Below are 143,752 nucleotides of genomic sequence, written 5' to 3'. Positions count from 1 at the left end.
TTCGTTTTTGATCGAGAATGACCAGTGTGGCAGGTGCTTTCTCGTCGAGAGAAGTCAGAGAATGGCACGTACCGTATAGCTTTACGTAACGTTAGCCTGTGGTGACATTAGGTGTACTTTGCTCGTTTCCTTATTGTCTTATTTTATTAGACATTTTCATTTCGAACACACGGTACATTGAGATTGCCTGCCATATTGTGTTACGACTACCTTGTGCCTACACACCGGCGGAAGTCTTAACCCATCTAATCTTCTACATCTCTCTGCTGACTCTGCTCAGTTGCCTGTTTATCTCTTTAAGAATGGGCTTGATGTTTGTTTTGTCTGGTACTGTCTCTAAAGGCTGTTTGTTGACCTCATTGTTTAGTCTAACTCTGACATGATGACACACCCCTGTGGGTTGGGCTTTGCTCAGAGGAAAGAGGGGGTGGTGGGGGGGGTTGGGTGGGGGGTAAATGTCCATCTCTCTGTGGCCTTGACCTGCTGCGGTATGCAAGACCAGCAGCTGTCATTATCAGTTGAAGCCACGTCGATCAAAGATAGTTCTCGGTGAGGGGCACCATACCTTTGCTTTGCAGCACACACACACTCTCTCGCGCTCACACGCACACACACACAACACACACACTCTCTTTCTCTCTCTCTCTCTCTCTCTCTCTCTCTCTCTCTCTCTCTCTCTCTCTCTCTCTCTAAACCAAAATCCATAACAGTACTCCAGCCTCCAACCTCACTCCACCTCACCCCACCTCTGAAGGCTTCCTGGGAATTTTCCCTGCATCCAGTAACAGCTTCTCATGGCCTTTCTTTAACCGTTTCATCGTGACTCTTTGAGGCTCTTTGACATTGCTTATTCTGTGCACATGTGTGTGTGTGTGTGTACGTTCAGTGTATGTTAATGTGTGTATGTATATCATCCTCTCCACATCTCAGTTGTTTTTGAGTTTGTGTCATCCAAGACCCCTGAGGCGGGTAGAACAAGGCTGGCCAACTTCACTCCCTTCTCTAGCGTCTCCAGATTAGCTAAACACACAGCCGCTCCCCTCCCGTCCTCTCCCCTCCTCCGTGTGTGTGTGTGTGTGTGTGTGTGTGTGTGTGTGTGTGTGTGTGTGTGTGTGTGTGTGTGTGTGTGTGTGTGTGTGTGTGTGTGTGTGTGCGCTCGCGCGCGCCAGGAGAGGCCTCTTCCTGCATTAGCTGGTTTCCTGCGGGCGTGGGGCTGCCATGCGAGGGATTATTGTGGCCGCCTCCCTCAGGCGCTCTCCAGACGAGATTAAGGGCTCTCTCTCTCTCTACCCACCCCTCTCTGTCTCTCTCTCTACCCACCCCTCTGTCTCTCTCTCTACCCACCCCTCTCTGTCTCTCTCTCTACCCACCCCTCTCTGTCTCTCTCTCTACCCACCCCTCTCTGTCTCTCTCTCTACCCCACCCCTCTCTGTCTCTCTCTCTACCCCACCCCTCTCTGTCTCTCTCTCTACCCACCCCTCTCTGTCTCTCTCTCTACCCCACCCCTCTCTCTGTCTCTACCCACCTCACCTCTCTCTGCCCACCCCACCTCCCCCCTCTTTTTTTGGGAGATGGCAGAGAGGCTTTTGGGAGCGGCTCCTTGAGATGCAGAGAGGGGCTCGTGCTAGAGGAGTGAGCAGGGTGTTTAATTGCCATATGTCACAGCTCCAGCCTTCTTCTGACTTTTGCCATCCCCAAGTGTGTGCGTGTGTGTGTGTTTGTGTCTGTGACAATGTGTGTGCATCTGTTACTGTCTGTGTATCGCGTGCGTGGAATATATGTGTTTGTTTGTTTGTTTGTTTGTTTGTTAGTTTGTGTGTGTGTGTGTGTGTGTGTGTGGCTGTTGATGCGCCTCCTTGACTGTGCTAACTCATTGGTGTCCTCTCTGGCTGGTGTTCCGATCGGCCCGTCCTGGCTGAACCGCTTCCCTGTCTGCCCCCCCCCCTCTCACAGGTCTAGCGCGCCGCGTCTCCATCTATCTTGACAGGAGTAAACAGGGAGGTGAGTGCTTCTTCTCTTTTTCTTTCCCCCCCTCCGTATTCTACACTCCTCTCTCCTTCTCCTCAATCTATTATTTTTTTTGATTATTTTTTTTTAGTTATGTTTTTGTGTCGCACTAAAATCAACGTCATGCTGTGTGCTGTTTTACCCCCCATCCTCCTCTGACCTCATCCTTTCACAAACAAACCACATCTCTCACCCAATCGCACGCAAGCGTTCTACGGTTTAGCATAAGTGCATTGATTGCCAGTCACTACACTGACATGATGATTATGCAGGGACTGTTGATTCCTTTAAATCACCAATGTTGAAATCAGGCACCAATCACCAATGTTGAAATCCGCCACCAATCACCAATGTTGAAATCAGTTCTAAGGATGGGCATCGTTAAGATATTATCGATATCGATGCCATTATCGAGTCTGCTTATCGATGCGATTCCTTATCGATTCCCATATCGATTCCTGTACCATCTACAGAACATTTACAGTATGGCTTTGAGAGTTGTTGGCTTTGAATGTATTGAATGCTTTTATATTTCTAAAAAGTAAACATTTCTAAAACAAAGCTTCGTATTGTAGCCTAATCACACTTAGTCGTGTGTTTTTAATTCGTCTCTCCATGGGATCATGAAAAGCGTTCATTTGTTGTGTGTAGCCGAATAAAATGGCTATGAAAAATGCTGATTTTGAAAACAACAAAACCGCAATTGAGTTTACTTATTACACAGCTCCGTGTTGCAGAAAGTTATACCGATTTAATTTAATATGCCGTATAGCCGACGTGGTGCGCCTTATATAAAATCTTGCATTAGATAAGGCGATTGCAGCAGCAATTTCATCATAGGCTACGGCTACCACAATTTTGTCAACTGTAATGTCAATATACAGTGAAACAAAGCCTGTCAAACAATGTGCGTAAATGTATTATGCCTAATGAATCTTTGAAGTCCAAATGAAAGAAAATGTTGCTGCTGTTGCTAAGATCTGTTACAATAAATCGTGACTTAAGCATAACAGACAACGGAGTTTTGAGGCTCTAGGCTATAACGTGTGCAATGAAAATATAAAGTGTGTTGCATTCCATAATTCTTTTCAAAGACTAGGATTAGGCAGTCTCTGCAGTTTCCATGAAATCCAAGTCGTTAGTTGTTTTAAATAACATTGCTTCTAGCCATAGACAGCGTTTAGCCCACGTATCCACTGTGAAGTTTCACGTGCAGGAGCGCACGCACATTGAGTGCTCACAGGTTGCATTGATGGCACCAAATTAGAAAGAATAATTTCCTGACTGGGGAAACTTTTAGTTTATTTTTCTCGCTGATATAGACGGTTCACTTAATTTAAAGGCAATTGATGACATAGCCTAATGCCCTGCTAGCACTGGGATGTTCGTAGCCTACCTTGAAAGCTAGCCAGCTGAGCTGACGTTCACAAGTCAGTTCAGCTGTTCTGTCCTTCTCTACGTGATTTCTAGTTGTCCATGCAGAAACTCTCTTGGATAGCCAGTTAACTTCGTGCATATTCTCATTCAGAGTTTAATCCAGGTTTGATGTAAAATAATTTGATTAGCCATTTATAAAACACGTAGTGGGCTAAGTTCGGCTAGGCTGAGCCCTAACTAAAAAGCCTGTTCATGATAGCATAGTCAACACGTTGTCATTTTTGCCAAACGAAAAAAATAGGCTACTTACAGCTAGCAATAATGTTTTGATATAAGTCTAAGCCTGCCGTTTTGCAAACTGTCAAATACAGTGCACTCCTGGTATTTAATGCCATGGATGTTGTTTAAGTGCTTGAGCATGACAGAACAGAACGTTCAGAATCGTTAAGGGAATCGTTAACGTGTGGACTTGTACGATTCCGATGGATCGGAACATTCGGAACCGGTTTCAAACCGGAACCTGGAACCGATTCCCAAGCCTAGGTTCTGTGTCTTTTCTCCCAATCATGACTGTCCAGATCATTTTAGTTCTACTGCAGTTTCATGTGTTGAATTTTACACCTGCCTTTACAGAAAATGTTCACGTTCTACTTCACTTGGTCCTGAAAATAGTCTTTCTCTCGACGAGAACACAAGAGTCTCACTAGTAGTCTTAAGACACTAATCATAGCTTCGGGGTCCCAAAACAAAAGCAGCCTGTGTTTGGAAGAGACTCACTCCGCCAGACTAAAGACAATATCTACAGGGCTCAACATCTTTAGCATTCGCAGTTCTCCACCTGGCATTGCATAAGGGGGTGAACAGGAGTTAAAAAACATAAAAGGGAAAAAACCGAGTAAACAAGAATAAACAAAAACAGCCCCAGTGACCCCCCCCCCCTCCCTCCTGCTTGTGCGTGGCGATTGTTTGGCGTGTGGGTTATCATGCAGGAAGAGCCGTCAGGAGTGTTTGTGTTTGGGCTGAGGGGGGAGTTTAGCGTGCTCAGACCTCATTACACGCCCGGCCAATGCCAACCAACCCCCCCCCCCCCCCCCCCATTCCCTCCCTCCCCGCCCGTGTTTGTTCAGTATCTAATCACGGCACTCTGCTCCTGCACCTGCACAGACGGCTCAGAGCTCCAACCTAATGAAGCTGTTCAGCAGCAACACCCCGCGATTTAGGTGCGCTGGAGACCACACACAGTAGCAGCCATTTTGTGGCTCAGTTGCAAAGTGTTGTGAGCAGACATGAAGTGGGGCAGAGTCAATTCACATGGATGGGCAACCCTGTTTTGAAGAAGTTGTTGTCGGACGAAGTTAGCTCGACTGGGAACTTGTGTGAATTGGGATGGATGGAGGAGTTGTTCAATTAGGCCATCAGCGTGGGTCCGTTCTGTGTTTACCGCCCGTGGCACAGTTGGCACCGTTGGCAGTGCGGAGAGTGTGCCCTACTCCATATAGCGGTTTACTGGCTCCTCATGAAAGGGAGTCCTTGGCACCGCAGGACCGGACTGGACTGGCCACCACACCGCCAGTCTCCAACAACACGAGCCGTTCACGACACAAGCCGCAGAGGAGTAGGGCCGAGAGTCGGCGCCGCGGAGACCCCAAGTGTGTGTGTGCGTGTGTGTGTTGTGGTAAAATTTCAAAAGACTGTCGTCACACGTCGACGGCGGTGGCGGTGTAAAGGTGCCCGAGAGAAAACACCTTTGGTGTGAGCCGATTCTGATTAGTTTTTGGGGAGTGTCAGCTACTCGGCACAACAGAGACGCGAAGCTCCCGAAATAAACGCTGAAAGACAGAGAAGAAAATGGGGAATAGAGAGATAATGAGAGGAGAGGAATAAAAAAAAAAAATCCTCACTGCAGCGCTTCTCAATTAACTCCGGCTAAACAAAGCCAGTCTGTGAGTAGACGAAATATATTCCACGGAATGAGACACTTGAAAGAGAGAGTGTGGGAGAGATTTGGCGATGTGGACAATAGAGAGATATAAAGGCTTTGTGATGTTGAATACCGCAGCGGCACCGAGGCAGGCGAAGATTTGGTGTTCTTTAACAAACGAGAAACAAGGAACAGAAAGATGGGTGCGGAATGGCTGATGAGCAGCACCCACCCCAGCAGCTTAGCCAGGCGACGGACGCGTTCGAATCCGCCCCAGCGCCTCTCTATGGGCACGGCAGCTCTCGATCTCAGCGTGGGCTGACCCCAGCTCGCTTTTGGAGAGGCAGGCGACGGCAGGCCGGCGAACGAGCGGGCGGGCGGTCAGCGGGCACAGCTCCAGACGGAGGTCGTCAAAAGGCCATGGAGGCGGTAGAGGGCCCAACAGCTGTGACCAACGGCTTTTCTGAAGCCCTGTCCTCAAAGGTTGATCAGAGTCCGCGAAGCGTTTGACCATATGCAGGAAATCGCATAAAACTTGCGTGGTTTTTCCTGTTTTGGCTTATCTAGGGATTCCCTACTCTCCCTGGGACGAGTCATAAGAGGTTTTTCGAAGCCGATGGTGACCCAGACACCCAGGGTAAACACAAATCGATGTGGTCCCCGACACTAGTAGCTCCTTGATCATGCAAGTAATTACCCTTAAACGCCTTAAAGGACGTAGTAAGCCACATATTGAGCTGGCCAGTGATCCCTCGGTGTCGTGACACCTCGCCAGGCGTCCGAGCCTCCGTCTCTCTGAGTCCTGTGGAGCTCTGAGTCAGACCGCTGGAGCAGGTGCTCCTTGTCCTTCGCCGTGAATCAAAGAGACTTAAAACCTCCGGGGTTTAAGAGTTACAGGCAGGCTACAGCAGGCCCATAACTGTGAAGCGGTCTGTTTCGCGGAGCCTAATTATTTCGCGGAGTGTAATTATTTTGTACGTACGCACCGCTGTCACGACGGCCGCAGCCAGTTCCGTGTTGAGTGTAGCGGAAGTTAATTGTGGAAGCATACGCTCCGAGAACAGAAGGATTTCAGTCGCGTGCCTGGTGTGTGAGCTGGCTGTTTCGACGTCAGAGTCTAGACACAGCAGGATTAGGAAGAGGTGCTCACTCAACAGCTCCCCTCTCCCCCCCCCCCCCAAAAAAACTCTCGAACGTCACTTTTTGAGTTTGAGTGTTCAGGCACCTCTGTTGCCCTGGGTCACGGGGAGCCGGTGACTTTGATGTGACTGCCGCTCGGCTCCGCTCCGAGCCCGCTCTTGACAGACAGCCACTCCTCGGCGGAGCGAGCGGTGGGTCTGCAGACCACCCCGTCTGCCACTTTTAACTCCACACTCACCCTGTGGCACAGACCTCAGACCTCAGGCTGGGAGCACGTCCAGCCACTGCTAAACGGTGACGATGTTTGGAAATGGCATTAACTCACGAGGACCAACGGGGAATGCTAATGTGCGGCGTCGTGTTCTGATCTATTGACGAGAAGTACATTTATTTATTTATTTATTTATTATTTGTGTTTAAATATATTTATTGGCTGTTGAGTCATCCATATTAATGAGCTTCCTAGATCAGCTGTCTGAGCCTTGCTGAGCCTCCCAGCGTGACAGAGACACTGAGGCGCTGTGTGTGTGTGTGTGTGTGTGTGTGTGTGTGTGTGGGTGTCAGGGAGATGGCACACAGAGAGGGCGCAGTGCCAAGACGTCTGTGGGAGGGTTCAGGTGGATGCCACACAGGTGCCCTGCTGAACCCCAGAGTGTGTGTGTGAATATGCGTGTGTGTGTGTGTGTGTGTGTGTGTGTTTTGTGTTTGTGTTCACTCACTGTTGGATAAGGTCACACAGCATCAGGCTCCATGGAAGACATGGGAGGTTGATATTAAGGAGCAGTGCTGTGTCATGCTCCTTTAGGGTGTGTGTGTGAGTGTGCTAATCGGTGTGTGTTTGTGTGTGACCCCGTGTGTGTGTGTTTGTGTGTCCTGGCCCTCAGGTGCTGGCATGGTGGTGGACTGGGAGCAGGAGACGGGTCTGCTGATGACATCAGGAGACGTGCGCATCATCAGGATCTGGGACACCGAGAGGGAGACCAAGGTTCAGGTGAGTGTAGCACCCAGACTCACACCTGTAACGCCTTAATATTACCCTCATACCCACCCACACTCACACCTGTAACGCCATATTATTACCCTCATACCCACCCACACTCACACCTGTACCCCAGGTGACCCTCATACCCACCCACACTCACACCTGTACACCAGGTGACCCTCATACCCACCCACACTCACACCTGTACCCCAGGTGACCCTCATACCCACCCACACTCACACCTGTACACCAGGTGACCCTCATACCCACCCACACTCACACCTGTACACCAGGTGACCCTCATACCCAGTCTGACACTCCTCAACATGCAGCTCCTGAAGCTCATAGCAACATAACTATTTGTTGATATGGCTTCAGTGGTTGTTTGCCTCCATGCGCTGCCATGATTAGATTAATATCTAATTAGCATTTTACAGTTTGAACGTTTACCTGTGACTGACCTAGTGTGGCGAAATTCAATCAACAGATAGTTGAGTCCCAGGTCCCTTAGGAGCTTGAGAGCTTGAGAGAGTCTACGGTGTTGAGTTCAGTAATTAATATGTGTGTGTGTGTGTGTGTTTGTCTGTGTCTGTGTCTGTGTCTGTGTGTCCGTGTGTGTGTCCGTGTCTGTGTCTGTGTGTGTGTCTCTGTGTGTCTCTGTGTGTCTCTGTGTGTCTGTGTCTGTGTGTGTGTCTGTGTGTGTGTGTCCATGTGTGTGTGTGTGCGTGCGTGCATGTGTGTTTTCCCAACAGGACATCCCAACCGGAGCGGACAGCTGTGTGACCAGCTTGTCGTGTGACCCCCAGCGTTCCCTGATCGTGGCGGGCCTGGGCGACGGTTCAGTGAGAGTGTACGACCGGCGAATGGCTCCCAACGAGTGGTGAGTCGCCGCCAAGTCCATCGCCGACGCGTACAGTATGTGCCACCAGAGTGAACCTGCTGTATGGCTGGATCATGCAGTATGAATGAATGGCAGCCATAAAGAGTGGCTTTTCATGTCCATGGAGTGTGTAAGTCGGAAAGTCGGAGTCGGAATTCCCAGCGGTGTGACTGTCGGTAGCTCCAGAGAATCTCACCGAGCTTCATGTGACTGGAGTCTGGGAGCTCTCTGGGGAACTGAGTGGCTGGCAGAGTTTCACAAAAAGAAAAAAAAGTTTCTCGACTTAGCCGCGGAGAAGAAAAATGATGCCATCCTTTTTGTTCGGAGAATCGGAGAGGCTGTCTGGCTCCGGCGCAGGTTCATTCGAGGAGACACGAGCACGGCTCGTCAAGGGCACAGCCGTGTGTGTGTGTGTGTGTGTGTGTGTGTTTGTGTGTTTGTGTGTGTGTGTGTGTGTGTGTGTGTGTGTGTGTGTGTGTGTGTGTGTGTGTGTGTGTGTGTGTGTGTGTGTGTGTGTGTGTGTGTGTGCGCGTGTGTGCGTGCATGTGCGCGCGTGGGCGCTTATGTATGCAAGCAAATTGCATTTTGTCGCAATAATAACTTTGAATGTACGATTATCAACCCCAGCACAAAAACACTGTAAATCTTCCAGAGTCATTTGTCGCCGTCGTCTTCGTCCTCCTCCTCCTCCTCCCCCCCCCCCCCCCGCTGCTACTGCTGCTCCTGTGTGCTAATAGAGTAAACAACCCCAGACGTGAAATCACGTATTACCTTTCTTAATTATTCACACTCCCGACAAAGCACGAGCGCTGAATATGCTTACCTTACGGTTCATGTCGCCGGGGGTAGTGTGTGTGTTCTACAGCCTGGAGACAACACACACACACGCGCACACACACACATATGCACACACACACGAGGCCATTAGTCATCAAAACATCTTGCGTTTCCGCCAACCTGTTATTCCAGCCCCTTCCTCTGGATGAGAAAACAGGGCAATTAAGCCATAAAGCAGCCCCATGAATCTTTAACCAGTGCTAATTTAACCGCTCCCCCAGGCACTAGCATTTCAACAGCGCTAGCTCTCCACCCCCTCTGCTGCGCCCCTCCAGCCAACCTGCCAAATGTCCCCTCGGCAAACCCCCCTCCACCACCACCACCACCGCCACCGCCACCACCCCAAACCCCAACCCCCAGCTGTCTTAGCTTGATGACCTTTTCACATTCTAACATTTTCTTTTTCCTTCCACCAGCCCGGGCACCAGTGCCTCATTTGTTCCCCGTCTTGCTCAAGCTTGTTTTCATAACGCTGCTTTGCAGTAGGTTTTCTAGCCGGTGTTTAGACAGCAGCGAGAGATATTGTTCAGTGTGTGGATGGCGGTGGGCAAGACTAGACGGAAACCCTTTCCTCTGCTCTCTTCTCTCCTCTCCTCTGCCTTCCTGGAGTGATATTAAACAGAATCAGTCTCCGGCCCCTCAAGAATGTTTTGCGAGCGCCGCAATGACTTTTTCAAGCGCCGACTTGCTCGAGTCGGCCTTCACCAGCCCTTGGTCGTCAGCGTTGGCTCCCGACTGACCCCGGGTCTGTGGTAGTAGGGCAGAAGCTGCAGCGCAGCTCTGCAAAAGGGCCCTTTGGATGCTGTTGCCATGGAGACCATGGTGCACTCTGCTGTGCAGCTGGGGCTCTTTTTTGTGCGTTCCTATAGCTGCCCCTAGTGGTAAAAGAGGGGAACTGCATACAGCACGCAGACAATGCCAGCCATGTAGAAACACATTTGAGTAGATGTTCTATGAGCAGTGGACATTTTGTAAGATGTTTTTTTGTGTTTGTGTGTGTTTCTGCAGTCGAGTGATGACGTACCGGGAGCATGGTGCCTGGGTGGTCAAGGCTCATCTACAGAGGGAGACGGACGGCCACATCATCAGTGTTAGGTGAACATCTCCTCTCATAGCACTACTTACAACTCGTCTTGCTTATCCTATGGACAATTGCACTCATTGATGTACTTACTACACTCATTGATGCACTTAATGTGATTGTTGTTTATTGTTGTAAAATGTGTTGGTAGAATTGCTCTTAAAAGCTTAAAATGTTTTTTTGTCACGTTGTAAGTTTGGTTAAAAAGCGTCAGCCAAGTGTAAGGTGATGTAATGTAATGTTAAGTACCATCGGTCACATCTGTCCCTTGTGTCCTTCTGTGACCAGTCATTAGTGTTTCTACCCCCCTCTGTCTGCATAGCGTATCCACGTTTGATATTATTGATAGATTGCTGTAGAATATCTGGTCATTCTCACTGCTGTACAAAAATATCCATTGCCATGTTGGACCCAGAGTTGTATAATGGAGTACGTTTGGTGTTCTCTCCTCAGTGTAAACGGAGACGTACGTTTCTTCGAGACACGTGTACCGGAATCTGTGAACGTGCTGCAAACAGTGAAGGGTCTGACCGCGCTGGACATCCACCCACAGGCCAACCTCTTCGCTTGGTCAGTCTGAGTTTGTGTGTGTGTGTGTGTGTGTGTGTGTGTGCGTGTGTGCCTGTGTGTGTGTGTGTGCCTGTGTGTGTGTGTGTGGATGTGACATGCTGTATGGGATCCAGTCTTGCTGTGTTTAAAGCATCGAAAGTGTTGTAGAACTCCGGTTCATGTGTCTAAACTCCGATCCGTTCCTCTGCTCCTCACCTGCCCCCCTCCTCCCCCTCTCCTCCTCCTCCTCCTCCTCCTCTCAGTGGCTCCATGAACCAGTTCATCGCTGTGTACAACTCCAACGGCGACGTCATCAGCAACATCAAGTACTACGACGGCTTCATGGGCCAGAGGATCGGGGCCATCAGCTGCCTGGCCTTCCACCCCTACTGGGTACGCACGACGACACGCTCACACAGCTAACACACATGACTACTGAGTTTGGCTGAATTTACTCTTAAGAACAACACTCTGTTTTTTTTTAATCTCTTGAACACTAACGTGGGCTCAGATATTCAGTTGACCTGTGCCTCGAGTCACTGAGGCATTTCTATTTATTTCAAAATTAGGATTTTGTCTGCATTGCTCGACAGCCTTGTTTAACCATCAGTAAATATGCTAATGCTAATATGCTAACCCAAGTCACTGAGGGGTTTCTGTTCATTTCCAAGTTAGCCAGGGATGTTGAAAGTTGGCATTGCTTGACAGCCTTGTTTAACCATCAGTAAATATGCTAATGCTAATATGCTAACCTGTGGCTGCTGTTTTGGTTGTGATGAGACTGAAGCTCACAGGCTCTGTTCTGTCCTTGTCCCCCCTTCCCCACCCCCCACCCCTGCAGCCCCACTTGGCCGTGGGCAGTAACGACTACTACATGTCCATCTACTCGGCCGAGAAAAGGCTCAGATAACAGCGCGGCTGCGCCCAGCCCAGGCCCCGCCCAGGCCCCAGCCAGGCCCCGCCCAGATGCTGAGAAAACACACACACACACACACCACCACCACCACCACCACCCCTCTCTACCCTGGAGCCAGGATGTAAATGACTTCTGATGTACATATGCAAAACTACCACCCTGAATGTCTAGTGATGGCTGCTCTATCTCTCTCGTGATGACGACCTATATTATTATTATTATTATTATTATTATTCTTGTTATTATTATGATCGTTACTACTAAGCATTATTTTGGAGCTAATGATTGTAGACTTTGGCTGTGCTGAAGAGTGTACATTGAATTTGCATATATATAACGTTGAAAGAGCTTAGAGGTTCTATTTTAAAAGGTACAGCCTGCGCGCGAGGGGGGGTCTGAGGGCAGACCTCTCCTCCGCCAGCGTTCCTGCCTGTTTGATTTGAACTCTGACCCCTGCTTGACCCCGTGACCTGTGTGGAGAAAAAGGGGGGTGTGAAGGAAAAGCAATGGAGGAGGAGTGGAGGTGGGAAGAGGCGGGGATGGAGCCGTGAGAGACTTCAGGGCGAGACCGGGTGGATGGCCACCGATGTGCCTGCGTGCTCAAGGTGTGGCCTGCCTACCTGGCCTGCTGCTGCTGCTGCTGTGGATGATGGAGGCCACCTGTGTTTCAGGTGGTGGTCGTGCGCACACACACACACACACACACACACACACACACACACACACACACACCTATGATGGGTCTTAAAGCCCTATCAGTCACCAAACCTCCTGTCTGTTAGTCTGTTTACACACACACACTTGGCCACATCTCACTCACTCACTCACAGACAGAGACAGACATACAGACAGACAGACAAGACAGACACACATATAGTACATTCACTCCACACACACAAAGGCACTCTCTCTCTCACACTCTCTCACACACACAGTGCCAAAACCAACCATCTCCCCACCCCCTCCCCTCTTCACCACCTCGGCTCTCTGACGCACGGGGGCCGCACGTCCTGGGGTGGACCTGACCTGTCCACCGCCACCCTCCGAAGCCTCCTCGGAGACGGGAGGTCACTACCTATCTTCCTGTGTGCCCTGCTAAGCAATAAGGATCCCAGGGTTGAGACTGACAAGCTTCAACTGGAGCATCTCACTTTAAAAAAAAAACAACAACAAAAAAAAACAAACAAAATGGACTTGGGCCTAAGAGAGGACTCTGACGATAGCACCCACCCGCATCATAGCTGTGAAGATCACAAGCTTTGGTCTCTTTTTCTTTTTTTGTTTTTGTTTGTATGATCCTGCTGGTCGTAACGCATTGTGTTGGAATCCCAAGCTGTGGCTGTGTTTTAGCATGACATTCATTGCTGACCCGCGTGGTCCGCTTTTTGTCTGGCTGACCGAGGGACCGAGTCGTCCCACGGGCTGGTCAGCACTGCTAGAGGATCTGAAGGCCGACCAGCTGACCCATGATAAGCACCAGGACCATCCAGCCTCATAACCTCCCCCTCGCAACCAAAAGGTGATGACCTCTGAACTCTCGACTCCCAGCTCACAGCCACACCAGCCTTTTAGCTCGACCCCAGCTCTTGTGCCAACAGCCGCCCCCCCCCCCCCTCATCTTCTCATCCTCTCGGCCCTGCAGGCCGCAAGGGGATCATGGGAAACGGAGTTTCCCGTCAGCCTTCCCACCCTCAGCTCTCTCTCTCTCTCTCTCTCTCTCTCTCTCTCTCTCTCTCTCTCTCTCTCTCTCTCTCTCTCTCTTTCTGCGTTCATCTAGACATGATTATCCTCCGTTCTCTTTTGTTTCTTTTTGAATTTTATTTAAAGTTTACTTTTACTTTTCGGTTTCGTTTTAAATCTTGATTTTATTGGGGACTCTGGGACTCATCTCTGTGCTCTTGGTTAGACGTCAGTGGACCGAGGAGAGAGGCGCTGGTGGAAAGGAAGCCGTTAGCCTCAGACCTTCTTTTGCCCTCTTCTGGCTGCCTTACGCATAGCTGATTGCTACTTCATGGCTTCCTAGCTGTTGGTTGACCGTTTCTTGTGACACACTAGAACCAGAGTGCCATCTGTGGTGCACGTATGCACTGACCTGTACTGACCGTTCTGACCGTTCTGCATGTTCCGGAGCTGGTGGTTGTCGTCCTCTCAGACCGCCCTCAGTGTCTCGGCGCGCTCGCTATACACATAATTGTTTACTTCCTGTAGCCCATTTTGGATGCTCAATTGTAATCAACAAAAACCAGCAACAGCCCAGAGAAAAAAGGGATGCATTAATAAAATCACTGGGAGTGCAGTGTACTCATTGCTACGTTTCTATTGAGAAAAGAAAAGGCTGTGTCAAATGTAAGATTTCTTTAGGCCTGAGGGTCAGCTCTCTGCTCTTCTCACAGTAAATGTTTCTTTACACCGAGGAACTGCTTTTCTAATTCTTAAAGTGCCTCCCTCCAGGGAGTGCAATTCTTAAACATGCTTATCAATTCTTGACTTTACTTCCCAGAGTCCTCTGATGAAGTGATTGTAAAGAGGGTCATCTAGGGAAGCCTCCGAGTCTCTCTAGTAATGAAATGTGGCGTATCTGGTTGGAACGGTGCCGCCTCCACATAATAAACGTTGGACTATCGCTCCAATGATAAAAGTATAGTAGAACCCAAGCACTTGTACAGTGAAATTATCTCCTCTTTTTTTTGTACTTCACGTTCCCCTTCTCCAACCCATAGTCAATATATGAATATATAATTTTATTTTTGTCCTTTTTTTTCATACCCTTGAGGGTATATTGTAATTTGCTTTCTCTCATTGTGGGTTTGTGTTTTAATTCTCTGGTCTTTTTTTGCTTGTCTCTTGCCTTGGCTTTTTTTTTGTGAGGGCGGGGTGGTTCGGAATGAAGTAGTCGCATCACACGCCACTTGAGTTATTCCCCTGGCTTAACCCTGTCATGAAATGGAAGCCCTTACTTTTGCCACTTTATCTCGCTTGACTCCCGAGGATAAAGATGAAGAATGGACAGAAACACTTGCCTTGTAGGCAAAACTGGCAAACACTTGGCTGTGTAGTAGTCACAGTCCTACCCCAAACCAATGCTCTCTGGACTGTCTCCCCCTGGGGGAGTGGAGGAGGTACTGCAGTTTTCACCGCTTCACAGTCACCCTGCTGAGAACCACATCTCTAATATCCTGCTCTGAGTTTTAACATTTTAGATAAAAAAAGAAGAAACTAGTAGAACGAGTTTGAAGAGAAAAAAAAACAAAACAATCAGGAGTTTTCTGTGATAGGTTATTTGCTGACTGTGGACTACAAGACAGGGGAAGAAATCCTTGAAATAAACCAAATACACAACCCAGTGTGTCCATGTTTATGTTCTCATCTGTTTTCTTGGATTTTAGCTTTCTTCTTCATGGACCATGCAGACGCCATAACTCACCACCTTCCTTAATATTGTTTCTGAATATATCCATACATATAGCTAAGGGATCTGCAAAATAACCTGCTTTGATTGATAAAGTTGTACTTTATCAATAAAGAATACATATCTTTGATGTGTTGATCAGATCTAAATGACGACCCTTTACATAAATAAAACAAAGTGTCTATTGCTCACTTCACTTTGACATGATTATGACATATCATAGCAATCTGTTATGAATCACTTATATGACCTCACTCAGGTCACATGAACCATCCTTACAGTCATTTCCTGCATGTAAGCCGCATTGTGTATGAGCCACAGGACAGTGCTTTAAGCAAGTTAAAAGAAACAAAACCATATTAACACCATATTAACTACCCCCCCTGTATTAACCTCATAGCTGTAGAAATTTTGCCAAATCAATGTCTAAGCCGCGGCTAATAGTTGGGAAATTACGGTACTGGACTTATCTGCACATTAGCTATAGCTGATGAATGTGGACAGATGTTTTAGTCATTCCATATCCTCAAGTGATGAAAAAAAAAAAATTTGATGAAAGACCTAGTTACACATCTGCCAGAAAACATGAGATAGTGAACCTGGCCCCTTCAGAGACTGCAAATGGTCCAACATGTATAAAAAATGTTATTATTCAAGGACTGGGCTATACTGTAAGCCATAACGGAACATTCAGCAACATAACTTTTATTTTCAAATATTGATCAGAATATGCATCAAAATACTAAGGTCTTACTACACAGGTCGATTGAGCTGCTAAGCTTTGATGTTTCAGAGTCTCAAAATTGATGACTTACTTTTGTTATACTAATACTTCTATTTACCATTCTTCGCAATGATAAATAGGCTATTTATTGTTTTTATGAATTAAAAGGTAGAACGAAAGTCTGATGAGAGAGTATATGGTACAACTGCAATATTTTTTTAGTTAAACAAAGTTCAACTTTAATCATTCCATGGATCTCAATTTCTCCTCCAGACACATACTACCAGTTAATATATTGAGCCAACAGAAACATATTACAGTATTTCATGAATATTGAAACTTTGTGGTATTTTAGAATTTAAATATTAAAATTAACCAGAACAGTGATGTCCATATCACAAGCTACAGTTAATGGTTGCCTTCTGGAAATGGGCCGTCCTCCATCTCTGTTTGGTTTGGCACTGATAGACATTGAATTAAATGTAAACCTGGGATAAGACAAGAGTACCTGCCATGTCATTGCTACAGTTAGCCTGGCCAAGGTCTTTCTCCTGGCCTTCACACATCAGCAACTTTGAGCAAGTGAGGAAACCCTCAAGTGTAAATATCAACTGACTTTTTCTCCCTTTAGTTCTTTGGTCCTTTGGGAATCAAACAAGGAAAGCCTCTTAGGGCAAAGTTCACATAGGCTCACACCGAGGACCCACCCCCCCTTGTCGTTCCTGTGAAGTACCTGTGCTGGCTGCAGGTCAGAGGCTGAGCTGGGGGAGAGCATCCAGCAATCTCCACACCGCCGTTGGCCAACATTCCAAAGAGGCCGAGAGCCCTGGCCCGCTGGTGCTTCCTGAGGAAACAACAGTCACTTCCTGTTGTATTAGGGAAAGCTGAGGCTGTGCTCAGTGATAACCGTGCTGAGGTAGAGACCAAACACTCCCACCTCACCACCCATAACCACCGCCTTCCTCTCTCTCTCTCTCTCTCTCTCTCTCTCTCTCTCTCTGACGTGTGTCTCTCTCTCGCTTTCGTTGACTATCCCATCCAGTGTAAAATTGTCGTTGGTCACTTCAGTGTGTCTGTGTGTTCTCTCGGCGGTCACCTCTTGCAGTCAGCCATGTGGGACCACCAGCGGCCTTCACGCAGGATGGCCACCTGCCATCTCCTCCTCCTCCTCCTCCTCTTCACATGTAAGGACTTTATTTCATTTTTCACACATTTTCATTCAGGGCTCTGGATTCATAGATATTGATGCTGTTTTTTTGTGGTGCGTTTCCCTGTTGAATGTTTTTTTTTTTTTTTATGTTTTCGGTTCTGCTCTTGGGATCCTCTATTTGTAAGGCCAAAGAGTTAAAGGAGGTAAGAACACACTTCTTCTATTACAGTTGATGTGCAAGAGTCAAAAAGAGCTTCTAGTTGATCAGATGATAAAGATGTTCTTGTGTCCTCACTGTGATTCGTTGAAACCCAAGTGTTCAGATGGGAGAGCACAGTAACTTTAGTCAGTTGGTCATCAGGGATAGACTGTTGTCTTCATCAGGCTTTCCAGATTCCTCTTGGGAAATGACCGGCCACCTGCGTTCCCCCGGTTGCTCATGTTGTAGCTGCTGATAGAGATAGCCACTGCTGTGTGGTCCTCCAAGGAGCTAATCTATGTTAGGATGAGGTGGTGGAAAAGCTTTGGCACTTGCTGCTTTGGGAACACGTCTGTCCCTATTGTCACACGCCGCCTCCAGCTTTGGAAAAAAAAAAAAAAAAAACATAGCCGGCATGTGGCCGGAGAATGAGTCAGTCCAGCTGCATAGGTCCTGGTCCAGTGTCAGTCAACAGCAGCTCCAACTCGACCCCAGCTCCTGCCTTACTCTCATTAAGACTTCAAATGCTTTTGTGTGCCTGGGGCAACAATGGAAGCAGCACAGGGATGCTTTTTTTCTGGCTGCTTCACACTGTATGAGTCAGAGCTGGGAAGCTGGGACTCCATGGCTTGATTTATGTTTGGCTCCACAGCCCCTGGGCTTTGCTAGGGGGGGTGGCGGGGGGGCGGGGGGGGCTCTCCCCATGTGTGTCTGGTTGTATGTCTGAGCGGTGAGGGAACCCTTATCTGCTGCCCCTGCTGTGGTTTGGGCTAGCGGTGGGAGATTTGGACTCTAAAATAGCGCCGATCTCCAGAGACGCTCCCTGGTTAGTTTGTTTAGGAAAGTGCATTTCCTTCCGCTGCCCACTTGGTCCCTTTTTTTTCTCTCCGTGTGTGGAGGTGAGGGGTGGGAGGTCAGTCTGATGACCAATAGAGAAGCTGGAAGAAACTCTGTCTTTATGACTACTTCATGCTGCTATAAGTCCAATGTTTACAATATGATTAGAAATTAGGGTCTGTAGCTGAACTGATTTACAATGAAATAAAATCACATAATTGAAATCAATGGCATATTTGATGAGCACATCACTAGACATACAGCCATTAATTGATTGTGGATTGTTAAGTCACTGACTGAGTGTGTGTGATACGCTGTGTGTGTTTTTTGAAAATTGTATTTCGTAAAGAGGTGAGTGCATTTTGTCACTGTCCTTCTCCTGTGGTTAGAGTTCAGCATCGATAACATCAGCCTGACGTTTAGCCCTGGTGCTGCCGTGGAGAGGGACACCAACGTGACGGCCACGTGCCACGCCAGCGTTAGCAGAAGCCAAGGCTTCACCCCACTCTACAAGTTCAGCATCGAGAAGGACAACCAAGAACTTGTGCCCAGGACCGACAGCGAGTCCGACACCTTCCACTACCCCATCGGGGCAGCCAGAGTGTCGGACTCGGGGAGTTACAAGTGCCACCTGTTCATCCCAGATAAGAGCAGGTCCAGCGGAAAGGAGACACTTACCGTCACAGGTCTGACACTTTAGTTTTTCCAGTTATGGATTATAGATTATTCTAGATCATCTCTGTGTTTGTGATTGTCGAGGACAAGTCTCTCTAGGTCAGATGTTGCTCTATTCTGCTGTGTATTCGGTAGACATCCTGTGCACCGCTCCTTCCTGTGCATGCACCATAAAGAAATGTTTAGTTTTGACAGCAACAAACTTCAGATTGCCTATTTTAAGGAGCACAAATGTTGATATCTTCATATACCGCAACTACAAATCAGTTTCCTGATTAAGTATAGCTCAACACTCATCTATCTCTCAGACAAGATGTATTGTCTCTCCAGTCCTCCCATTTTCTGTCCATTCTATTATCATGTGGTCAGCTGTGTGATGCACACTTCTCATATCAGGGATACCCTTTAACATGTCACCTGCATGTCCTTTGAAGGAACTCAGACTCCACAGATTTCTGTGGATAGTAACAACGTCCTGGAGGGCGATGAGGTGACCGCCACGTGTAGAGCCCCAGGTGAGCGGGGCGAGCTTCTCTATTACTTCTTCGTGGGCGACCAAGAGGTGGTGGTTCGTCAGGCCGACTCAGAGGAATTAAGCGTGAAGCTGCAGCTCTCGAACAGTGGGCGCAACAACTTGACCTGCCAATACTCCATTCGTCTGTTGACATCACACGTGAAATCATCTGTCAGTAAGCCACAGTACGTCACTGTCAGAGGTAAGTACAGAGGTCGAGATCTTTTTTTTTCTCGAGATCTTTTATGATTTTCGAGATCTTTTATGTCGCATATTCTAGACTCACATGTCTGTAGATGAAAAGACAAATGTGTTCTTCTTCGCTAAACTCTTCTTTACTGCAACCTATGCTTTGTTTGTTTATGTGACTGTTGACACATCCTGCAGTCAACCTGTATCTCTCTGCCATTCCAGAGTTAGCCTTATCTGTTAGACTGACCATCTCCCCATCCATGGAAATCATCGAAGCGGACAATTTCAGCGCCTCCTGTGTGGTCAACTCCCCCCGTCGGACGGAGACGGTCAGTTTAATCATGGGCAAAAATATTCTGTCCCTGGGGAGTGGCAGAGTCGACTACAGCGCAGTAGCAAAAGCAAATGACTCTGGAGAGTACATGTGCAAAGTGGAGGTGAATGCTGTGGCCAAGACAGACAAGAAGATGCTGACGGTGAAAGGTAAGACTTCAGGAGGAGGCATTAGAATGCTCTGTGATGTCAAGTCAAGTCACATTTATTTATAAAGCGCATTTTTGTATGCACAAAGTGCACACCCAAGTGTGCCAAAACCTTACGTTTTAAGGGTGTGTGTTTTAAAGCCCTTGCATAACTATTTAACTTAAAGAGGAACTATGCAGGATTGGCGATTTCATCTCTGGTTTCGGTTTTAGTTTCGCTCGTTTTATGCTTGCATTTTCTCTGCAGAGCTTCCCCGACAGCTTTAGCGTGTATATTTATACATGTATAGGCTATATTTAAATATATAAATTGCAAGCATGGTTCTTCGTCTCAGACTTCCAGATGTAAACAAGGAGCGATCGTCTCCTGCAGAAAGTTGCATAGGGTCTCTTTAATGTACCAATCTGGGTGAGGAGGATGGGGGTATATCAAACACCTACTACTGGGAATCTCTTGAAGCTTTTGACAATCAATATGTCTTTTAGTGGCTAGAAAAACACTTGGCCCATTGTGTCATACAGTATCTTGTAAGGACATTGTCATGCCCTACTGGTATTCGTAGTGTGTCTCATTTAACTCTAACATCATCTAACATCTAATCCAACAGAGCTCTTCTCAAAACCCACGCTGACTTTTAATCCAGAGCAAGCATTTGAAGGTGAATATGTCCGTCTTACCTGCGAAAGCACCAACTTGGAAAGAATCAGGCAAGAGGAAATAAAGTACTCCATTTATAAAAACAACCGTCTCCAACCAATGGGAAACATCATGGGCCAAATGGTTATCCAAGCAGGCCATTCAGGCAATGGACATTACCACTGCTTGGCAGAAGCAAAGTCCATCTCAAAGAAAAGCGAAGTGATCGTCCTCAGATCTAAAGGTTTGCGCCGCCTTCTCTACTTTATACCGAGTTGTCTGATAGTTCTAGTATATCGCTTATACAAGGAAGTGTATCAATATCTTGGACCCTGACATTATTTCATTTTTCTTAATTGATGTGTGCAGTTAAGTTACAGAAGTTATGCTTAAGTTGTAATGTATGAAAGCATGCAATTATTTTTAGCCTGCCTGAAATAGGAACTGTAGTGCCTCTTAAACTAACTGAATGAAATCTTGATGAAATTTTCATTAACAAAAGGAGTATGTGCAGTGTTTGTGTAATATACTGTAATTTCATACTATAGACTTTGTAAAACATGTTGGCGAACTGTCATGGCAGATGAATTTCTGGTAACTGATGGTGTTCTGTTGTTTCTTGTGCAGTGCTCGCTACCAAGCCTGACATTTTTGTCACGCAAAAAGTCATTCTGGGACAGAAATTTGAAATCTATTGCAAGTCCAATGGCACCCTTCCCATTACTTACACACTATTCCAAGGTAATAAGAGGTTGCAGAACATCACCGTCTTCAATCCATGGGACGAGGCTCGCTTCAACGCCTCCATCAAACAGAAAGAACACATCAGCACTTTCCGGTGCCGTGCTCAGAATGACGGTTCCAAGAACTATAGCGACAGCCTACCTCTGACCGCCTTAGTTGTAGGTGAGGCCATCCTCTCCGGAACACTACCTTCTCATCTTTCCCCACGCCATTTCTACACACAGGTTCCGTTCGCTTGTTGTTCTGCGTTCTTCTGCATTCCTGTGTTCTTACCCTATCGCCGTCTCTCCTCCTGTCCAGAGCATTTGGGTAAAGCCCTGCTGACCACCCTGCCCGTCCCCCACAACGTTGAAGAGGGCTCCGAGCTCACCCTCATCTGTAACGTGGCCAGCGGGACCCCGCCCATCACCTTCAAGTGGTTCTCCTCCGAGAGCAATAAACATCTCGACACCAAAACGGTCAACTCCAACTCAAGCTACTTTGTCATCCCCTGGATGGAGAGAATGAACAGCGGCGAATACTACTGCCGTGCCATGAATGCAGCCAATGTAGTCGACAGTGACCGGGTCGTCATCCAAGGTTGGCTATGAACACTCTCTAAACGATAATGTAATGGCCGCGTTTCCTAGATTCGTTAAGAAGCTCTTAAGTGCTAACATCTTAGGAGCGTTCTTAAGAGTGTCCAAGAGCACTCCTAAGAAGATCTTAGCGCTTAAGCGCTTCTTAACGAATCTGGGAAACGCGGCCAATATCTGCACATGCATTTAAGGATTTAGGGGAAAAAATTGTCAAATAACAGATAGAAACTGCGACGAAGTTGGTACCGTAACTAAAATGATTGTTCCTGTCCTCATGTCTTATGTCTGCAGTGAAGTTGGCTTCGTGGAAGAAAGCGCTGATCGTTGCCATCTGCCTGCTGGTTGTCGCCGCCCTGGTGGTCGTCTTCATAGTGCGCTACAAAGCCAAGCGAGGTAGAAAGACCTACAGTCCTCCAGCCTCACAACAAGTCTCCTCACCAGCCAGCCCGTGAAAACAAAAAGCAAAAGCAAAACAAAACAAAAACAAAGCCAAACCCCCCCTCTCATCTTTTCTTTTCACTGCAGGTAAAAGAGAGACGACTACTGAACTGTCAGTGTGAGTTGGCTTGCATTCTTGCTTTTCTCTCCTCAGTCTGAAGCGGCTAGGTCTTGCATGTCAGAGGGTAGGCATTGAAGGCATTGGTGGTAAAGTTGACAGGTGAATTTCCTTCAAGCGTCTATGACACTATGACCCATACACCAGAAGACTTTGACAAGATTTGCTAAAGATTCTTGGAAGATTGGAGTCTTTTAACAAATGCTCCCCATTCAAGCTTGCTCAGAAGACTTCAATCTTTCAAGAATCTTTCCCAAATCTTGTCCCAAGTCTTCTGGTGTAAGGATGGCTTACAGTAAATCGTCATTTGACAGAGGGATGTATCTGTAGCCTCTGTGTATTTGAATTGGACCTAGGTCAGTTGTGAGTGACGAGGTGAACTGTAGCCAGTAGTTTGTTACGAAGTTCAGGGTGTCTCCCATCTGTCTGGAATGTCAACAGTTTGTTAGCCAGTAGTTTGTTACGAAGTTCAGGGTGTCTCCCATCTGTGTGGAATGCCAACCGTACGTGACTATCTCCACCTTCCCCAGAAAGCCTGCGAGCCCTAAATCAGATGACGCTTTCGCAGTGAATATGAGCGACACGCCGTTTTTAAACAAAGGTAGAGCTCACCTTCAACTTCTCTCTCCCGCCTCTTTTCGATCCTGTTCTCCTTGCCGCCGAATGAACCCATAGCATGCCCATTGTGTCTCATCCTCTTAACCCATTCACACATTCACCTCCCCATATACCATCTGAATGACCCAAGGCGTTGTTATCATACCGCTATACCGTGCTGAACTAATCCGGCTGTTGAGTTTCTTTTTTTTTTTAAATTCAGTTTGTTAATGTTGCAGTTGTTCTTTTCAGCGAAAGTTGCAAGTTGAAATATCTACTGTAGGTGGCCACTGCTCAATTGTGTCTGTGTGTTGGGTGAATTCAAAAGGTTGCCGACCTGTCTCTTTTAACCTCCGCTATGACCCCTTTTCCTCTCGTTTTCCTCGTAGAAGAAAAGAAATCCCTCTCTTTATCCCAGTCGTAGCCGTGACCTTCCCCCCTGTACAGCTCCTGTATGCGTGCCAGCAGGACCGTTAGGCCTCAGGAGGAATGCAGGCGCTTTTTTTTGCAGACATGTGCATGTTGCATCCTGCTGGTTGCTTCTCGTGTTTTTGTTTAAGTTTCTGTTTGTGTCTGAGGCCCCTTGTTATGTCTGAGTAAATGCCCCCCTTATGTTTGTCCTGTACTGTATGTATGTGTGTGTATGCATGTCTCTATCTCTGTCTCAGTCCAAGCATAAGCTGCAGGTTCCCAGCATTGTTCACCATGAGTCTGCATGTATTTGCTTGGAGAGAGAGAGAGACATAGAGACCTTCACCTAGGAGCCTTCATAGAGCTTGTAGGCTGCTGCTATTCTTAGTGTCCGTGGGATACAGTATGTAGAGTTCTGCTACCTGTGCCAAGTAGCCGCGCATGGATCACTTACGTAACAGTGGTGAGTCATCGCTTTGACATAAGCAGCCATGTGATTGGACACACCCCTCCCCCCCTCCCTCCCACCCCACCCCACCCCACCCAACCCCGACCATCTGATTCCAGACGCAGTATCACACTTGGACGCGATGGAGGGGAACTCAGCCAATGGGACATGAAATAGTGTGGTGGCAGTGCGCCCCTGGCATCGGGTGGCCCCCCGGACCAACGTCAGTCTCGCCAGCGGGGCAGTGTAGAGCGTAGAGGCCAGCGGGGATTACTGTCCCGTCGCCCTTGACAGATATTTGGAAGAGCACAAAGGTCAAATGGCTCCCTGCGCGCTCTGGTCAAGTTCCTCGAAAAAGCCTGGATGTTCAAAGAAGCGGAAGATGATCTGCCCAAAGGAGCGTAAATGTCAAGATGAAAAAGCGAAAAAGTTTTCCTCCCCCCCGACGGATTTTTTCCCCCCCCTCTCTCCTCGCCTCACGCTCACTTGTGTTTTATATCACCGAGTATTTATCACAGAAGTCACAGACGCACAGATTGTTATTTATTAAAGCGCACACCTACATGGATACCTTGTGGAAGTTTCAGGTCTGTACGTGCCAGACACTAGTATATGAACTTTGACCCCCCGGGAGGCCCGGTGTGGCGTAACAGTCCCGTCCTCTCGGCCAGTCTGCCCCGAGTGTTCCGAACATCATCACTGTCATGTCATTTCATACTCCATGTGTTCTCAAGTGTGTGTCTGTTCACATTGCATGTGTTCATTTTATGTTCTACACAGTGACATTCACTTAACCGATTGCTTCACCATTTGTCTGATTATTTGATTCATTTGTATTTGTTTTGAGATTGTTAAGAGGATTATTTTTGCACTGCTCACTGTAGATAAATTGACAAGAAAGGGTATGTATATATTTTGCTTGGTTGGCTTGAATCACTTTTAGAATTAAAAGGTTGGTGTTTATTTTGGAAATGTGTCTACTGTCTTTCTGTGTTAATCCTCAGATGTTACAGAATCAAGAAACAAGTGTGAGAATGCCTTTCCTCCTTGCCTTATGAAGATCATTTAAACTCTTTAGAAATGTCCATGGTCTTTACGGCCATTTCTAGATATGAAATGAGCCAGGTTGTACTTGCTACTGAAACAATACGTTCTACGTAGGATTTCCTATTTGGCCTCAATGCTGATTGTGTGTGTGTGTGTGAGTGTGTGTGTGTGTGAGAGAGAGAGAGAGAGAGAGAGAGAGAGAGAGAGAGAGAGAGAGGCAGGCAGACAGACAGACAGACAGAGAGAGAGAGAGTGTGTGTGTGTGTGTGTGTGTGTGTGAGCACGTGCACGTGTGCTTGGGACTTTCTGTGGACAAAGGCATGAGTTTCAGGCCAAATGCAAGCAGCAGTCTGAGGAAATCGATTGATTACACTGAAGGAGAAACAATATGGCTGAATTGAAAACAGTCACTTCCTTGTTTGGTGATATTGTTCTGGTCACCTACTCCAGCAGGGCTGGCTGTAGCTCTCTCTTCCTCTATCGTCTCTCTTACTCTCTCTCTCCTTTGTCTCTCACTCTGAACATGTCCACCCCCTTATGTTTTGTCTTGCAGTGGGTGTGAACGTCGGACCAAGTGTGTGGACCGAAAGACCGTCCAGCTCAGGTAACCACATTGCCATGGTAACCATTGTCCTGCCAGAAACACGCCTGTTTCAGGCTCTGGCTATTGACTTGATTTTTCTGTGAAGATGGCCAGAGCTTCTCCCATATTCTTTTGTTTCTCCCTCTTCCTCCTCCAGATAGCAGCAGCCGGAGCAGCGTCCACTCCCACGGCGACCCTAATGTGGAGTACACGGAGGTGGTCCATCCACAGCCTGTAGATCCAGCCAGAGGTGAGGCCTCGCACACGCACTACAGGTACATCAGCTACAACGGCCCCAAACCCCACAGGGCAAAGGTCACTATTATCATAAGTCACTTGGGGTATGCCCTCACACACAAAAATCAATGTGGAGAATGGACAAACTGTTTCGAGGTGCGAAGGACGTTCTCTCTCTGTCTTCTCATATTTTCCCCACACTCTGGTCAACTCTTTTCTTTTTTGGCTTCCCGCCCTTTTTTCGTTTGTTTGTTGGCCGGTCCCTCCGTAGTTTGTATCTCTGTCATGTCTCCATCCTCAGCTTAAGTCTCTGTAAAGACACTGAGAACCCGGTGGCAGTTTCCCGACATTCTTGAGCCCTGATAAGAGAGTGGAGCTTTCCTGGGCGTGGAGTAATTATTCTTAATTGACACAGGAGCATTAGGTTATGGCGGCGAGTTGGTGGGGGGGGGCACAAGATTTAAAAAAAAATTCTAGAAACATCTCCTAGTTGATAAACAGGAAGGGTGGAGCTAATTGCCCTGGTAATTCCAGTGCTACTCACAGCTAGCTGCTCATGACTAGTAGCTCATGTCCTGCCCAGTCATGCTGGCCTCCACTCAGGCAGGGCATGGTTTTATGCCGGTTGGCAGGGTTGGGGATCTTTAGACTGTCAAATCTCTCTGATGGATTAATGTATTCATTTAATATGAATATATTGTATATAACAGTGTCTCTTAACTGGTGGTTTGGGATCCAAAAGTGGGTCACCAAGCCATTCTGGGTGAGTCGTGGAGTTTATGGTTTAAAAAAAAATGTTGAACTTTTATTTTGATAGACTTTATTCCTATGCCAGTTGTTACCATGGACAAAGATAATGTTTGTGACAGGTCATTTTAGCGGTAAATATTAGCCTGGGTGTTCCCATCCTGCCTTACGCAGTGATTTCATTCACGCTGCTAAGGCAGTCTGGAAACTAACACCCACATTTTCGCCTGATGTTGGTGACCAATCACAGAACAGGGGAGAAAGCAAGACTATGATGGGCTATGCACAGACGAATTTGATAGACATCCAATGAACGGATCTGGGCATTTTTTCAAATACGAGAAAATGAACGTCTGGTTGCCAGACCACGTCTCATTTGAGATGTGGTAGGCGCTAGCCAGGCTAGGTAAATATGGCAAACAACCCTGAATATCTAAAGAATGGAATCACATACACTTATGTTACAAAAAGGGACAGGAAGCCCAGTGTGTGATGTGCAGTAAATTGCTGGAGCATGAGAGGAAAAATACAGAAAAAACTACCCTTTTTTGAAGATAAAAAAAAGTATGTATTTCAGTTAGATTGATAGTCAAACTCGGACATTTGGTCACCTTAGTCTACTGTCAAAGACAAACCTGTTGAGTACTTTGAGAGGTGACACAGGACTTCGTAAATGTGCCAAACACTAGCATGTTCCAAACAAGTACAGGCACTTTGCACGTCTTCCCACATAGCTCACTATATCTGTGGGCTTGAGCTCTAAAATATGGGTCGCAACTTAATGTCCCTGGGAAATTGAGGGTCCTGAGGCCGGGCCAGTTAAGAAACACTGCTATATAATGCACAATACATTGCATAATTGTTCTATTCCGTGGAACGAGTTTTTGATTTTTATGTGGGCTGTTTGTGTTTGTGTTCCCACTGTGTAGTTCCTTTAAAGAAGGGTACAGATACCGTGTACAGTGAGCTCCAAACAGCCCCACTAGGTAACTTACGCAAACATCTCATATACACACACACAAACCATTAATGCAAATAGCATTATCATTTCATCATTTCATGAAATGATATAATGATATAATGAATATACTGTAATTCTACATATAGATATTATCTCAGTTCTAGCCTGTTAAACAAGAAGCCCACTTATTACACGGAAGGGCAAATATAGAACTCATAGATGCTCCTGTGCTCTTGTTTCATGTTTTGTGGTTGTTTTGTGGTTGTTTCACTCTGACAAGAGCGCAGTGATGAGCACAGAATGTTCGGGCGGAGGCTCAGTTCTGACAATAAAATCTATATTTAATATGTTTATGGTGTACTTGACCAGACACACCCAGGCATACAATTTCACATTTTGCATTTGCACACAAACATGCAGTGCATGAAAAGCACACACACACACACACACACACACACACACACACACACACACACACACACACACATACACACACACAAACACACACACAGTTGTTCACTGGCTAATATGTGAAAACTGAAAATATATGAAATATTCCAGCCACATTCTCTCCTACACACTCTTAGAGTTCAATAGTTCACTGTTGTGTGTTGTTGTTTACAATAAGCAGACTTCCCTCCACCTACACTCTCATTTAAGCTGTTTTCACACCGAACAAGTGATAAGTCAACTGAAGTGCTTTTCATGTTTTTTTCCCCCAGACCCATCTGAGCATGTAGATAACGTAAGTAGAACTTGACCTCTCTCTCTCTCTCTCTCTTTTACTGTATCCTTCTCTTTCTTTCTCTCCCCGGCTCCTTTCACCTCCCCCTTTCCTTCACCTTGGCCTTGTAACCGTGCAGGAAATCTGCTAGTCTCCGAGCCTCCTCAACTAAACACCAGCATGTCAACCAGCTGTGAAATATTGCGCTAATTTATGCCTTTCAAGCGAACCTCTGCCCTGCCGCGGAGTGCTTCATCCTGTTGCCACTCTCTAACTCTTCTCGTGGCAACTGCTGTAATTATTCAAATGATCGTACTGGAGACTGGAGTTAGTTTTGATCGTCTGGTAGGATTGTGAAAGATGTAGCGTCTAGCGTTCATGTTTTGAGATGCATTTCTTGAATGTCACACACATGGAGGATGTGACTGACTCCTGTGTCTTGTTGATGCACAGTGCACACACACTCAAGACTCGTATCAGAACTGCAGTGAAGACTTGAGAGAAGCACTGCCTGCATGCATGCACATATAATCTCACACTCATTCCCTCTTTTTCTCTCCCCATCGCCTCCCTTTTAAATACTCTCTCTCTCTCTGTCTGTCTGTCTGTCTGTCTGTCTCTCTCTTTCTCTCTCTCTCTCTGTCTCTCTCTCTCACACACACACACTCTCTCTGTCTGTCTCTCTCTCACACACACTCTCTCTCTCTCTCACACACACTCTCTCTCTCTCTCTCTCTCTCACACACACACACTCTCACATACACACTCTACTCACTCAACAGGCTACAGAGGGCTATTTAAGAGTAGAGTGCTGATTGTGCCATGGGTGGGGGGAAGCGACACTCAGACTTTCCGTAGGGAGAACAAAGAGAAACAGGGTTGTGGCTTCCTCTGCTATCGTGCACTAGAATCTATGTAGTCAGCCAGGAATCACACACACATACACACACACACACACACACAGAGAGAGAGTTATCACATCATCCACACAGAGTATTCATAAGCACATTAAATAACTGCAAGATTAGAAATATAGCCTGCTCCTCTCTCTCTCATTTTGAATTTTAGTGAGTAGGCAGCCCAGCAGTGCTTCAGTGTGTTCGACCCCCTCTGTGGGGCAAAAGTATAATACCTGTTTTATTGAATCTGGCCAGAGTTGCTCGGTTGGACAATGTGTTGTCACAGGGAGGGAACTGGCAATACAAAAGCTCAGGATATGACTGATTCTGTGGGAAGTTGAATCATGAACACTATGGAAGCCCACCAGGTGGAAAAGAGACGTTGGTATACAGGATTGTATCCAAGCTTCTTTGTCATGTTTTTGTGTATCGTGAGATCACTGCTTTGGAATCTGTCCCATCACAACAAAAACAATGTACCTAAGTGAATTCACCATGTACACAGTGAACTTTCCTCCAGTTGCATCATATCACCATCATTTGAATTGTTGAAATGTGTGTATCTTTTTTTTACGTGTGTGTGTGTGTGTGTGTGTGTGTGTGTGTGTGTGTGTGTGTGTGTGTGTGTGTGTGTGTGTGTGTGTGTGTGTGTGTGTGTGTGTGTGTGTGTGTGTGTGTGTGTGTGTGTGTAACAGGGTGCAGTGGAGTATGCTGAGCTTAATCATGATCTTAATCATGATCTCCCTGAGCCTGTCGACTGATGTCGTCTCCCCTGGCGATGGTATCGCACCACCACTGGGCTCCGCTGCCTGTTGCCTTGGAAGGCTCCTCTGGGAAAACTGCCATACTTGGAATTGGAAATAAGTGTTATTGTTGAGGAAAATATAGTATACAAACTGTATCTCACAATTACTGAATGAATGAAGGAGTTTTAAGATGTGTTTTTGTGTAAATTTTGCCTTGCCGTTGCCATTGTTCCGTAATTGTTTGAGTGGAGTTGTATAATCCACGTGGTAGTGAGGTTTAGGTGGTGGAAGGCTCTAGACTAGAATTCTCCTCTTTGCATCATTATGTTGCTTCCCTGTTTTACTGATCTTCATCATTTTTTAGATATTTTGTGTTTAGAAATGTTTTATCTTTCATACATTTTTATTCTGTACCTGCCAAAACCTATGATGAAAAGTCCCTTTAGTTTCTTTATCCTTAAAGGTACTAGAGACCATTACTTCCCAGTGTTATTTAATGATGACAGTTTGTGTTGTAAATGTTTATTCAGCCAAATCAATGTTTACTCATTGAAGACCTGACTCTGAGGCTGTTCAGTAAATTGCCACTGAACAAAAAAGAAAACGACTCCTTCATCTTACAGTTATTACGTCACAAAGTCGACCCTAACTGGCTTTTAACGATGCCTCTGTATCTCCCGTGCACTCTGGCCGCCCGCCAACGGCCCTCTGCTCAGAACATCTCCATAAGAGGTGGCACAGAGTTTAAGCTGGCAGCACAAATCACTCGGAATAAAGATAGTCTCTCTTTGATGTCCAGAGTGGGCGCAGGGAGGGAAGCCGTTAGTCAGGAAGGAGAGAGGATTCATACAAAAACACACATTTCCACTACGGTGCTCTTGGGAGCGTCAGATAGCCCTTAAAAAACGCTGCAGGCCACTGCCCGCACCCACAGAGTCGCCATCTCTTGCGGTTATTTGGACTTGGCGCATAGCTCAAGTTAAGCAGGCCCGTCATCTGAATGTAATCAAGGACTGCCCACCGCTGGCTTGATGGTGACATTATTTCCTGCCCAGGAAATGCCACTGTCGAGAGTGGCGGCGATGACACACAGCCTGTGGGACAGCTGCAGTGGAGGATAAGGGTCTCTGTCTGGACCATTTACACAGCGGTTCTAATACTTTAAATACATAAATCTGATCATTTGTCCTGTCTGTGTAATGTGTGCTTATTGCAGGGAAAGCTTTGAGAAGGGAACCAACAGCCACTGAGGCAGTCTAACAGAAATGAGCAAATGCCTGACTGAGTAGCTGTATGGAAATGGTGTAAATTAATCATATGACTATAGTGTGGAGCTTGATATTTGAACTGTGAACACACTTACACAAAAATAGCATGTTTTCGGGACAGCTATGCCAGTAAGTCATGTTATGAGGAAATACTCACATTCACTTTCGCACCTTATACAGCAGTTGTTACAGTAGCACATACACACAGACACACACAGACACACAGGCACACACACAGACACACACACACACACACACACACACACACACACACACACACACACATTTATAACAGTGAAAAACTAATATAGTCACAAGGACTTTTTAAAACTAATCATCATGAGATATTATTATCTGCAAGGAGGAATTTGGAATTAAACTTGGGAATATGAATTTAACACAGGTAGTGCATGTTGAATTAAATCAGATGATGTCTCCACAACCCTTTCATGCATGATGTCCACTACAGTATTGTATTAAAGTATTGGAACTCATGCTTAAAGTTAAATATAAAATCATCTTTTGGAAATTGATCTTAATGCCTTAACTGAAAAAATATAAATATTCAACCTTTAAGGATTATGTGAATTAATAATGTATTGTAAATAAATAAATGTTTTCCTTAAAATACAGGGGTCATAAGCACTGGAACACCCATGTTAAATTCCCATAGAGGATTTTTATTTTTATTTTTTAAGGCCAGTTATTTTATGGATCCAGGACACTATGCACCCAGATAAAGTCCCCTTGGCCTTTGGAATGAAAATAACCCCACATCAACACTATACCCTTCACCATACTAAGAGATTGGCATGCTTTTATGTCAGTTATTAGCTGTTAGCTAATTAGCTGGTTTCATTCTCATTGAGCTCAATGCAATTCAAACCAGCTATCATTTTAGGTATCAGCTGACAGTTTAGGTTTAGACTTAGGTACTACTTTTAAGGTTAAAATGCTTTGTGAATTACTCTTAGTCAAAAAAGTTAGGAGTCCTAATGTTACGAGTGACACGCCCATAAATCTCCTAAATTCGCCAGTAAGGAGCTACTTTTAGCCTTAAATTCTTTGTGAATTAAGTTTCATTGTAGACGGTTAAATTGCTCTGAGGTTTATGTGACACATGTAGTTAGTGTTTATAGTTAGTGTTTAGTGTGATTTTTTTTGCCAATCAATTTGTGTGCAGCTTCCTGCTCACATATCATTCATGACATCTGAAGAGCTATGCGCTGCCCTGATGAAGTATATCATTCCAGAACAACTGACTGACCATTGTTTATAGTAACAGTAAGATCTTAGACATAAACTGCTGCACTATAGAACTTCCATATATGCTTTAGTTCTGTTCTGTGTTTCTGAAAGGAAAGCAAGAGCAGTGTTGGTGAAGACAGAGGTCACACTTCCTTAACGATCGTTTCACTCTCCATTCTGAGCAATCAGTGGACACTGGGCTGCTGCAGGTCAGAGAGAGAGTAGTGACGCTGGTCATCCAGTGGGTGGCACTGTATGGCCTTCTCCTGCTGGACAACCCTGCAGTGGTAATGATGTTTGTTTGACCAGTGAGTCTCTGTCCAAACAGTATGCTGTGAGAGCTGTGTAGGTGTGTCACAAAAATAGGTTTATGTTATGAACACATTTAGAGAATTTTCTCTCAAATGCCTCACAGAAGGTGCCAAAAGTACAACTGAAGCAGTTCTGGCAATATGAAATATCCTACTGGTGAGTTCAGTCAAATTTCTACACAGATACAGTGAGGAGCATATATTTCAATTTAATTTCAATTTCAATTTAATGTCGCTTATAGAGCGCCAATACATTACACATGTCTCAAGGCGCTTTACAGAGTGTTAGACATTCAAAGAGTGCCCATGAGTAACAGGGGCAAGGAAAAACTCCCTAGAATTGGAGATACATATAGGAAGAAACCTCAGACAGACCCACGACTCAAGGGCCCAACCCATCTACCTTGGGTCAGTTACAGTACAGTCATTTGTAGTTTGAAAGTTACAATGACAATGAAAGTTCAAATAGTCCAGTGTATGGAATAAATTGTCCATTAGTAATCCATTAGTTATTTCGGAAGGTGATGGGTCGCTGGGATCCGAGGGCCAAAGATTCGGGCAGGGAACCACAGCAGGCGATGGTAGGGCAGTCATAGGGATGGCGAAGGCAATGGCAATGGTAGGGCAGTCAGAGGGATGTGACTTCAGGTGTGATGAGGGACAGGCACAGAGATGGTTGATGGCTGGTAATGGTTTACCTCACAGGTGAGGTATAGGGGAAAGGGAAGAGAAATAGAGTGTGTTAGTATTACTGTAAGTCATATTAAGTATTAATAAGTATATCAATGGTGATATAAATGGTTATACTATAGAGGGTTTACAAAACGCTTTTACACACCTCTTTTGTGGGGACAGGTGCGTAGGAATAGGTTACCCAGTTAAACCCGAAGAGGCATCCAGCACATCGTCCACCACGCATGCAAACATCCACCCACCCACCACGCACGCAACATCCACCCACCCACAATGCCCCCCCCAATGCCCCCCCCCCCCCCCCCCCCCCAGGCGAACCCACACACCACCCCTATATATATTTGATACCATGCTAAAACAGGAATACAAAATCATCATTTGACAATTGATCTTAATGCCTTAATTAAAAAAATTAGTAAAAATAAAACCGCCAAGGACACCAATTTTCTTTGTGATAGAAGAATGTATCGTAAATAAATAAATGTTTTCCTTAAATGCTAAGGGAATGAAGTATTTGACCCCCTATGTAACCCTATGCAATTTAACACATAGGATTAACATAGGGGCAGGCATATTTTTTATTTTTAAAGGCCAGCTATTTCATGGATCCAGGATATGCATCCTATTAAAGTTCCCTTGGCCTTTGGAATTAAAATAGCCCCACATCATCACATACCCTGCATGGCTAGAGATTGGCATGGTGCTTTTTCCAGTAGGCCTATTAGCCTGTTTGATTTGCATTGAGCTCAATGCGCATTACGGGTTCCTCTCTCCCCTCGTTTGAGGACATCCAGGGCAAACAATGCTTGTGTAAGGCGCGCAACATCATCAAAGACTGTTACCAACCCAACTACAGACTGTTCAACCAACTCTCCTCCGGGATGTGACATTTCTCTCTGCACACGAGCCAGCAGGTTCAGAGGAGGCTTCTTTACCTACCGAATTGTAGCTCTGCAACCCGGTGACAACCGTGTGAATGGGTGTGTATCTGTGCCTGGAAAGTTGGTCAACCTCCCTCACCGACGCCTCAAGAGTGCTGTTGGCATGAAAGCTAGTAACCTTGGCACAACGCAGGTTACACTAACATACCAAAAACATTTTGTCATCTTTTGTGCCATGGTTCAGGTAGTTATTTATTTGTTGGGTTTTGAGGGGGCTAGCGCAGGGGTGGAGTGGCCCCGGGAACCAAGCAACATTTTTACTACTGGAGTGGTTACCGCTACATGCCCACCAAGTTTCATGTGCCTTGGTGTTACGGTGTCCTGGGAATCATTGACCAAAAATGTAGGTAGGTCTTCGAAAATACCCGCAGTATATGACCACTACAGCGGCGGTCATAATTATCGTGTTATAGCAGCAATTAATAATACAGACCACACATATACATACAAGTAAATTAAAAATACATAATATGAACATAAAAAATATAAACATAAAAAATAGTTAAGTCATTGGGAAGGAATGATTTGATCTTTGTTACAGCAAAGTTGAAGCAACCTAGAGCTGAAAACCTGCTGTTGTCTGACAACCAACTCTAGGGGCTGAACTGTACTTCCCAGCACAAAGCCAGCTGCGCCAACTTGTTGAGTTGTTTGGTGTCATTTGCTCTGATACTGGTGCCCCAACAGATAGCTGCAAAGAAAATGGCACTAGAGACAGCAGACTGGTAAAAACATGTTCATATAACATGATAGCACATTTTCTTTGTGAGAAAAAATGCATATCTTTGTTTTAAATGACTGAAGCAAAAGGACTAAATGACGTGTCACATATACAAACCACAGCCACAGCCACAGCCCTCTTTTGCAGTTAACAGATCAGCTTGACCTCAATTACATTTGTAACATTACTTCAGAGATGTTGTCTTTAGGAATCCTACTTCACATCAGTTTATTTCATATATCAATGTCAGAAGCGGGTGAGTCATATTTGAATCTTAGTGCTTTATAGTTTTTTGTTTTCTATTTACTAAACTTAGGCTAATGTTTCCTTAATTAATCTGTATCTGGGAATTAAACCTATTGAATCATATCACGCATAAAAGTGATTAAGATTTCCGGTAATTTTCCGGTAAAAGTTGCAAACATACTTTGGGCGCAGTGATATTAACCCGTTTAATCCCAAATTTTTCCCAGACATGAAAATATCAAAATCATGTGTCTTGAGTAACCCTTTGAAGTAATCAATTACTATTTTTTCAAATTTTAATAAAAAAGTGGGTGAAAAGGAGTGTTTTATTTTCGGTCACAATTGTGACCGCTAGGCAACTACAGAGTCAGATTTTGGGGATTTTCTCTTTTTTTAACACATTTCTTTGTCCAATCATCTAATTTCCAATAAATTCCAAACAGAGATGATATGGGGACATTGTCCCAGGTCTGTTATTTACATGTAAATGTGTATCACAATACAATACTCAACATTGCCTCTGCAATTCTCTGCTATATTCTAAGTGTGCTGATTTTTACATAGAGAAGTCATTATATCACACTATTATGCATAGCTATTGTAATAGCTGATTTTCTATGCTGTTCTTTATCTTAATTTTACTTTCAGTCATTACCTGCACATATCAGATCTAACTGACTGTCCAGATTTGATAATCATACCTCAAAAACAGTAAATCATTGTCCTCATTGACTACTATTTTACATATGTCACATATACAAACTAGGTGGTGGGGGGTATAATCAACTCGCCAGTCAGCCTGTTAGAGGCATAATGCCTAAATGTATGCTGAGACCTGCAATAGACATGAACAACCTTACCATGTTTACATAGAAAAGCCATTATATCATCTATATCAGGGTTTCTCAAACTTTTTTGCTCTGGGGCCCTGTGATGTTAGGCCTTGGTGTTCCAAGGCCCTGCATAGGCGTCTGCACACCCTCTGAACACCCGCCCATGCCCCCAACTTCCACCGCCCGCCACCATGTAGCCTACGCCTTTAGATAGCAGGCTTGTGCACAATTTCGAATTTTTAGTATTCAATTCATGAATTGGAATTTGAATCGAGTTGGCCCCACCCCACAGGAAGTTGAATTTTAACTTGAATTGGAATGACAGTAAGTGGAATTCAATTCATGGCAATTCAAGACAATTCCACAGTCACATAACAGGAAGAATGTGTTGAATCTGCATTCAGTTTTGGGAAGGTTACTTTGGAAATGTAATTGATTACTGTTTTCAATAAATTGTGTGTTCGTTGCAATCATATCTGACATTTTGTGAAACTTAATTGTTAAACACTACCCTTAAAGAATTTCTTTGAATTTCAATTAGCCTATTCTTTAATTCAAATTTGAATTGTAATTCTACATCCTGTTTTTGACCTGAATTTAATTGAATTGAGACCCAAGAATTGAATTGGTAGGCTATTTAGGAGTCATTCTCAATTAAATTCTGAATTTTGCACAAGCCTGATAGATAGGTAGATAGATAGATAATTTATCATTATTATAGGCTATTATTATTAACAGTTACTAGTATTAGGCCTACGTATAACATTTCAATCTATTGCTATTTTGGGTCCTGAAATGGCATATTAAGCATCTGCCATATCATAAACAGGGGTCTGAATACAACTTCTGTTATGAAAAATACATAATTTTGAAGTGGGGGAAAAGGGGAGGTATGAAAAAAGGCAGAAATTTGATGTGATTTTAAAAAGGGATTTCTCGTGATTACCGCTAATTATACAGACACATTCTATATGCCATTGGAATCAGTAGGATCTCCTGTTTATTTTGATATGCAGTTTGCCATAGGGCAGTTCCTAAATCATGCGATATTTCACAGAGAAGAATCTGTATGACGCAGAACTGAATGTGACATTTTATTTTTGTATGTAGCTGTAATTTTCAACGCTAATTATCTCGCGAACCGTTCGTCGTAGAAACTAGTGGCTAGCGTCATTAGAAAGGTCTAGTTATGCAGTTTCATATGATATGCCTGTTATTTCTGTGCGAAAATCTCTCGCACCAATATGACCGAGAAGAACGGGTGCGGCCGCGGCCGCATGGTGCGTCTTGAAGGCGGCAGAGAGGGTCGGCCGGCGGCCCGATGGTAATCTTCTCGCGGCCCGGTACCGGTCCGCGGCCCATAGTTTGAGAAACACTGATCTATATCAACTATATACCACAATGCAACAACCACCACATGTTGCAAAAAGAGATGTCGTTTGTCTGTTTATTATTGTAAATCAAGTTTTTAAGCCAAGTATACTTGCGTACACAAGAAATTTGGTTTCTGCATTTATCCCATCCGTGAATTAGTGAACACACATGAAGTGACATCCTAAGTTACCTGGTCCCTTTGCTCCAAAGGCCTCATATTCATAAGGCTCTATGTCCCCAGTGTCCTATATCCTGGGACCTATGCTCATTCGGGTATCTACTATGTGCTTTATAATGCTGGAGGACCCTGGAAACATACAATGCTTGACCTGGAGAACACAGGACCCCTGTTCCTGATCCCAAATAACCCTGAGGAGCATAGGAGCCTGCTCTGACCTCAGTTATTGGCCTAATCTAGTGTCAGAACGGTGTGATATCCATTATATTGCTCAATTTAATTCATTTTACTACTGGATTAAGTAAGGTTCTAAATACATAATAGGACACAGTCTGTAACGTGGACATACAATAGTGTCAGGACAGATTGATGAGACAATTATTTTTGATCACATGAAGCTGTGCTTCTGGTTTGTCTGCCTGGCCCCTGTGACATAGGCCCTTTACTGTGCATAAGTGTGTGTGTTGGGGGGTGGGTTGGGGGGCTGTTGGGAAAGGGGTGGGGAATATATTTTCTGGTAAGGTTGTTCATGTCTATTGCAAGTCTTTGCATACATTCAGCCAATTTGCCTTCAACAGGCTGACTGGCGAGTTGATTACAACCCCCACCACCTGTGACATATGCAGTATAGGAATATATAGGAATATAGTCAATGGGGACAATGATTTACTGTTTTTGAGGTATGATTGTAAAATCTGGACAGTCAGTTAGATCTTATATGTGTAGGACATTACTGAAAGTAAAATTAAGAAAAAGAACAACATAGAAAATTAGCTATTACAATAGCTATGTATAATAGTGTGATACAATGGCTTCTCTATGTAAAAATCGGCACACTTAGAATATAGCAGAGAATTGCAGAGGCAATGTTGAGTATTGTATTGTGATACACATTTAAATGTAAATAACAGACCTGGGACAATGTCCCCATATCATCTCTGTTTGGAATTTATTGGAAATTAGATGATTGGACAAAGAAATGTGTCAAAAAAAGAGAAAATCCCCAAAATCTGACTCTGTAGTTGCCTAGCGGTCACAATTGTGACCGTCTTCATGTTCACTCATGCTATGAGAAAGCTGAACAAAGTTTACATATTTCATTTGCATCCCTCCATACTAGACACCTTAAAGATTATGTGTACCCAAACTCTTTGCCCTATTTTTACATAAACATACTTTTCTAAGCTTTAGTTTGGGAGCTTTTGGGTGGAAATTTTCTGTTCAGGGTGCAACCAAAACATAAGCAGCTCTGACCATGTGACAAATTACACTACACATTTGGCACTTCACATATTTAACTGAGACCCTTTCAGGTTTCCATTTTTGGGGAAAATGTATTGATACTTCATACAATTACATCTTTGGGGCAGCCGTGGTGTACTGGTTAGCGCATTGGGCTTGCAACCGGAGGGTTGCTGGTTCGATCCCCGATCAGTCCACCACGGCTGAAGTGCCCTTGAGCAAGGCACCTAACCCCTCACTGCTCCCCGAGCGCCGCTGGTTGGGCAGGCAGCTCACTGCTCTGGGTTGTGTGATTCACCTCACTGTGTGTTCACTGTGTGCTGTGTGTTCACTAATTCGGTGAAATTGGGTTAAATGCAGAGAACTGAATTTCCCTCACGGGATCAAAAAAGTATGTATTCTATTCTATTCTTCTATTCTATCTGTAAAGGCACAGAAGCAAAAAAAAAAAATCGGTCACAATTGTGACCGTTGGGATTAAATGGGTTAATTATCACTGTACATATCTATTGTTCACAGTAAATATCCTAAGCCAGCCTCTCGTCGCCAGGCCAGCGCAACAATGAGAGATAAACAAATAGTATTCGTGCGACGGAGGAAAAGTACTTTAGTGTTGCTTTTAATGTGTTCCATTAGGCTATCTTTTGAATAAAGTATTAATGTCCACATGATGGACACCTTTTTTCTCTTTGCTTTGTGTGTGTGTGTGTGTGTGTGTGTGTGTCTGCTGCAGGTCTTTGCTAACATATTTATACATTTCCATCCTTATTCTCTTTACAGCACCTTGCACTATTTCCAAACCAGTCGGTGCCAGTGTCATCATCCCTATGCAATACAAAGGCCTAACAGCTGATGCTCATGTAAAATGGATGCAAGGAAGTGAAAGAGTGTTCTATAGAAAAGGAAATGTAATAAAAGACGAAAAGCGCAAAATTAAACCTGATGGATCACTTATAATAGACAATATCAAGGCATCTGATTCTGGAAGATATGAAGTCATAATCTATGATAGCAATGGTGCCCATGTTCACTCCTCATCCCAGCATCTTTGTGTCCTTGGTAAATATTGCAAATCATAACAAAACTCATGTGCTGAAAGTACAAAGGTGATTTTAGGCAGTTTGAAAGATGAACAGAGGTGTGTATTCATGCGTGTGTGTGTGTGTGTGTGTGTGTGTGTGTGTGTGTGTGTGTGTGTGTGTGTGTGTGTGTGTGTGTGTGTGTGTGTGTGTGTGTGTGTGTGTGTGTGTGTGTGTGTGTGTGTGTGTGTGTGTGTGTGTGTGTGTGTGTGTGTGTGTGTGTGTGTGTGTGTGTGTGTGTGTGTGTGTGTGTGTGTGTGCAATATAATGTTGTGTTCTGTGTTGAATTTTAACATTGTCATTCTTTATTTATACTGTATCAACCTTGGAAATTGTGATTTATTTTCCAGCACCAGTGAAGAAACCAGAGGTGAAGTACAGCTGTGCTGGACAATGGCCTGTACTGACATGCACACACACAGGTCCAGAAGTGGATGTCATTTGGCACAGGAATAACCGAGTGCTGACAGGACAGGGACACCAGACACTGACTCTGACCGCAGACCTGTTCAAGGCTGGAGACGGATACTCCTGCACAGTCAAGAATCAAGTCAGTGAAGAGAAGAGCAGTGAGGTCAATCCTGTGTGCTCAGGTTTGTGTATTACTACAGTATATGTGACCGCTACCCTGGAAATCCAGAGTTCTCATGAGAGCACAATTTGAATTGTGTGCACTTACAATGGTAATGAGTAATGATGCACTTACCTTACTTTACCGCAGGAATCGGGGGAAAACAACAAATAGTGGGCGAGCTAAACTGATGATGACAGCGCTACAACTTTCATTTTTGGTCGTAGCGTTATCCAATTGCGTTGAAGTCCAGAATCAGTCAGAGTACACATTGGTTGTAGTGTTATGCCATTGCGTGCAGTGAGATTTTCAAATGCATGCTTGGTGCTGCTGCCGTGCCTCGAGTTAGGCCATTTTCATTATTCGTGACCCTTAATATGAAAGATTCCAGGGTCTGGTTTACTGCCATGTGACCGCTGTTGGTTGGTTTCACATTTCTATTTGTGACTGCATCTGACAACCCTGCTGTTCTCCCTTTTAAATTGTGAACAGAAAGTAAAATACAGGTGAACAAACCCACCGTGACAGATAGATAGATAGATAGATAGATAGATAGATAGATAGATAGATAGATAGATAGATTGATTGATTGATTGATTGATTGATTGATTGATAGATGGATACTAAATTCAAGGTCAGTAGCTTAAGACACGGAACCAGTGTGATTCAAAGTAAAAATGTGCAGCCTTCTTGCAAAGGTATACTGTCTTTGTTGTTGAAACACAGAATGTAAATGATTCTCAGTTAGGTGCTGGGCGCACTAGTGAGTCATAACATGTCATCTTTACTGTTGCAAAGCAGCTGTCGCCGTGGAACATGGACCTGATGGTGATGACTTTGGCTGGAGGAGGTTTAGTGGTTGCCTTAATCACCCTTAGTATTGTGTGCTGCTTTTGCAAATGTAAAAAGAGTCAAGAGAGAGGTAAGAAACAGATGCCATTTGCCACTGCACTTCTTCATATGACCACAACTATGGGTAGCACATCAGACATGTTCACATTACAAGACAGACTGTTCTTTGCGGCCTTAGTGAGGTATCCTTTGCTGTCTTATTTGTCCCTGTAGAAAAGGAGCTGAGACTGGCCGACCTGACTCATTTGCCTGTCCATCAACCTGAGGAGACTTGAACCCTTCAAAAAGCCTAGTGTGAGGCCCGGGCCTGACATAGTAAAGAACTTTGCTTAATTTGTTTTTTGCTCTGTTCAGTTGTTCATTTCTTAAAGGAAACAGTGGGGTAAGCATTTGTTAAATGGAGGGATTTTACACTTTATTATCAACACCTTATTGATATGGAGGCTTTTATAGTATACATTTTCACAGGCTGTATTTTTGTGTCTGCTGATATCAGAATATGATGGAAAAAGACTTTGTGGATTCTCTGCAACTGACATCAACTGACGTACTTTTGTTTTATGTATTGTTTGAATACATTGTTTCATGTTGTTCTCTTCAATGAATTAAACATTTAATATGTATTTTCTGTCATCTGTCATCTGTCAAAAAATATATGTAGTCACATAACGTTCATAATTTGTTATGTTTTAGATGTATTTTGTATGATTAAAAAGTCGAAGCCCCTTGCTTCTCTCTGAATGGTTGTTTGCTTTTTCATCTCCCACCTGCTTCAATCTTTGTCATTTGCAAAACCAAATGCTTTTTTTCTGCTTTCCTGTTTCAACTGAATCAACAGGGGCATTGGTTTGTGGTTTATTAAGCAGCACAAAATAGAGACACCATGTTCACTATGTATCGTGAGAACATACAGGGCATTCACTGACATTTTGAAGCCACTTGCCTAGTTTATTTAATTGTGTAAAACTTAAGCTTAATACAGTGACATGATTAACACATTTACAAACTTAATAAAGCTGACTGGACATAACAGGACATTCATTTGTTGTTATTATATATGTGGAGATAATGGGGAAAAAATGCCATCAGCATGAAATCCAGTTTACATCACGTCTCACAATGGTATCATGTAGGCTGGCAGATGTGGAACTCAAGACCACCAACATTATTTTCCTCGAGAGGTTCCCACCATGGTTTAAATCACACCATAACAGTCTTTTGTGTCTTTTTATAGCTCAAGCAACTCATTTGAATTCAAGTAATGGAGCAATCATGTTGGCTAAAGAAATATGTGTGTACATCCATTCATTGTTGCCTATACAAAAGTTGGAAGTAATTGTTTGAGAGACAGAACTACTTGGCAATAACATACCTAACTTTGAATTTGTGTAACACATTTTCCAAGGTGTAATGCACTATACAGTAGGTCAAGTTCAAAATGAGTGGCCTAATGTAGCCTGGCTTCATGGTGCTGGACTGAAAACTATAATAGCCTACTTTGCATGATGAGATATGGGCTAAGGAAATGCCACTGTCGAGAGTGGCGGCGACGCCACACAGCCTGTAGAATAGCTGCAGTGGAGGATAAGGGTCCCATTTGACACCAAGACATGACATTTTATATAGTACCACCCAAAGAGCTCCACACGCAGACATCAAGACATAAACAGGCAAATTCACAAATTCACAAATATAGTTCAAATGCTGGATGGAGAGGTGTGATTTGCGAGTGTATCCATACACACCATAACGACATAAAAATCCGTAGCATATGTGAAGTTCGAGTTCAATCAGTGCATTTGTATTACTACATGCTGGAATTATACAGTACATTAGATTCAACTTTATTGGCATTGTGCAGAGTACAACTACAAAGACAAAGAAATGTTATGGTGGTTTGATGTCTGTTGATGAATATTTGTTTGGGTTGAGTTGAGAATATTTGCTTGTCCTCACACACTGGGTGTATCAAAGGACGTCAATGCAAACATGGTGCATGTTGAGGAGAAGGGCGAACCAGCACTCATCCTAAAGAGGAGCTCCGAACAGGTGTTAGCTCTAGGTGCACCAGAACCTGCTTCCTGCAGCAATAAGTGAGTACTCTGACCGAGCTGACAAAATTCTCCAGTTCCTGCTCTTCTCAATGACCCTGGACACTACAGATGACCAGATGGGTAAGTCACTTCCTGTGTGAGGGCAGCTGGTGTGAAACTCACAGAAATATACCAGTTTCATTGCAGAAGGCTGAAATTGCTCTGATGTTTATGTGACAAAACTAAGAAAAGTTTGTGTTTATAGAGTAAATATGAGTTTCCTGCTCACATACAGTATCATGTATTCATGACATCTGAAGAGCTATGCGCTGCCCTGCTGAATATCCTTACAGAACAACTGGCACTGACTGACTGTTGTATAGTAACAGTAAGATTTTAGACATAAACTGCTACACTATAGAACAGTATAGAACATAATGCTTTAGTTGTTCTGTGTTTCGCAGAGGTCGCGCTTTCTTAATGATCGTTTCACTCTCCATTCTGATCAATCAGTGGACACTGGGCTGATGGAGCAAGTCAGAGAGAGAGTAGTGACGGTGGCCATCCAGTGGGTGGCACTGTATGGCCTTCTCCTGCTGGACAACCCTGCAGTGGTTCTCTTCTTCGAGGTAATGGTGTTTGTTTGACCCAGTGAGTGTATTGTGAGGGCTAGGTGAGAGAAGGTGAAAAAGTTCTAATCAAAAGGGTTTTTTTCTTTCTCCTTAATAATCATAAATAATGTGCCTGAATTGGTATGCTATTAAAATCATAAAATCACTTTGTGAACATTTGCACAATTTTGTCCTCTTTCCTTGATACCATTTAAATTGGACATGCATAGTACATAGGGGCAATAAACAGCAAGAAAGTAAATATGACAAAAACTGATGAAGTTAAATGAAGCAATCAGGAAGGAACTGTATATTTTTCTAAAAGTTCTGAGATGAGATGCATCATTTGCTTTTGTGCTCTCTTAAAACAGAAGCTGTCAAAACAGGTGAAGGGCCATGCACATCTCCGCATGCTGAGAGATTACAACAAGGCAAGGAGACCCATTTTGTGAGTAACAAAATACACATTCACACACACATTCACACACACATACACACACACACACACACACACACACACACACACACACACACACACTCACACTCACACTCACACTCACACTCACACTCACACGCACACGCACTCGCACTCGCATTCGCATTCGCATTCGCATTCGCATTCACATTCACATTCACATTCACACTTACACACATTCACACTTAACCTTAAGGAAGTGGTATGGTCCTGTCCCAAGCATGCTGCACGTGATGAGAATTGAAAATGCGGCATGTGGGGGGTGTCATGTGCCTCGACAGACTACACACACAGACACACACACACACACACACACACATACACAAAGATCCTTGATTACTCCGCTTTAACCCTCTCTGCGTGTATTGCATTCAGAGAACTAAAGTGTGTGTGATCCTCACACGGCCCAAAGGCAAACACAAACACACTGGAGAATATGAGTGCCAAGGCCTTGGCAGTCCAGCTCACCAGCTATGACTGGGAGCTCTTTAATGCATGAGGTGAGAACCTTAGGGGAACTACAGAGGGAAGAACCAGAGGGGAACTACAGTAGAGGGGAGAACTGATAGGGAACTAGGGAGGGGAGGGGACAGCAAGAGTTCACTCAGATCTGTGAACTAAGAGGTTGACTGTCTTTCATGTCACCATTTAGAACTTATCCCTTAACCAGAAGAGCACACCGTATGTTTACAACCATTACTTACTGCCTTGGAACTGATCCTACCTTGTGTGTTTTATGGTTTGCCCTTATGTATTGCCCTTCTGTGCTTTTATTTGTTATTACTACAGTATGTACTGATTTTGTTCATGTAAAGCACATTAAATTACATCTGTGTATGAAATGGACTATAAACTTGATTTGACTTGACTTGACTTAGAATGGCTGGCTCTTTTATTGGTCCATTTACAGCATCTACCAACTCCATTCTCAAAAGCCAAGTCAGATGACTCGGTCAAACCATGTGTTCAGCTTATCTCTGATAAATATGCATCATGGCTTGCCTGGAAAGACCTCATGATTGATGATATCATTTGTGAATAAGATAACATGTTCTGATAAAGATCCACACTCTATCATGTAATTTGTGAAGTGGAAAACATGTTTGATATGGTTGACATAATACAATAATACATACGGTATAGTTGCAAACAACCTTGAATGGTAATGAACCTTTTAATCATGGGAAACTACCTGCAAGGAGAATTTGGAATTAGGATAGGAAGTCGAACACAGGTGGTTACTGCATGATGATGTCATCAGCTGATGCCCTCATTAATGTGCTGTCTTAGTACTGCAGATTCTTATGACATTGACAATGCAGCCTGACTACCTGCACCTCACTATGGTTCAGGTGGCAAACAAACCCGTAACTTTTGGGCTGCAAGTGAATGACTTACCTTTGAGCTATGGACCAAATCACAGTTTTAACTTGTGTTTGAAATAATTGAATATATATACATTTTTAGTTTTTTTTAAACACATAATGTTGCACGTGTCTAAAGATTACTGTCATGATACTGTGAATGACGTTTTGTAATGTTGAGCTCTTTTCATGATGTGCTACAAATTCACACTGGGACTTTTTACATGATCATCTCCTGTAGAGGGAGCCTGTTGTCAGTATACTACTGTCTTCCATGACTACCGTACTCTGACTGTGATCAGGAAGTGTGCTGTCTGTCTGCCACCCTGTGGATGATGCCATACCAGTGGTTACTTTGTCAAGATTGTGGCACACCAAAGCCTAACAGAAAGTATGATACAACTGCATTGCACACTTTACACAGTAATGTGCAACAATTTCTAACTTGCAAAAGCTTAAAAACACCAACATTAGTTGTTGAACCAAAGCTATGTTTCTTATTACATACAGAAATTGTTACTTAGAACTTGGTTATGTTGTCTATACACAGCCCTTATTAGTAACTTGGTTATGTTGTCTATTGCATTGCCCTTAGTTAGCACTGGGTTATATTTCCTATTACATAATCCTTGTTAGATATAACTTGGTTGTATGTTCGATTACATAACCCTTGCTACAATGTAGGTTTTTAAACACTCTGAAATACAGAGAAACAAAACATAATTCTTCATTGTAGCTACATTAAACTTCAAATGATTGATTATACAAGAACAGTGTAAAACAACTCAAAATGTATGTCTTCAATTTGAGTGGGCATGACAATACGTAATGAATGATGATTTTTTTCCCCATTGTCTACAAACTGTAGGCTACTACATTATCAAGCAACAGACATGTCTCAAGTTATGTTTAACTTATAGCCAACATTATTACTTAATTTCAGTTTCAGCCCAGAGCCCTTTGAGAGGTTTTGATTTCAGTGTCCTTATGACTGACGAGTTCATCAACTATATTTATATAACCGTAATCGGGTAACTTTGTCATCAGGCCAATTAAGTCGGGTCATCTGGTCAGCCATTCATAGCCCATGCTGACGTTAGTCTCATGTCACTCACATATCTGTCAGTCTGCTATTAATCATCTCAAAAGTAACCCTCATAATCATCGGCTATTACAAGCATTATGCAATCTTTCTCAGAAATCCTACCCTACCAAAACAGGAATGTAGTGACAAAATGTTCAAAACTCTTAATGACCCGATCTGTAACCTCTTAAGCTGCTGGTCACCTTTTCAACTGCAATCAATGACCGATCTTCAATCCACCACTGCTGGGTCATGTTCTTCACTTCAAGGCTCAAAACAACCTTTCAACCTTTTCACTAATGTGCTTTTATTCCTCTCTCCTCCTCTCCCCTCTTCTTCCCATTGACAGCCACTCATTCTACAGCAGAGGCATCCTTTTCATCTCTTTAGCCTTCAAATAATTCAGATTCCTTACTTTGGATTCTACATCTGGCAGCCTTGCCCCCCACCCCCCAGTAGCTTTACAAATGAATTGACGCAAAATGGAAAGAAGGAGACATTTCTCCATTTCTCCAAAACACAAAGGAAAGTGTGGTTGTAAGCAACAATAGCCAGAGACAAGGTGTTTTACCAAATGAAAGTTTTTTTTTTCTTTTTTTTTTTTTAAAGAGATGTCCTTACGGTACTAGGATTTGGGGGAAAGCAATATCATCCTCCACTGTCAGATTATCAGCACTTGTCTCAATTTCAGGCAGTCAAGTACACGTCATACTACATATCTCCACTAGAGGGGCTCGAGTTTGTTGAAGAGTCACCGCTGTTTAGTTCATCACAACCAATAATAAAGGTGCATCTAACTGCTAAACAGAAGAAAAAAAATAAAATAAAATAGATAGGGCAGTATGATAACTAAAGTGAACGGCTTTCATCATCCAACAATAGCTAAACTGAAGTTGCTCACCAATGGAGTTAGAATCTGAGTGCTTCATGCTTTGTGATTAAACATCAGAAGACTGTATGAATCTGCTACAAAACCAATCACTGTGTCCTGTTGTTTTACAAACTAGGCTATAGTTAGCCGGGGGGGGGTTAACATTATCAACTATCAGTCACGGGGTTGTCCATTGGCTGCCATTGCTGAATGCACCAGCCAAGCAGGCAGTGTTCTCTGTTAGAGTCTACATTAGTTAAGTTTTTGGCCTGAGGTATGGCAGAGAGAACATTCCTATTACGCTCATGAAGAGAAGCTCCACGTGGCATAAGCAGCGGAGCGGCATACCACGTCACAAGCGAGTCTGCACTTAATTGTGATTTCCTCCACACAATGACCTCAAGGTGAAACCGTGAGCGGGATGGACGTGGTTGGCATGGCAACAGCTCTCCCTCTCCCTTTCTTTAAATTAGTGGAGATATGCGTCAGTCTCCAGCTTCGCTGTCTTGATAACAAGGAGCTTATTAGAAACCAATTTGGAGTCTAATTTAATTTAGAGGCACAGGATGTCTCTGTCTCTGCAAAATAAAAATCTGTATTTCAGCTCTAACAATCTCCTTGAGTTCGCTTTGTTCTTAGGGGTTGTCTAGCTATTACTAGGCCTATCTGTTTTCTCTGTTTTACTAATTGGAAAATGCTTATCAAAAGTAAACGTAATGTTCAGTGGGTATGGAAGTGATTAATGTTATTATCAGTTAGATATCATGTCTACTCAATTACAATGTAATGGCTAGAATCTATAGAGCAAGCACAAGTGTAGCCTATATATAAAATAAATGATCTGATCTAATATTCAGTTCTTTTTTTTGTTTGGTTCTACTACAAACTGTTCTAAAGTACTAACATTGTGCAGTAATGAGGGCCTGACCACAAAGGCCCAGTACTGGCATGATCATATGACCCAGCTCAAATACACTCCTGTTTGCCTCTGCTGATTCACACTAGTAGATTACAGAAAAGTTCACCTTCTTGCCAAACCAGACGCAGGCCTTTTCCTGGTTACTGACACTGGCGGAAAGAGAGCGGCAAGTGAGCAGAAACTCAAAGTAGGAAACAAATCTCACTGGCCTTCCTCATGTTTCATGGCTAGAGGCTGATGTGGCCAAACGACTGGGGCGGGCCAATGAGACAGCAGCTATTCTCACAACTCTGTCTGCAGGGTGTGATAATGGCAGTGCTTGTTAGCAGCCAAGTGTGTAAAATGTAAATGAAACAGGGTGATAATCTGCAAATCTCGTTAACAATATATTTCATGAAAATTATATCTTTGAATTTGAAATGATGCCAGCAACATGATTTAAAAAAAAGAAAAAAGTTGGGGGAGGCAACTAAAGCAAAGAGTATGACTGGAAAAGGAACATTTCACAACTAATTAGGTAGATATTCATTACTGGGTAAAAACCTGCACAGACAAATAATGCTCCTTGACATGAAAATTGTAGAGAATTTGATCATTTCATCATCTGTAGTAACCTATATGGAACAGAGAATCCAGAGAAATCTTTTTAAGCAAGGGACGGGGCAATATTGAATAGCTGATCTTCTGAGCCTCAGATGGTGCGGCATTAAAACCAGACCATATTTAAAGACGATCCTGAAACGCTGCCATCTTATCTGGGCCTGAGCCTGAGCTCATTTAAGATGGTTGGTGGCAAAACTCTATCTATCTTGTAGTGTACAAACCAAAATGTGTAATCTTTTTTTTTTTTTAATCATGGACTCTCCATTGTCCAGGCTAAAGAGGAGAGTGGCCATCCAACTTGTTATATTGCACAGTTCAAAGGCCAGCAGCATCCATAATGGTATGTGAGAACATCGGGGCCTATGCCATTGGTAGTTTGCATCTGGAAAGGTTGACTGCGTATACCCAGCCCGATCTGCCGGCGATTGGATTTCTCAAGCTTGAAACAAATTTGCGGGGACCTATCACAAACTGGCTTATCCACTTGGCGCACCCAGACCGTTGATCTGATTGGTTGGCAGTAGAAATACAGAGTCTGTCTCCCCAGACTAATGTTCAATCTCAAAAGATTCAGCTTGGTCTGGTGATAGCCAGGCTACTGGAAAGGTGCAATATACAGAATGATGTCTAAGCAACATATTTTGCCATTCCAGACAACGTCCTTGTCAGGGAAGACCTTGACTATTTCAAGAAAACAAGACATGAACACAATACATTTTGCACTTATATTACGGCAGCAGCCTGGCTTGTGGACAGGTCTGGACACTCCAACAGTCCAGACCTGTCACATTAGGCGCTTCAAGGAATGAAAAGGTTGCTTGATGTTGTTAAATGGAAAATGAACATAAATTACAAAAACATTGTCTTTGCACTGTTTTTATTAAGGCTTCCATAATTTGCAAATTTGATAGCATTCTTTTTTATTTCATTTTTACACAGCGTCCCACCTTTTTAATAAATGGGGTTGTTCATGCACTACAAAACTTGTGTAATTGACGCTGACTCTCATTGTTAGCTTGTGGTGTGGTCGTTATGCTGACAAGAGAAGAACTGTGAGTCTGTCTGTGTGTGTGTGTGTGTGTGTCGTGTGTGTGTGTGTGTGTGTGTGTGTGAATGCAAGACATAGGCTTCACTCTAGCAGGCAATTTAAACGTCTATAGTTTAAACATACAGCACACATAATTATTTCAGGACATTCCTTTCAGTCATGGGCAATGATTGTGATTTCTAAATGAGAAATGGAAAGGCAATGATGGTAATTGCACTCATTTTGCTTACAGGCCAATACATTGACTCATGTTGTTGCAGACAAGATAATACATAATAATATTGGATTTCCTGGTTGTTAGAGAAATGCAACTGTGTATTACAGAGTTCAAGGACATGTCACACGTTTGACTGAGGACAAATAAGTTTGCATCTGTGTAAACACATCTGGGAAACTGACAGTGTGCAGAGTATGGGGGTGAGGGGAAGTGGGTGAAGAGGCTGGTTTATTATGCTATAAAAATGCCTCAGTAGCCTATGCTACAAATGCTAAAACTTGGCCACACAGTTCTACTTAGCCTTCAACAAAAAACGTGATAGAATTCCAAAGTCCCGTTTAAAATAGGCATACATAAAAAGACCATCGATTTCGACGTGAGATTGTTTTGAAAAAATCTCATTTCTTCGTGTAGGCCTGGAATGACAGATTTGGGCTAACGCACTTTATTCTCAGCACTCAAAAGGGGCTGACAATGCTTTGTCGTTTGATTTATGCAACTACCCGACTTAAAGTCTCGTATTAGTCTAGAAAGACCGTAACGTCTTATACATAAGACTTAAACAAAAGCGTGTTGCTACTATGAAAACAATTCAAAAGTCTGTAAGCATGCTAAAGGTCTGTTTCACTTCCAGGTACTGTGTGCCGTGGTCCAGTCACAATTCAACACGAGCAGCATTCAACCTCATAAATGCGCACGCGCAGATTGGTTGACCTCTCCAGTTCTGCACGCACTGCCACGTTAGTAGCGGCAGAGACAAAATACAGGCGACTGTAACAAGAAAAAAAAAGATTTAACGACGCAAAGTGTCAGCCTGTGAATCCGCCGGCTTTAGTCTGCAAATCTGCCTTCTTCTGGTACTGCCGCCAAGCGCAAACATGCTTAAGTTTTTGTTACTCTGTACCCTAGCTGTGGCAAGCAGGGCTGAAATAACTGAGGAAGAAGATGTTCTTGTATTGAAGAAAAGTAACTTCGATGAGGCTCTGAAAGCTCACCCACACATTCTGGTTGAATTTTGTGAGTATCCCGCTTGTCTGCTGTGATGTTGGCTTGGCTTGACTTCATTTCTGAATGACAACACAGTGTCTGTGTCGAAGTTATATTTAGGTATGATTTTCTCATCATGATGATGCTTCCTCAGGTAACTTAACACAGGACGACACTTGCATCGCGACCGTTAGCAAAGTGACTGGAAAGCTAGCTTTTGTAACGTTAACGTTAGCTTGTTCGTATATGTCGTCAACAAGACGATTCATTATAATAATAAACCATTAGCTTTGTCGTCGTATAATCATTGTAACGTTATGCTTCACATAGGTAGTTGGTGTTTTAGTCAATATTACGGCGTGAGTAACAACTTAGCAAATGTTGGCTAATGTCAAACGTCTCCTGTAGCCCGTTGTACCAAAAATTAATGACTTGTGTGACGTTGAACTTTTTGAAATCATTGCCAGTAGCGTTCCAATTAGTTCTGTAGCGATGCATTAGTTAGAGCCGAGTTAGCTTGATAAGTGCCTATGTTGTGCTTTTTACCCAATGAACACGTAGCTATCAGTTAGCTGGCTAATGCTGTTAGCTCAGGTTCTCTATGGTGAACTTGATAGCGTTGGTCTGCACTGTTTCGCTGTGATGAATTGTAAGATTGAATTGACGTATCCAAAGTAATGCACGTTAACTGCACCTTCATCCTAATCGTTAGTGCGCATTCTGCGCAATACGCAGAGCAATTGTTTGGCTTCGGCCAATATATTATTTTATATGGCTGGCCTGGTGTGATTCCGCAAGTCCTCTAATGTAGTTAAATGTTTTACAGCACTTTTTGATAACCCATGTCGTAAGCTCATTTGGTTTGGACTGACGGTAGGTGTTCCATGGGCATGACACACCAATCGGATGCATGGCAAGTTGTTTACTCAAAGTTTAGGTTTGTGGTTCTGACATTATGGCTAGGTTCGGTTAGCTACGTGAAAATGAGTGAATTATTCTATAGATTAGAGGAGTGTATAAGGTGCTGAAAGCCTGTTCAACAAGATTCCACTCTGTACAAAATGGGTCTTGGATTTTATATTTCCTTGTTGTGGCAGTTGAGTTTCGGTTTCACTTGCAAAAGAATAATGTAATTTGCTAAAATTACACCATTGAAGCAAGTGAAGTACTCGAAGTAATCCTTCAAACGCATTTTGCAGATGTTTCATTGATTGTGGACTTCTTGAACACCACCCACCCCATTTTGTAGTGCTAACGGGGAGTCCTACCACGACTTCATTGGCTGTCCTGAAGCGATCCCACAGTAGTGCACGACAACCCCCTCACCCAGTCAGACAACTCCACGACGTAGAAGTCCCAATGAATGTAGTGTAGGGGGAGGGTGAAATAGTTTCCCCACCGTATTTGATAAACGGGCGGGGCAAAGAGTTGGTAGGTTGACGTGTACATAAGACAACCGGTTTTTAGAAACTTTGCTGGTTGATTATCGCGTATTCTGTTTTCCCTTTACCGGATACATATTGAATGTGATGCATGTATAAATTACATTTCTTGAAGTGTTGTGAGGAAGTGCACTTCGCATTGCGAAAAAGCGGAATGCACCGTATCCGTGTGGTCTTTGGACTTCAGACTGACAACAAGACACCGATAAAAGACTATGTGTCAAGCTGGGATACGTAAGCGACGTGTCGAAACGCACGAGCTGTGTCCTAGGGCTAACATCTAAGCTCTTGGGCGGTGTCGGCTAGAATCACAATGAGGTGCATCTCTTGCATTGCTTGAAAAGGTCAATAAGGCATATGGTGGTGTAAATGACTATTCAGATAGACTCTTGAATTAAAATTCGACCTCCACAGGTGATTTTACTTAATGATGTTTGTGTTTGATGTTGGATATACCTCTCCTGTGTCTTATAAACAATAGGGAAATTTATAAACATCATTAGGCGTCTGATATTGCCACACATATGGGACAGTTTCATTCTGCATAGTTCTGCCTCGCATGAGTAGTTCCTTGCAATAGAAAGTTGGTTTCTGTACCCTCCTGAAAGTGAACAAATGAAAGTGTCTTAGTTTCAGACCACATCAGTCAGATCTTTGAACTCTGTGTTGTGTTGTGTTGTCTGCCTCAGATGCACCATGGTGTGGCCACTGCAAGGCCCTGGCCCCCGAGTTCGCCAAAGCTGCCGGTATGCTGAAGTCGGAGGGCTCGGAGATCCGTCTGGGGAAAGTGGACGCCACCGAGGAGGCAGACCTGGCCCAGGAGTTTGGCGTGCGCGGCTACCCCACCATCAAGTTCTTCAAGGGCGGCGAGAAGGAGTCTCCCAAGGAGTACAGCGGTGAGTTCCAGGACTCTTCTGCTTCAGTTTCCACCTCTGTCCCCGGCCCCTTTATCTCACGGCTGACTTTAGTCCAACTCTGATTTGTTTAACATCAGCATGCCAAGTTAATGAAAACTTTGCTGGCCTTGGTCATGATATCAGTAACCTTGCTCACACACAGAAACTGATTTGGTCCTAACGATCAGAATAGCTCAACATTGGTCTCGGGCCGAATTAACTGTACCCTGGCTTTAACCAGAATCATTCATTTGAAATTAAGCGCTAACTTTAACAGTTCTGACTGCCTAAACCCACGCATTCCTGCTGACGTGGTGTTGTGTGTTTGGAGACAAACATCTTCCACATGCTTTTAACGTGACCCCGTCTGGAGGAGGGGAGGGGGGTGAGAGTGGTGGTGTGTGTGTGAGACTTTGTGAGAGTGCAGTCTGTGTTGAACGTGTGAGGCTCCTCCTTCTCCATGCAGCTTCCCCCCGGGCCCAGGGGGAAGAGAGAGCGCGAGAGAGAGAGAGAGATGTGCAGTTCCGCACGTTTCCTGCGGTCTGCGGGGCAGGGCTAGCCCGGGACGGGCCTGAGCGACGGCCAGCTCCTGCTCACTCTCCTCCCACTCTCCCCAAAAGCGGAGCGGGGGAGGCGGGCGGGCGGGACGGTAGCCGCACCTCAGCCTCAGAGCGGCAGCAGCTGCACTGACCAGGGCCCCCTGAAGCATTGCGGCACTGTTGCATCACCAAACTCCAGCTTCAGCGTTTACCTGCTGCTGTCTGCCGCTGTTGTTATTACGGACAGCTGTTCGGTTTCATCCTCAAGCACAGCTTTGGGAATAAAAACACCGCCGTGCCTTCAGGAATGTTTTGTTAATTTGTTTTAATTGTTTAAATTCCTAAAGCTGGAAAGATCCAATTGGAAAAACAGTGTTTCCAAGTTTCAGGAAGCTGTTTAAAATTCTTAATCTTACCTCTGAATTGGCTTATCAATTTTTATGAGACCGCTCATTTTTGAGAGAAAGGCAGCGTGTAGTGCGTTTCAGTCATGCAGAGCGATTACACAATTTCCTGTCTAGAGGAATTCAACCAAAAAAAAAAAGGATGCTTTCCCCCGGCCCTGCTGGAAATGGGAACAGTTCCAGCTCTCTGTTTGCTGTCGAGGCGACTCTAAGGGAAGGCTGAATTGCCTCTCGCCCTGTTGACCTAAAGACAGTGTTTGCTCAGTACCAGCAGGGCCGCTCGCCTCCGTTCAGCCCGGCGCGGTCGTCACGGTCACGGTCGTCATGGTCACGTGTCCTCATTGTCCTCTCCTCCACAGCTGGCCGCACCGCTGATGACATCGTCAACTGGCTGAAGAAGCGCACGGGCCCCTCCGCCACCACCCTGACCGAGGTCACCCAGGCCGAGAGCCTGATGTCCGACAACGAGGTCGCCGTCATCGGCTTCTTCAAGGTGAGGCGCGTGTGTGTGTGTGCCCGCTTTCAGCCGTTAAAGGGAAGTGATCGTGCCATGTGTTCAGAGATGGAACGAGAGATTATTACGATGTCTAGTTCCTGCACATGTGCCACAGTCAGTCGCCAGAAGTAAGCAAATGACACGGCATTGATGGCTCTGAACTTGACACGTTCAGGGAGTTGGACAGTGTGGAGAATGAGTGTGTAGTCAAATGAAACTAACGTTGCATTGTGCTTCCTCTTCAGGATGTGGACTCTGACGGCGCCAAGGCCTTCCTGAAGGCTGCCGAGGCTGTGGATGACGTGCCCTTTGGCATCACCTCCGACGCTGGCATCTACTCCAACTACGAGATGTCCAAAGATGGAGTCGTGCTCTTTAAGAAGGTATGGAGCGGCTGACCTCACCACAATAACCTAACACTTCTTTGCGCAGCGTTGTGATCTGTCGGGATTTAACATAGTTTTATGTTTACACAGTGCTGTCCTTTAGTTCACAAATGTAGGCCAACGTGCCCATAAGAGTGGTGTGCGGATACGCAGTTGGCACTTCCCTTCACCCGTGAACTCCGTCCCCTCGTGATCCCGCGGCTCCTCACGTTGCGTATAGCCTATAAGGTGTGTCACCAGCCTGCAGTGACGACCCGTCTGATTCTGGCTGGGTAACGCGATCCAGACGGATGCGTCGATCCTCAGCGGTATCCAGTCATGGCTGCTAATATTGGCCTTGGCTGCGCATTCTCTGAATAACCCGTCTCAAAAGTTCTGACTGCTTTAGGGCATCCACCACCAGCTCCCATCATGTTTGTAGGCCACCGAGGGCGTTTGAACAAGCCCTTCCTTCTGCTGTGTACTACAAGCAGGATGTGCTTTTGTTGGTTAATACTAAAAGGATTATAAACACGTCCCCAATATTAACCCCGGTCAACAATCTTCAAATATCCACTCGTCATGCTTACATTTCAGATATGTTGACAAGAGCAGTGGGTGTGACCAAATCATGTGGTTAGATTATTTGGTTGGACCAAGCCCATCCGGTTTCCAATTTTGCTGTACAGAAACATTTGGATTGTCGTCAGCCGGGGGGTAATGAGATGAGGTGGGCCATTAGATAACAGTTGTATATTTTTGCATTTTGACAGTTGAACCTTTTGCAGTCTGATATCTGAGGCTTTGCAATTCAGCGTCTTCCACGAAGTGGCTGGCGTATCTAACTTTGTCGTGCAGAGAGCGTCTCTGTCTGTCATTTTGATATCGTGCCAATTGGGGTCATTCGTATCATCTGGCCTCTCGATTTGGGTTACGCAATTCTGGCGACCTATAGGCTGTGCTGTCAGTATATCGAGGTCAGTGTGCTGAAGACGTCCTGTCAAAACTGCAGTCAGAGAGGGTTAAAGCGGAGCGAGAGGCGCAAACGTTCGATCATTTCCGCGTTCTGTCTTCGCAAAGGGGAGGGGGGCTAAATCCCCCTTTTAAGCAGACCTGTTAACATTCGAACTGAACTGCTTGCCAATCTGACAGAGATCGATATCCCACTATGACGTCTTTGCGACACGCCTCTTTAAGCAGACAGGAACTGTTCGAATTTTTCTTCCATAGAGATGCATTATGTTGCTCTATCTTGTCAGTAATTAAGGATCTTTGCTGCAGTGTCTCCAGCCTGCGTGGCAGCCCATGTTGAGGAGACCGCTGAAATATGGAGGTGCCCTCTCTCTGATTGGTGTGGAGGGGAAGGCCGATGGGTCAGACTTGAGATCAGTTTTAGACTTGAGAACTGATGTAGTGCTTTAAAATGCAATTATTCTCTCACCCCATGATCATCTTGTAAATCTACTGTGTCTGATTTGTACGCTGTTATCTACCAAAGATCATAGAGCGCTGCCTACTGTCTCTAATCTAGTCATCATCTAATTATGATAAGAACACAACACTGATGCATTATGACATTCTTAAATATTATCCAGATAAACATGCCTCTCCCCCCCCTATATAGAACATGACATGCACGTCTCCTCACATTAAATGGTGTCGTTAGCATCTGTAGGTGGTGATTGTATATGGTTGGCCTCCATCATTCTTGAAGCTTAACCTCTGCATTGGCCCTGCAGCCTAATGAGGCATTGATGAGATTCTTATGCCTTAACACCCAAACAGCCTCCCCAGCCCCCCCCCCCCCCCCTCTCTTTGTGTGGCTGCTTGGCGGTTCCCTCTGTGGGCGTAATCCAACACTCGTCGCTGCTATTGCTTTCCCGTGGCCTCTGTTTAAACAGCAGCCCCCCCCCCCCAAAAAAAAAGCTGGCGCTTTAATTTCAATAAACAGCTGCAAGGCTTGTTTATTGGCCACATTGCCCGGGGAACGATTGGGAAGCCCTGCTGTGTATTCTTGGTCAATGTCAGTAACTGTTGTGGTCAGCCAGCGACATGTCTGCCTTTTCGCTGGGCCACCAGTCTCTGCCCTGCTGTGCTATTCTTAACACCCAATAAAACTTTGTTTAGACTGCCGGGTTGCGCTGGTCTCTGGGGGGGCTCTGGGTTGCCAGGGGTGTGGGATTAGGGCCATGCTGGTTTGGTAAATCTATATTCGGTTTACTGAACGTTTTATAGCTTTACGGTCATAAGAAGCTAATCGTGCTCCATCATGTTTCCGCTCCAGTTTGATGAGGGCCGCAACACTTTCGATGGCGAGCTGACCAAGGATGCCCTCCTGTCATTCATCAAGTCCAACCAGCTGCCCCTGGTCATCGAGTTCACTGAGCAGGTAACACCAGCCCCCCTTCCTCGTCTGGGGGGACACATTACATGTTTTGTTTACTCTTTACCAGCTGTGTTTGTGTGTGTGTATTCTGACTGTTTTTTTCTTTTTTGCAGACTGCCCCTAAAATCTTCGGAGGAGAGATCAAGTCCCACATCCTGTTGTTCGTGCCCAAGGCTGCATCAGACTTCCAGGATAAGATGGACCAGTTCAAGAAGGCAGCACAGAACTTCAAGGGAAAAGTGGGTACCAGCCTTGTCAGAGCTCTTTAAGATTAACCCCGTCTCCAAATCATATTGCTTAATGTCTGCTCGCTGCCTTGCTTCTGTCTCCTTCTCCAGATCCTGTTCATCTACATTGACAGCGACATCGGCGACAACCAGCGCATCCTGGAGTTCTTCGGCCTGAAGAAGGAGGAGTGCCCCGCCATCCGGCTCATCACCCTGGAGGACGAGATGACCAAGTACAAGCCCGAGACCAGCGACATCACCGCTGAGAACATCGTCTCCTTCTGCACAGCCTTCGCCGACGGCAAGCTCAAGGTGAGCAGAGCAGAGCCGACTCCACGGAGAAGCCCCTCTCCTGCCTCTCTCTAGCAACACGGCTCCCGTTTTGTCCAGTGTCCAGGTCATTTTTAGCTTCGTGTAGGTCAACTTGGTGTCCAGTTTGTACGGTCTTACATAAGTCTCAATTTCTCAGTTGCTATTTTTTTTTTATTGTGCAAAAGGCCATTAAAAATGTCCATTAAGCAACAGTGCATTGGTCTGACAGCCGTAGGGACACTTGCACTGCGTGTGCAGTAAAACTCTAAACGTCACCGTACAGGAACTGAATGTGTCTGGCCGTCTGTGTAAATGTAGGTTGCGGTAAGCACAGCCTGTGCCTTACTGTCAAGACAGTGATTGCTTATGGCAACAGGGTGCACGAGGACTCGTACGTCAGGACCGTCGCCCGTCGCGAACACTGAACACGACGAGCCAGCGCTGCAGATGTGAAACTGAGACGGACTAATTGGCTTCCCTCTGTTCAGTCATGCACACAGAACCTGATCAGTGCAAGGCAGCAGGAGTCTCAGGCAGCTCTGCAGGGTGCTGTTGATTGCTTTGAGGAATTCAATTCGGTTTCATTCATTTGTATAGCGCTATTAGCAACAGACTTTGTCTCAGAGCTTAAAACTTAAACCCCTAGAGCAAGGTGAGGGTGACGAGGGAAACAACAGCAGCTGCTTTTAACGGGATGAGCATTGAGCCATTGCTCCATTCATAGTCTGACATCGGAGCGACACACTGATGTTTTAAAATAATCTGTTTTATTATTTTATTTTATTTTTTAAAAACAATCAAAGGAAAAGGTACAAAGTTGTATTCATTGCAGAGAAGTCTTGGGCTACATTTACACCGTCAGTCTCACATGAACACAAGACTGGCAGGACAGTGCAATTAAAATGAACAGATGGAAAAGGCCGTAGGCCCTCCACTTCCTTCTTCACCTCAAAATTAAAAAACTATAAGTAAACAACTGGCCATTGAAATACGCTAATGCAGCTCATTTGGTGCATGTCCACTGCCATCTGTTTGTTGGCTTTAATTTCGGTGACCAATTCCTCTTCGCATGTGGATTGCGTCAAGTGTTTACATGGTTCACTCATTTTAAACACGGATATCTGATATGGGCCACTCTCATACATGGATGTAAACAAGCGGTCCGAAAAATCAAATGTAGGCGGCAAATCAGAACTGTGTATCAAGGCCTGCCGGTGTAGACTCATCAACATGGTGATGTTGATGTGTTTTATAGTTTGATTGAGTGTAATGTTGAGTGGTTTGTAACGATGATCCCCTTCTGCCTTGTGCACCTCCTGCAGCCCCACCTCATGAGCCAGGACATCCCCGAGGACTGGGATAAGAACCCCGTGAAGACCTTGGTGGGAAAGAACTTTGAAGAGGTGGTCTTTGACCCCACCAAGAATGTCTTTATTGAGTTTTGTAAGTATTTCCTCTGGACCCCCCCCCCACACACACACATACACATACACATACACATACACATACACATACACCACACACGCCACACACATATATATACACTCACACACACACATACTTACTGTAAAGCTGCATCTGTTGCTAAGCTTTTCAAGTTCAGTCTGACCCCAGGCACGACCGCTATTCAGGCAAATCTCCTTGACCAGCTGGTGGCCCGGCTCACTTTCACACATGTGAATTGCATGATTTATTTTGAGGAGGCTTTGCCTGATTACACTCTAGGGGTTGGGGTGGGGTGGGGTGGGGTTGGGGGGGTTTGCAGAGCGAGCGAGCGAGCGAGAAAGGCCCCTGGGTGTGAAACGTGAGTCTGCCCCGCCGGCCCTCGCCCACTGCCCCAGCACCCACTCGCTAAGCCCCGTGTGGCCCCGCGAAGGATGGAGGCCGCGAACAGATCAAGTCTTCCACGCTTTGTCTGCCAGTAATGCGAGATATAGCGCAGGGAAACATTTGGATAAATTTAGGCTCCAGCAGGGTTATTTTGGTAGCAGTCGCTTCCACACATTTGCCATCTCCCCCCCCCCCCCCCCCCCCCATCCCCCCTCACCACCTCACGAGCCCAGCTGATGCGAGGGAGGAATTTTTTCCATGGCTGCGCTTTAATGTCTCGCACTCATTCGAGAGCCGATGGAGGGTTGGAGGCCCTTAACAGCAGGGGGGGCTTTCCCTTATGGGAGCGTCTGGGGGGTGTCTGCAGGGGAAAGGGGGCACTGAGCCGGGCGCACGTGCCGCCGCAGTTGCATGTCGTCGGCTGAGGCCCTGGCGCTGCCCAGGGGGTGAGGGGTTGGTCTGACTGGTCAACGAGGGCACAGCTGTCGGTGTGTAAGTGAGCCTGATGCCCTCATATTTTCCCATGAGTGTTTTAATTGAATCAAATTGCCTTGCTCATTCTGACCATCACGTGGGACTCTATGCAACCTTAAGTGCTCAAATTACTGCAATCGTATTCTCGTATACTCAGCAGAAATTCGTGTTTGTGGTATTATGTCTCTTGATCTTTTTTGTGCAAAGGAAAATGAGGCAGATGTTTCAAACATGGTGTTCTCTGATTTGACCGCTTGATGCATTTTCCTTAGGCATACATTTAACCAAAAAACAGGGTCTATGTTTCTGACTGGAGATCCTATGCTTAATACGCTTATTTTCCTTAAACCCTGGTCTTGGTTGCTGTCTAAGTGTATACCTATGTTTTTGACCGCTCATCCTCTCCCTTGTGCAGATGCTCCCTGGTGCGGCCACTGCAAACAGCTGGCACCCATCTGGGACCAACTGGGAGAGAAGTACAAGGACGACAAGAGCATCATCGTGGCCAAGATGGACTCCACCGCCAACGAGATTGAGGCTGTCAAAGTCCACAGCTTCCCCACGCTCAAGTTCTTCCCTGCTGGTGATGAGCACAAAGTGAGTAACTCCTATATGATCCAGGAGTAGCTTAGTTTTTAAAAACTTTTATAGTTATTTTTCCAAAAAGATATTTTGGGGATTTGGTGGTCTATTGGTGCTGCTTATCGAGCCTTACAATGTATGGCCACCTCTCCTCTAGTTCAAGTGACTTCAAATGAGATGAGTGGAGCTCCACTCCTTGGATAAGGGCTTGTTTACACATATCTACATTTTTTTAAAAAAAAGCCTTTTAGTTTTTATTATTAAAAAATATGAAATTATTAAAAGTATATCCATACAAACTGGAATGCCAAACACAAATGCTTGTGTAGAGTATAAGCTGCAGGTTGTTTGAGAAACCTTACCTTTACACCTTAGAAAAATCTAACTTCCATTGAAAAGGTGTCTACAGTAACACTATTCTTGAAATCTTACACCTCTACCCCATCAAGTATTGTGAGGAGAACAAATCACCATTTGAATAGATTCAGAACACTTAAAACAGCTAGCCCACTAAAAGAGAAGTCTTTAGCCCCTTTCACATTCACCGAATTTAACGCTAAATCAGGCGAATTTAACGTTAAGGCTGTTCCTTTCACATTGACGACACGGGGTGGGGAGTCAACCCGCCTCGGCAATCCAACCCGTCTCGGGGGGTAGTATCAGAGCCGAGCCGTGTTGAATATGAAAGGAACAGAGGTCAACCCCGCTATTAGGGGTGTGTGACTGATGACGTATTTGGCCAGGCAGGAGGTTAAAATACAGGAAACACACAAGAGACTAGGATAACTTTAGCTGCTGTGTCCATAGATATATACACTGTCCAACAATCACGTTTTTTATGCTGAGAGTGCCCTGAACCTTCTTTTCTCAGCACTTCGGTCAAGTGTTTATTGTTGCTAGGTTACCAAAACCGTCTGCTGCCAGCAGCACGTCTTTTTAGAAAGTTTGCCTAATGATAGCTAACTAGCCAACGAGCTAACTGTCAGAGCAGAAGTTGTTCAGGACTCAGCACACTGAAATATGACTTCGACAGACAAAAGGACCTCATTTGGCATTCAAATAACATAACAAGTGGCCCGCCATCATTTGGAAGCTAAACCACGTAGAACTAGCATGACAGTTGTGTTTATCAGTTTATCTCTGAGGTCCAAGGCATGCTTAACGTCATTGTTCACTCCCAAATTGCGTGTGACGTGCTGCTAGGCAACGCCTCCCATAACTCGCCTCTGAAACCGGCTTCAGACAACCCCGGGACCAGAACACGTCTACCTTTCACATTGCGAAATCCCCTGAACCCGCTATTTCTTAAACGCTAATGTATCGTTTCTGAATGTGAAAGGGGCTTTAGTAACTCGAGGTTTCATTATGCAAAGCAGTAGAACTGCACTCTTTTGCTGTGATTTCCTGTGTTTTCTTTCACCCATCCACTCATAGAAATCAAAGGCTACCTTGTTCAAATGCAATGCTGGGCTTGGACTTGATGGTTACACCCCCAAAAAAATCCCCCTTAATACAGAACCGCATCATTGGCCACCTGCCTTGATTGGCTGGATTGCAAATTACCAAAGGTTCTTTTCTTCATCTGCTGCAGCTTTCATAGGCCAGTATCAAAAAGCTCCTGTTCTTAGAACAAGTGTCTGTAGATTGTGGTCCAAGATCACAAGTGTTTTGCTAGAAGCGAGTATTCCCTCGGGTTCCCTCACGTCTCTTGGACCAGAGCCTGAAGCTCTCCAGGTGGTGCTTGTGCAGCATGCTCACTATAGGTGCTCACAATAGGTGCTCACAATAGGTGCTCACTATAGGTGCTCACAATAGGTGCTCACTATAGGTGCTCCCATTTCACTCGTGCCCAGCGCAGAGTGCCTGCATACTTTTCAAGAGAAACTCGTGACCGCTCTGAAGACAGCTGAGATGCCATGTGTTTTAAGAGACACGCCCCCCAGTCCCCCCCCGTCCTTCCCAAGGTCTCTTCCTTGGTGATGTGTGATGCCCAATTGGGGGGCAGCGTGCATATTTTGTCGATGGCTCATTGCCCAAACATAGTAAGCAATAAATTGCGATGCATCTTGCACGGGTCACGTTTGAAAGACAAGAAGGGGTTTAATACCTGTCAGCTTCGACGCCGGTCCTTTTTCGTAAACATCAGCCCATCTCATCATCGGGGGTCACCAGCTCAACCTATCTGATAGCCAGCTCATATTCCCACATACAATGTTGCACCATTGAAAGAGATTTCAAGGGTTATTTTGATGGCCAGAGCAATGTTGCCACCCCACCAACCTCCATACACACAAACAAGCCCCCCCCCCCCATTCCCCACCCCATCTACAAAAGAGCCTTTGAGGAGTGATTGGACTCCTGATTTAGAGGAGCTCGTTTTTGGGTACCCTGTCAACATGTGCAGAAACCAGAGCCCATGACTCCATTAAATGCCCCCCCGTTCCCAGCCTCCCATTGCAGATAAACACCAGAGGGTATGGTTAAAGCTACCCGTCAGGTGCCCATATCTTACCCCCCCCCCCCCCCCCTACCCCGTGTCCCCACCACTCAGAGGACCGGGAGGGGTGTAGCTTGGTTCTTCATTCAGCGCAGTCATTGGTGGCTGCAGTTGTTGACATGGTTTGCATGCTTGGGGTTAGTGCAGTTCTTAAGGTAGACCAGATGAACATAGTCAGCTCTGTGCCGTGCTCAGAGATAATCTGTAATGACATGTTCTGAAGGGTTTGGATAGCGGGCTGCCTGCCCTTATGCTAGTTAGGCACGTCTGGGCAGGCAGAGATGTGCTTTGTTTGGGTGTGTGCTTCTGTCTGCGGATTTAAATCATTTGTGCGGTCGATGGCAGAGGTAAGGTTTTGAATGGTGATAAAACCGTAGATATTAACTTGGTGAAAGAGGTAAATGTGAAAAAGTCTCTTAAATTGGCAATATCTTAAGACGAAAAGGTGTAAATCGTACACAAGCTCAGGTCACAACCTCTGCCAAGTCTCGTGAAGTTCTACCCATAGGGAGTGTTATGCTAATACGTTCACATCTCCTTCAATTCATTTTCATTTGGCTAACTAAACAAAATGCCTGCCTATGGCCTAACAGAATTTAATAGCCACAATATTTTGTGTCAATAGCTTGTGATGTGAAGGGTCAAAATAAAAAAAAATCAGTCAAATTTTAAATAAAATGTTCCATGCTGCATTGCAGCTACGTTCCTCAGACTTAGTGAAATTTCATCGATGAAGGGACTTACAGCTGACCCTTGTCACTTTTCAACATTCATGTGCAAATATGTGGAGATGCAAACGTTTACAAAATTAGACATTCTGAATTACTGCCATCACACGGTGTCCATCTCCACAAATGTTAAGACCAAACCTGTGCCCTTGAGCTGACACATATCAGTGAATGCTTGGACCCCTATGATCACCGCCTCTAGACGTGGGCATGTGTATCTGTGTGTTTAAAAGTAAAAGACCACACTAGATGCTGCTCCCAAATGGTTTTAATGCATGCACACAGGCACAATGGTAGTGCACAATAGTTTGTACATGCTTGCATGCATGCATGAATGCACACACGCACACACACACACACTGATGCATTGTATGAGGCTATAGCACAGACCAGTATGCCTTCTGTTAGACAAATATTTGCAAGTCACCAAAATATATTTTGTCTCTTGTGAAGCCAGGCACCACACCAGTCTGACACATACTTGCATACACACTCAATCTTTACACAGTTAGTGAGTAATGTTCGCTATCGTATGAAAACCAACTCTTGATTCCTGTAATTTATTGATATTTGATGTTTCTATTTTTGGTCGTTCTGGTGATTAAAAAAGGAAAACAAATGTATAGCTAATGTCGCCCATCACATCGGACATGAATTAACTGGCTTGAGTTTCAACGTGCCTTTCCTACCTCAGGGATCGACCTCTTCAAATCCCACATAGTTAGCACCTTTTCCGTTCAGATGGAGACCTGACGACGGCCTCTGCTATAGAGACCCTTTTGCTAACAGTATCCCCAACGAGTCCTCCAACTCGCCATGTGACTTAGCAACAGCTAAGGAAGTCTCAGCTGTGACACTGGCTCCGACTCAAGGAGCCCATTAACGGGGGGCTGTATTAAGTGACCCAATCAGTCTAGTCACCAGACCCTTTTGCTTTTGGTGTCCTTCAGAACACACCAGCAAGGGCAAACGGCTCACCGCCGGCAGCAGAAATGCAGGTCGTGTGTAGCTACACATTCAGCCCGCAGCCAGCATGTGAAAATAACCACGCTTTGGATGACCCGCCAAAACCCTAATGCCTTAATGGCAGCCTGAACGTCTGGCGGCTGAGAGGTGTCTGTATCCTTATTTTGGGCACATGTGGTGTAGTCTAGGAGGCCAAGAGAATGTATTCAGTAGGGCTGATGTTTGAGTGTGTACCATTTGCAATGTTCATCAGTGGTGGTGTTTCATATAATATTTAATGTCTTTCTCATTGCAGGTGATTGACTACAATGGCGAAAGAACATTGGATGGCTTCACAAAGTTCTTGGAGAGCGGAGGAAAGGAAGGCGGCGCACCAGCTGGAGATGACGACGAGGATGAGGGAGAAGTGAGTGACCGCCTGCATAGAACTGGCCCTGACATGACAATACAACATACACCAAACCTTCCCCTATAGTCCACACTCTTATTTTGGCTGGTTCCAATCAGACATTCACTTCATTTTAAGATGCATCAAAGTTAGCAAGCGATTGGGGCAGACATTGTTACAACATCCACACCACTGGCTCTTTTCCATTAAGGAGATGGGCAGGCCCAAGGCTTTTCTCTGGTCTTAAACACCGGTGTGTGTGTGTGGCCTCAGTGTTCTGAGCTGTAACATCAGGGACATTAGCTAACAATGCTAGAAATGTCTAAGCAGTGCTTAGCAATGACACTATGCAATTGTAAGAAACAGCATCCTTAATTATTTTGCTTCTTCTATTGCTAAGCAACCCTAAACAAATGCTACCGTTTTTTTCTCCGGTTGTATTGTTGCACCATATTCAAATTCCAGGAGTCCTTGGTTCAGCCCCGATTCAGCCCCGATTCAGCCCTGGTCTGGCCTCAACCAATGGAAATAGAAGAAGTTAGAGGCTTTTCCGATAGTGGAAAAGGACCACATTACTCCTTTTCTCCGTGTTATCTCTTGGGACGAGAAATGATTAGCCAATGGAGCTGAACCTTGACTTTACAGTTTCAGAAACTACCTCCTTGTGTAGTGGTTTCAAGTAAATGGAGGGTAGTCGGCTTGTATACTGTCGGTCTAAAGTCTTGGTGAAGTTCTATTTGCACCTCGGTCATCTTGGGCTCATGGGACCGTGCCATCCAAGGAAATTCTTGGCTTGGTGTAGGCTCCCGTCGGTGTAGGGTGCAGACTCTTACCCGAGTATCAGGTCGACACTGGCATAGGTGGTGGTATGTTGATGGGGGGGGGGGGGGGGGGGGAGGAAATGCCTTGGCAGTGTAGACGTCCCCATTCTTAGGACCAGATTTGACCGGTTTGTAGTTGGCAGCAGGTCGCTGGACCTTTGGCAGAGAGAATGCCGGTATTAATGCATTCAGGGTATGAGCCTATTGAAATATCTCCCCATATGACCCATGATGTTTTGACATCCAAGTTGACTCCATGTTGAGACCTTTTAACGCCTGGCCCCCGAGCACCTGACCCCTGGATGTATTGGTTGCACTGCAGCCTCAATAATGATCTCCCTTCCCGTAAAGCACAAATAACATTTTCTCTGTTAAAGCTGGCCAGCTGTTTTCCAAAATCCTGCAAAGTCTATTGCATTTCTTCAATGTTCTACTTCACAATAAAAATTATTTAAGTGCAAAGTAGACTTGTTGAAAATGATAATTCTGTTGTGAAATCTGAGAAGATTTGCCCCTTAAAGCATTTTGACCGTCTTGTTTTAAAGGTGTCGGTAAATTGAGTCTCACTTAAATCAGGCGTAGGTTTTATGACCTCAACTTGGGTCCCAGTGTCAGCTGAACATGTTTACTGGCCAGAGCACTTCCCCGTGTGAGATTTTAATTAAAAACCTACAGTAGCCAGATCGGTTCAGACAGACCTATAATTATAGTGTGAAATTATAGTTCATCACTATTGCAAAAGATTGTTAAATTCCACAATATTTACTTTTATGATGACCTGAGGAGTGAAGATTTAGCATTTGATGCCGTGTGTCCCTATATACGGAATTCCACATGACTCGCAATCGGATTCCCCGCTGTATCTTCTCATAGAAAAGTAAGCAACAACGAACGGCTATTCTAAAGCGCTTGAGACGAGAGCATCTGATGGAATAGAATGTGTAATCAGACAATAGATTCTTTTTCAATTGGAATAGTTTAATCGGAATGACAAAAAAACTGTCCATGTATAAATGTGGCTAATGAGTCAAAAAATGTAGGGTGAATGTTCAGCTTAGTATGAGAGACAATCAAGTAGGCTACATAAATTAATGTATTCTCATTGAATCACGGGCATCTCTGCCACTCTTTTATATACTAAAAGATGAACAGAAACCTGGCTGAAGTTGTGAAATCTATGCGTTGTTAAACGCTTCGTTGTATACATCTAAGATGGTCAAAATGCTTTCAGGGGAAATCTGCTTGTCCTCTCATTTTCACAACAGCAGTAAGATGAATGAGCGAAGTTCATTTTCATGGCTACTGGTGCTTGAACATCCACACAGACACCAAAGTAAAGGGGCAGCCTGGGCTGAAGACATGCCTCTCAATACTCTGTGCTCTTCTTGGAAAGCTAATTCCAGAACTTGACATCACTGGCTAATGGCCAGGGCAGCTGTCAAGGGTGTCGATCCTTGTTTTTGTGGACTTCCACCGCAGCCTTGTCTCACATGCAGCCCTGTCAACACAAGTTTATCCTATGGCCAAGAAGGCTTTTGCAACCAGAGCGGCTATGACTGGCGATCAACGATTAATTATGATTTATAATAATAACACTAATAATAATAATCATAATTATAAATAAAAGGGCAAACGTAACTCAATATAAGAAACAAAAGGATCTGTCCCCTAACTTACTTTAGACTTCAAGTCAGTCAAGTCTGGCTGCTGATATGATTTCTTGACAGCCATTCTATTTTTCTGAATGCATGGAACTGCACGTTTTAATACTGTTTGCCTAGATTGTGCACATCACCTCTTGACCCTTTCAACTGATTCAGACTTATTTATTTGGTTCTACATTTGGATAGTCAGGTTTTTTAAAGATTTTAATGGCATTTGTCAGCATTGCCAACTCCAACTCTATGTGGAGTCCCTCAAAGTTCAGTTCTTGGTGCTCTTTGATTCACTAGCATAGCAACTTATCGTTTCTCTCCCTCACGAAACAGGATATGGAAGACATCAGTGACATCGAGGATGATGAGGACGCAGAGGGACACGATGAGTTATAAAAGAGATAGCAACATGGAAGAAGCAGAAACAACCCCCCCGCAACACCACCACCACCACCACCACCACCACCTCCCTCTCCCTCAACCTCCCTGTCTTTTGAACACTAATGCACAACTGCTCTCCAGCGGCCAAGCATTGCAGGAACCACCACGAAGCTCGTGTAGCTGCCCCTTTGACTCCTCCACCTGCGCATGGGCCCAGAAAGACTGCTTATATCCTCCAGCAGGGACTCAATCAGATGGCACCAAGGGATTTCCATGGAACCCACTTGGTGTTTATGTTTATTTTTTGAGTTCTTGCTATTATCAGTTTTGGCATTGTACAAAAATGAATTTGATTCATTTGATGTTCGTGGAGCCCCCTTTTAAAGTAAAAAAAAAAAAGCTAAATGGAATTCAGCCCACACATCCATAGGCTACACCTGCTAATGCTGTGATTTGTGAGCCAGTTGCAGTAAATGACCTCGACTCGAAGAGGAAGCCAGTAATATATTTTTTTTGTCCTGCTAAATTCAGTTTGGGGAAGAATATGGTGTGTGGATGGACTGATCTCAGGGCTTTGGGGCCACATATAAATATACATATATAAATATACTGTAAAGGGCCAAGTACAAGAATGCATTCTATGTTACGAGCCATCACAATTAACATGCTGGTGTAGCCGAGACCAATCTGTGGGTTCTTCTATTGTCTTTGACCATATCTCTTTTAGGCCTCCCGTGCATATTCTGTTTTTCCCCCACCCCCTTCACTTGGCTACTGAACCTTTTTTAATAAGAAATCTTGGAGAGATAATTTTATTTAATGTTTATGTTAATCTGTTCCATATAATCCAAACACTCGTGGCCCCAGCAGCAGCAGCAGCAGCAGCAGTCTGTGGCCGTGTCGGCGCCAGGCGTCTGTCTCTCTCCTTTAGCAGACTTGGGATCAGTGGGAAGGGTCACACGACTGCCGTGTTCCACGTTCTGTTGCACTGAATTCACACCATCTTGAGATTTCCACAGCAGTTACTGAAAAGGCTGAAGTTAAAAACATTATTTTTTTTTAATCAGTGTAGTCAGGGGGAATGTGCAGCAGTCCTCCAGCCTACTTCCCACCCACCCCCACTACCGCCTGCTTTTAGCTCCCCATTCCTCAGTCATGTACTCCAGTGGTGGCACCCTCCCCAGCGGAGCGTCCCGGGTGGTTATGTGTGTGTGTGTGCGTGTGCGTGCGTGTGTGGTCATGATAACAGGGAGGGGCAGAGTGTGTGTGTGTGAGTGTATGTGCTTGTGTGTAAATGTGAGTTATTCTGCTTTATTTCCCTCGCGTCCAAGGGCAGGGGTTGTGAATGTAAAGGGTTATTTTTTTATGCGTGTTCAGTTTTTTTTTTTCCTAAGGGTTTGTTTTCGAGGGAGGGAGGGAGGGAGGCTTGATCTTGAGGGCGGGTCTGTGGTGAAGGGTTATGGGATTGGACAGTTGAACAGATGAGCAGTTCAGAAGAAACAAAAGCATTCCATCACATTCAAATCGACATGGAGAAGTAAAACTGGTGGCCAAATAAAATAAATAAAATAAAAAAAATGGTGAAAAAGACTTGTCTCTTTTTGTGAAACTTGGCAGCAACACATTAATAATTCAACAACCTGTTTAATAAACATAGACATAGGTTTCACGTGTTATGTTACAGAACTGTCTAGTTAGCAAATGCACTTTCATACTATTTTGCTAAAACTTGTATACTTAAAATCTCTATGGGTGCCTCTCAACATCTCTCCTCGATCCTCGAGGGGCGTTCCCACTGATCTACAACTAACACTGGATAGACTATCCCTTTGTTGCCACCCCATCATTCTTTATCTAGATCAGTGAAGGACGAGGATCGAGGAAGGAAGGGAGGGTGTATAAAAGCCGAACGAGAGGCACCCTATGTGCGTCCCACAGTGGCCATGGGTCGTCGTTCCATATAGCTGAACCAGAGTGATCATCAGTCCACATTCTACAGATTGTCATCAGCATGGCCACAGATGAGGGCAGCTGCGTTGACGGGTGGCCTTATGTGTCTCCTAAAATGTCTCCTAGGAAGATATCACTGATTTAGCACCAGCTGAAAGCATGACGTGACATCTGGCCAGTGCATGTGTGTCCAAAAGCATCACGTCACATGTGGCCCAAAATATAAAGCTACTGTAATGCGAACAGAAACGCATGTGTGGAATGAGCATGTAAGGTCACTGCTCGTTCTCAAGACAGTATATAGGACTTAGAAGACATTGGTAGTAGATACTGTACATACAGTAAGGTCTGTTGAAACATGCTACTGCTTTACAGTATTCAGTGCTTATTCCTGTGGGTTAACCATTGAACACCACAGAACGAACACTACCAGCCTCAATATTTCTGAACACAACAAATTCCTGTATAGATTTGAATTATTTTTACAAATTTAATAATTTAATTATTTTAAGATAATCACTAACATGTATAAAACGCACAGAAGACTTAAGACTTTAGACACCTTTTAGGTGAAAAAATCTATTGATGTTGTAAGAAATAATCCCTTATCGTTTGGTTTAGTATACAACCAAATACCAAACCAAATATATATAAGTATACAACAAATTACTTCAATCATGTTGAGTACTTAGAATCTTCTAGAAGGCAGAAACACATTCATTGACTGTCTGATTCAGTTCACTCTGTGAATCATTTTCTGCGCTTAGCCGTCATGGCCCAGCAATCCCACCCGTTTATTGATTTGGTTACCGTCCCTCACCAACAGATGTTTGGGTGACTGTTTACTCCAAGGCTATTTTCTGCAAGACATCACACTTAAACTACCCATGGCCCGGCGGATGGCACGCTTGGGTTGTAAACCATTTTTTTGTCACCCCTGCCCCTGTTTACTAGAAGTTACCACAGGCCCCTGCAGTACGTGGCCATGGCCTGGGAAGAATCATGGCCTCATGATAGGCTGACAGGATTCAGCCAGAAGGGGGGAGGGGAGTGACTCCGGTTAAAAAAAAGTCTCTCATAGGCTGAGGTGAAAACAGAAGCTGAGGTTACTCATGGCTGGCAGGAGCCCCAGGGCCAGTGACGGTTTGCGGGGCAGCACCAGTTTAGGCCACTCATCTTTCTAATTCAGTCACTTGATCTGTGACAGCCCTGAAAATAGCCCCAGGGAGGGTATATAGCCCTATGGGCAAGCCCTCTCATTCAGAGCACTCCCACCACACTGCCTAGCCAGACAGACTCTAAAAGACAAGACCGGGACACATCCCCAGAAGAGACCAGACGCAGAGAATCCGGAGATCAAATCTGACACAGGACTGTACTACCCCTGAACCTTCTTGCATCTTGAGACTTTTCCCACACCGTTTTTTTGTGAAGATGAAGTACCTGCAGTATCCGATCTCCAAGACCATGGGCTACAGCGACTGCGTGGCCAAGGACTGCGTGGCCATGCCATGCTCCCAGGCTGCCACCTCCCTCAAACCCGACCGCAACGTCCACTTCCCCAACGACATCGTCTTCCAGGACTTCGTGCGCACAGGAGAGCTGGAGCGCATCGGCCGCTTCATGCGAGCCAGAAGAGTGAGTCTGGACACCATCTACCACTCAGGTGAGTCGCCTGACCAGAACCAACCCACCTTGGGATGAGAACCTGCATGCATGATTTAATCCACTTCTCAAACATCATCTGAATTCTCACCGAACTACCAGTGTGAGAAACTGGGTCTTTTTGAAATGTATGATTTATACAAACAAGGAGCACTGGTCTTGCATTGAGCATCAAGAGCTGAGTTTGACGAGTCGCTCATGTCTTCATTGCAGGCATGGCAGCCATTCATGAGGCTGTGCTGTCTGGGAACCTAGAGTGTGTCAAGCTCCTGCTGAAATACGGGGCGGACATTCACCAGCGGGACGAGGAAGGCTGGACCCCTCTCCACATGGCCTGCAGTGACAGCTTCCCAGAGATTGCCAGGTGAGCTCCTTCACCTTTAGCAAATCCTTTAAACAAACAAAAAAAACACACTCAAGCCAGCACTCAGATCATATGAGATAGAGCACGTCAGAGGGGGGAACTGAAGCAAGGAATGGGGCAGATGCCGGAGTCTCACATAGCACTGCCCTTCTGCCCTCTGCCCCGACAAGCATGCACAAGTACGAGGTTCTAGCACAGTTAAAGTGTAACTGCACCCCATAACTCCACCCACTTCACATTTCAGAAAAAGGCTTTCAAAATGGGCGGGATGTTATGAAATTTGGAAGGGAGGGGCACACGTGAACCATGGTGATTTTGTGATCTGGGAATGAGTGCTGCAGACATGGCTTATCACGGGTAATCAGGGCAGCAGGTGTTGGGGTGTTTCATTCCTAATTTCTAACAACCCGGTTGCAGTTACACTTTAAGGTCGAGGTCTCCAAGACAGGAACCCCTATTCGGTCCAACCCCTGTGCTAAGCTCTCCTCCTGTCTCTTCCTCTCACAGATACTTGTTGTCTCTGGGTGCCGACGTGGACGCCGAGAACGAGGACGGGGACAAGCCGGTGGACCTCATCGACCCCGAGTGCAAGGAGCTGCTGGAGATCTTCGGGGTGGGCAGCGGCGACTGAGCTCCCGAAAAGAGTCGTGGAGCTCGACGGCATCCGTGCCTTCTCCTCCTCCTCCGTGTCCTACTCTTCTTTGTTGCCAGGGTGACCGAATGCTTCGTTCCGCGCATCCATGAGAGTGGACCGCCAGGCGCACCTTTGGCAGGGGATAGTTAGGCAGAAGGGCCCCATCTTGTTTTGGTTGCCTATTGATGGGACTGTGGCATGTTCATGCTGCAAGGGGCTCTTCCAGTGTGCACTTTTCTTTGGCTCAGAAGGAAGAAAGTGTTGAAGCCCTTGCTTGTAAAAACACCTTTTTTATTACTGTATATATGTGCTTTTGGAAAAAAGGCGCTTCTATTGTGTTTAGCTTCTTTTAGTATCGTTCATACGCAACTTGTGTAAACACTTAATACACATTGTGAGTTTAGTTGTATAGTTTTAAGCAGCAATATGTGTGTAAATACATGTATTTATGCATTTGATGTATACAAATGATTTACAGCGTGATGAATCTGTATTGTGAATTGTTCAGTCTTAATATAAATTGTTTTTTTTACTTTTTTTTCAATAAAGCCTTCCATAATACATACAATCTACTTCATCTTTATTTCTGCTAATCAACATTATGTACTTCAATAATATGATACTTAAGATACTCATACTAATACAATATGATACCTAGCACTTCTGGATACACTTGACATCTAGACAGCAGTTTTAGAGCATTTTGATTAATGTCATGGTGACAAGGCATTAGTAATACAGGATGTTATCAACAAACGACTGTGCTGGTGCACATTTCACAACTCAGCTCTGGGGGGAACTTGATAGCTTCATATTAGTTCACGGTTTCACACGTCACTGAAAAAAATAACCCATTGCTTTACTGGTGAGATTTTCACATAGCAATCTTGAAATGTTGCTTTCACATTTTCACAATTGATTTTTTTTAATGTTTAATAATTGCCTATAGCTTTACAGACAGTCTAACACCAGTAGCCTGGTTATCACCAGACTAAGCTCAATCTCTTAAGATTGAACATTATTCTGGGGAATCTGCGCTGTATTTCTACTGCACACGCAGCATGGTCAATGGGCATAGTTCAAATGACTCTGTAAGCATTTGGATAGTCCTTCAACCAATCAGATCAATGATCCGGATGCGCCTGGTGGATAAGCTAGTTTGTGATTGGTCCCAGCAAACGTGGACTGGAAACAGGTGAGATACATGCACAGATTTCCAACCTGAGCTGTAAGGCGAAAAAGAATTGCTGGCAGATTGGGCGGGGTTTACCCAGTCTATAACATCAGCCCTTTGGACAGCAAATGTAATCTCTGAAACCCTCTAGTGGACAACATGAGTAACTACTACATCTCTACAACCCTCTGCACAACATGGACTGTTGAACAACTAATTGTCAGCAAGCTTTTAGACATGTGATAATCATTTGTCATACATATTCACAGTGCATGGAACTGCACAGTACTCTTCTTAGGCTTCTTCTTCTTCTTCTCACGTCTAATACAGCTTCAACCGTTAAACATAGAATCTTCATTCAAACTGTGCTATGTACTGTAGGTCTTCGTAGGACATCTGTGGAATGTATTTTTCAACTTTGTAACTTTTACACTTCCTTTAACTATTAATAAAAATGTCTCAACATTTCCCCATAGACTTAACATTGGCACTATGACATCACAATGGGCTAATTAAGCTGATTTGCACCTGTATCAATGGCCAGCTGCTCAACTAGGCCCCATAAGAGGGCCAGTTAAACTGATTGCACCTGTAGCCTGTCAGCTGCTTTCTGCTCAACTAGGCCAGTTCTCTGTGTCTCTACATTCTACAAGGATATAAGGCACATTCCATCCAACTTTCTATCCATTCATCTTCAAACCATTCACTCATCCACCCATTAAACTATCTAGCAACATCCATTAAACAATCTGCCTATCAACATCCATTAAACATTCTGTTTATCAACAATAATGATCTACTTTCAACTTCTGTCTCAGGCTTTAAGCATACAATCTGGCTCTCTTAAGACTACAGATCCTGTTAAATTTCCTCTGTCTACTACTGTTTTAAAATAAACGTCCTCACTACAACAATTAAATAATTTAAGTTTTCAAACTACTCAACTGTTTAACTATTCAGCCATTCCAACTGTCAGTTATCATCAATTATGACTCCTGTCAACTGTTTCCTCTGCCTACAACTGTTTCAAAATAAAAGTTCTTCCTAATTGAATTTCCTATTAAATAATCTAACTATTTAAACTTTTAAACTACTCAACTATTTAACTGTTCAATCACCTCAACTGTCAGTTGTCATCAACTATGACTCCCACCATCTGTTTCCTCTGCCTACAACTATTTCCAAATAAAAGTCCTCACAACAATAATTCACTATTAAATAATTTAACGTTTTAAACTACTCAACTAATTAACTATTCAGTCGTCCAACAACTGTTTCAAAATAAAAGTCCTCAATTGCATGTTAGCAATGTTGGCATAGTTTTCAAGGTCCTGCTGGCATACAAGTCCCTAAACAACAACATCCCTACCAACCTCACTGACCTCCTGGAAGTTTACACTCTTGCCCGCCCTCTGAGATCCTCCTCTGCAGGCCTGCTACGTGTCCCTGATGTTAACCTCTGCACCCTGGGAGAGAGGGCTTTCAGCTACATCGCCCCCAAGCTATGGAATTCACTGCCAGACTACATCAGACATTCTGACTCAATTACTGACTTTAAAAGTAGACTGAAAACGTATTTCTTCAAGAAAAATTATGGACTGACTGACTGACTTTAATTTTTTCTTTTCTTTTTTATTTTTATGTGATGATTTCACAACCTTGTAAAGTGACCTTGGGTGTCTTGAAAGGTGCTTTAAATTAAATATTATTATTATTATTATTATTATTATTATTATTATTATTATTATTATAGTTATTGTTAGCATTTTTAACACAACTGTTAGAAATAATTTGCTAAGTTAGCTAACCAACCTGATTAGCATGGTTAGCATTGTTAGCACAACTGCTAATAAACTTTAGTTAAATTAGCACACCAGTTTGTTGATTTGGTTACCGTCCCTCACAAACAAATGTTTGGATGACTTTTTACTCCAAGGCTTTTCTGCAAGACATCATCACACTTAAACTACCCATGGCCTGGCGGATGGCACGCTTGGGTTGTAAACCATTTTTGGCAACCAATGCCCGATTACTAGAAATTACCACAGGCCCCTGTACTACGTGGCCATGGCCTGGGAAGTACCACGGCCACTCGAATGGCTGAGAGGATTTGTGCCTCTAGTTAAAAAAAAAAAGTCTCTCATGGGCTGTGGTGAAAACAGAAGCTGAGGTTACTCATGGCTGGCAGGAACCCCAGGACCAGGGGTTTGCGGGACCAGGGGTTTGGATCACCAGTTTAGGCCACTCATCTTTCTAATTCAGCTACTTGATCTGTGAGGTCCTGAAAATAGCCCCAGGGAGGGTATATAGAGCCCTATGGGCAAGCCCTCTCGTTCAGAGCACTCCCACCACACTGCCTAGCCAGACAGACTCTAAAAGACAAGACCGGGAGACATCCTCAGAAGAGACCAGACGAGAGCAGAAGACCATAGAGAACCCGGAGATAAAATCTGACACAGCAGCAGCAGCTTCAACAGAAAAGACCCGGAAACACTGAGGTCTACAGCACTACCCCTGAACCTTCTTGCGTCTCTGACTTTTTCCTCACCGTATTTTGTGAAGATGAAGTTTGTGAAGATGTACCTGCGGTGTCCCAGGAACATGGCCTACATGGACTGCGTGGCCAAGGACTGCGTGGCCATGCCGTGCTCCAAGGCTGTCACCTCCCTCAAGCCCATCCGCAATGTCCACTTCCCCAAAGACATCCTTTTCCAGGACTATGTGCGTACAGGAGAGCTGGAGCGCATCGGCCACTTCATGCAAGCCAGTAAAGTGAGCCTGGACACCATCTACCACTCAGGTGAGTCGCCTGACCAGAACACCCCCCCCCCACACACACATCACGGGAGGAGAACCTGCCTGCATGTTTTAAGCCACTTCTCAAACATCATCTGTATTCTCACCAAATTATCAGTGTGAGCAACTTTTTGAAATGCATGCTTCATACAAACCAGGAGCACTGGCCTTGCATTGAGCATCAAGAGCTGAGTTTGACGAGTCGCTCATGTCTTCACTGTAGGCATGGCAGCCATTCATGAGGCCGTGCTGTCTGGGAACCTAGAGTGTGTCAAGCTCCTGCTGAAATACGGGGCGGACATTCACCAGCGGGACGAGCAAGGCTGGACCCCTCTACACATGGCCTGCAGTGACAGCTTCCCAGAGATTGCCAGGTGAGCTCCTTCACCTTTAGCAAATCCACTACACATATGCACCTCTCCACTCACATACTGTAAGACATCAGCACTTTAAACAAACAAAAACACAAGCTACACTTCTCAGTTCTGAATCCCACTCTTCAACCTGGCCAGTGGCTACATATTGCCAGTTCACTGGCCCAAAGGAAAGCATGCACACACACACACACACACACACACACACACGCACGCACACACACACACACACACGCGCCAGCGCTCAGATCATATGAGATAGAGCACGTCAGAGGGGGGAACTGAAGCAAGGAATGGGGCAGATGCCGGAGTCTCACATAGCACTGCCCTTCTGCCCTCTGCCCCGACAAGCATGCAGAAGTCCGACGTTCTAGCACAGTCTCATAGACATGAACCCCTATTTGGTCCAACCCCTGTGCTAAGCTCTCCTCCTCTCTCTTCCTCTCACAGATACTTGTTGTCTCTGGGTGCCGACGTGGACGCCGAGAACGAGGACGGGGACAAGCCGGTGGACCTCATCGACCCCGAGTGCAAGGAGCTGCTGGAGATCTTCGGGGTGGGCAGCGGCGACTGAGCTCCCGAAAAGAGTCGTGGAGCTCGACGGCATCCGTGCCGTCTCCTCCTCCTCCGTGTCCTACTCTTCTTTGTTGCCAGGGTGACCGAATGCTTCGTTCCGCGCATCCACGAGAGTGGAACGCCAGGCGCACCTTTGGCAGGGGATAGTTAGGCAGAAGGGCGCCATCTTGTTTTGGTTGCTTATTGATGGGACTGTGGCATGTTCATGCTGCAAGGGGCTCTTACAGTGTGCACTTTTCTTTGGCTCAGAAGGAAGAAAGTGTTGAAGCCCTTGCTTGTAAAAACACCTTTTTTATTACTGTACATATAGTGCTTTTGGAAAAAAGGCGCTTCTGTTGTGTTTCTTTTAGTCTTGTTCACACGCAACTTGTGTAAATACTTAATACACTATGGGCCAATCCCAATGTCAGACCTAAAGACTAGGACTAAGGACTCACAGACTTAATTGATTTCAGGTGCTAAGTGAGTGAGTGAGTGTGTGAGGCCACATGAGCTCAGATAGGTATTTTGGGATTGGGACAGCAATTCACGAGATCACATGTACCTTGGCGATGTTTACTAACAAAGACGTTGCTAACATTTGCACCATGCACGTGTGTGCGTGCTGTTGTTTACCTTCATTTCCTGATTTTTCTATGATCTCCGCGCCCGCGGTAAATGTCACAACACTTTGAACTTTGGGTAATTCCCTTAGATGCAGACTCACGGAAAGGGCTCGGTAAGTGTGTACTAAAACCCTCACGCCCGTTGTTATTCGACATTGGGACAGCCCTAAGCCCTTACGAATTTCGCGAAGAACGCGCACCAAAGTCCATGAGTCCGGACATTGGGATTGGGCCATTGTGACTTTAGTAGTTGTATAGTTTTAAGCAGCAATATATGTGTAAATACATGTATTTATCCATTTGATGTATACAAATGATTTACAGCGTGATGAATCTGTATTGTCTTAGTATTGAATTGTTCTGTCTTAATATAAATTGTTTTTATACTTTTTTCAATAAAGCCTCCCATAATACATACAGAATCTACTTTATCTATCTTTATTTCTGCTAATCAAAATGATGTACTTCAATATGAGATTTTATATAGCACTTCTGGATACACTTGACATCTAGGCAGCAGTTTTAGAGCATTTCGATTAATGCCATGGTGACAAGGCATTATTAATACAGGATATCAACAAACGGCCGTGCTGTTGCACATTTCGCAACTTAGCATGGGGGGAACTTGATAGCTTCATATTGGTCCACGGTTCCACACGTCACTGAAAAAATAACCCATTGTTTAACTGGTGATATTTTCACATAGCTATCTTGAACTGTTGCTTTCAAATTTTCACAATTCACAGTTGATTGCCTGTAGCCTAACCTCACCCCTTTGGACAGCAAATGTAATCTCTGAAACCCTCTAGTGGACAACATGAGTAACTACATCTCTGCAACCCTCTCCATAACATGGACTATTGAGTAACTACTTATCAGCAAGCTTTTAGACATGTGACAATCTTCACCTCATTTGTCATACATAATATATGTTTGCTTGTTTGTTTGACTACCATTGACAAAACTGAGAGACTCAGTGTAAACATGGTGCTTACAGACCATGTTCTGTAAGCTATATTCTGGTTATACGGAATATCATTACTCTACAGGACAGCATGTCAGAGGAAAGGATATGAGGGGGCAGAACTAGCGCTGTACAATTATCGCATCGCAATCACCAGTTGCAAAAGGATCCAAAGTAATTATCTAATCTCACTTCATCTTCTGTAGTAGAGCTAGAAGAACATCTAAACACTGAGCTACGAAACATAATTAGATGGGTGAAAATGAACTAATTAATGCTGAACATATCAAGACTAAATGTATTGTTTTTGGTAAACGTAACGCTCTTGCTAAAGCCAACACATTGAATTTATCAATTGACGACATACCTATGGAGCAGGTTACTAAAACTAAACTGCTGGGAGTGAAATTAGATAATTTACTCTCTTGGTCTGATCAAATTGATGACATTGTCACAAAAATGGTATTGCAATGGCAAGAAAATGTGCAAGATATGTTTCATCCTCCATAATGATTGATGTCATTAGGTCAATTGTGTTGTCACATTTGGACTACTGCCCTGTTGTTTGGTCAAGTGCTGCTGAGAAACATATTGGAAAACTTCAGGTTGCTCAGAATAGAGCAGCCAGACTTGCTTTGCATTGCTCATTTCGTACAAATGTCTCTGAGATGCACACAAAGTTATCATGGCTAACTGTAGACACAAAATCTAAGTATCATCTTTTGATTTATGCATAATTCAGTTTGGAAAAAAACACCTCAGCTCTTTTCCAACTGGCTGATACTGGCAGGGGATAGGCATAGATAGGTATTATAGAACAAGACAAGTGGCAAATGGGCTTTTGGGTGTCCCAGCACCATGCACAAACTGGGGCTCTGTCATGTGGAATAAGCTCCCGTTGGACATCAAAAACATTGAGAACTGTGTTAGATAAAAGAAGTCACTGAGGCAACACTTTCTTAAGTTGGAGTCAGGCATATAAGCTCTCATGTGAATGCTAGATCTTGTCCTGTTGCTATTATGGTGTTCGCAAGACTGTTTGTGTTTTTAAATACTAATGGAATGTAACATTTTAATACGTTTAAATTATTCAGATTTTACTACAGGACCCCAGGGAGACTAGCAACCCTTTGTGGGGAAGCTAATGGGGATCCTAATAAAGAATAAAGAATGAATTCTCACAATGACTTTAAGAGTCATTGCATGAGAAAACCAGGCAGAAGATGGGGGCCGGCCAAATCGGCTCATACTTTGTATGTGTGATAGGTAGCCTATGTGGAACTATGAACAACAGACATATAATTAAAACCCTCCAATTTTTTTTTTCCGTTGCCGAGTTCTGGGGACCCCCTTGGAGACCCTTGAATATCAGTTCATTTATTTACCTCCACCAAGGAGGTATATGTTTTCATCAGGGACCAGCGTTTGTTTGTTTGTTTGTCTGTCTGTTTGTTAGCAAGATAACTCAAAAAGAGATTGATGGATTTCGATTAAATTTTCAGTGAATGTCAAGCATGACCCAAGGAAGAAACGATTACATTTTGGGAGTGATCCGTAGTTCCGTCGGGATTCCGGAGCCGTTTATGTGATTCACTTAGTGGTGTAATGGCATGGTATGGCCACGTGGTGGCAATCTGAATGGTTCAAATGTATGACAACCTACAAAGAACAATACAGGCGGAGGTCTATGCTCTCTGAGTGCTTTTCTAGTTTGTGTTGTGTTTTGTGTGTTCTTAGACTTGAATTAAAGATGAATTGTTGCCATATGAAGTGTCTATGTATTTAAATACGTGAAAGCCATATTGTCCAGTAAGGAAAGTACAATAATATCTTGTGGATAAATCAACGAGTGAGCGGTCAGCAGGCCTATAAGAGTGTGTGTCACGCACACATAAATGACCTAGATAACTGCAGCAGTGGGTACATTTCAATATCCCACAGAGCGTAGTGTTGTATTGTGGCGGACCATGTCTTGTGCATCACAATTTTACCATTCAGGTATCATAATCAGTTTATCAAACTACTGCTTTCACAGGTTACCACTGTCATGTGGCACTGACACTGTATCATAGAGCAATGTTTGTGCATATACAATAAACTAAAGCATCACCTTATTATCTAATTCAAATGTATCATATCAGTACTCACCATGTCTCTCTGATTGAACTGTCTGCTAAGAAATAATTTTTAGAAATTAGTATTGCCATGGTCCTTTACTTCAACATAATGCCACCATCCTCTGAATACAAACATGTAACATATACAAATGATGTCTTCTTTGTTGCACTTATTTCCACATTGTTTCCACAAATGTCCGTTTGAGTGTCTCTGTGTCAGTGAAGACCAGGCAATGACCTCATTCCTTAAACTTCCACTCCTGTCGACACATAGGGCACTGTTGCTGGACCTGCTGTGAGTTCAGCCATTTGAGGATACAGTGCATATGGAAGCAGTGGGAGCACTGGCCCCAGACCAGTGGGCAATCGTCTCCAGGAACCTTACCTGAAAACACAAGAGGGTGCATGAAGTCCAGGCCCATTTGATGTTTCAGGTATTGAAACATTGAATATAGACTAGTCTTTGGTTTCATGTTCTGCCTGCCATAGAACGTCATGGGCATAATGATGTTTCAACAAGTTACGTCACTACAATACGATACATATGCAAACATATATGCATTTCATTTGGGCAACTTACAATCTGGACAGCATCCATTGAAAGGTGCGCGGCAGATACCACAGTTGTCATCGTTGGCTACCCAGGACCAAGCTGCCACGCCGTTCCACTGTTTGATCTTCACCTTCATCTCAAACCAGCCTGATGAGAATAACGTTGAAACAGCAGAATCTTGGGAAGAACCTAGCAAGAAACGTGCACACGGCGAGTAAACAGTTATTCAAAACAAGCAACAAGCAACAGATCACGACCACTGGCAACATATGTTATGTTGCGTCGTTATCGTGTATAACAGTTGCAAAGGTAAAGTGCAGAATAGAAACCCAATCGGGTTTGTTAATTGTTTACAATACACACCACAGACCCGCGCGAAAAGCAAACCAAAGCTACCGAGCTAAGCTATCCTGTATCCTTGCCGTCCTCCTAGGTTTCTGAGCTGACACATCGAATCCATTAAACATAGTGAGTGCCTTCAGTCTAGCTATTTTAAAACGTGTTTACAGGGATATCATAAGTCTGTTGATTTAATACCGGTTAAAACTGCGGTGTAGTCCAATTTCAATTTCTTCCCCTTTCCATGTTACTCTCCTCCCGACAGTCCTCTGCACCGTGTACGTCACTGAGTTATTGTCACAGCGCCGCCTATTGTATTGGAGTTGAAAGACGTGGAAAAGCTCAGCTCTGGCTTTCTTGTATGTTTTTGAGCCATGTTTGACACAATAAAAACTCTTGAATCTTGAATGTTTATTATACATGCAGAATTACTCTTTTTTTCCCTGGGACCCAAAAGAAAAAAAAGGGCCTTGAATCTTCATCTTTCTGAAAATATTTAATTTAACATAATGATAGGCTATTGCCTTGAATTACACTGAGTGTTGTGGAAAAAATGCTGCCATTTTCCCCCCGTTAAGGCCCCATCACATTACACGCGGCATGCGCTATGAAACCCATTACTTTAAATGGTTTGAGCGCGCAAGAACTGCGCTCAGTATAGCGGCATTTTTGCCGCTTTGCCGCTCTTACACTACCGCGGTCAAAGTTGCCCGCAGCACGCTGTAAGTCAATGGTCTTTTGCGCGGAACCCAGCGGTAACCACAACAATATTCGTAGAACGTTACCTCAACGAAGAGCAACCTAGCGGTGAGCGCAGCGCATGCCGCCTGTAATGTGATGGGGCCTTTATTCTCTTATGGGAGTGTCGCCACTCTGTTTTATCTACCACTCTCACTAATGAACAGCAGGGTAGCATTTGTCCTTTTTGGTTGATTGAAGACCAGATGGGCTGCAGCGTTCTGGACCATCTGCAGCGGTTTCACCAGACATGTTGCCGTTGTTGAAGTCAACGCGTGAGATAACATGGTCTGTGTCAAGAGCTGAGTGGTGTGTTATAGGTACATCATTGGCTTCATTGTCCTTATATTGAATAGTGCAAAGCAGCACGACCAGGTGACAGTCTTCAACGGAAGTGGAACGCAACCAGTGAAAGCCAGAGGAAGATGAAGAGTGAGGGAGATGAAGATGAAGATAGATAGAACAAAGATAACAACCCAATTTATACAAAAGGTTCAAGCAGTAATTGGTTGACCATGCTGTAAGGAACGTGTTCATACCACAAATTGACGTTGAGTCTGTGAAAGACCATGACAGGCTCAATATGTTTAACAAAATACATCCACAAAACTCCATACTGCCAGAGGGCAGTACAAAAACAGAAAAATAAGCTCAGCAAAGTCATGCTTCAGAGTTTCAGAATTCTCCTTTAACTAATTTTTTTCAGCATTTTGTATGAAATCCAAATGTATTTGTTTGATATGTTCCTGTTTTGGGTTTGGCATCAGGTTATGTCCTTATACTCATGTTTGTGTGTTATCTCTGTGTTACCAACCTGCCAGGGACTGCTGATAAAAGTATGGCTATGGTACATTCACATGGCTCATTTAAATGACCATGTTAACTGCATGTGTCATGTGGTGGCAATAAAAGGTTAAATAATGGGATAGCTTTGACTAAGGTGTTTCATTTGTGAGAGTGTTCTTTGTCAAGGAACGTGGCTTGAGACTGCAATGCAAAATGTTATTTTGGAGTTCCCTGTCTGTTACGTCGCACCACAGGAGATCAAGATCAGTAGAACCTCCCACTTGTTTCAGAATATCTGATAGGTTCTGCCAATATCTACAGGTTATGAACATATGTTAGCTCCAACTCCTTTCTTCATAAGACTCAGACTGTCACTCAGACTGAGTAGCTTCAGCAGTGCCGGACAGGAGAAAACATCAAAGTGGAGAGACATGGCCGAAGAGGGAATATATGAAATATATGCCAACCCTGACAACTTTCATATGAGTCCCACTTGTCAAGCAGATTCAGAGACAGTGGGGAAAATCTATACTAATGAGAGTCCGTGTGGCAGACCTGAGAGGGCAACAGCCTCCAACCCCTCTGGAGCGGTGGAGAGCTGCACTAGATGGGTCGCTGTGTGTCTGGGACTGCTGTGTGTTCTGCTGCTAGCACTCAACATAGGACTGGGAATCAGATACGTTCTGGAGAAACACCAGCTAAAGACTGAGAGGGAAGACCTGCTAGCAAGCCATGTGAAGATCACCATGGAGAGAGACCAGCTATCAGCCAGTAACACCAACCTGACCAGACAGATGGACCAGCTACTGGCAAGTAATGTGAATATCAGCATGGAAAGAGATCAGGCATTGGCCAGTAATACCAACCTGACCAGACAGATGGACCAGCTACTCAACACCAACGACCAGCTTCAGGCCAGAATCTCTAAATCTGTGAGACGTTCCTCGGGATGGAGATATTTCAACTCCACATTGTATCTCATCTATTCTGAAAGGAAAAAAACGTGGTCCGAAAGCAGACAACAATGCATAGAGAGCGGAGGAGACCTGGTGATCATCAACAGCGAAGAGGAACAACTTTTCATTCGTGGATTGGGAATCCCTGTTTGGATTGGACTGTGGAACAAGGGTGGGTGGAAATGGGTGGATAACACGCCGTTGTCCACAAGCTACTGGGATCGAGGGCAACCCGGTAATGCTGATGAGAACTGTGTTCTCCTTACAATTGATTACGGTCATAGACTCTTCTGCTGGCATGATTACCCATGTCACGAGGAACACTATTTCATTTGTGAGATTCCTGCATAGTTTAGCCTATATATAAATGCAATGTGTTAATGTAAACAGAAAGTTGGTCTGCCAGTATAATTCAAAATGGAATCTTTGGAGCATTAAAAATAAAACAGAATAAGTGCAAACGAGATCGAAGAGGAAATGAAAGAAACTACCCAATCAAAAGAAAGTGACCTACACTTCAACTCAATGCAACGCGAACTGTAGGGGGAGGGCGTGATTAGGATATGTGAATGAAAGAGAGAGCAATGCAAATTCAGTGAAAACACGTTTGAGGCTAGAATAACAAAATCCCGGACGATTCTGAAATTCCGCCCGGACACATTTTTAGGTTTCAAAAAGAGGACATGTCTGGGCAAAAGAGGACGTCTGGTCACCCTATGTGTAGGACGAGTCTGTGAAATACTGTATATTTTATGCATTCTTTACTGTAAGTGCTTGATCACAATGGAAACTGTCATAACAAAGAGAGTGTTCTCCATTGTCCTAACTTCTCAATTACCTTTAATTGTAGTTTTGTAACTTTTGTAACCATTCCATATTAACTTGTGGAGAATGTAATGTAATCAAACTATAGCTTTAGTGCGTACACTTACACAAAAACCTTTCCCAGATCCATTGACAAACTTTTGTTTATGTTTAAAAGTTTATGTTTATCAGACTGTTTGAGTTTGTGTTTTTATGTGTTTTCTTTAATATCTCAAAATCTTCCAATAAAGGATTTAAATGATTATCCATGCTGACCTACGGGTTCTGAACAGATATCCTTTACCACCCATGTCTATGTCAAGATTTACAATGATAGGCTATAGGTCCATCAAATTATCAACCTTGCCACAGTCGTTTGCAACATGTTACAATCTTATCCACTCTGTAGGCCATGTGTGTAGGCTACAAACAGAACGCAGGCTGCAAGGCATGACGCAAAAACACAGGAATAGTTTAACATAAAATACAGAATTCAAACAAAACGAAAGCTTCAATCCCAAAGTAATTTGTTCCAAGCCCCTTTGACCAACAGTTACCAACAGTGAACCCTTTCAATACATTTCCATTTTATAAACAGTAACGAAATTGTTCACGACACAACACATTTCCACCAACATTGGTCTTACAGGAGAATGACACCCATTTTTCACATAGACCTCTGTTTCTCAAGGTTTTCTTTGCTGCACAAAGTTGCAACATGGGATTGCATTTCTTCAGTCTGGCGCTAATCTGCAACAGTGGGCTCTGAATCTAGCATATACTTATGAGATCCAGTACTGACTCTAGCATATGAGATCCAGTACAATACATATTGATGAGATCCAGTATTGACTCTAACAGTATATACTAATGAGATCCAGTACTGACTCTAGCAGTATATGAGATCCAGTACAAAAGGTCAGAGCAAAACTGATGCCTTATCAAGGTTACCTGTGAAGCCTAGTGTGGATGTGGTTTACGAGTGGTAGCGCCTGAGAAATTGAGATAGGCTATATCTCAATTGCATGACACCGGAGAGTTAAGATGAAAAGCCAGATGTCTCTTCTGGTGGCCTGCATTAGATAAAAGTACTGAACAGGAAGTTAGAGAGCGTAGGCCTATATTTCAGAGCTACAGATGACTGCTCCATATGTAACGGATGCCAGCTAGTTAGCTGTGCGAGTAGAACGTTAGTAAAGCTCACTCCCACGCCTCAAGAGCACTGCTGGCATGAAAGCTAGTAGCCCGGGCTTTTAGCTGCACTGTTAAAAATTGATGGGAATTTACAGCCATTTTATCCAGGAACACACTGTATTCTTGAATATACAACAGATTACTGGTAAAAACAATGCTTTTTGGGTAATTCAAACAGCGTGCGATTTCAAACTCTTGAAATGTCTGATTATACAGGGATAACCTGCTATTTGCAAAGCATGTGTGTTAAAAGAATAATAAAATGAACGATTTGACAGGTTTCCTGTCTTTTCCTAACTGGCGTATCTTGAGCAGGTGGTGAATAGTGCGCGATCGAGCAAACTTGCATTAATTTATTCATTTATTGACCGAGATTTACCAATTAACTACGAAACGAGATAAGGTAAAGGGGGTGTGTGTCTGTCTGGGGGGAGACAGTGTTGGAGGGAGCCTGGGCTGGCTGGGATTAATTAGTGTTAAAACGGTCATCTCCATGGATAAGGTGGGTACACACATGTTAAATCTTAGATACAGTCGTAGCCTTCTTTATATATTTTCCTAATGTTTTCAATAGATGTGTGTTCGATGATGTAGGTGTAGGTAAGTTAATCAAGCTATCCATGGTAGGCTAGCCTAGTAGCCTAGACTAAACCGTTCTGTAGCTAGTGCTAATGCTATCCATTATAACTTACATGTAAATTAGCCTACATGTAAATTAGCCTACGTCGTATTTTGGAGCACTAGTTTAACACTGAACATGTTTCTCTGCCAATACTGCAGTGTTGAATGCTCCTCTAAATATGCGTATGGACGCCACATGCGGCTGCATCAGAATATACCAAATGCTAATTTTGCTTGCCCGCTTGTGAACTGCGTAAGATCCTTTCGAAAAGTGGCCAACCTTAGATCACACATATATCGCGACCACCAACAACGACGACATGAGCCTGTTATTCGACTCAGTGTGACTGTTGGGTGTAATACCGGTAATTGTAATGTGGATTTTTCCAGCAGTCAGGATAGGGATGTGGTTGCACATGTTAAAAAACATATAAGAGAGGGACGGACTGTCTCTTGTCCGTTCGTGGCATGTGAGAAAACGTTCACCGTGGCCTCTACATTTTCGGCACATGTGTCTCGAAATCATAAGCACGACAGTATACGACCAGCTGCCGAAAATGCTGCAGAGTCTCATTTAGTTCAGACCATGGTTCAAGGGCGTAACTTTGGGTCTACCATTGGGGGGGTTAAACTTGCGGCATATTTATAAATGTATTTATTTATTGAATAATTTTCTTGTGCAAAAGGTAACATGCTAATTTGCCGTTCCTTTATTAGAAATACATCATGATGATTTAGGCTAGGCTACTTAACGTAAATGCAGCTGTTCACTTGACTGTTTGTGCCATAATGACACATTGTCTAGTCTCGTTGGAAAGCCCTGGTTCTGCTCTTTCGTGCAATATAGGTCTCATCTCGCTGTGACTAATAATCCCAGAGCAATGTAACAGAGAAGAATGGGTGTGTTTTTGACGCACTTTGCGTCCGTCGGGCTCATAGGGCTAGCCAGCCAACTCCAGTCAACAAATCATCAGCTAATTTAACAGCTAACTTAGCAATAGGGGTATACCTCCATTTGGTCAGGATTTTTCCTATTTTTGGTTGGTGTCAACCAACAATGGCCGGGTTTCCCGAAATTGTTAAGAAGCTCTTAAGTGCTAAGAACTTCTTAGGAGCGTTGTAAGAATGTTCTAAGAATGCTCCTAAGAAGTTCTTAGGACTTAAGAGCTTCTTAACGATTTTGGGAAACCCGGCCAATGAAAAAATGCTGTCTGGCTGCCTTTCAATGTCTTTTTCATCTTCCCACCTGAGTTGAGAGCTTTCTCCAACCATTCATCCCAGCGACTACGCAAAATAGTAAACAAACTTTCGGTAGAGAACGCAGGTTGGGTAATACCAAGTAGTCGGTGGGCAGGGGGGTACATTTCAGAATATTTAAAACATGATACAAACTTGCTGGAAAATGAAATTAATAAAGAAAACGAACAAAAAATATTCATCCAGAATATTTCATATTTAGTGTAATCTGAATTATGTGATGATATTGAGGGGGTTATATTAGCTGGATATGATTTTTGGGGGGGTCATGACCCCTGTAACCCCCCCCTCAAATTACGCCTATGGTTCAGACGGATCATGCACCTGAATCAGATTCCGTTCAGGACGCAAGCGACGTTTTCCCCGAAAGTGCCTGCAGATCCTGGATGTGGTTGCATCCGAGGACTTATTCAGGTCCTGCAACACTGGGTTGCTTAGGAGCAATCACACTAGGAAAAGTGTTTTCAAAACTCATTTTAACTACTGTATGTCGAGCCAGTACCTGTGTATCTTGGCCAAAATGAGTCTGGCAAGGAGTGTTTTGCACAGTATGTGCCAGTAAACGAGTCACTTAACAATCTTCTTAACAATGAGTCCGTCAGACAGCAAGTGCCCTCATATAGGCAGCATGCTCAGATTCAGAGAGACATTTTGGAAGACATATGGCAGGGCACAAATATAAAAGAGAATCCACTCTTTCAGACCGATAGTGCTTTGGGAATTCTTCTTTTCCAAGATGCTTTTGAAGTAGTGAACCCACTTGGGTCAGGGAGGAAAAAACATAAAGTCCTGGGTGTGTATTTTACCTGTGCCAATATACCACCTCACTTTAGATCAACTGTTGATCAAATGCAGCTTGCCCTGCTGGTCCGTGAACAGGATTTTAAATACTTTGGCCAAGATAAAGTGTTTAGTTTGCTACTCAAAGACTTGAAAATACTAGAGACAGAAGGTATAAGTATGGCAGATGGGCAGGTGTGTAAAGGTACTGTTGGTGCTATCATTGGAGACAACCTTGGGTCACACTGCGTAGGGGGTTTCACTGAGAATTTTAGCACAAGCTCCTATTTCTGCAGATTTTGCCATGTACAACGTGCTTCATTTTTGTCAGCACCACAGGACAGGGCCAGCAGAAGAACTGGGGAATCGTATAAGGCAGACACACGCAACATAGACTCTGACAATTAAAGAGGAATTAAATTTGACTCAGTATTTAACAGTCTTGAGTTTTATCATGTGTGCCAACCTGGTTTGCCTCCATGCCTGGGCCATGACCTCTTTGAAGGTGTTCTAGCGTATGACCTGGCATTGTGTTTCAGGGATCTGATCACGAAACAGAAATTGTTTACTTACAGAGAACTCAGCCACAGAATCTGCAATTTCAAGTATCTTGGCAGTGACTGCAATAACAAACCGTGTGATGTAAATCCTGCCAGTGACAAAATAGGAGGCCATGCAGCACAGAATTGGTGTCTCATCAGAGTTCTGCCACTCTTGATTGGAGACATGTCCATTCCGCCGTGTATTTTCGGTTTAAACAGTCTCTGACAGAAACTTAAAATTGTCATTGTCTTGCTAGCAATAGCCTTATATTATTGAGTTGTGTCAAATGGGATGTTTATGGCTAGCCCGCCATGTTACCGCCAGTTTCATTCATTCATTCGGCGTTGTCATTTCACTGTTCATTTTTAGGTTTAGACTGTCTGACAGATATTCACATTGGTCTCAGTTCTGCCAGCAACATATAGCCTACTCATTCCCAGAATGCATAAAACAGCAGCGTATGATTAAACCTTTCATATCGATATAGTGCTGTGGATTATTAATTTTCTGTAAGTAATTCTGGAAGATAAATGTTAATCATGCTATTTCCTTGGTTGATTGATGGATAACACTTTTGGATAAAGAAAACCAGAGGATGAGGGGGCATAGCTTTAATTTCCAGCTAGAAGAGCAATCAAAGTAGTATAGCAACTGTGATGCAGTTAAGCTTACAAGAGAGAAACATGAGTAACATGTAAGGAAGCTGCTCTGTGATGTGATTTTGAATATTCAAATTGCTGATGTTTTTTTCTTTTCTGTTGCCTGTGCACTAGCTGAGGATTGCAAAAAAAAGGAAGAGCTTAAGGGATGTTTACAGGAAGGAAAGAAAAAAGGAGAAGGACAGGTACAGGAGTGGCGCAGGAGCAAGCAGTGTCCGGCCATGGCGGTACAGTGCAGTTATGAGCTTTTTGAACCCTTTCATGGAGGACCGGCCAACAACAAGTAATATGGGGGGGGGGGGGGGGGGGGGGGCTCTAGATGACAGTGGCCAGTGGCCAGAGGACAGTGCCATGGCCGGGCACAGTCAGACACCAGAGCAGGCACCAGCACTTCAGGCTCCAGAGCAGGCACCAGCACTTCAGGCACCAGAGCAGGCACCAGAGCAGGCACCAGCACTTCAGGCACCAGAGCAGGCACCAGAGCAGGCACCAGCACTTCAGGCTCCAGAGCAGGCACCAGAGCAGGCACCAGCACTTCAGGCTCCAGAGCAGGCTTCAGGCAGCACACCGGTGAGGGCAAGCCAGCAGAGGAGGAAGTGGCCCCACTGTGATGATTTTGAGGAGAGACTGCTCACAGCACTGGAGGCTGTGAGCAATAGACCGGTCCCTGTTCCCAGCCTTACTCCTCCCCCCCTCCGCCTCCTCCTGAGGATAGCGATTTTTTTAAAAGCCTGCTAGAAGACTTTCAAACCTTGCCATTTAGAACAAGGCAACATTTCAAGTTTGAGATGCACCGTTTGGTGTACGAGGCAAAGTGTCGTGACGTTGACCCTTGGGAAACGTCCCCTTGTAATTGCAGTAGATGGACCCGGAATTGTCAGGGGCCCTGATCACCACATGTTTCCCATCAATGGATCCAATGCAGTTGGGAAAGGCTCACCTCTCACGAAAGCCCTCTGCAATGTTCCTCCAGTCCTCTGTGGTAGGCACTGGCATGAACTCCTGGACCAAGGCATCCCATACGACCCTGGTGACTTGGTTCACGATGTTTGCCACAGTGCTCACGCCCACACGGTAGCTGTAGGCAATCGTGCGGTACGAATCCCCCGTCGCCAGGAACCGTAGGCAAACGGCAAGACGCTGCGCAGGAGCTATCGGTATGCTGCATGGTGAGCAGCGGCCCGACCTTCGACAGCAAGCTGTCAAACTGCTCCCTGTCCAGTCTGAAGTAGCGCTGGAAACGCCCCGTTTACACCGTCTCGTCGGGACGCTTTGGTCTGAACCCTACTTTAGAATGTAAAATAATGGCACCACTGATGGTTCACCTTATAGAACCTTTGTAAAAGGTTCCATTTGGAACCATTTAGGGTGCCTTATTTGTATCAAAGGATGGAACCTTTTTAGGTTCCATGTGGAACCTTTTTTTCTAAGAGTGTAGGAGATATATACATACAGTACATTGCACAAATCGGAGATACAGGAAAGTTGACAAGCGTAATTTGTTTTGGAGAGAATGTGCAGAACTGAGTGGCGGTCATATTGTGTACCGCTATGCGGTGCATCTAGTTTGAAGCTCCATCTACACACAAGCTGTCACAAGACCACATGCAGCTGGGTCAGTTACAATACAGTTACGCCATCTTAGCAGTAAGCAACGGTCAATGAAAAGATAATATGTTGTTTACTGAAAGATAAGGTATGCAGTTTCTTCTATGCATGTAGTGTGTTGTGCTGATGAACTGAAGGGATAGTCCACACAATAAAAAATTATACTTCTATTTCAACAACTTATGTAAGCGAACGGATAGGCCTAACATTTATATCTTAACCATAATGATCTGGTAACATCCCTGCATAACTCTTTGATTACAATAAGATGAAATGCAGTGCAAGTTAATTCCATCCATGTTGCTAACTCACTCCCCGGGCTTGTACAATAGCCTTTTTTAAGTGGGCTAGTTCAGTTTAGTTTATAATTAGTCTATATAGTATATTATTGTGCAGCCCAAATCATCCCAGTCTTATTCATTTGCGATTGTGTTTCATGAGGAAATGAGAAGGAATGCATCAAACCAATGAGGCACATGTGATGTGAAAAGATGCAATTTATTGGTAAATGAATGTTTGGTTACTTTCAATAACGATGTCAGAAAGATGCTATATGTAGTTTTTAATCAACAGATTACTGTAGATAGAATATGTATTAATTTTTTAGATAGAATATGTAATAACCTTTTTTTAACATGCCCAAGAAAAATATATATATTCCTCTTGATATTCATTTATTGATTGATTGATTGATTGATTCAATAAGACCAACTGAATCAGAAGCGGACCAGAAAACATCAACAGAATAGAGAACATCACACGTCACTACACTGTAAACAGCAAATGGCCGATGAAAGTGCTGTGATCATTTTCACTATCAGCAATCCAGGTGTTGACATAGAGACGCATGTACACCTGATCCCCCTTCTCCAACTCTAGGGTCATCCCATTGGTTGCCGTCTCATAGCGGTGATGATTGAAAGGATGATTGTACACAACAACCATCGACTGGCCGTTCTTGTACAATCTGAGACCCATGGGCCTGGAGTTATGATTAGTACCAGAAAAGCTGAAGTAGTAGACTCCTTTCACTGGTGCAGTGAAGATACCTACCACCAACACACAAAAACACAGTGCATAAGACAAAATACAATTCAAGCTCACCTTCATTGGTAATCTCAACAATAACAACAGTTTGCCATACCGGTTGCTGGATTGTATGCATTTCCAGCATTGGCGAAGACGTTCTTGTAAACCAGAGTAATTTCAGTGTTGAATGGACCCAGATTCCCATTAAATCCTAGTGATGCCCCAAACGCTACTTGCTCTGAAACACAAAGGACAGGATTTATGTCTGTGTCTCTTTGCTACAGTTCAGATAGTCAGAGGTCAAAATAGTAGATGTGTAGTATTAGTAGTGTTTTTAAGAATTTCCTTAAATATTTTATATTGCACATTTCAAGTAATATCAATCAAACTTTTTGGTTTGTTTAAACGTTGGACTGTTATGATTAGATCTTTATGTTAACAAATTTTACAAATGCACTGTCCTAATATGCAGTACAGGAGCTAGGCTACCTGTCCTCTGCTCCTCCAGCTGGCCCTTGAGGGTGGACACAGCGTCCCGCAGCTCCTGCAGCTCCAGCGCCACTTTCCAGCAGTTGATGTCGGCCACCTCTCGTCTGTCCCTCTGGCTCGGCTCGTCCCCATCGCTGGTCTCTGGGTCCTTGACTGGACTCTCTGCTCCACACAGAGAGCAGGCCAGCAGCAGCAGCAGCAGCACAGACGGGGCACTCGGCATCATCATGCTCAGCTCAGATACAGTAGCTCTCCACACTCAGAGTTTTCATGTTCCTTATATACAGTGGAAAGCAGCTTCACTACACTGCTTACTGCACCGCATCAAGGAAAAGCATGAGGAAGCAACAAATAGAAAAATCCCTTTTTTGATTTAGATTGGACATGTTGATTGGACATGTTGATAGGACGTGTTGATTAAATGGTTATCATGCAGAATGCTGCTAGTCAAGTTCAGTGGCATTTGTCCTCGAGAGGGTCATCATGGGTCATCACACACCTTCTCCGGCAGCTCAGCCTGTTTCACCCACTGATCTATAAAGAATCCCATTGTTGCCGCCCCATCAACAATGAAGCCAATGGAACTGTCCTGAGTGGTCCCAATATGGCTGCCGCGCTGAGGCCTCAGGTTTATGACGTAGATGCGCTATACAGTGTTCTGTATAGATCAGTGGTTTTACTCTGACCAGGATCTGGACACACTGGCATCTCATGACCAGCCTCAGTGGGCACTCTGGGCCGACAGGGAGTCACCACAGTGTGGGAATACATGTGTCATTACATTTCCATTGTAGTATTATTATTATTATTTTTTTTTTTATTATTATTATTATTATTATTTGATCATGCGCGTCTACAGAATGCTGCTGAAAGCTCCATTCAATGAATAAACCTTTTGAATTTTTGAGACCTTCAAAATGTCCAGAGGTCCGATATTACTGTTTAATAACCGCTGCAAAGATACAGTGACAACAGCAACAGGTTTTGTGCTTCTGAATTCCCTCTCATATCTGGGTCCTGTTTGCCATATCGGGACTTTTTTTCCCGATAATGGCCAGCAGACCATACTTGATTAGTAGTATTAGTAGTAATAGTAGTAGTAGAAGTAGTAGCACTAGTAGTGTTGTTTTTTTCTTTTTACAATCCTGCATTCGGCTGTAAAGTTTATTCATACCTCACATAGGAAAAACGCTCATTGCAAATCAAACAGGCTAATAGGCTAACTGGAAAAAGCACCATGCCAATCTCTAGCTATGGTGAAGGGTATGTGATGATGTGGGGCTATTTTAATTCCAAAGGCCAAGGGAACTTTATCAGGATGCATAATATCCTGGATCCATGAAATAGCTGGCCTTTAAAAATAAAAACATATAAAAAAATCCTCCTGCTCCTATGGGAATTTAACATAGGGGTCAAATACTTACGCAACCTGTATTTAAGGAAGAACATTTATCTATTTACGATACATTCTTCAATCACAAAGAAAATTAGTGTCCTTAGCGGGTTGATTTTTACTCATTTTTTGAATTAAGGCATTACAATCAATTCTCAAAAGATGATTTTATATTCCTCTTTTTAGTCAACTTTAGCATGGGTGTGAATACTTACTATACCCACTGTATTTTCATGTGGTTTGGTCTTTCATTTACACGGAAATGGAGGTTTTATCACTGAAAATGATTATTTCTGATACCCTACCGTACCCTGCTACATATAAACATGGCCTCAGTGCCCATTGATAACTGCTCTGTTGTCTGTCTGGGTACTTTTCAGTGAACTCAAATACAGAGTCCTGCACTTGGGGTGTCTGAAACGGTCGTATTCTCCCGAGATACCAGTGCCTGTTTTTTTTTTTTTTTACCTGTACAGCATACCTGCACCCTTTTCAACCATGTGAGCATAACAGACAAAAAAAAAAGCCTTATCGCAGAAATTATCTGACCAACTTTGAGACTTCTGCTGAATCTTGTTTCACAAGAAAAAATGGGAGAAAATTATTGTCATGTTATGCCATGCATTTGAACCAGATGACCTGACGTGCCATGCACCTCTTCTGGCAGGTCACTGGAATGTTCCAGATAGATCTACTTTCATAGTTGGATTGCTCTGATTGTTCAATTCAGATATGTAATCACAAACCTTCTGACAACCATTTGTACCTGTTTTAATAATAAAAACATGTTTATTTTATTGGACACTCATTATGAGTACTCGTGTCTAGGGGTGTCACGATATCAAAATTTCACAATACGATTATCATGTCAAAAAATATCACGATAACGATATTATCACGATATCTATAGTAAAAAAAAAAAAGATAAAAAGATGTCAATGCATTGGCATTGGAGGCTTTTTGAGAGTGGGTGGGACAGGTCATTTGGGGGTCTGGGGGCTCTCCCCCAGACAGAAAATGATGAGCTAGACACAATTTTCTGGTATATTTTAACAGGTTGTTAGACTTTTAACAAAGTAAAGCTTTTGATTCAATGAGTAGGTACAACCGGGACGATTGAAACAAGGGACAAATGAAACATTTCCGCTTTCTCCAAGTGCAAGGAAGATATAGACAGACATCATTTGGACAAAACATAGAGCATGAACATTTTGAAATTCTGGCTGCTAAACATACTATTTGAAAGAACGAGCTACAGTACCAGTTCCTACTAGAGCAGGGACATCCCTCTCCATCTCCGAAAACTCCTGAAGACCCTGCCTTACAGAGAATATCTACAACAAGCCTTCTAATTCTAACACTAGGCTTATCACCTGACTAGAACTGATGTTTTAAAGTGTCAAAATTGTTCACAAGAAGTTTGTGAAAACTATGCACATGCACATATGCACATGTCCTATGCACATCAGAGGCCTGCTTTACTATAAGATATAATTTTAATAGTTCATTGCCTTTGCATGGTTGCATGAGAGCTGAAAACATGGTTGCATGTTGCTGAAAACAACAGCAACTATATGGTTGTTTTGGGATGTTTCCCTCATGCAAGCATCATACTCTGGTAGGCAAATGGAGAACAAATTGATACGGTTTATAATGAAATTTCATTTGAATGCCTGAATGTAAGGATTCAGGAAACACAATACCAACTTTTGTTTATGGTAAACGGCCATGCAGATAGGCGTACAGTATCTGGAGATCTTTAGATGAAAGACTGGCTACAATCTTCTGACCATGTTATACGGTATTAAAATTTGACTAAGCAATACTCAATGCTAAATAATGTGTTGTAGGCCTACAGTCTGCTCTGTTTTTATGGAAGTTGCGAGAATCCACGTTGTTCTATTAAATGTTGTTAAATAATGAAATAGCCTTCCGACAGGTTGAAGCGGAGCTTTGCCACCAACGTTACGTTATCGTGTTTCAGTTTCTGTCACGCAAACGCGCACATGCATGTATTCAATGAATGCCACCATGCTTAATTGTAGCCTATATCTGTTTAATCACATCGAATTAGCCAGCATTTCCTCCTGAGTGCAGAAACGTTTGCTTTCTTTTTCTGTCGGTCTGCGGTTGTTTGATCAATTGCCCAGCAAATTATCAGGTGACGCACCGGTCCTAATTTCACTCTATCAGTGGCGATTCTAGACTTTTTAAACAGGGGTGGCCCTAGTGGAGCACTGATTAATTCAAGGGTGGCATGAGACATACCTAGCCTGGGTGTTCCCATGCTGCTTTGCGCGCGATTTCATTCACGCTGCTAAGGCAGTCTGGAAACGACCGCCCTAATTTTTGCCTGAGATATAGGGGACCAATCACAGAACAGGGGGGAAAGCAAGACGATGATGAGCTATGCACAGACACATTTGATAGACATCCGTGGCGCCCAATGAACGGATCTGGGCATTTTTTCAAATACGAGAAAATGAACGTGTGGTTGCCAGACCACGTCTTAAGCCTACCTTACATTGCCAGACTTTGCAAAGATTTGGAAAAGATTTTTGAAAGACTACAGTCTCAGACCCTCTCACATCTAAAGACAATTCATTGAGTTTTTAGTCACAGGCCAGTCTCAGATTAGGATTTTGCAAAGACTGGGGGTCACTATTTACAAGACTGCTGCTAGATTCCCTCAAATTATTTCCATCGTGCAATAGGCTACACGTCATCATTCACAGGAAATCACATGATAGTCTACTCATATAAAGTATTTTTTTCGCGTTTCTGCAGCATTGTTTGATGTGTGACATCACTAACAGATATAGAGTTGTTCTGTCACGTAGAACAGCCGACTAATAAATTATAAGAAATGAAATAACAAATAATCATAAAGGCTACAGCTGTCGCCTATTTTGCCCCTTCCTGTTTCATGTTCGCGCAAGGTTACTATTGGTTTTTAATGTTCACGTCACTATTTGCATGAGCCACGACTGAAAAGACTTCCGATAATATCAAACATGTTTGATATTGTCGTAACGGCAAAACTAGAAAAAGACTGCCTCCGACGGACTTAAAACCGCTAAGATTGGCACCTTACACTAAACGATTTAGATGACGTGAGCGCGCTGCGATTTCAGTACAACTCCCAAGATTTCCGCACGATTTTGGAAATTTAGTCGCCGACTGTTAAAACAGACCAAAATCGTGCAATGTAAGCCAGCCTTTATTTGAGAAGTCATCATCAAACCATACATCATAAACTTTAAATCAAGTACAAAGAAGGACAAAGACTGCACTCTTGCATCAAATTTCTTTTTATTTGAATAAAATCAAACATAAATAGACAAACATATCTAACTTAATTAAATTAAGATATGAAAAAAATACACCTCCAAGGCCTTTTGTTTCTCACAACAACAATTCAAACACAATATTCAAGCACAATATTATTGGCCATCTACAGTGCCCCCCAAAAGTATTGGAACACATGCTTAAAGTTAAATATAAAATCATCTTTTGGAAATGTATCTTAATGCCTTAAATGAAAAAATGAGGAACTATTCAACCTTTAAGGACATTAATCTTATTTGTGAATGAATAAAGTATTGTAAATAAATAAATGTTTCCTTAAAATACAGGGGGTCATAAGTATTGTAACGCCCATGTTAAACTCCCGTAGATTATTTGTATCTTTATTTTTAAAGGCCAGTTATTTCATGGATCCAGGACACTATGCACCCTGGTAAAGTCCCCTTGGCCTTTGGAATTAAAACAACCCCATGTCAACACTATACCCTTAACACACTAAGAGTTTGGCATGCTTTATGTCAGTTATTAGCTGTTAGCTAACTAGCTGGTTTCATTCTCATTGAGCTCAATGCAATTCAAACCAGCTAATTAGCTAACAGCTAACACCCCCTGTATTTTAAGGAAAACATTTATTTATTTACAATACATTATTCATTCACAAAGAAAATTAATGTCCTTAAAGGTTGAATAGTTCCTCATTGTTTCATTTAAGGCATTAAGATACATTTCCAGCAGATGACTTTATATTTAACTTTAAGCATGTGTTCTAATACTTTTGGAGGGCACTGTATTTCTGTAGCTGTTAACATCCAAAATCCAACTTCTCAGCTATATACAATGCAATTTATATAGCTGAGAATCAATGCAAACATTGCATTGATGTGACTGTCAGACCGGTCATGCAACCTAAGGCCTCCATCTTTATACAGCGCTTTTTTCCTATGTGAAAAACCTGCCTGGGACGTAAATACTGATTCTGACGCTGAATGGAGTGAGAAATGCCTACATGCATAACAGTATGCTGAATCTTTGCTAATAGAGTACTCTAACCAAGAAAACTGGCTGTACCACTGAGGGTTGAATGCCCTCCTCACCTTGTGTGGTCTTGGGAAACATACCCTGCCCTTGACCGGGAGATATCTGTAAAGAAGAAAATAATTCAGCAAATTATATAAACAAGTGTTCTCTATATTCTAACCACAATAATAATAATAATAATAATAATAATACTCATAATAAAATACAGTACACACCATCAGGCCCAGGGGTTTGGTTGGTCACAGCAAGTGGAGAACCAGTGTGACAAGATGATGGACCTATAAAATGTAAAATATTTTGTTGTATTAACTAAAACGAGTGCAATTCAATATCAGATAACTGAGATGTCATACCCTCACAGGGATCTGAATTGTCTCCAGCATCCTCGTCTGAGTCTGATATAGCATTCAGAATGATTTCACAGTAGCCTAAACATTTTATTTTGTGCAGGCTAAATTAAGATGCTGTTAATCTTTATTTATGTATAATTTATTTATTTGTTTTAAAAGCCATGGTAACAACAAGTTGTCTATTACATCAAGGCTAGCATAAAATGTAATTCTAAATGTTACACAGGTCATCAGGCGAAGCTGCAAGCTCATTCGCGTCACCCTGCATGTCATCATCCTGATCTGACTAACGTTAACATTATCTGAACCACTGTCTTCAGGTTTGCTTTTCTTGCTGCTAACGAAGAACTGTTGGATACTCTGGTTCCTTTTCATACTGCAAAGTCAGATTTCCTTCGGAACAGTCAACAAACCCCTAGGCTATCAATTCAAAGTTTTAAATTAAATAAACACCAATTAAAGACTAACATGAATCTAAACTATTACCGTATGTCTTTAAAAACGGACCCGCGGATGATTATGGAAGCATAACGTTAACGTTACAGCCGACTACATTAGACAGTGAGTGAGCTTATCAATCACAAATGAAACGTTATCTTAACATTACATTAGGACTGATCTATCATTAAACGTTTTTTCAAAAGTAGCCTATTCTACAGTTAACACTAAATGACCGACTGAGTGGGCAGAATTGGCAAAATTAGCCTAAGTTACATGGCGTGATTCAACAGACGTGACTGGGTTGTGTGTGTGATTAGACATCATAGGTAGATGCAATGTGTAATTAGATATCTTTGCTTGCTAGCATAAGCAGTAGGCCTACCTACCTAGAGCTGTAAACTCACATGCTAAAAAACAATAAGCCATGACATGTATATGGGCAGTTATTTGGTTTCATCAAAACGATTTACTTACATTTCTGACTCTGCGAACTCCCGCGCTGGTTTAAAGGCAGCAAGTACGTCGAGAAAGGTTCCGCCTTTGACAACGTTAATGGCCAATCGTTGACAAGTATTTTGGGGTGGCACCTGGGGTGGCCAATCGAATTTCAGGGGTGGCGCGTGCCACCCCAAGCCACCCCCCTGCCTTCGCCTCTGCACTCTATGGGCGTATTCACACCAGGAAGGTCCGTTGGTTCACTTATTTGGTCCGGACCAATTTTTTTTTTATTTTTTTATTTTTTAGTGCGGTTCGCTTTCACACCGTGATTAATTGCAACCGGACCAGAATTTATAAACAAAAGCACATGTGCTAAGGTCGTTCAATCATTGGCTGGTAAACGTGTAGGTGGGGTAAAGAATAGGAAGCCAAAGTCAAAGTTGGCCCACGTAAATACTATGTTTGCGTACTGTAGGCTACTCGTTATTATCCTAGCAATATAGTTTTACAGTTACAGCTTTGCAGAAGTGCTTGAGCGTCAAGACCGTTTGATGCAAGTTTAACAATATCATGCTGGTAATTTTGCAACGACGAAGACGTGCAACAAAACAGCTGAGAAGAGCTCTCATGTGTGTCCAACATGCTAACAGCAGGCCTACGGAAGACGGAACGGGTAGGAGATGCAAAATCAAATTATTGTTGGCAAAAAAGCGTTAGCCCACTGCTGCTTACAGCTGTTGTGCGTCACGGAGCTATCCTACATTTCCCATAATGCGCAAAAACTACGGGAGGTCGTCAAATCCAAAAAAGGTAGATTTCTGTAACTGGGTCGGATCGAGGTCGGTCTGCTTTCACACCATAAACGAACCGCACCAGGGTTCGGTAGGAACCGCTCCGAGACCACCTCCTCAGCTGGGTCTCGGTCCGCTTGTTTGGTCCGCACTAGAGTTCGAGTGATTGTATTCACACCAGGGTGGGAATTATACCAAGGCCATGAGGCCATGGCCGCCGTTGCCCTACACTTTGGCCTTGATGCCCTGTGAAAAAAAACCCATCATAAGGCCACAGTGGCCTTTATGCCCCTGACTTAGGGTTGCCAACCATTCAGTATAATACGGAATCGTCCCGTATTTGACCCGTAAAAGTCTTGTTCCGTATTGAACTGATACGGAACGCTCTTTGCTCTTTGAGTGAAATTAGGTCCGGTGCTTCACCTGATAATTTGCTGCGCAATTGATCACGCAATCGCGAACCGACGGAAAAAGAAAGCAAACGCAACCAAAGTCTGCCATGATTGGGCCTCAACTTAGTTTCTCAAAGCCTACAGCGGCTAGCGGGTCTATGTATTTGTGTCGAGATAACCCTGAAATGTAAAACCATCGAATTTTACTCAGTGGCCTTTGTGCCCTATCATGTGGCCTTGGTGCCCCTAAAAAAAAAAAGAAGGTGAAGGCCAAATGGCCTTGCCCCTAAAATGACGAAATTCCCACCCTGATTCACACCAGTCAAAAAGGTCCGAACCAAGCAAGAAACGAACTTGAGTTTGTTTTAATCGAACTAAACAAGGCAGGTGTGAATACCCCCTATGTCTCGCGGACCAGCAGTCTCCACCTTGCGCTGCCCATAGTTTTAGAAACGCTGCACTAATGTGCATGATCATCTGATCAGCTGATCATCACCAAGTTACAATTGACACTTTTTTGGCTGGGGAAAAAAGTTGATCGATATCGCCATAAGTTAGCAGCTGTAGGCTACCGGAGCGAGCAGGAAAACATGTCAACAAACACGGACCACAGTTGCGTGTGTGACTTTTTGGAGGGAGGAAGAGAGAGAGAGAGAGAGAGAAATGGAGCGACAACAAGCATGAAAAGCCTATTTATGTAAAAACGATTGTGTCAGACGATAATATCGTTTATACAATATTCATATGATATTCATATTTTCAAATTTTATCATCGCGGTTATCATAATACCGGTAAATCGCGACACCCCTACACCACACCCACAGACACACTACAGTACACGCATGCACACACACACACACACACACACAGACACTACAGTACACACATACTGTACACGCACACACACACTAAAAATGTACAAAGAACGAGTAGGCCTATTCGTAAAATAGCCTAACGCACGGTAGATCGTACCATCAACCCTCGATTAATGATGTTTTCTAAACAAAGTTCGGGAGGAGCCCTTAGGGATGATTGACACCAATTAACTCACCGCGCCTCCTGCTCCAAGAGTATTTAAGCCGGCCTTCTTTTCTATTATGCCACACGCCCCGGCGTTCACTAAAGTCATTCAGAGCTTTGCATCCTCACAGACAAACGTGAGGAAACGTGGAGCCAGAAGCAAACGCTAATACGGAGCTGGAAATCCACGCGTCATCCAGCGATCTGGAGGACAATTTTGTCCCACCAACCCCCAACATCCAGGGCCCCCAGCGGGGCGACAATCCATCCCGTTCCCCTCGACTTCGGATCAGGGAACCCAGTACGCAGAGCCGCAGACAGCGCTATCCCGCCCCAGCCCGAGGCAGTATCCAATCCCCAACGTCGTCCCGGATTCGCAGCACCCTCCACTCCCGCGGCATTTCGTTCCGCCGATCAGACAGGAAGTTCCATCTCCTCCGTCTCTTAAACCAGTCGGATAATGTTGTTCTCTCTCCTTCCCACTCCCTATCCCTGTTCTCTTCGCAGGACCAGGAAGCAGGCTGCTCCCACTGGCACCGAGGCATGGATCCCGCCACAGGCAACGAGGCTGGGAGAAGCTCTCGGCCACGTCACCAGTCACCCCATGCACCGCGTACGCCGACGGCGCCACGCCCTACACGCTCCAGAGCGATTTCCTCCACCGCTCCAGCCACGTCAGCAGCTCGGGCTGTTTCCGCTGCAGTTTCGCAGACGCCATTCTGCCAGACGGCCCCGGTAGCGAAAGCGTCGCTACTCCCTCCCCACCCTCTCTCCCTCCCCCATCCACTCCCCTCAGCCAGGACCCGGTCCAGTGCTGCCCCCCTTCCAGCCGCCCCCGCGACTGCTCCCTCCTTTCCCCCTTTTCCCCCTCCCAATTTCTTTCCGGGTGCCACGTCTGTACAACCATTCACCTCGCTATCCCACCCTTCACATTACGAGCTAGCAAGTCCCTGGTCTCCGCCGGTTCCGGTAGCGACAGCGTCGCTACACCCTCCTCACCCTCTCTCCCTCCCCTTTCCAATTCCCAAGCCGCCGCCCCTCCGGTCATGTCAATGACCGCTCCCTCCCTCCCCATTTCATTCCCGGTTCTGTGCTAGACCAGCCCGCAGCCGCGGGTTATCAGCACTCAGCGAGTGCTTTCCGGCTTCCGAGCTATTCTTTAGCTACAGCAAGGCCCATGCCACCGCCTCCTCACGCCGCAGCGTTCGAGCCACCACCCGTCTCCTCGTCCACCAGGAACCTCATACTATCAGGTGCAGACGTAGATTTATCCGCCATTTTACCCTCTCTCCCCGTAACTTCTCATCACCAGGATTTAGTTTGCGGGGAACTAACCCTATCTTTAAAACCCTCTGGCCCGGCTACAAAAATTCTGTCGTTTGCCGAATTCACTGTAGCATTCACCAATTTTACTGAGGTCGTCTGTTCAGTCTTTTCCGGCCGTCGTAAAGAGCTGAATGACTATTTAGCCATCATCGCCGGCCTAGCCGTATCTTATGGAGGCACCCACTTTTACACATATCACCGATTGTTTTCAGTGAAATGCGCCGCAAGAGTAAACCTGTGGAACCAAACCCCTTACTAGGGCGCGCTCGATATGGAGCTGCAAAACCGCGTCTTCCTCGGCCTTAAACCAGCATGCCCCCTCTGCAACACGCCCAGCCACGGCGCAGCAGAGTGCCTTCTCGTAAATCCCGAACGGCAACCTCCCAAAGCCAGCACCAGTGCCCCCAGATCCTCATCGTACGTCCCCCGCGTCACCGAGGCCACAGCAAGAGAGGACAAGGAAGAGGACGCGCGTTTCTGGAAGGGCCGAGAAATCTGCCGCAAGTTCAACTACATGCAGTGCACGTCATCCTCATGTCGGTATCTTCACCTGTGCAGCTACTGTGCAGGTGCCCACGCCAAGTCGGTCTGTTCCGCACTTCGAAACATCAATAAAAATTCAAAAAGTATCTTGCTACTCCAATAATTGTTTCTGCTCTCCAATCAGAACTACAAAGTAATCCAAATAGAGAGTTTTGTGATTATTTAACCACGGGGTTGACCCACGGCTTCCATCCAGGCGTCCTATCTATGCCTACAGAGTCGTTCATTTGCAAGAAACTCCAGTCCGCCACAGGAGATCCGGAGACAGTCACAACACTCCTAAGCAAAGAGATAGAATCAGGTTTCTTGATCGGTCCATTCAGCAAACCCCCATTCCAAGTGTTCAGGATAAACCCCATAGGCATCGCTACGCGCAAATACTCCGGAAAAAAGAGACTCATCATCGACCTGTCAGCTCCACACAACAGCAGCATACCGAGCATTAACAGCTTTATCGCCGTCGAGGAGTATTCGCTACAATACCATTCGGTTGACGACACAATCACCTTGATAAAAAAGGCAGGTAGACACTGCTGGTTAGCCAAAGCCGACATCACCTCAGCCTTCAAGGTTATGCCCATCCATCCGGAATTCTGACACCTCTTCGGACTCAAGTGGCAAAAGAAGTTTTACTTCGCAGTCCGCCTCACATTCGGCTGTCGCAGCAGTCCCAAAATCTTCGACACGCTTTCAGAAGCGCTATGCTGGATTCTCCAGAATAATTACCAACTCACATTCCTCGTGCATCTTCTGGATGATTTTCTCGTCGTCATCCCCCAATCCTATCCACCAGCCCTAGGCATTTCCACGCTAATCGAGGTATTCCAAAAGCTAGGAGTTCCACTCTCCGAAGAGAAAACATGCGGTCCCGCTTCTAGACTCAAATTCCTCGGCATCATTCTGGATATCGACAATTTCTCGTCATCAGTGCCTAAAGAGAAAAAAGACAGAATCTCTTCCCTGCTGAACAGTTTTTTAACTTCTCAATCCCACACCAAACAAGAAGTCCTCTCCCTCCTAGGCCACCTCAATTTCGCCATGCGAATCATTCCCCTGTGCCGCCCCTTCATCTCGCATCTTCTCAACCTCGCCTCATCAGCTCCATCTCTCTCAGACATCATAGCGCTCGACGCCCAGTGTTTGGCCGATCTCACACTATGGAAAATGTTTTTAGAGGAATGGAATGGTCTGTGTATGTTTTACGACGAATGTCTTTCATCCCCAGAAGACCTCCAGGTATACACCGACGCAGCCCCTTCAATAGGCTTGGGAGGTTTCTACAAAGGGCGCTGGTTCGCATCCTCGTGGCCACAACAGTTCAGAGAGATAACTGCTGAAAAAGAGTCTTCAGCTTTGTTCGAGCTCTACCCCGTGGTCATCGCGTCCCTCCTCTTGGGGAAGGAGTGGACATCCAAAAGCGTGCTAATTCACAGCGACAATGAAGCAGTAGTTAACGCCATCAATAACTCACGCTCAAAATCCTCTGCGCTTTCTCCTCTGATTAGGCGTTTGATCTGGACAGCAGCCAGCTACCAGTTCATAATCAGAGCAGCTCACGTCCGAGGCTGCCACAACCAAATTGCTGACTCACTCTCTCGTCTCGATTTTCAGAGATTCAAAAGTTTGGCTCCAGAGGCGGACCAGTACCCTACTCCACTCCCCAGCTTTTCGGAGACCATCTTCCTGTAAACCACCCCCTCAGCTATCTCAAGCCCATCACGACCGACCTAGCCCTCCAAGCTCTCGCACCCAGGACTTACAGTCCTACTGGACTGCCTGGTCCTGCTTCAAACAGTTCCACGCAATCCACTCATTAACATTTCCTCATTTTGACACTGTTGTTACCTTCTCATTTATCACTTACGCACACGCATCACTCAAGATCAGAGTCTCCTCTATTAGAGTATACTTAGCTGGCATTCACTTTTTCTATAAACTCATTCACGGCTCCGAATGCCCTTCCTTCTACGACATCAGGTTAGGCATGCTACTTAAAGGTATCCGTAGGCAGCAGCCAGTCCCTCAAGACTCTCGCCATCCCATTACCTCTAGCATTCTCGCCGCCTGCCTCGCTACACTTCGCAAAGGCGTCATATCACAGCACTCCGACTTCACCCTCTCTGTTATGTTTTTTTTTGGGCTGCTGAGATGTAGCGAGTTTACGTGCCCATCGTCACACTTCATTTCCGATATCCACCCATGCATTGCAGACCTCGAGCAGTTAGACCGAGACACTATTAGGTTTACCATCAAACAGAGTAAAACTGACCAGTTGTTGGTGGCCAATCACAGAACAGGGGAGAAAGCAAGACCATGATGACCTATGCACAGACGCATTTGATAGACATGTGACAGCGCTCTCATGTCGGCGCCGGTGTGCGCAGCGCTTCATTCATGTCCATAAAGTTAAATTCCCCCAGTTTCCTGCTTTCTGCACGCTTAAGAACTGGACGCAACTTTTTTTTTAACAGGAAAAATCCTCTTACATGGGTGAATTGAGGGTAACTCTGCCACATGCATTCCTACACACTCCCAAAGTTAAGATATGACACTGTAATCCTCTTTTTGTTCCGCAGGTCAGGCATTATTGCCAAATCAATTTCACTGTACCAGTCCTCCGAAAGCACTTTGCGGGTGAAGACGCCCACCCTGATTTTCGCCTCAGTACAATACAGCTACTAATGGGTGCTCTTCAGACTGAGAGGCAACAAGGCTGGGGCCCAACTGTCGAGACCCTGGTTTTCCTGTATTGGATTTCCACTGGGTCCGCATACAGAGTTGTGGCCAGATCATTTGACATGCCGCTGTCAACTGTTCACCGAGTGGTGCACAGGATGACAGAGGAGGTGGTGGCTGTCCGGTCCCAGTTTATCCATCTGCCAAGCGAGGAGGAGATGCAGGCCATCGGGGAGGGCTTTGCGGAGTTGGCCCAACACCCCGGCTTTGCTAAGGCTGCTGGGGCCATCGATGGCACCCACATACGTATTAAATGTCCTGGCGGCCCTGATGGTCGAGACTACCGTAACAGGAAACTGTACGCATCACTGGTGCTGCAAGCAGTCTGTGACCATCAGGGTCGCTTTATTGACAACTTTGTGGGTTACCCAGGAAGCGTGCACGATGCACGCATCCTAAGAAACAGCCCCATCTACACCAATGGGACTTACCCTCCACAAGGGTGTTTCCTCCTATAGGTGATGGTGGCTACCCATGTCTGAGGGAACCCCTGGCCCTTATCACACCATATAAGCGGCCGGTGAGAGAAGTAGCAGAGCAAAGGTTCAATTATCATCATTCTCGGGGCCGCACAATCATTGAGCGTGCCTTTGGGATGATGAAATGCCGCTTCAGGTGCATCTTTTTAGAGGCACTTGAAGTACATCCCGAATTTGTGGTTAAGGTAATTGAATCGATGCAGTTTAATCTATTCTGTATGCTAACAGTTAATGTTATTTTTGTCATGTAAAAATGAAAAAGAATACATGTAGATGAATACATTTTAATGGCCAATGTCTTACGTCCATTTGTACTTTTCTGGATGTCTGTCTTTTGAAACCTCTTCCTTGTACAGGTGGTTACTGCTTGTGCTGTTCTCCATAATATCTGCGCTGGGGTTGGAGATGAGCTCCCACTGGAGGAGGTGGTCCAAGAGGGAGAGGACCCTCCTGAGCACGGTGGTGGGGACAACCAGAGTGGCGCTGAGTGGCGTGCAGCTTTGATGTGTGCAATTAACCGCCTTCAGGTTGCACCGCTTGACCACGACTACTTTGGCTAGGTCAGTAACAAAACTATTTCATGTGTTCTTCAAACTGGTCTGACCACAACAACCCATAGAATCACTGTCACCTCATGTTCCTTACTCCTTTGCAGCACACTCACTGAACACCAGAAGAAAGGAGAAGCAGATAAGCTGAATGGAATAATAAAGTCATTATTTCCCCAAAATTAAATGTGTGTAACCCTTATTTGTGCATCACAGTTGTGTTTAATTAACAATAAGTATAGAGCTTGGGGTAGCACAATCAAGACAGAACAACATGCTTTGATATGATTTGAAACGTGGTGCATTTGTAGGTAAGAGGGATAACTATATTGGGTGGCGCAGTAATATCCTCACTCTTGCACTTTCAGTTTCACTTTGGAGTGAGGATATTACGCAGAGTCTAAGTGCTCCCAATGTTATTCCGCCACACAATATAGTTTTCCCTTTTGCCTGCTTAGAAATGCACCACGTTTTATTTTGTCTCACCATACTCGTGTGACTACTCGTGTAACCGTATTTTAAAGGGAAAACATGAAGGTGTTTGGTCGCTTCTAACTTCATCTCTGTTTGGATCCTAATGAATGCATTGGGCTAGCTAAATGCTATCAAAGTTGCGCCGCGCGCCAGAGCCAGTGAGTGCACGCATTGAAACATGAGAGGTCCCACTAAACATTAGACGTCTTATGGACGTGCAGATCATGTCTATATTGAGTCCGTCGGTCGAAGACCAACTATGACCCTATTTGGACGTCAATATGAAGTTAAAAATTTGAACGTCAGACAAGGTGACCTTTTTGGACGTCATCCAGACGTCTAAAACAGGTGCAGGAAATTACGTTAATCAGAAAATTCCATAGCTGGACAAAACAATGCGCTTGAAAATTCTCGGTCACTTTTTTTGTAGGACATGCTAGCTCACACCCTTCATTTACAGCAGCTGTGCTAAGCTACAGCTAAAAACGCTGCTCCCAAAGACAATGCCCGGACGGATTTTAAGCAGGGTTTTTCACTGTTCTAACTCTGGGGGTGATCGAGACTGGCTTAATTTCAGTATTGGTGGCATATTCCTTTAAACACGAAGTCCTGGGGGACCAGCAATAGAACTAGAACCTGAAACAGCTTTTTTTTCCCCCCAGCCTATTATGACAATTATCAACATTGTTATTAATAATATCCATGAATTTTAATATTGCCTATTGTTTATTTGTAATTAAATGCCATTTACTAATTACCTGAGTACATGAGATTTTATCTGTTTAATTAAATTGCAATTTGTTATTAGTTCAACTTGAGTTCAACCAGTCAACGCCACTCTGATTGGCCAACAACACGCAGAGCATCTCTCGCGATTTAGAGGAACGTTGACATTCTCTGGGAACGTTTCAAATGTGCTGGCAAGAAGCGAATGACCGCTCGGCTCTTCTCCTGTTCAACTTATCCAGGAATTTGTGACTGAATTTGTGTCTGATTATAATTTCATCAAAGATAATTCTGTATGGAAATTACAGAATAAGTAAATGTACGGTCTATGAGACAGTAGCCTGTATGAGAGTATGAGAAAGCTGCGCACGTAAAGCCAACCAACCAACTAGATCCTATTTTTTATTGACCTTCTATGTTTGGATTAGATGTGGCTGGCAGTGCAGCATGTAGCCTAGTAGCTTAGAATATAGGCCTTAGAATACTCTGTCTATTACTTATTGTAGTAGGGCAATAATCAGTGTCTAATTTTGGACTCACCCAGACCTGAATAAGGTAAGAATTGTGACACCCTCATACCCTTTGAACATGCCCCAGTCAAATAGAAACGAAACTAAACTAACTCGGACTCACGTCTGCATTTACAGATGACTTTGCGAGTGAGAAAATGGCGGAAATGCAAAAGAGAATTGGATCAACTCCTACAGTTTTTGGAAAGTGATGATGATCAGGGCAGTGTAAAAGATAGCGTTAGTGTAACGCATGGATTAAAGTTTTCCGTCATATGACGGATTTCCGTCAACCGGAGGCGCTTGAGGTCAATCATGAGATTGATGCAGATCCGGGGAGAAAATATTTGGGGGGGGGGTGGGGGGATGCGGCGCGACCTCCCTTGCAAGCTGCAGTGATGGTTACACCTCTTGTTGAACCCTGTTTTGTGATAGGCCTGTGTTTTAGCCTATGTTAAAATCTTCGTTGTGCGCAAAATAAATAAATAAATAAATGCGGTCGTGCAACTGCGTTGATGAACATTAGGCTAGCCTACTACTAGGCTACTACTATTAGGCTGCTGCTGCTACTACTAATAATCATCATCATCATCATCATAATGATACAATAATAAACGAGAGAAAGGCCAATTGAAACAGATGAAAGAACAGTCTTGATTTATAGCCTACTTTGGAGCCGCATGCTTAACATAGCCTACTAGGCTTTTGTAGGTTAAACAAGCGTTGCAGAAGTTCAGGAAAGCTGTCGTTTTTTCGGTTTAATTAGTCTATGATTTGGGCTAATTATTCTTCATAAAAGTAAAATGAAAATAAACAGTAGTTTCGCCAGTTGTAATAGTAAGCTATAGAATAGCTTCAGGACAGACATCCACGCACTAGCTGCGCAAAGTTCTGCGTTGTTTGCGATGACTTCTTGTCCGCACTTGCTAGTTCCCCGATCTCATCAAATTAGACTACTTAGAGGTCGGCAGTGTTGGGGAGCTTAAAGATGAATAGTCAAAAAGAACATGGCTATAGCCTACTTTCGGTCATTATTAATATTAATAGAGTCGGGTGCGCCCGAAACGCAGAGACAGACAACGGAAAAGTGTGTGTCTGCGCCACGCCACTATTAGGCTATCCTACTGTTTAGTTTAACTGCTAATTTCTCTAAAAATAATTATAATAAGCCAACAAGGTTAATTTATACAATTCAAAAGGATCCAGTATAAGGCTATGTCTATACAGTTTGCCTAATTTGTCTTCTTCAAAGAGAAAGTCGTAGGTCCGTTTCCAATAAACGAAACTTTTATATTAGGAGTCCTATGACTGACGCGTGTTCTTATAAAAACGTATTGTCCTCCAGTTAATATTCTTGGATGTTTATTGTAACAAACAGCACAGTTCTCATACAATTGACACGACCAACACGGTCAGAAATAGGCTACCGTGGAACTCCTAACATTTCTGCCGTGCATCACGTTCTCCAACAACTAAAACGTCTTAAAGCGACATGCACCTTTAATTAAACAACATGTCACCTAATCACACTAAGTAAAGTTACACCAAATTATATCCTGACATCAGCAAACATCAGAATTCTTTAGCATATTACATTTCAAATCAATTATTCCAAATCTTCAATAACAGAGGCCTATCTGACGGTTAACCTATGGCTGTGAGTTTTAATTGTTTTCATGCATGTCTGGTGAGGAATGTTTTGGAGACATACATGCATTTTAGGCATGCTGGCCCTAATCTCTGATTGAAAATGCACAGAATTGATGCATTTACATAACAGTATTTAATAAATTTTCTCAGGGGTGACAGTGACTCCCCCCAACCCCCTCGGAGCACTCTTAATAAGCAACAGTGTGCAGTATTGAATAGCTAGGCCTACTTTAAAATGTGTTACTTGTAAACGGAGGGTACAATTAGTCTGTATGGCCCTATTTTATGTAGGTCTGCGCTAAGGCCCTTTGATTTGCCTCACTTGCGTGTGTCAAATTTTTTTTTTTTTTTGGACAAAAAAATTTCAGTCAGATGGGTTTTTTTCACTTTAATCCATGGAGTAACGAGTGCTCCTAGTTCATTAAATGGCAGTGTCCCTGGGAATTCTAATTTAGTTAGTGACCCTGGGACACCAGGGGCCGGTTTCCCGAAGCCTTCTTAACGCTACGTAGTTCATAACCTCTATCTTAAGCTCTACCTTAAGTACCTCACGCATTTCCCGAAACCTTCTTTGCTACGAATGTCTTTCGCACGTCGTTCGTTGGTAAGGGTGGTCTGGAGCACTCTCAGATCTCTCTTAGCTGCACCTTAGCAATGTTTCGACTTGCGACGCTAGTCGCCGCCACTGTACCCTACAGCAATTTCCGTTACGCATGCAACTCATGATACAAAATCACTATTTTGGTTCGCCAATGATTTTATGTAAGTATGCTAATTTAGAAAATAGTTTCTGGAAATGTTTTCATACAAATATGAAACGTGCACGCATTTGAAAATAATTAAAAGCGCTTTATTCTTTGCTTCCCCCCACCGTCCTACAATGTTTAGGCCTAATGTGAGGGCTTGCTGTCATGTTTAATGTTAACCAAAGGCACACAATACTGAATGAGGATGTTGGTCAATCAGCTGTGATTAAAAAAAAAAGTCTACATAGCCTATTTCAACTAGAAAAGCACAAACCTCCCCAAAGCAAACACATGTAGCCTACGCCTCCTGCATCCAGACGGTGATACGAATCACTCATGAAATTACATAGTTTCTTCCTTGGATCATTTCAGATCTTCCCTGGAAATTTAATCGAAATCCATCTTTAACTTTTAGAGTTAGCCTATCTTGCAAACAAACAGACAAACAAACAAACAAACAAACAAACTAGAAAAGCACTCAGAGAACGCAGACCTCTGCTTTCAAACATGAAGCGTTCAAATCTTTTTATCCATGCGGGAAACAAACTAACACACAAACAAACCCAGATGAAAACATAACCTACTTGGCAGACGTAGATCATTTAATTTCTAGACTACTTTTTTATCATTGTGTGCTAATCAGTTCATCCACGTTGAAGTTGCGTGAATGTTGTGGGGGCGATAGGCTATTTAGCAATGTTTTTGGTGCAAAGAACGCTTTCATAAGTCTGTCAAGCCTCCGCGTGAAATAAAAAATCGAACCACGACTAGAAAGGTAAACAACTTTGGTAAAGGCTGGCTTACATTGCACGATTTTGGTCTGTTTTAACAGTCGGCGACTAAATTTCCAAAATCGGGCGGAAATCTTGGGAGTTGTACTGAAATCGCAGCGCGCTCCCGTCATCTAAATCGTTTAGTGTAAGGTGCCAATCTTAGCGGTTTTAAGTCCGTCGGAGGCAGTCTTTTTCTAGTTTTGCCGTTACGACAATATCAAACATGTTTGATATTATCGGAAGTCTTTTCAGTCGTGGCTCATGCAAATAGTGACGTGAACATTAAAAACCAATAGTAACCTTGCGCGAACATGAAACAGGAAGGGGCAAAATAGGCGACAGCTGTAGCCTTTATGATTATTTGTTATTTCATTTCTTATAATTTATTAGTAGGTTGTTCTACGTGACAGAACAGCTCTATATCTGTTAGTGATGTCACACATCAAACAATGCTGCAGAAACGCGAAAAAAATACTTTGATATGAGTAGGCTATCATGTGATTTCCTGTGAATGATGACGTGTAGCCTATTGCACGATGGAAATAATTTGAAGGAATCTAGCAGCAGTCTTGTAAATAGTGACCCACAGTCTTTGCAAAATCCTAATCTGAGACTGGCCTGTGACTAGACTGTGACTAAAACCTCAATGAATTGTCTTTAGATGTGAGAGGGTCTGAGACTGTAGTTTTTCAAAAATCTTTTCCAAATCTTTGCAAAGTCTGGCAATGTAAGGTAGGCTTAAGTTATACCTTTGGAGTCTTCGTAGCTCGCTAAGAGTGAACGTTATCGGGAAACCGGCCCCAGATCAGTTTGGTTTTGAGACTGATGTGGACTGTTGGTCTTCTGAGTCTGACACAGAAGAAGGTGTTGTCTCTGAGGCAACCAGTTTAGAAGATGACCTGAGACAGTGGGCCTTGGAACATAAGTTGACCCACAGGGCAATTAATGGGTTATTGCCCATATTAAAAAAGCATGGACACCTATTGCCTGTGGATTGTCGGACACTCCTTGGTACACCGCAGAGTAATACGACAGAAGCTAAATGTGGTGGGCAATACAAATACTATGGCCTGTTAAAGGGGATTCGCCGTTGTGTTGGTTAAATGGAGGGAAATGAGGTCCACCTCAGTGTAAACATTGATGGCCTCCCACTTTTTAAAAGTAGTGGAGTCCAGTTTTGGCGTGTAGTCAATTTCACCCATTTATTGTTGCCATGTATAGTGGTCCGAAGAAGCCAAGTCCAATTGAGGATTATCTCCATGACTTCATCACAGAGTACAAACATCTCAAAGAAGATGGTTTTGTTTTTGAAGGCCAGGTTTACTTGGTTAACATTTGTGCCCTTATCTGTGATGCACCAGCAAGGGCGTATCTTAAATGTGTCAAGGGCCATATGTGAAAGTTGTGAAAGATGCGTCATCAGAGGTGCTTGAGTTGAGGGAAGAATAGTTTTCAGTGACCAGGGGCCTCATTTATAAAACTTTGCGCAGGATGTACGCCAGAAGATGGCGTGCGCTCAAAACTCAGAAAGTGCGTGCGCACAGAAATATTCTGATTTATAAAACCGTGCGCACGCACGTTCCACGCCAATTTCCCTTTATAAATCAAACTCTACTCTACATTTGCGGCACCTGTGCGTACCTCAAGACACACCCATAATTGCTTATAAATATTCAGCGAAACGCCCTTAATGAATATTGATGTCTGTGGACAACATGCCAAAAACAGCGGGAAAGACAAAAAACGCAACTTCATTGACTGTTTGTGGGTTCATAAATGGCGTGAGCAGCCACCGTTTCAGCGGATATCCACTGTCACCTACAACATAACTTGAATGAGTAAAGGGTGAATGTTTAGAAATGGTCGAAAAATTGCTACAAATTCTTTTACACACAGGATTTAAACACGATTCGCCCGCACCTACAGTAGAAGCATCGCGCACAGCTCCAGCATTCAGTCTGCGCCCAACGCTGCTACTGTATGTCTCAATATGAATCAGGCCAACATTTGTGAGCAACATGTCCGTGTCACATATATAACTTGGACATTGAGGGAATGAAAATGCTTCCTGTTAACAAAGGCACATTTATTTTCACTCGGTGGTCTTATAGCAATATGATTGCAGTCAATAGCACGGATCACATTTGGGAAATTAGACTGCGTTTTTATTTGCCTGTTCACCATGTAAGGAAAGTTGATGTAGTTTGGTGATGAAGCAGTTACACCTCCTAACACGTCTGGCAAAATTCGGCTGAAGGTGGGCTATTCCAGTCCGGTCAGCCAGTTCTCGATTCAGCCAGTGGCAAGAAAGCCGATGCACGTCAGCACTTACTGTATATAGCCTACCATTTGCAAGCTAACATGCAACATGTTTGAGCCTTGATTATTGACAAATAACAAAACATGCATGAAAGCCATAAGTGGATAATTAACAAAACATACATAGGTATAGCCTATTAGCATGTCTTTCTCGCATCAAATAAGATGGAATTTTTGACGGGCGCACGAAACAACAATCAACCACGTTTTAGATTTTAAACAGGATTAGGTTAAGGCAGTTATGTCATTGATGCGCGTCATTGCGCGATGTTATGCTTGTGTTAAACTTCAATTATTGAACCAATTTCGGGTCGTTGTACCTGTTTCCTCCTGAGGTCGCAGTTTCTGCTTTTCCCTTTTTTGTGCGTACGCATGGGTCAGAGCTTGCGTGGAGGTGCGCACATTTTCCCGTCAAGTTCACGTTTTATAAATACCAAAGCTTGCGTAGAATGAGGCGTACGCATTCTTTTGTGCGTACGCATCGTTTATAAATGACGCCCCTGGAGTGTGCTTCTCGAACAGATGATTGTTTTTCAAGAGTGGAGTATAAGAACCATCAAAGTGCTGTCAGCCCCTTTATTACCGCAGGAATTCCTTGTGTTAGCTCCTTTGTCTTGGACTATATGCATATGGTCTGCCTTGGAGTACTGAGACGCCTGTTGGTTTACTTGACACGTGGCCCAAAAACCTGTCGCTTGTCTCTGAGGCAAAAGGAAGCAATTTCCGAAAAACTGATTGTACTGAGGGGGAAGATGCCCAGTGATTTTGCCCGGCAACCACGAGCTTTACGGGATCTGGATAGGTGGAAAGCCACTGAACTAAGGCAGTTTTTGCTGTACACAGGACCTGTGGTATTGAAAACGGTTTTGTCCCCTGAGAGATACAGGCATTTCTTGTGCTTGACAGTGGCTATGTCAATACTGCTGGAGTCAGATGATAGGATTCGCAATCAGGTGCGTAGGAACGTAGTAAGCATTGGGGGGGACAAGAATGAGGTCCGTTGCGCGCGCAAAGCGCGCGCCGAATTTTTTTTATATTAATAAATAAAGGGGGCGAATTATAAGTAACATAGGAGATAAAAAAAAAACCTATTGCTGAAGTTTTAATGGCCCTCTGTAAGATGCCGCTTTGAAAATATGTATTTCAGTCTTTTTCTTAACCTATTTTTGGAACTGGGAAGAACATCTGCGTAGGCTATTCAGAACACATTTCTTCCCTGAAAACGCACACAGCTAGTCTTTAGGACAACTTAAACTGACTCCCCCAATGCTTCACTTTACATGGTTGCATAAACGTTGCTTAAATGAAAATATGTTTCTTCTTCTTGACTTTTCATATGCCATCTAAGTACATTTTATGTCAGCTGATAGATGGATGCGCGTTTTGGGCACAATGAATGGGTTTGCCCTTAGTTTAACGAACGCGAAAGCTGAGATTGCCTTGCGCATCAGTGTTGGAACGATACTCAACAAACTGTGAGATAAACATTGTTTTTCGTGTCTGGGAGATCTCGTTGTCGTTTTTGACTGTCGGCTTCTTATGTTTATTGTTTGGACGTATGGACACTGAACTTTGAGGGGGTGTTTGTTTGTGCATTATGAAGCTTTGTGTTAATTAGTAGGCTATGTGTCGGGCCTTCACCTCAGCGCGTAAGTTGCGCGCTAGGTGGCCACGAACGAACTCATTTTGTACATGAACATAATTTGTGACAAAATACAGTGAGTAGCTTATTCATCTTTCATTTGTGTTTTTTTCATTTGTTATATTATTGCATGTTTGACGTAGTTTGTAAACAGGCATTCTGCCCGTTTATCTTAAGTCAACCGAGGCCTTCGGTTGCTCATATCCGCCCGTAACCTATGTACGTCGTGACAGTGTGTAGATTATAATAAGAGGCAAATTGTTACACATTTAATTTTAAAAGCATAGCCTATAATAGGATGAACAAAGTGTATGGACTTGCTAAATCCAGGTAACCAGATAATTAGGCTATGTGCCACGTCAAGTGACAAGCCTACATTTAAAAGCAACTTATTTAGGCTATCGTAGACTACTGTATTCGCCCACAATAGGCTATCCTCTTGACTATTTCGAAAAGAATGAAAGAAGGCCGTAAACTAAATATTTGGACTGAGAGAGTAGCCTACATTAGCTTTCAGACACTCAAGGTGAGGAAGTGCTCCATGCTGCATTATTGAGACGGGCTTCGTTTCGGGAAACATTCTTAAAACACAATGTGAAAGACCTCCGATGCGCACCGATAGCTATAGTTATGGGGCCGTAACTCAGGAGGATATAATTGAGCTAAGTAATCAACAACATCTGTACTTTGCAGCGTTTTTCTTTCGGGAGGGGGTCCAACATTGGGGGTGTCCCGACCCCCCCGACCCCCGTGGTTCCTACGCGCCTGTTCGCAATGCTTATCTCCAGTATACACATGACCTACTCAAGCACTTCGCGCCGTGATTGTTCAAGCCACACTGGCAGGTCTAGGCCTCAAGGTTCACGCCATAGTGATCTGACCACTCCCCCCTATGACAGGCCAAAGCACGGTGAGTTGTCGAAAGACCACAATTTCATCAAATGCACCACGTTTTATTTTATCTCACCATACTTTGTCGTATGGCTACGTGTGTAACTGTATTTTAATAAGGAAAACAGGGAGGTGTAATGTTGCTTCTAACTTCATCTCTGTTTGGATCTTAATGAATGAACTGGGCTAGCAAACGCCGCCTTCACATTGGCACTCCGTAACTCGCAGTGGTCCCCCGTCGGACTTGACCGTTGGAAGTGTCGGAGGCCTTTCGAGTTTGGGAGTAAAATGTACAATAGTGCTATTTTATTTCTAAATTAATTGTCTAATCTGCCCTAATGTTGTTAAGAGACCATGTAAGACAGTGACATGACAAAAAACTTTGTTTGGAAATAATTATTTATTTTACATCAACCGTTCATTTTATTTTTCACAAGATGGGCTTGTGCACCACTATGGATCATACACGTTCCTTTTCGATTACTTTTGTTTTAAACTTTATTATTTAAAAGCATGTAATATGACATTATAAAAGCACTGTTCGGACCGATTCGCATACGGTCTGCGAATCTCCATAGGAAATGAATGACTTCCGGCCGTTTCGCAGCCGTATCTACTGTGCTAATGTGAAGGCGGCGTAAGTGCTATCAAAGTAGCGTTGTGCGCCAGAGCCAGTGAATGCATTGAAACGTGAGAGGTATGAATCAACTCGTCTTAATTAAGGGAACAACGTTGGTTAATATGAAAAAACGGTGAAATGTTCCTTTAATCATGGACTTATTCTAACAGGTGCTGCGACTTGCGAGGATTGGGGGAAAGGACACCAAAAAATCGCATTTCTTGCGGTTTTGTGCCGTTCAGACTGTGGTGAATCTTCATGCAGGCCTAATGTGCTGCCAGGCAGGAGCTGAAGTCACACGGTCATGAACCAGGCCTACTGTACACCCAGGCCTACTGTAGAATAATTAAATCACTTAATGACAGGCCAAGGGGCCTCTTCCATTTACAGTACATAGTGGGCAGACACCTGCCCAGGGTTGGACAGAAGGGAGAGAAAAGAGGTGTTATGATGACACTTATAGTGCGTTCATGCACATCGGACCTTCGGAAATTTCTGACCTCCGATAGCAGAATAATGACTCGTACGGAAGTTTTGTGCCCCGAGGTGTCCGACTTGACGTCACTATCATATTCTCCAACCACGACGGCCTCCCTTGCAACAACACAAGAGGTGAATTTCACTGTCATTACGAATAGGCAAGGTAATTTGTCACTAAATTAACAACACAGACAGAAACACTCGCCCAAGACAATTTTCTTCTTGCTCAACCATACTAAGCAGTTGTAATAACGTATTTATGCGTTTCCTGTATTTATTTTCCGAACTGATCTCATGAACACAATTTTTTCGGAGGTCGGGACTTTTTAAAGGCAGGTCCTCCGAGGTTCCGAGCTGCATGAACGCAGTATTAAAAACCCTCTTCCTCTGGAGCTTCTTCAGAACGTGCGCACCTTCTCCCCAAGGCCTGGGTCGTGGACATCCCACTGCAGAGGGCATCCATCATTCGTGACTCCTGCTTGGCAACACTTAGGTTCTGCTTGTTCAGAGTTGTGTCTTGGAGGACTCTGCGAATAAAGGCAACAAGCGGCTACTTCTCATCTCAGATCATTCTCCGCTGGTTGTTGTTCAGAGTGCTAAGTAGACTTAAAATTAAGTTAAAGTCAGTGAGTTTTTTCCACGACAAGACTACCCAAAATTCAAGCTAGATACAATCCAGATAAGCAAAAAATAGGATTTCGACTGCCAGTGTGAACTAAGCCTTTGATGTTGCCGCCACACGATCAAAAGTTCCAAAAAACCTGTGCTGAATGGCTGAATCGCAGGAGGGCGGGATGTACTTCTGGATGCTGGAAGGTGTAATCAATTAACTCATTGACTACTGACCAAGAGATTGGCTGTAAATAGTTCCAAAAGTCCCATAACGAGGAAATAGCCTGGAAAAAGCGCTGTCATTTTTTCCTATGGAGGTCTATGGGAGTGTCGCCACTCTGTTTTATCTACCGCTCAGGGGTGCGTTCCTAGAAAGCATCGTTTGCTAACTTGCGTCGCAATCTTGGGAGTTCGCTCCGTCGTTCCTGGATTTGTTGTTTCTAGAAAACGTAGTTCAAACTCGCAAACAAGGACGCAAAGTTTGGTCGTTTGGGCAGTCACACCAGTGGCATACCTTGGGAGTTCCGGATGGTGATGTCGTCAGTGTTAGGAGCGCCTAACCAAAAATTACAAGCGCCCAAACAAAATTCACTAATTTGTTGTTTTTCTCGTGACTCAAAGATTGCGCTATGCTGTAGGCTAATATAAATTAAAAGACTGACTCCCCTGTTGGGGTCATTCTTGCTACTGGTGTTACTTTGCGTTAATTTGTGTGTCGGTTTGCGTTTTGGTAGGCTACTGTTTTGGTATTTAGAAACCCTCCGTTCAACTACACCGTTCATTAGTCTAATGGTGGCCGTCCCTTTGAACATCGTAGGTTCGATTCCCGTATGCAACACACATGCTTTTGTTTCTGACTAGTGAAACGTGGAAATAACCCTAATAAGTAATGTCGTGGAACTATTAAACTGATGTCGTGTTCGTGGCCACTCGATGTAAAGCAATTAAATATATTTAGGCTCTAACCTATTGTTGAGTGTGGTATGCCTGCTCTTACTCAAAAGTGACATGGAGAGGTAAGACGCGAACTTGGGCCGCGCACGTAATGTACTGACGCGCAACAGCTGAACCATTAGACACCGATTCATTATTGTGATAATTCGTAATTAGTCTAGACCATATATATTTTGTACAGATAATTTTCAGAAATTTCACACAAATAAGTACATATATTTGACACCTTAAGCAAACTGTTTCATGTGGTTGCATAGGTTTACGTTTTTTCCTGATAGCAATGATAATGCCAGCATTAATCACTTTGGGTTTAAATTAGACACGTCGACACATAGTGGGTGCCTCTCAACATCCCTCCTCGATCCTCGGTCCTCTATCCCATTGTTGCCGCCCTATCATTCAGTGAGGACGAGGATCGAGGAAGGAAGAGAGGATCTATAAAATACAAATGATAGGCAGCCAGTGACAGAGACTTTCTAGTGGGTGGGGTATTATACGTTGCCACTTTTCCCACCAATGAAATGGGCCCCTGCGTCCTCAACAACGTTGTTGGAACAACGGTGTTAGAACACCGGAGGTAGCGAATTGCGACACAGGTACGATGCTTTCTGGAAACAGGTGTAACACTGTCATTGTTTTATCACAAGTTGCGTCGTACCACGGTGGTTTAGCAACGCCGTTGTTAGCTCTTCTAGAAACGCACCCCTGGTAGCCTAGAAATCTAGACGCCCCTAGCGGCAGCAAATGTAATTTGGCTGGCGGGGCAGTCTAGGCACGATCCATTGAGCCAGGGAGCTGAGAACCCCCAGCACCAGCGGGCCAATCACAGCGTGTATAGAGTCAGTGGGTGGGCTTAACATAATGGTGACTGACATGCGACCACAAGTTGCGACGGTAACGCATCCTGTTATTTGAAAACAAGAAGATGATTCGTTTAGCGTTATCCTATTGCGTGGAGAGGGAAGGTTACGCATCCTGTTACTTGAAAACAAGAAGATGATTCGTTTAGCGTTATCCTATTGCGGGGAGGGAATTTGAAAGACAACTGTTTATCCCACCCCTCCGATTGAGCCCTGTCTACGGTGAGTGTCCAGACCCTACATCTTGATGTTGGTCTGGCTCGTCAGGCTACACCCCTGGTTCTCCCCCTTAGACTCTCCGGTGGGAGTCACCCTCGCAGCTTAATCGAGTTCTCTTCGTGATGGGGAAGGGTATAAATAGGGCAGGCGATTTCGGTCAAACGTCCCTACAGTAGACGGAAGAGGAACTGACGCAACATGGATTTTAAACCAGCTGCAATAGCTGTTTTTATCCACCAGATGTTGATGAATGAAAGGAAAAGATCCTGTAGGAGACGAAGACGTTTAAGACATCTCATGATTTGGATGCTTCAACAAAAGGTAGGCATTTTCTGTGTATGACTATGCCTTGTATTTCTTAGCCTAGAGCGTAGTGCCTGGCCGGCTTTGATTTGAGGTTTTCTGCAATCCTCACCCGTGTTGCATAGAAGAGATGTGACGGCGCATTATATTTGCAACAATATTATGTTCTTGTGCCCGTTCCTAAAATTTTGTCATATGTCATATATGCGTGGCATGCGGCAGCGTTACCGGCGTGTACGCCATTTCGTTCTGAAATATTTTCAAGTTTTTGATACTCATATTTTACTAAACGATTTACTCACATGATAATGGAGCGGAGTGGGATTGAACTCATGTCGCTCGCTCAATAGGTGAGAGAGTACATTGTGCGCTATTGAGTCGAAGAGAGAAGGAACATTATTTGGCATATACCCTATACATACTAGCAGTAAAATTCTAAAATTGGTTAAGACGCTCGAGAATAGAACCCGGACTCCTGCGTGCCAAGCGAATGCACTACCATTGTACTAACAGACGATGTGACAATAAAGGAGATAATATTGACAACTTAGCACACATATACTGGTTTTATCATATTGGCCTATTACTATTGAATTAAACTTCATTGTAGTAATGCTAACTCATTCACTGCCATTGACGTCTTTAAACGTCAATTTAGACACATATAATACGTTGACTGCCATTGCATTTTTCAATGGGGAGGGCTCATGGGTGGGCTTGGGAACGATCTGGCATATTTTCAGGTTTGTAAACAGACAGTAGCCTACTAGCGATACAAACGGCTAGATAAAAGCAGTGCCATTTGGATGATTAGTATCTGCCTGCAGAGTGCACATGCAGAGACATACAACAAGCTAATACACTGAAGATCGACCACAATGGATCTAGTTTGCATGCGGTGCAGGGAATAAATATGCTTACTTCTTACATCAAGGATGGAAAACACGTGAACGGTATGATCCATTTACATTGGATATTGCTATATGGACTAACAACAACTTTGCTATGCTAGCTTGCTAAGTCTACCCTGTTCAGAGTCTATAGCGACCATCAGAGTCCCTAGCAACCTTGACGAGACGGACGAGATAACAGTGCAATCGTGGTTGACATAGCCTACTACTGAAACGCTAACGTTAAAAGGTTGATTTTCACAAAAAGATCGTTTCCCCAATTTTTTGGTCAAAAACAGGTGTTTTTAGCAAAACTAACGGCTACCGCCGTTCATTCCGACATACCAGCACTCCGACATTGACGTCCAATTGTCGTAGTGGAGGCATGTCTCTTTATGGGAAAAAGTCCCACCACTCCGACATTTTTTTTTTCATGGTCGCAGTGGCGGTATTTAACTTTTTTTTCAAACAACTTGCCATTCCGACATGAGGTCATTAATAGGCTATTAATGTCATAACTATATCCAATTGTGTAAAATAATAAAGATTCACATGTAAAATGTCATTGTGAAGACTTCTTGATATGGTTATGTGTCTGTTGCGTGCGCGACTCGGGGAAGTGAAAGCAAACATGGCAAGTTTTCGTCACATTATTCGCGGACTAAGTGGAGCCAAATTAAGTTATTATTTTGCTGTCACTTCGTCTGTTTGATGGCCTAGAAGGTTATATTTGGTATCTGTGGATAGCTCTAGCTCTCCTCTTTTATCTGACATGCAAGCCTTATCTTTTTGACCACGGTTTCACGAGTAAATCAAACAGCGGTAGCCGAAGCTATATGATTCTTATTTGTTTGTCACTTCGTCTGTTTCTATAACAAAAGGATCGATGTGTATGGTAGCAATGGAAAGCTCTGTTTCTCCTCTTTCATTTGATATGCGTGTTATGTCTGTGCGATGCCTGGTCCCGGAGTAATTCAAGCGAGAGCAGTGGCTGCGTGGTTGAACGCAGAGCAATATAGACTGTAAATATGATATACTTTGATTTAAATTCATGATTTTATTTTATTTTCATACTTGATCGTACAGACACGTGTCTAGTCTCGTTGGAAAGCCCTGGTTCTGCTCTTTCATGCAATATAATGCAATAATAATCGGGAGCAATGTAACAGAGAAGAATGGGTGTGTTTTTTGACGCACTTTGCGTCCGTCGGGCTCATAGGGTCCGTTAAATTGGCTTGGAAAAAAGCAGGCCAAAACTGTGTGCTGATTGAAGGGATTGTTTTCTCCTCCAGTAAACGGGCTATAAGTTGCCTGTGCAGACATTGTTTCTATTCTCACATCGTAGCCTATCAAACATAGGCTACCATGTTTATCAAGAAACAAATGCCCCTTATGAGGAGAAAACTTATCGTAGGCTAGGCTATATCAGATAAGGAGTGGAGTGCCTATCTATCCGCTGGACCCTTCTCTATCTATCTGCTGCCTCTTCAGAACCATGGACAGCTGTCTGAATATGTAATGGAGGGCATTCACAATATGCGTAATGCAACATAGGAGTAGGCTACAATGAAAACGTATGCGGGATACCATTATGAGTGCTTGTTAATTAATGTTTAAGCTAGCCTACTGCCGGGAGAAAAACATATATTTTCTGCTAGGTTACTCGAAATAAGTCAAACCTGCTTGCTTCGTCTCTCCTCACTCAGCGAGTCACGTCACTTTTACTTCTTGCAGCCTATATTAACATATATTTCTATATGGATAGATGTAGGCCTATTCAAAGCTATCCATAACTTTTTTATGTGACTAAGCTGCAAAATAGGCCATATTATGACAAACGTTGTAGGCTAATATACCTGCTATAGCAGGGGGTGCGCTGCGCAACCCTCAGCCCCTCTCAGCACCCTTCCCGCACCATTGCCTACGTGCTTCTCAGGATGTTGGAATTTGATAGGCTAAATCGTCGAAATGGCAGTACTAAAATGTGTCGGATTGGCAGCATGTCGGAATAACACCATGTCTGAATAGCGGCATGTCGGACGAAAGGGATGTCGGACTGGCAGGATGTCGGACTGCCGACATGTAACCAAAACTAACCCATTTTCTACTGACTATTACTAAAGACCTGAAAACGATAGAAACAAACCGTTTGTTCCTGGTGAAAGAAGAGAGTCTACTCTTTCATTTGGTACCTTCGGTGTTTACATAAGTCATAAAGCCCACCGTTCGGTGGATCATGGAAAAACAGTCAAAATGCTGTAAAACGTCTCGCATGGAGCTCTGCACTGAAAATGGCTGGCAGCCAATGAGTTAAATATTACTTGACTATTAATTTCCATGACAACACATCCATAGCCTACAGGCAGGTAGAGCAGTGGCAGTCAGTGTGGGCACAAGTCAACAACAATATGGGTCAACTCCTGTGTTTATCTCCCATAGGGTTGCCAACCGTTGCGTATAATACGGAATCGTCCCGTATTTGACACCTAAAAGTCTTGTTCCGTATTGAACTATTGTAAATATATCTTACATTATTAAAGCAGGCCTCTGATGTGCATAGGACATGTACACACATGCATAGCACTTTAAAGGGATATTCCGCCATTTTTGGAAATACGCTAATTTTCCACCTTCCCTCGAGCAAAACAATCGATATTTACCTTGTTCCCGTTCATCCAGCCATTCTGTGAGTCTGGCGATACAACTTTTAGCTTCAGCCTAGCATAGATCATTGAATCGGATTAGACCATTAGCTTCTCGCCTGCTAGCTTCATGTTTAAAAGTGACTAATATTTCTGGTAATTTTCCCATTTAAAACGTGTGTCCTCTCAAGTTAGAAAGTGCAATAAGACCAACTGAAAATGAACCCTGCCGTTTTTCTAGGCTGATTTGACATGGAACTACATTCTCATCTGGCGTAATAATCAAGGCAACTTGCAGCTACTGGCACTACTACTGCTTGATGTCTATGGGGACTATTTTCAGATGCTGCGTACGATATCACTGCGCCTATGGTACGTTTGCAAGTTGCCTTGATTATTACGCCAGATGAGAGTGTAGTTCCATGTCGAATCAGCCTAGAAAAACGCCAGGTTTCATTTTCAGTTGGTCTTATTGCACTTTCTAACTTGAGAGGAGACGCGTTTTAAATGGGAAAATTATCAGAAATCTTAGTCACTTTTAAACATGAAGCTAGCAGGCGAGAAGCTAATGGTCTAATCCGATTCAGTGATCTATGCTAGGCTGAAGCTAAAAGTTGTATCGCCAGACTCACAGAATGGCTGGATGAACGGGAACAAGGTAAATATCGATTGTTTTGCTCGAGGGGAGGTGGAAAATGAGCGTATTTCCAAAAATGGCGGAATATCCCTTTAAGCACTTTTAACACTTAAAATATTGACTGCTTTGAAGTGAAAGTGCATGTCTAACAATATAGCATAATAATAATTGTGATAATGATAATCATAATGATAATTTGATGTGGGGTGGAGGTATGTGTAGGTGGACCCCAATGACAAAAGTAACATTTCGTCTGATTTTGTATTGGAGATATTGCTCTCTGCGCATACTACAGGTTGAGACATGCCATGGCATGTTGGTCCAAAATGCTATTGGAATAGTGACGAAGTCCTGTACTTCTCGTCCAACACTACGTCACCGGGTCGTTACAAATTCGGAATGAAACGCCCCAACACCTGCTGCCCTGATTAGCCTACCTGTGATAAGCCATGTCTGCAGCACTCATTCCCAGATTGACACGAAATCACCATGGTTGATTGGTTGCAGCAGTGCAGCACTCCCTCTCCAAATTTCTGAACGTCTCGCCCATTTTGAAAGCCGTTTTCAGAAATGTGAAGTGGGTGGAGTTATGGGGTGAAGTGACCCCGCGTACACACTGGGTGCGTTCCATGTAACGATTTATATGGCTTCCTTCCTCCCTCGATCCTCGTTCACCGGAAATCGCTCACAGTCGAGGGCACGAGGACATCTCATTCATGTAATTGCAACCAGAGGAGGCAAGACCGAGGACAGAGGAGGGAGGTGGCAATCCCGATACGAGAGGAAACATAAGACCATCCCACGCGGAAGTGTTATTTCGGAGATGGGCGTTCTGTGGCTACGCATGGATGACGTATCCTGTATAACGTTTAAAAATATAGAAATGTTGTCTGTTATTTATGGCGTGTGAAGTTGATGCTAAAAGCTATAGTGGGATTATGTTAGGGGCTCATGAAGAAACATAAATGTAGCCTAACGAACAATAAGTTAATTATTTGAACGTCATTATCAACATTTGCCATTGAAACATTTTGTGTATCTGCACAAAAAAGCATCATGTCGGACCTAGTGATTTTAAATTATGCGTTATGTGTTGAGTTCAAAACAAAATGTTGTAAATGTCCTTTTTTATCAGCAGAAGAGCTGACCAGTTGCATGCACACAGATGTCGGCGCGTCTTTTGGATCCGCCCTATTACACTGACGTCGCACGTGCTAAATGGTGTGTATGCAGTCGAGGACGTCTCAAGCCTACCTTAAGCCTACCTTACATTGCCAGACTTTGCAAAGATTTGGAAAAGATTTTTGAAAAACTACAGTCTCAGACCCTCTCACATCTAAAGACAATTCATTGAGTTTTTAGTCACAGTCTAGTCACAGGCCAGTCTCAGATTAGGATTTTGCAAAGACTGTGGGTCACTATTTACAAGACTGCTGCTAGATTCCTTCAAATTATTTCCATCGTGCAATAGGCTACACGTCATCATTCACAGGAAATCACATGATAGCCTACTCATATCAAAGTATTTTTTTCGCGTTTCTGCAGCATTGTTTGATGTGTGACATCACTAACAGATATAGAGTTGTTCTGTCACGTAGAACAGCCGACTAAAGGCTGGCTTACATTGCACGATTTTGGTCTGTTTTAACAGTCGGCGACTAAATTTCCAAAATCGGGCGGAAATCTTGGGAGTTGTACTGAAATCGCAGCGCGCTCCCGTCATCTAAATCGTTTAGTGTAAGGTGCCAATCTTAGCGGTTTTAAGTCCGTCGGAGGCAGTCTTTTTCTAGTTTTGCCGTTACGACAATATCAAACATGTTTGATATTATCGGAAGTCTTTTCAGTCGTGGCTCATGCAAATAGTGACGTGAACATTAAAAACCAATAGTAACCTTGCGCGAACATGAAACAGGAAGGGGCAAAATAGGCAACAGCTGTAGCCTTTATGATTATTTGTTATTTCATTTCTTATAATGTATTAGTCGGTTGTTCTACGTGACAGAACAGCTCTATATCTGTTAGTGATGTCACACATCAAACAATGCTGCAGAAACGCGAAAAAAATACTTTGATATGAGTAGGCTATCATGTGATTTCCTGTGAATGATGACGTGTAGCCTATTGCACGATGGAAATAATTTGAAGGAATCTAGCAGCAGTCTTGTAAATAGTGACCCACAGTCTTTGCAAAATCCTAATCTGAGACTGGCCTGTGACTAGACTGTGACTAAAACCTCAATGAATTGTCTTTAGATGTGAGAGGGTCTGAGACTGTAGTTTTTCAAAAATCTTTTCCAAATCTTTGCAAAGTCTGGCAATGTAAGGTAGGCTTAATACATTATAAGAAATGAAATAACAAATAATCATAAAGGCTACAGCTGTCGCCTATTTTGCCCCTTCCTGTTTCATGTTCGCGCAAGGTTACTATTGGTTTTTAATGTTCACGTCACTATTTGCATGAGCCACGACTGAAAAGACTTCCGATAATATCAAACATGTTTGATATTGTCGTAACGGCAAAACTAGAAAAAGACTGCCTCCGACGGACTTAAAACCGCTAAGATTGGCACCTTACACTAAACGATTTAGATGACGGGAGCGCGCTGCGATTTCAGTACAACTCCCAAGATTTCCGCCCGATTTTGGAAATTTAGTCGCCGACTGTTAAAACAGACCAAAATCGTGCAATGTAAGCCAGCCTTTACATTGACAGACTTTGCAAAGATTTGGAAAAGATTTTTGAAAGACTACAGTCTCAGACCCTCTCACATCTAAAGACAATTCATTGAGTTTTTAGTCACAGACTAGTCACAAGCCAGTCTCAGATTAGGATTTTGCAAAGACTGTGGTCACTATTTACAAGACTGCTGCTAGATTCCTTCAAATTATTTCCATCGTGCACTAGGCTATACGTCATCATCAACAGGAACTCACATGATAGGCTACTCATATCAAAGTATTTCTTTCGCGTTTCTGCAGCATTGTTTGATAGTGTGACATCACTAACAGACATACAGTTGTTCTGTCACGTAGAATAGCCGACTAATAAATTATAAGAAATGAAATAACAAGTAATCATACAGGCTACAGCTGTCGCCTATTTTGCCCCTTCCGTTTTCGTGTTCGCGAGAGGTTACTATTGGTTTTTAATGTTCACGTCACTATTTGCATGAGCCACGACTGAAAAGACTTCCGATAATATCAAACATGTTTGATATTGTCGTAACGGCAAAACTAGAGAAAGACTGCCTCCGACGGACTTAAAACCGCTAAGATTGGCACCTTACACTAAACGATTTAGATGACGGGAGCGCGCTGCGATTCTAGCACAACTCTCAAGATTTCCGCCCGATTTTGGAAATGTAGTCGCCGACTGTTAAAACAGACCAAAATCGTGCAATGTAAGCCAGCCTTCATTTGCGCAGTTCATCAAGCTTCGTTCCTCCATCCTCCGCTCATTCCTTCGTCGTTTCCTTCGCAAAATTCATTAGTAGGAGGGGCTATGACCGGGGCGAGGATCGAGGGAGGAAGGAAGCCATATAAAACGTTACATGGAAGGCACCCACTGTCTCCGTCCGTCAACGGATCACGGAGGTTGGATCTGCCGTATGTGTATTTGCATACACGTGATCTGATTGGGTATCCGCCGTTCATTCCGACATACCAGCACTCCGACATTGACGTCCAATTGTCGTAGTGGAGGCATGTCTCTTTATGGGAAAAAGTCCCACCACTCCGACATTTTTTTTTTTTCATGGTCGCAGTGGCGGTATTTAACTTTTTTTTCAAACAACGTGCCTTTCCGACATGAGGTCATTAATAGGCTATTAATGTCATAACTATATCCAACTGTGTAAAATAATAAAGATTCACATTTAAAATGTCATTGTGAAGAATTCTTGATATATGGTTATGTGTCTGTTGCGTGCGCGACTCGGGGAAGTGAAAGCAGTTCTGTACATGGCAAGTTCTCATTAATCGCGGACTAAGTGGAGCTAAATTAAGTTATTATTTTGCTGTCACTTCGTTTGTTTCATGGCCTAGAAGGTTGTATTTGGTATCTGTGGATAGCTCTAGCTCTCCTCTTTTATCTGACATGCAAGCCATATCTTTTTGACCAAGGTTTCACGAGTAAATCAAACGAAATTAGCGGTAGCCGAAGATATGACATTCTTATTTGTTTGTCACTTCGTCTGTTTTTATAACACAAAAGGATCGATGTGTTTGGTATCGATGGAAAGCTCTGTTTCTCCTCTTTCATTTGATATGCGTGTCATGTCTGTACGATGCCTGGTCCCGGAGTAATTCAAGCGAGAGCAGTGGATGCATGGGTGAACGCAGAGCAATATAGAAAGTAAATATGATATACTTTATATTAAATTCATGATTATATTTTATTTTCATACTTGATCGTACAGACACGCGTCTAGTCTCGTTGGAAAGCCCCGGTTCTGCCCTTTCATGCAATATAGGTCTCATCTCGATGTGACTAATAATCGCGGAGCAATGTAGCAGAGAAGAATGGGTGTGTTTTCTGATGCACTTATAGGGTCATAGGGTCCGTTAAATTGACTTGAAAAAAAATAGGATTTGTAAACTGTCGGAATGGGGATACTAAAATGTGTCGGATTGGCAGCATGTCGAAATAGCAGCATGTCGAAATAGAGGCATGTCTAAATGGAAGCATGTCTTAGTGGTGGCATGTCTGAGTGGCAGCATGTAACCATCTGATTGGCTGACGGATCCGTCGCTGCCTGAAAAGTTGAACATTTCTCAACTTTCTTGACGGAGGCAACGGAGCTGAAGCGACGGACGGACCCACAATGCATTTCGAGTCTGCCCCATGCAAAGTGAATGAGATCCGTTGACGGACGGAGACAGTGTGAATGCTGGGTGACTCTTTAATAGACCTCTGAAGTTCGCCTACAAAAAGGATCCAAAGCTGCCATCTTTGCCCATATAAGGAGATCCGGGAGTTAAAGAGTCACTTCACCCCATAACTCCACTCACTTCACATTTCTGAAAACGGCTTTCAAAATGGGCGAGACGTTCTGAAATTTGGAGAGAGAGTGTAGCACTGCTGCAACCAATCAACCATGGTGATTTCGTGTCAATCTGGGAATGAGTGCTGCAGACATGGCTTATCACAGGTAGGCTAATCAGGGCAGCAGGTGTTGGGGCGTTTCAGTCCTAATTTGTAACGACCCGGTGACGTAGTGTCGGACTAGAAGTGCAGGACAACGTCAGCATTACGATAGTATTTTGGACCAACATGCCATGGCATGTTTTCAAACTGTAGTATGCGCGAGAGAGCAATATCTCCAATACAAAATCAGACGAAATGTTACTTTTGTCGAGAAACACGGTTTTTGTCAATATTAACCCTGGTAATAGTACAGTTCACCACTTATGAGTATTTTCAATCAATCAACAGCTCAAAAAACCTATTTTAGGGTGCAGTGACCATTTAATTGAAGCTAACTGCCTATGGCAAGTTGCATGGTAAGTTAGCTCTGGGATAGCAAAGATCAAAGTGTGCTGTCTTCACCTACCGAAGATCACAGTATCCACTAGACGGCAGTGGACAAAACTGTGTAGGGAAAAACGTCTGCATTCCCAATGTCATCATCCCCGTGAGAGTTTAACAGGTGCGATAATTGAAAATCCCCATGTTATTTTCCCATAGAAAAAAATCTCAAGATACCCGATCTCCTTATTTGGGCAAAGATGGTGGCTTTTTTGTAGGCGAACTTCAGAGGTCTATAAATGCCATCTACCCCAGCACCTGCATGAGCACAATTATTGGTGATTCTTTTTTGGATGTGTCGGGGTATTTTGATTTATATGACTGAGCCTTAGTTTCTTCACAGCACATAAAAGTTGTTGCCAACATTCAAGTGTTTCTGGAATTTGTTGACAAGTCATTTGTCTGAGTGTTTTGTGGGATTTATCGCTTTACAACATTGAAGCCTTGCGACATTTGTGAAGACCTGTTCCAGATCAAAACACATCAATCTTTATTAAGAAAAACACAAATGAGGTTTCCAAAATCCAGATCAAATCCAAAAAAACAAAAACCTTAAAAACACAACTTAAACTTTTTTACAAATTATTTTTTTTTAAAAACCTACATCTTCTTCACCATCTTTTCAAATAAATCCAATAGTCTTTCAGTCTGTTGAGTATTTTGGTGGTGTCACTCATCCTCATTTTGAGACTCCTTCTCCAGATAATCATACACGGCATCAGGTGGGGGCCTCCTCTTGCCTAGAGTAGGCCGTAGGGATTTGGGTGGGGAGGCAGCAATGAGCTGAGATGGGGGGGGGGGCCAGGGTTGCTGGAGCTGGGGCCAGGGTCGGGGTAAATTGCGGGGTTAGGGAGGCATGAAGCAATGCGGACCGGAGGGCTTATGGCCGGCCTAGCCCCCAATGCCTCATGCTTAAGTTGGAAAAAAGGCCATGATGCTGCGGTCTCCTCCCCCTGGTCAGTTCCAAACCCAGTTGGGGGCTTTTTTAGGGACTAGAACAAACAGTTGCATGTTAAAAGTGTTACAATGTACCATGACATAATATTTGGATACGTTCTAACCTAATATTTGCTCTTAAGGTTTTCCCATTTTTTGGCAACCTGTTTGTCTGTAATGGCCCCCTCCAAACCCAGCTCTTTCACAATGAACCTTTCCAGCAATAGGGAATATACAAGGTCATTATTCATCCATAGCCTACTGTATATTTTTGATAGATAAATGATTAAATTTGCAGCATGTGTAATATTACCCCCCCCCCCCAAAAAAAAAAAAACACACACACACACAAACTTACTCCCAAGAGGCCATCATGCTGCATTCTTAGCTGTATTAGCTATTTGATTTTTTTCTGCAGACCCTGTAACAAATAAACTTACACTATGAGAAACGACATAATCAAATGTTATTACCTTAGAAAAATATTTGTCACATCACAACCAAAGCAGGGCATCTAACCACTGCCTTTCTCATCTACCAAGCTCGTAGGACGACACCTATCCCATTACGCTACGTGAGACAGCTAACTTTAGCAAGCTCTAGTTTATAAGACTATTTTCTGCCCGACAGCATAATTATTTGTTGTACACACACAAAAACGACGACTAAATGTTTGATTTGTACATGGCGACATTCAATTGTTAGCATAATAGGTCATCAAAACAGCAAAACACATGACGTACGGTTACTCGGAACTAACATTTATAAGCGTTGTCCTCCATCACGACGTATTTCACATGTGCACAGCCTCAGCCAGTCAGCATCGGTGCTGTCTCGATGTTTAAGGGTTTTATAGCCCACTTGGGTTGTTTGATTTCGGATGGCACTTAATTTGACTCACCCTTCACGTGAACGCACAAACGAAGTGGAAGTGTGTAGGGCGAGGGCTTAGGCCTACCTTACACTGACAGACTTTGACAAGATTTAGGAAAGATTCTTGAAAGATTGTAGTCTTTTGAGTAAAGCTTGAATGAGGAACATTAGTTAAAAGATAAAAATCATATTAAAGTCTGTCAGTGTAAGGTAGGCTTTAGGGGCACGTTTTGGAAAGCCAAAACCCAAACCGTGACAAAATAGAAACACTGAGACAATAACCATGTTTCCATCCAGTTTTTGCGACGTTTTGTTATCGACAAACAGAATATGCGTAAAAAAAATTGTGCGATATTTGCCGTCTCCAGCCTATTTACATCCAACTGGCTTTTTATCGATAAAATGCATGCGTGATGACGTCACACATCCCTAAAACGAACTGTCGCATAAGTTTTGGTGTATCGCAAAAAAAAATCTGCCTTTGAGCCGTTTCCATACATCATTTTGGGTATGTCGCAAATTATCTACCTTTTGCTTTCCACATGACACCCCCTTCCACAAACAAACAAAAGTGGAGAGATTAGTCAGACAGTTTTTTAAATTTGCCAGCTAACAGTAATTTGTGTCACAAATGTTGTAGCATTCCTTTGCCGTTTTCCATCAAAAATAGCTGTGATATCATTTTCCTCAATTAAATTGAGGAAATACTGGCGGGTCTCCTCATCTGTCCATGCGAACCGCTCGCGATATTTGTGTTATTTCAACGTGATGATAATGCATCATGGGATACATGAATGTGCGATAAAGCCTTTTTTCCCCGACAAAAAGTGTTTCCAATCTAATTTTTGCGACATTTGAAGAATCGATATGGTGTTAATGCGCTAAAGTTAAACGGAAAAATATTCTATCGATTAATGATAGTGGGGGAGGTGTTCAGTGGAGGGACCTCAACTGGAATGGGCGAGATCATTCCCCTGGCCATATCTAGAGAGGAGCTAGTGAGTTTTCTCTTATAGCGCGTTCTGGCCCAAAGAGTCGCCTTATTAAAGGCCTCAGGATGGAACGGTTCTATATTTACCAAAAGAGCGGTGATACTGAGGTGGTAGTGGTCAATAAGGATGTTTGCGGATGTCTCCCATCCACTGACCTGTCATACTAGAAATGCGACTAGTGGTGTTGGAATTGGGACTGGCAGGTTTAATGAAGGCTGGAAGCCTTTGGACCTGCCTCGTCATACCAGGTGGTAAAGAATTCTCTCGTTTAGTCTTATCAAGAATTTCTAGATGATGTGTAGCTTGACAGATTGTAAAACATTTTTTTGCTAAGGCCAATGGAAAAGATGGAGGGCTAATATGGGAGTTCCTGTGTGTGCCATACTCACCCTGCTCCTGTAAACCTGTAAGGGCCTGAAAACGATTTTGCAGCCTGAGGGTACCCTAGCTCAGGGGTTCCCAAACTTTCCCATGACAAGGCCCCCCAAATACCACTAGATTGTGGCCAAGGCCCCCCTTTTGCATGATGTTGTATTTAACCCATCAACGATACGGCAAATGTAGAAATAAGTTAATAAAATAGGCCTATATAGGTGAAAATCTATTTATTTTATAGGCTTTGCACTGTTTAGGGATGCAATGGTTTTAGACGTTTCGCGGTATTTAAAAAAAAATATGTGTTCATATGTTTAAAAAGCACTGATAGGCACACACAAGCTGAAATAGTTTTTTAAAAAGTGTGACAGTGTTTATTACATTACAAAAATATATAGGCAAAACCTTATTGCCTTAAGCGGGATACAGATCATGCACAGCAGTCTCTGTTCAACCCTCCACACACACAGAAAATGGCTTGTCTGGTTTCTATTTCATATTTTGAATTCATAAACTTTATATATTTTGTTAACATTATAGTATTTTGAGATCTGCATAATTACTTAAAGCTAAAAATATTCAGTAATTTGAGTACTTCACATTGATTGCACTTGTCTTTAATGATATCACAGGGGTGGTGTGTAGGTCTAATTGAGTGCCTGTCACTTTAAAAAGTTCGTGAACGTAATTAGGTTTCATTCGGTTTTTGGAAAGTAGTCACGCATAGTTCAAGGATATATGTTTTCATTACATAAAATGAATGTTCAAAAACGAACCAGGTAAAGAAAATATTTCTGGTGTCATAGAAAAGATAAGTGTATTGCAATGTTAAAATCTATAGGAGTAGCATGGTATTGTGTGTTGTCCCGTTCACTTTTTCCTTGGTCATTAATTGGCTGGGTGCTTCTATCATGACTTTGAGTTTGGTATCTGTTTTATGTATCCAATGAGTGACAACCAGTGCTCAAAATAAAACGTTACGTATTCTCCTGATAACGTTAGAATGGATTTAATATGAATGTACATATGTACATAAAACGACGCCGAGTGGCTATATGACAGCCACAGCGCACGTTTGCGGTGAAAATGTTCCGCCTTTTAAAAGGTGTAGCCTAAATCCGAATCGTGGTTAAATCCATCAAATTAGACAACAGAATCAATAGGGTACCAATTTTGCTTCATAGTAGCCTAACAGGCCTATATCAAAAGCAGGCTCAGATGACGCTGGACGCAATTTAACACACGGTTTCCAGACCGTGGTTATCAACCGCGATAATAATTATAGGGTTTGAAAAGTAATTGTTAACGTCAACATTTTTTATCATGGTTTACCTTTACACTGTAATCGTTACAACCCTAAACGGTGTACAACAAATTATTATAATGGTATTTCATATCAATACATACAATAATAGAAATATTTTATGATTTTTTTTTTTGCTTGTACAATATATTTTCATCCAACTTGCTGCGGCCCCCCTAGCGCCCCCTGGCGGCCCCCACTTTGAAAACCACTGCCCTACCTAACCCGGCTACTGCCGTTCATTCCGACATACCAGCACTCCGACATTGACGTCCAATTGTCGTAGTGGAGGCATGTCTCTTTATGGGAGAAAGTCCCACCACTCCGACATTTTTTTTTTTCATGGTCGCAGTGGCGGTATTTAACTTTTTTTTCAAACAACGTGCCATTCCGACATGAGGTCATTAATAGGCTATTAATGTCATAACTATATCCAATTGTGTAAAATAATAAAGATTCACATTTAAACTGTCATTGTGAAGACTTCTTGATATGGTTATGTGTCTGTTGCGTGCACGACTCGGGGAAGTGAAAGCAGTTCTATAGACATGGCAAGTTTTCTTCTCTGTCTCATCATTCGCGGACTAAGTGGAGCTAAAGTAAGTTATTTTGCTGTCACTTCGTCTATTTTATGGCTAAGAAGGTTGTATTTGGTATCTGTGGATAGCTCTAGCTCTCCTCTTTTATCTGGCATGCAAGCCGTATCTTTTTAACCACGGTTTCACGAGTAAATCAAACGAAAGCGGTAGCCGAAGCTATATGATTCTTGTTTGTTTGTCACTTCGTCTGTTTCTATAACACAAAAGAGTCGATGTGTTTGGTATCAATGGAAAGCTCTGTTTCTCCTCTTTCATTTGATATGCGTGTTATGTCTGTGCGATGCCTGGTCCCGGAGTAATTCAAGCGAGAGCAGCGGCTGTGTGGGTGAACGCAGAGCAATATAGACTGTATGATAGGCTAGGCTACTTTCATTTAAATTCATGATTTTATTTTTATTTTCATACTTGATCGTACAGACACGTGTCTAGTCTCGTTGGAAAGCCCCGGTTCCGAGCTCTTTCATGCAATAGGCTATAGGTCTCATCTCGCTGTGACTAATAATCGTGGATCAATGTAACAGAGAAGAATGGGTGTGTTTTTTGACGCACTTTGCGTCCGTCGGGCTCATATAGGTCCGTTAAATTGACGTGGGAAAAAAATAGGATTTGTAAACTGTCGGAATGGGGGTACTAAAATGTGTCGGATTGGCAGCATGTCGGAATAACACCATGTCTGAATAGCGGCATGTCGGACGAAAGGGATGTCGGACTGGCAGGATGTCGGACTGCCGACATGTAACCACCTAACCCTAACCCAATTAGCGTTTCCATCAGCTATATCGGTAAAAAATAAAAGCCCATTGACAGAATGTGAACTGCCCATGGAGCTTCAGTAACACTTACACAATTAATGGATAAAAAAGGATGGGAAGTTAAAACAAAAGCATAAGAATGGCATACCTAAATGTAGGCCTATGTCTATTTAAGTTGTTTATTAAAGGAATATTTCGGTATTTTACACTTTAAGCCAGTTTTCTGTATTGCCTAGCATGCAAACGATTGTTTGACACCAACATTTCGACGTTTGAGCCTGTTGTCGTGGAAAAAACTCACTGACTTTAACTTAACTTCAAATTTAACTTAGCACTCTGAACAAAAACCAGAGGAGAATGATCTGAGATGAGAAGTGGCCGCTTGTGGCCTTTATTCGTGAAGTCCACCAGAACACAACTCTGAACAAGCAGAGACTAAGTGTCGCCAGGCAGGAGTCACGAATGATGGATGCCCTCTGCAGCGGGGATTTCCACGACCCAGGCCTTGGGGAGAAGGTGTACACGTTCTGCCGAAGCTCCCTTTGGGAGAGGGGTTTTAAAGGGATATTCCGCCATTTGTGGAAATACGCTCATTTTCCACCTTCCCTCGAGCAAAACAATCGATATTTACCTTGCTCCCGTTCATCCAGCCATTCTGTGAGTCTGGCGATACAACTTTTAGCTTCAGCCTAGCATAGATCATTGAATCGGATTAGACCATTAGCTTCTCGCCTGCTAGCTTCATGTTTAAAAGTGACTAAGATTTCTGGTAATTTTCCCATTTAAAACGTGTCTCCTCTCAAGTTAGAAAGTGCAATAAGACCAACTGAAAATGAAACCTGCCGTTTTTCTAGGCTGATTTGACATGGAACTACACTCTCATCTGGCGTAATAATCAAGGCAACTTGCAGCTACTGGCACTACTACTGCTTGTTGTCTATGGGGACTATTTTCAAATGCTGCGTACGATATCACTGCGCCTATGGTACGTTTGCAAGTTGCCTTGATTATTACGCCAGATGAGAGTGTAGTTCCATGTCAAATCAGCCTAGAAAAACGCCAGGTTTCATTTTCAGTTGGTCTTATTGCACTTTCTAACTTGAGAGGAGACACGTTTTAAATGGGAAAATTACCAGAAATCGTAGTCACTTTTAAACATGAAGCTAGCAGGCAAGAAGCTAATGGTCTAATCCGATTCAGTGATCTATGCTAGGCTGAAGCTAAAAGTTGTATCGCCAGACTCACAGAATGGCTGTATGAACGGGAACAAGGTAAATATCGATTGTTTTGCTCGAGGGGAGGTGGAAAATGAGCGTATTTCCAAAAATGGCGGAATATCCCTTTAAGTGCCCCCATACACCTCTTTTTTCTACTTCTAGCAAATCCTGCCCATTATGTAAAATAGAGGATCCTTGTCTTCCAATCAGTACAAAACAGTATCAGAGATGTGGGTGAAGCCCCTTGGCCTGTCACTTAGTGATCTACAGTAGGCCTGGGTCAGAAGGTCTGGTTCATAGCCGGGACATGGCCGCGCAGCTGTGTGTGTGACATCATCCTTCTGCTCCTGCCTGGCAGCACATGAGGCCTGCATGAAAATTTACCACATATTCCCCCCTTCGAGACTTATAAAAGTCTCGCCAAAGGTAAGCTCACTTTAACATATAATATACTAGGAATATAAAAGCATTGTATGTTGAATATAAAGTATTGGTAAAAAATATAAGACATTGCATTGTAAATGTAAGCATTCCATAGTAAATATAAGCAGTGTTCCTAAACTGGAGATGTCTAATGCACTATGGAATTTAGAATACTGTTATAATTTGACATATAAGTTCCATAAGGCAATTCAAACCCAATAACACAATGTACCATTAAAGTGTACATGAGGTAACAGCAATTGATAAATTATACTATTTACCAAAATTTTGCAAAACAATGGCTGGGCTCCGAATCGGTTCCTGCCCCAAAGTGGTGTAAGACAGTCACTATTAACAAGTTGAAACTATAACCACATCTCCATAAGAGAGGGAGCCACACTAGTCAATGTGTCAGTCTACGATTGATTGCACAATTATAAATTAGCAATTATAAGTCCCTCATTGAATGCCTATGTTTTCTTATATGTAAGGTTATACTCCTTAGTTTTACAGAGGACATGCTAAAAAATGATTAGATATGGTTAATTATGCTTCCCATGCTCCGCCTCCTTAGTCAATTTGATCTCAAGTGAGACAAGTTTAGTGCTGCGTGTGTAGCTCTGCATCCTCTGCTTTCCATTGTCATAGTCATATAGACCCATGACACTGTTGTGGTATGTGAACGACACATACAACATACTCTGAGATCAGTACTCAGATAGGAAGAGGCTTCAGGCCGCCTTGAAACCAAACTTCCGTGGATTAGCAGTCTTGCGAGAGCCTGTGGCGGCAACCCCCCCTGCCATAGGTTGTCCCAATGCAGGCCAAAACAAGGATCTTACCCGTCATAGGGCAGAGTTGCCTTACTATTCTGATGAAGCACACACAAGAGCAGCCAATTATATTTCCAAATGAAGACCAGGGAGACCAAGCATGTGGCTGCAATGATATGTAAATTAAATTTGCAAGCGAATCTATCTATCTATCTATCCAACAAATGTGGATGGTTGTGCTTGTGAGGGCTTGTCCTCCGAAAAACTAAGTTTCCTACCATGACTCTATGATTAATACGAAGTGAAATGCATGCAATTATAGATGATTAGTATATAGGACACATGCACTTAATATAGATGATTATCCTAAAGGAATATTCATGCAATTATAGATGCTTATTATAAAGGTAATATGCATGTTAATACACTTTCTATTACTTCCCTACACATTTCTTGCCTTTGTTGCACAATAGTGTTGTTCATACTGCCTGTAGCGCATCAATAATAGATCATTATTAATAATATTAATTAGTATATAAGTTTTCACATCATATCCTCATCAATGTGATATGTGGGCCTCACAGCTTCATACATTGCGTTATCATTCATTGTCATGCACATTAACACCTATTAGTTCACTTGAAATGGTTAGCCTTTCAATTTGGTGATATTCCTTATTCCATGCACATTTATATCTTGTGTGAGAAAGTCCATCTCGTTCATATAAATCTCCTTCATCTCCATGTACTCACAATAGACCATCTGTTCTTTGATTACATGGGTTATCTCTTCTCCTTCATTTAACACAATAAATTGCTTGGACACCGAGTCTGAGCAACACCGTCACACACATGGCAACAGACAACAGCAAATCACCCATAGTAAAATTATTCCAACGATGAACTTAAAAAAAAATAAATAAACAAATAACGATTGTATATCTAACAGATCCAAGTCCCCTGAACATCCATTCAGTGAGTGACCCCCAACCAGGGAGGCCTGAAAACAACCTTGGGCTTTCCTCAGCATTGTTATGTGCTTCCCTCTGAAGCCCTTTCAGCTTATCCATGGCCGTTGTGAAAGTTCCGTCGGGGGCCGTGTGTCCTGGAATGTAGGTACAACAACTATCTCCAATGATTTGGCAGACCCCTCCTTCTTTGGCAGTCAAGTAATCCAAAATCATGCGGTTCTCTAATGCCATTTTTGAAGTTGCATTCAGCTGCTGTGCCAATGCATCAATAGAGTAGTTCATAAACTTTAATTGGTTGTAGTATATCACGTTAATCCAAGCTGCGTTCTTCACAATTCCTACTACTGGAATAAGGGACTTGAAAGCTGTTGTCACCTCGTCACGCACCTTGAATTCATCAGGAACTACTTCTGGATTTCTGAGCGAGTTTAGAACTACTCCTGCAGCTGACAAGCTGATATCATGTGTTTTTCTTCGTTTAATTGGGGTCTGTGTTGTTGAGGGGACATCCTCCCTGCTTGTGAAGTCCATGGGAATAATTTGAGTTTGCTGGGCCACAACTACCAGGGCGCATCTCCCTACCCAATCCTTAGGCAGGGAGTTCCGTACGCCCCATTCTCTACCACAGGCCCACCATACATCCGTGATTGGAATGTCTTGTGGATAAAAGTTCAGGTATTGATCTACTAGGACTCCTTGTGCAAAGTTAAGGGTAGGTTGGGGTTTACCTGCTGTTCCTTCAAGCCAGGAGTGGATTGGATCAAAATAAGTGTGGACCCATGTTCGCATGCATGGTCCTTCAAAAGTGCCTACATCCGTTTTCTTTACTGCATGCCTGCCTCTCCTTGCTTGGACTTGGAAACACTCATATCTGCCCTTTTCTTCAATAACATACTCAGTGATAGTTGCTGGTTCAGTTTGCATCCATAAGTCAGGGAACTTAATTGTACATTGTTCTGCATGGGTGCTTTCGGAGCTTGCGGTGATTATGAGGAGCTTTTGTCCGTGGGAGCTTCCTTTTGTTAGTAAACACTCAATGGACAATGGCCGGGTTTTATTAAGGTTATACCACTCGTCCAGTTCTTTCACAGTCCATGGTGATGGCATGACCCATAGTTTGGGTTTTGCAGCTGAACATATGTAACAATTTCTTTCTGGATGGAGTTTTTTCACAGTGTACTTTGCCCACTGTAGCCAGGTGTTGTCTTGCCACTGTCCAGTAATTGCTCTTTGAATTCTTCTTGCGATTCTATGACTCAGGGAAGTAGTAAATTCTGCAGCTTGGGTTGTGGTTGTGCATGTATCAGTGTCTCTTATTGTCTTATTTAGCTTGTGCATACTCACAAGCGGTTTAACCAAATCTTTTTTGTATGGCTTATCCATTGTCATCAGAGGTCCAGTATTGGTCCATCTCCTCCAGGTCTCTTCAAACCAGTCCAGTATATCTGTAAGTGGGCTCAGGTTGCACATGCTGCTGCTGGACTGCTGGAGAGTCATGGAAGCGATGGCTGGGTCCTGGTTGCTGCTTCCCCCAAAGAATGTCGCTGAGGGTGACAGGGTCGAGGGTGGTGTATTGCTCAGGAGAGTGGGGCCACCTCTGTATCTGCTTGTTGCTCGTCGGGTACGCGAGGGTTGTGCTTGGTTCGGGTCCCTGTTCAGCTTCCTGATTTTGGTGGGTTTCCTGATTTTCCCTGGGCCGTTCTGCTGCGTCCTGGAAGCCCGACTCCTCCCTCTGGTCGCACGT

General features: G+C 43.8%; 7 protein-coding genes across 17 annotated transcripts in view; 5 read left to right on the top strand and 2 right to left on the bottom strand.

Moving 5' to 3' along the window:
• Positions 1–15,286, top strand: part of rptor (regulatory associated protein of MTOR, complex 1) — a 174,092-nt gene extending 158,806 nt beyond the window's left edge. For both annotated transcript variants that reach the window (XM_062545481.1, XM_062545490.1), the window contains 7 exons: positions 1,954–2,001; positions 7,330–7,436; positions 8,180–8,307; positions 10,153–10,239; positions 10,679–10,795; positions 11,038–11,167; positions 11,616–15,286. In XM_062545481.1, the coding sequence (XP_062401465.1) occupies positions 1,954–2,001; positions 7,330–7,436; positions 8,180–8,307; positions 10,153–10,239; positions 10,679–10,795; positions 11,038–11,167; positions 11,616–11,684 (686 nt within the window). In that variant the 3' untranslated portion in view covers positions 11,685–15,286. The remainder of the gene's footprint in view (positions 1–1,953; positions 2,002–7,329; positions 7,437–8,179; positions 8,308–10,152; positions 10,240–10,678; positions 10,796–11,037; positions 11,168–11,615) is intronic.
• Positions 15,287–16,878: 1,592 nt separating this feature from the next.
• Positions 16,879–30,391, top strand: pecam1b (platelet and endothelial cell adhesion molecule 1b). 9 transcript variants are annotated; one of them, XM_062545413.1, is made up of 16 exons: positions 16,879–17,007; positions 17,159–17,176; positions 18,399–18,695; positions 19,119–19,400; positions 19,613–19,873; positions 20,481–20,753; positions 21,137–21,415; positions 21,554–21,832; positions 22,123–22,224; positions 22,357–22,387; positions 22,918–22,988; positions 25,444–25,494; positions 25,631–25,723; positions 27,387–27,443; positions 28,141–28,163; positions 29,737–30,391. In XM_062545413.1, exons 1-16 carry the CDS (start codon positions 16,935–16,937, stop codon positions 29,800–29,802), a joined length of 2,256 nt encoding a protein of 751 aa, XP_062401397.1. In that variant the 5' UTR covers positions 16,879–16,934; the 3' UTR covers positions 29,803–30,391. The 9 variants fall into 9 exon arrangements, 7 of the variants coding, with proteins under 7 accessions (XP_062401397.1, XP_062401403.1, XP_062401411.1 ...); XM_062545419.1 differs by lacking the exon at positions 27,387–27,443; XM_062545427.1 differs by lacking the exons at positions 22,357–22,387; positions 22,918–22,988.
• Positions 30,392–51,274: 20,883 nt separating this feature from the next.
• p4hb (prolyl 4-hydroxylase, beta polypeptide) lies at positions 51,275–70,356 on the top strand. The gene is made up of 11 exons (XM_062545400.1): positions 51,275–51,586; positions 53,688–53,894; positions 55,197–55,330; positions 55,579–55,716; positions 57,983–58,087; positions 58,198–58,323; positions 58,423–58,623; positions 59,946–60,066; positions 61,343–61,524; positions 65,996–66,106; positions 68,898–70,356. The coding sequence occupies exons 1-11, from the start codon at positions 51,448–51,450 to the stop codon at positions 68,958–68,960; spliced, it is 1,527 nt and encodes a 508-aa protein (XP_062401384.1). The 5' UTR covers positions 51,275–51,447; the 3' UTR covers positions 68,961–70,356.
• Positions 70,357–72,163: 1,807 nt separating this feature from the next.
• ppp1r27b (protein phosphatase 1, regulatory subunit 27b) lies at positions 72,164–74,119 on the top strand. The gene is made up of 3 exons (XM_062545387.1): positions 72,164–72,561; positions 72,774–72,924; positions 73,432–74,119. The coding sequence occupies exons 1-3, from the start codon at positions 72,330–72,332 to the stop codon at positions 73,553–73,555; spliced, it is 507 nt and encodes a 168-aa protein (XP_062401371.1). The 5' UTR covers positions 72,164–72,329; the 3' UTR covers positions 73,556–74,119.
• Positions 74,120–77,086: 2,967 nt separating this feature from the next.
• On the top strand, positions 77,087–79,175 carry LOC134092486 (protein phosphatase 1 regulatory subunit 27-like). The gene is made up of 3 exons (XM_062545377.1): positions 77,087–77,532; positions 77,752–77,902; positions 78,353–79,175. Exons 1-3 carry the CDS (start codon positions 77,295–77,297, stop codon positions 78,474–78,476), a joined length of 513 nt encoding a protein of 170 aa, XP_062401361.1. The 5' UTR covers positions 77,087–77,294; the 3' UTR covers positions 78,477–79,175.
• Positions 79,176–82,225: 3,050 nt separating this feature from the next.
• On the bottom strand, positions 82,226–83,358 carry anapc11 (APC11 anaphase promoting complex subunit 11 homolog (yeast)). Of its 2 annotated transcripts, none has more exons than XM_062530970.1 (3): positions 83,081–83,242; positions 82,745–82,906; positions 82,226–82,549 (listed from the first exon to the last, which is right to left on the bottom strand). In XM_062530970.1, the coding sequence occupies exons 2-3, from the start codon at positions 82,851–82,853 to the stop codon at positions 82,404–82,406; spliced, it is 255 nt and encodes an 84-aa protein (XP_062386954.1). In that variant the 5' UTR covers positions 82,854–82,906; positions 83,081–83,242; the 3' UTR covers positions 82,226–82,403. The 2 variants fall into 2 exon arrangements, with proteins under 2 accessions (XP_062386954.1, XP_062386960.1); XM_062530976.1 differs by lacking the exon at positions 83,081–83,242 and adding an exon at positions 83,255–83,358 and having other exon boundaries at positions 82,227–82,549.
• Positions 83,359–93,487: 10,129 nt separating this feature from the next.
• On the bottom strand, positions 93,488–94,794 carry LOC134075931 (complement C1q tumor necrosis factor-related protein 3-like). Its single transcript, XM_062530961.1, has 3 exons — positions 94,521–94,794; positions 94,147–94,269; positions 93,488–94,051 (listed from the first exon to the last, which is right to left on the bottom strand). The coding sequence occupies exons 1-3, from the start codon at positions 94,747–94,749 to the stop codon at positions 93,768–93,770; spliced, it is 636 nt and encodes a 211-aa protein (XP_062386945.1). The 5' UTR covers positions 94,750–94,794; the 3' UTR covers positions 93,488–93,767.
• Between the last annotated feature and the right edge of the window lie 48,958 nt (positions 94,795–143,752).

Source organism: Sardina pilchardus, chromosome 1 (genome assembly GCF_963854185.1).
Source record: "Sardina pilchardus chromosome 1, fSarPil1.1, whole genome shotgun sequence".
Classification (NCBI taxonomy): Eukaryota; Metazoa; Chordata; class Actinopteri; order Clupeiformes; family Clupeidae; genus Sardina; species Sardina pilchardus.
Note: the sequence above shows the minus strand (reverse complement) of the source record. Positions and strands in the feature narration are given on the sequence as shown.

Coding starts and splice junctions, on each gene's coding strand:
- anapc11 (XM_062530976.1), bottom strand. CDS start 82,853: ATGAAGGTGAAGATCAAACAGTGGAACGGCGTGGCAGCTTGGTCCTGG. Junction 82,550..82,744: donor CAATGGATGCTGTCCAGATT/GTAAGTTGCCCA, acceptor TTGTGTTTTCAG/GTAAGGTTCCTGGAGACGAT.
- ppp1r27b (XM_062545387.1), top strand. CDS start 72,330: ATGAAGTACCTGCAGTATCCGATCTCCAAGACCATGGGCTACAGCGAC. Junction 72,562..72,773: donor GGACACCATCTACCACTCAG/GTGAGTCGCCTG, acceptor TCTTCATTGCAG/GCATGGCAGCCATTCATGAG. Junction 72,925..73,431: donor AGCTTCCCAGAGATTGCCAG/GTGAGCTCCTTC, acceptor TTCCTCTCACAG/ATACTTGTTGTCTCTGGGTG.
- p4hb (XM_062545400.1), top strand. CDS start 51,448: ATGCTTAAGTTTTTGTTACTCTGTACCCTAGCTGTGGCAAGCAGGGCT. Junction 61,525..65,995: donor CTGCTGGTGATGAGCACAAA/GTGAGTAACTCC, acceptor TTCTCATTGCAG/GTGATTGACTACAATGGCGA. Junction 66,107..68,897: donor ACGACGAGGATGAGGGAGAA/GTGAGTGACCGC, acceptor CTCACGAAACAG/GATATGGAAGACATCAGTGA.
- LOC134075931 (XM_062530961.1), bottom strand. CDS start 94,749: ATGATGATGCCGAGTGCCCCGTCTGTGCTGCTGCTGCTGCTGCTGGCC. Junction 94,270..94,520: donor GCTGGAGGAGCAGAGGACAG/GTAGCCTAGCTC, acceptor TTTGTGTTTCAG/AGCAAGTAGCGTTTGGGGCA. Junction 94,052..94,146: donor TGCATACAATCCAGCAACCG/GTATGGCAAACT, acceptor TGTTGGTGGTAG/GTATCTTCACTGCACCAGTG.
- LOC134092486 (XM_062545377.1), top strand. CDS start 77,295: ATGAAGTTTGTGAAGATGTACCTGCGGTGTCCCAGGAACATGGCCTAC. Junction 77,533..77,751: donor GGACACCATCTACCACTCAG/GTGAGTCGCCTG, acceptor TCTTCACTGTAG/GCATGGCAGCCATTCATGAG. Junction 77,903..78,352: donor AGCTTCCCAGAGATTGCCAG/GTGAGCTCCTTC, acceptor TTCCTCTCACAG/ATACTTGTTGTCTCTGGGTG.
- pecam1b (XM_062545413.1), top strand. CDS start 16,935: ATGTGGGACCACCAGCGGCCTTCACGCAGGATGGCCACCTGCCATCTC. Junction 21,416..21,553: donor TCTGACCGCCTTAGTTGTAG/GTGAGGCCATCC, acceptor CCTCCTGTCCAG/AGCATTTGGGTAAAGCCCTG. Junction 27,444..28,140: donor GCTCCAAACAGCCCCACTAG/GTAACTTACGCA, acceptor TTTTTCCCCCAG/ACCCATCTGAGCATGTAGAT.